This window comes from Muntiacus reevesi, chromosome 10, assembly GCF_963930625.1.
Source record: "Muntiacus reevesi chromosome 10, mMunRee1.1, whole genome shotgun sequence".
Lineage (NCBI taxonomy): Eukaryota > Metazoa > Chordata > Mammalia > Artiodactyla > Cervidae > Muntiacus > Muntiacus reevesi.
This window is the reverse complement of record NC_089258.1, coordinates 56,930,981-57,075,159: the sequence shown is the minus strand read 5'-3', so window position 1 is coordinate 57,075,159 and position 144,179 is coordinate 56,930,981. Positions and strand designations below refer to the sequence as shown.

The following is a 144,179-nucleotide window of genomic DNA, read 5'->3' as shown; positions in this document are numbered from 1 at the left end:
TTTTAAAAGAAAAAAATCTGTAGAATGCATCCAATATCACAAAGGACTCGTGAAGCTTGTAACAATTCCCATCTTATTGTTGATGGATCTGAGCTTCAGATGAGAATGTCATGCAGTAAGAAGAGGCCTGGTCTCATCCTTAGCTCAGTGCTCTTATCACAATGATACACCTTTTTCTAGAAGCATCATGACAGATTAAGGGCTCAGGTTAACATTCTAGCCAGATTGCTGTCTTAGCAAAGCCTATGTCCTGACTCTTCCAGTTGTTTGCTTTCTTTGACCCCATTTCAAGTAGGACTAATACCCAGAACATTAATTGGACCACCCTATGGTTGGTATAGGGCTTCCCAGTAGCACTATACGGTAAAGAAACTGCCTGCCAACGCAGAGACGCAGGAGGCTTGGGGCTGATCCTTGGATCGGGAGGATCCCCTGGAGAAGGAAATAAACTCCAGTATTCTTGCCTGGAAAATTCCATGGGCAGAGGACTCTAGCGGGCTACAGTCCATGGGGCCACAGAGTCTGACACAACTGAGTGACTGAGTGCACCATGGTTGGTATAGTTGAAGAAACACCCAAATTAAACAGTCCTTTCACAGATATGGGTCTTTGGGCAAGTCAGATGCAAAATATGATACAGCCTGGGCTCTCTTGAAAACCAGAGCTGTTAATCACTTTTAGGGTGGGAAAGCGTGGGCTCTGCCATCCCTCTGTGCCCTGTTTATTGACCTAGCCTCTAGGCTATTACTTAGTTTGCAAGGTGGAAATTATCTCTTCAACCTACACCTACTGTGGGCTTATGTAAAAAGTCAGATAATAAGCTACAGACACAAATTCAGCATTCACGGGAAAGGCTGGGAACATTTCACAGAGGACTGCTGGTTGCCTTGGTAATCTGACAGCCCCCAGGACAAGGCTCCAAATAGGCAGGAGGCGTGGACACCAAGACCAAGGTCTGTAGGAAGATGGCTTTGTGTGCTTACGGTCTCTGAGCGTTTATCTCTGAAACACGAAAGCCCCAAGGCCTGTGCTCAGGAAGGCAGCCTCACAGTCAACAGGAGACCAAGACTGATCTGATGTGATCTGCCTGAGTAGAAGAACACATCTTGTTTTCCCTTACACGGCTCCACCATTTGGATGACTCCGGAATGAAAAAAGCAAATGGAGGCATAGCTCTTGTCCAGTTAGTTTACTACCATCCTGAAAAGTATGATTTAGAAAATGGAAGGTGATCCTTTTTTAACATTTAAAGAAGTATTTAATTCATCTATTTATTTGACTGTGCTGGGGTTTGGCTGGGGCATGCGGGATCTTCAGTTGTGGCATGTGAACTCTTAATTGCAGCATGTGGGATGTAGTTCCTCGACCAGGGATGGAACCCAGGTCCCCTGCATTGGGAACACAGTCTTAGCCCCTGAACCACCAGGGATGTCCCAGGAGATGATCTTTTTAACAAACGCATCAGAATTTACCTACCCATATGACGGCTTTCCTTCAATAGGGGAGAGCAAGGACATGACTGTTGCCTAAAATATTAGTGGTGCTGAATATGTTCCTTTTTAGAAAGTACCTTTGTGGACATTTCCTAAACATACAAGACAATATCAATGTGATTAGCTTTGGGGAGGGGTCACACTTCAAGTCTGTTAGTTCTTGACTGGAAAATGAACTGTATATTGATATGTCACTCCCTATGAAATGTTGTTGCTGAACAATAAGACGCCGGGATTCTTGGCCTCCGGAGGAGACGAATCCAATCCGGGGTCAGAGACGAGGCTGGATCGCTCAGAGCTTTTGTGTAATAAAGGTATTTAAGTATAGAGGAGATAGAGAAAACTTCTGACATGACATCAGAAGGGGGCAGAAAGGGTACCCCCTGCCAGTCTCAAGCTGGATGTTATATAGTCACTAGCAGTCTGTTAATGAAAAGAAAGGAATGTCTTAAAACTCAGGATGGCACCAGTCCCCTCATCCATAAATTGCATTTTGTGATAATCCTGGCACCAGATGATTCATCCCAGGCCATAAAACGATTGACTTGAATCTTGTGAAAGGGGCAGATTATCATACAAATAGTTTTGTTTACATAGATTAGGGGAACAATATCTGAGTATAACATACTGGTTTTTCAAGTAGGTTCTGAGCCATTTGGCGGAACTTGAAGACAGAGTCTGGGGTACATTAATATAGCTTAAGACAAACATTTCCATGAGAAAAAATGTATTGGTTAACTCAAGGTTTGAGAATAGTTAGCTTCAGGTGAAACCAGGTGTCATGGCAACAGCATTTTAAGAGAAATCTCCTTTTAAATTTGTATAGAAAAGGAAAAAATATCACCAGTTTGTTTCCTCCTGCCGCTTAAGAGAGATAAAAATGTCTGGCACTTGCAGCCTATTTCCTCCATTTGGAGACCCCTGGTCTTCCTGCTTGTTACCCACTCACCTGTTGCCCAACACATACTGGTGGTGCATGAAATCTTTAATGAGTGTTGTTAATAATCCACCTCCATCACTGGATTGCCCCCAGATCAAATCCATCCTCAAGGACTCACCAGCACCAGTAAGTCAAAAGGACGTTCAGCAGAGTCTAGGTGGGTTTCCAAAAAGGCGCTCCCAGAAAGCTGGGAACTTTGGATTTCCCAGGTGGGTAAAGAATCAGTGGTAAAGAATCCACCTGCCAGTGCAGGAGATATGGGTTTGATCCCTGATCTGGGAAGCTCCCCTGGAGAAGGAAATGGCAACCCAGCCCAGTATTCTTGCCTGAAAAATCCCCAAGGACAGAGGAGCCTGGAGGGCTACAGTCCATGGGGTCACAAAGAGTTAGACGTGACTGAGTGACTAAGAAACAACGACAGAAATCTGAGCGAGGATGATAGCCCTGGAGCGTGTAGATGGTATCCTCATGAGACTCCTTTGAAGGAGGCAGTAATCAGTTGGTGTTCACCTGAACGGGGGCAATAGTCACTGGGTGCAGTGATGTACAATGACGTATTAATTTTGGGTGAACAGCAAAGTGATTCAGTTATACATGTGTGTATGTGTGTGTGAGTATACACACACACATTCTTTTTTATATTTTTTGCATTATGATTTATCATAGTTCCCTGTGCTATACAGTAGGACCTTGTTGTTTATCCATTCTATATATGCTAGTTTGCATTGGTGCAGTGGTTTTAAATCATGGCCACATATCCTTTGACACTTTGCCCATGAAAGATGGGGTTTGTGTTCTCTTGAAAGTGAGCAGTCTTATGACTTCTTTGACTAATAGGATTCAATGAAAGTGACACTATGTATGTGTGTGTCTTAATTGCCCAGTCATGTCCAACTCTTTGCAACCCTATGGAATGTAGTTTTCCAGGTTCCTTTGCCCATGGAATTCTCCAGGCAAGAATACTGGAGTGGATAGCCATTCCCTTCTCCATGGTATCTTCCCAACCCTGGGGTTGAGCCTGGGTCTCCCGAATTGAGGGTAGATTCTGTACCATCTGAGCCACCAGGGAAGCCCCAAAAGTGATACTATATGACTGCTAAGGCCAGGTCATAAAAGCTCATGCTGCTTCTGCCTTGTTAGCTGGGTATTCATTTTTAGACCCTTGAGATGCCACCTAAGAAAGCATGACTACCTTGATTCCACCCTGTTGTGGGCAGGCTCAATATACATGGAGAGGTCAAATGTAGATGCGCTAGTCAACAGCCCAGGCTTTGAGGCATTCCAGCTCAGGCATCAGTCATATGAATGAAGACATCTTCAGATGATTCTAGTGCCCAGCTGTTCAAGCTGCTCTCGGCTATTTGAGTCTCCCCAGCTGAGGCCTGAGACATTGTGGAGCAGAGACAGGCAGTCCCCGCCACACTCTGTCTAAATTCCAGACCCAGAGAATTTGTGAGCATAACGAAATAGTGTGCTAACTTTAGGATGGTTTGTGTAGAACAGTAGGTAGCTAGAGCACTTGGCTTGACAAAACACTGAACAGCTATAAGTAAGTCATATTATTTTATTTTTTTTTTCACATATGATAATTTACATGTTTCAATGCCATTCTCCCCTATCATCCCACCCTCGCCTACCTTTTAAAATATTATTTTAAAAGCCTACCTCTGCTATCTGTTCTAGATAAACTGAACAAAGATTATAAGAATAGTTTACTCGTTTTTACCATTATTGTACCATATAGTGAATCTAAGTTTTAGATTTCATGGTATTGGTGTCTCCTGTTATGCCTGCCACAATTGAGGGGTGGGTCTTTCTGGGTCTTTGTTTCTTCATCTGTAAGGTGAGCAATAGGTAATCTCAGATTTTATGGTTCTAAGGTTTCAGGCATGAACTGAGTGCAAAAAGTATTATTCCCACACCAGTGTTGATAGGAGCATTATTCACACTAACCAAACAAAGTAAGAGAAAATGTGATGCAGACATACAACAGAACAGTATTTGGCCTGAAAAAGGAGTCAAGTATATAAGCTTGATATAAGCTACAATGTGGACGAATCTTGAAGACATTACCTTTAGTGAAATAAGCTAGACACAGAAGGAAAACATTATATGACTCCACTTCAATGAGATACCTAGAACAGGCAAATTCACAGACACAGAAAGTATTGGGTTGGTCAAAAATTGTGTTCAAGGTTTTCATATGATATTACAGAAAAACCTGAACAGACTTTTTGGGCAGCCCAATTGAGTGGAGGTTATTAGGGGCTGAGAGGAGAGGGGACAGGGGAGTTAGTGTTTATTGGGTACGGAGTTTCAACATGGGAGGATGAAACAGTCCTGGACACGGGGAATAGTGGTGGTTGAGCAATACTGAACATGGACTTAACGCCACTGAATCATACATCGAAAAATGGTTCAGATGCGAATTTCTATGTTGTGTGTATTTCACAACAGTAAAAACATTAAAAAAAAATTTTTATTCCCATAACCTTTGGTGCTGAAGCCCTAAACCTCTTATCTCTATGAAGAATGAAGATGTGTGCTCCTGTTCACCTTCATATAGTTATCTCGGTGGGTTGGAAATGTTCTCAGCCTTCTTTGTGGTCCCAGGATGCAACTCAGTCCTTCATGTCATCAACAGAGATTTCTGAATGCTAAAAGGAGCCTCCACAATTCGGTGGCCCATCACCCTCACTTGACAAGTGAGGAAGAGGAACTAAACCTCAAGGAACCACCTTCTGTGGGAATAAAAGTAATCCAGCTAGATACCTTCAGTTCAGTTCAGTGGCTCAGTCGTGTCCGACTCTTTGCGACCCCATGAATCGCAGCACGCCAGGCCTCCCTGTCCATAGAGTCATAAATAAACTACATCTGGCCTTCTTCTGTCTAGGATAATAACTCTGCTTTTCTCTAAAAGTCCTATTTTTAACTTGTTTGTCATTTTTGTATTCATCTCTAGGCCAAGGAGGTTATAGAACCCAGAACAGGACTCTAGTGAGATTATTCTCTTGACGCTCTAATTTGAAATCTCCTTCTCAACCTAGTCATCCAAGCAGTCACCACGAATTCACTGGAGTTGGCTTCAAAGGTGAAATCTATTTGCTGTTCCTGTTACAATGTGCTTTATGGTGACATGGTGGCAGGGGCACTGAACTTGAAGTCCAATGACCTGAATTTAAATCTAGATTCTGCCGTGACCTAGGGCAGTCATTAAACCTCTCTGTTCTTCAATTTGCTTCATCCATAAATAAAGCAATTGGAGGAGATAAATGCTAAAATGCCCGTTAGCGTCTGTGACTCTGTAATTACCTGGTTATTCATTTATTTTTGTTTGTGCTTTGAAAATTAGGAAGTGACCCAAATACTTGAAAGTCATGCATCGATCACTTCTACTGTGTTTTCCACGTGAAGATGGAAACTTGCCTGGGTTGGTGGGTAGTCTCACTGTAGTGGATGCTTTCCTGCATTTCCCAGTCTTTGCTCCAGACGGAAGGGCTTGTTCCACCAGCAGCAGGACTGGTGCCTGCAGACCGCTCTCTGGTGTCAGCCCCTCTCAGGCTCTTGCTCTTGACTGAGCCCCACATTGCCTGACGCATCCTGCCTTCCTGGGTGCAGCCTGTACCCAGTGCCTGACTCATGTGCGTTACAGAGGCCTCTACCCCAACTCGGGGCAACCCGGGAAAGGCTTGACAAGGTTCAGAACTCCTTGCAGGGTTGGCTGAGGCCTTTGAAGAAACTAAATCACAACATGGCATTGCCTTCTGTCCAGACTTTCTTCCTCGTCTTCCCTCACCTGAGTCGAATATATATACAACCGAACCACTTTGCTGTACACCCAAAACTAACCCAATATAGTAAATCAACTATATATCAATTAAACATAAATTAATTTTAAAAGCAAAATAAGTTACCCCAGAGTTAGGAACCTAGGGAACAACAGAGCAGCCCCACCTCTGGTTTTGGTGGTTTAGTCGCTCAGTCGTGTCCGACTGTTGCAACCCCATGGACTGTAGCCCATCAGGCTCCTCTGTCCATGGGATTCTCCAGGCAAGAATGCTGGAATGGGTTGCCATTTCCTTCTCCAGGGGATCTTCCCGACCTAGGAATCAAACCCTGGTCTCCTGCATTGCAGGCAGATTCTTTACCAACTGAACTAGCAGTGCTACCTCTAGCCCCTGCCCAATTCTGAAGACAGAAACGGGGACAAGACAGGAATCCCGTTGGCCTCCTGCAGGGGGAGAGAACAGGGCAACCCCTGTGGTGCAAGGCAGATAGGAGAGTTCTCTCTCCACAGGCCTGGATCGTCATTTGCGGTTCCTTCCAGGGTCAGGAAGATCCTCTGGAGAAGAGCATGGCAGCCCATTCCAGCCTTCTTGCCTGGAGAATTCTGTGGACAAAATAGCCTGGTGGGCTGCAGTCCATGGAGTCACAAAGAGTCAGACACGACTGAGCAACTAACACGTGTGCACGCACACACACACACACACACACACACACACACACCCCTGTGTTGTGGGCAGTGCCAAGCCTGGGACCGTGAGCATTCCCAGTTGAGTCCTGTGCTGCCTGGACACTCTCTCCCACCCTGTCTACCTGTACTGTTGTTCTCTGCCACTCTCAGAGACCATCAGCTACAGAGAGGTTTTCTGTTCTGAGAAGGGATACACCTGATGATCCCCACATCCCAGGAGAGCCCATCAAGAGTGGCTGTGTGGCCTGACGTCTGGGTAGACGTAGGCTGTAGACAGTAGACAAGTAGACAAGGCTGTAGCTTCAGCCCCACTCCTGCCACACTTAGCCTCTTAGGGAAACTGCAGACCTCATTTTTTGCCTCCGTTTTCTCATGTCTGTTGAGAAAGATAACATTTGTCCTTCCTTCATAGAAAGCAGTTGTGAAAAACAAATGTGATCATCATTATAATAGTATTGCTTGGAGGTTACAAGTGTACTATCCAAAACCTATTTTTACGTCTTCTGGAAGCAGAAATCGAGAATTGAGATTGTTGTTTGTTAATTCTAAAATTAATTTTAAAAAATTTTAATATCTCATATCCTTTTATTTCTTATCACAGGTGACTCAGAGCTTACCTGTTTTGCTGAATGGCTTCATGTTTTTCTTCTTTGTGTGAGGTTTTGTTGTGGATCTGTATCAGCTTAATAGTTATCTAATCCCCAGTCCAAAGATCTCAGATTAAAGGTCAATCAAATATGTTCAGCTTGCAAATAGAATGAATTTTGACTTCCATAATGTTGTGGTTGTTTTTTAAACATGAATTAGCTGCCAACACAAATCCAGGTTTCCAGCTTTGTTAAAAAAAATATCACAAGATCTGCCTTCTTTTCCAGGTTGCAGTGATGGCTGGTGCAGAATAGCAGCTGCTCCTTAGACAGGTCATATGAGCTCTGGTTTGCCACAGTCTCCACCTTTCCCTATTGCCAGTCCTGACTAATGCCCCCAAATGCACACTTTATTAGGTGATGTGGATTGGTGGAGACCTTGGTGCTCTTAACTGTTCAGGTTGGTTGAGGAACTGGGATTAGTGAGTCTAGAGGATTGATAGGCTATTTGCAGCTTTTACAGCTCAGATCTTAGACATCCTCAGATACACCTGGATGCACTGGTTGTTTCTGTTGGTTAATGGTGCCCTAACACATTCTTTACAGCCTTCCCCTGAATGTCTCTGAGACCAATTCCATCTTGGGATAATCTTGAAAGTCTTGTTCTGTTTCCTCATTCCTACTGCTATAATTAACACCTTCACCTCATATTTATATTATAATTATATCACTATAATAATATTTATATAAGGTATCTCGGCTTGTAAAGAATCCACCTGCAATGCAGGAGACCCTGGTTCAATTCCTGGGTTGGGAAGATCCCCTGGAGAAGGGATAGACTACCCACTCCAGTATTTTGGGCTTCCCTGGTGGTTCAGACAGTCAAGAATTCACCTGCAGTGCGGGAGACCTGGGTTCAATCCCTGGGTCAGAAAGGTCCCCTGGAGGAGGGCGTGGCATCCCACTCCAGTATTCTGGCCTGGAGAATCCGCATGGATGGAGGAGCCTGCTGGGCTACAGTCCATGGGGTCACAAAGAGCTGGACATGACTGAACGACTAAGAACAGCATGTCTCACATTTACAATTATATCACCAGTCTTTTTGTCTCTTTCTTTCTTCTACAGTCTATTTGCTTTACTGGAAGAGTTAATCTTCCAACACAACATATATAATCAGCTCTCTCCTTCGCTTATAAATCCTTACTTGTTCCTGCTTCCTGACGGATAACGTCCAAGCTCCTTCTGAAAGACCCTCCCCCCGTCAAACCCTGAACCACTGCTCTGCCCCACCCCCCACACACACTGCACTCCTCCCAGTTCTCCGCATGCACCCTGACCTGTCCCCACAGAACAGCCTCTGCATTATCCGTCTCCTCAACTGGTACTTCGTTACCCGCTCGTCTCACATCTTAAAATTTCAAAGACCAGTACATTTTTTTAAAAGTGTGGGTAATGTGTGTTATTTTTATTTGGGTCAAATAAGAGATGCTTGAAGTCATAATGGTACCCTTTGTTACCATCTTGATTTCATAAGAAAAAGAAAAACTGTCATATTTCAAAGAAAGAAACAAACCAAAATTTCTTCAAATTGAGTATATCTAGCTTTTGGAAACACTTACCCTTATTTTTCTTATTTTCCTCAGACTGGTGATAAAATGTATCACCAGCATCTGTCCAGGGCTTGCTTTTGCAACCCACTTCCCTACCCATCTTTTTCTTTCTAGAAAATTCCCACCCACCCTTCAAGATCAAGTCTGCAGGTTGCTTCTTAAGTCTTTCCTGACTTCCCAGGTCAGAGGTAGGCCCCGTCCTCTTGTTTATATCCTTTTACGGTGTAAAATACATGGATTTTTAATGGCCTGTGGAAGAGGACTTTAACACCACAAATCACTAACACCCCTTAAAAACCTTCTGAAACATAAACCCCTTCACCCAAATTTCCATATCCAATGGCAGCTATGCCCCCTCAGTCTCTCTTCCTCTTTTAATAATTTACTAAAAATAATTGTTAATCGCAGTAAATTTGACATCTTATGTTAATTTTAGGTATACAACATAATGACAATATTTATATATATTGTGAAATAACCACAACAGTGTTTAATTAACATCCATCGCCATGCACAGGTATACTTTTTTTCCTGTGATGAAAAATTTTAAGATCTACTTTTAGCAGCTTTCAAATGTGCACTGTATATTATTAACTATCGTTATCAGGTTGCACTTTATATTCCTGTTTTTTATTTTATAACTAGAAGTTTATACTTCTGATCATCTTCATCCCATTTCCCCACCCCTGCCTCTGGCAATCATCAGTCTGTTCTCTATGAGCTGTTGTTTTTTTCCATAAATATCACATGTAAGTGATATCATATGGATTTGTCCCCTCAAATTCCACTTCACAAAAGCCCTCAAGGTCCATCCTCTGTCCATATTGCTGCAAATGGCAGGATTTCATCCTTTTTCTAATGGGTGACCTCAGTCTCTCTTTTAAAACTTCTCCTCCAGCCTCTCTAGGCCCACTCCTCCATCTCTGTTACCTAAAGCAGCACTGGAACAGACTTCAGTAAAACCTAAATCTGTCTTCAGCCCAGAGATAAACTACTGTGCCTTAAGCATTCCTTTAATCCAGCTTGCCACTCATCCATGTACTTAAAGTCTGTGGCCTCAAGTAAACTGGTAAACAGCGCAGAAAGAAGTCACCTTTGCGTGTGGTGCCTCACGAGTGCACACACACACATGCGCACATACATGCACACACATATACACAATGTAAAAAAATAAATCAATGAATGAATGAGCGAATAAAAGTGCTATAGCCAGTATTGATACAGTAGATGCCACTATTCAGTTCTTAGGGATATCCCTGCCACCTTCTCCCATTTAACACAACATTTTCTGTTTCTATGAATCGTCTCCTTCTCTAGAATGAGGAATAAATCATTTTAAGACACCAGGACACCAACATCTGGCAATCCAGGCATGATGGGAGGCATGCTGCAATATGGATAAATGCCATGCTGTCTTCTGTGTGCACTCAGTCACTTGGGGTGTCCGACTCTTTGCGACCCCATGGACTCTTTGCTAGCCCACCAGGCTCCTCTGTCCATGGGATTCTCCAGGCAAGAATACTGGAGTGGATTGCCATTTCCTCCTCCAAGAGATCTTCCTCACCCAGGGATTGAACCCGTATCTCCTGTACTGACAGGCAGATTCTTTACCACTGAGCCACCAGCGAAGCCCTACTCTCGCCCAAGCCCCCTTCAAAGGCAGGGATTTGTAATGGTGGAACAGAATGGATATGAATGCGCTTGTAAATGTGTCTCCCACTCACCAGCTGAAATCAGCTGCATTCAGTACTTGTTCCTGTGACCCCTTTGGCCAACTTCCCGGCCCTGGCTGTCAGTTCAGTTTGAGAAGTCAGAGAGCAGAGACTCCATGCTGGCATTGGTATGGGGACAAATTAACACAATAACTGTACCCTGGAGTTCTTAGAAACTGCCTGTGGCTCAGCCAGGCCTGCTGTGGTAAGGGTCTCATGCCAGCTACACAGATTGGCTAACAAGCAATGAAATTCTGGAACGAAATCACACCCTCTGTGCTCTTTCTGCTCTTGCAAAACGTGGGCATTGTTGGTTCCCTGGAGGCTCCTTTACTACGTCCCTTATCTGTCTGGGGAGAGGGCTGCCCAAGCCATGCTGGTGGCCCTGTGGCTAGATCAGCTGGGAGAAGAATACGTGTGGCATATCCGAAGGTTTCTGTTCATTTGGTCCTTCCTTGGGTGTCTTGCTGCTTACTGGCAATTCTTATACAGAAAGCAGTCTGTTTTCAAGGTGCTTGAGAAAGGAAGTCCATGTACCCCCTTTTAAAGAATACATTACTTCTCCCCTGGGGCTGTTTGTTCAAATCCACATCATGTCATCTTTCAAAAGAAATGGCATGATAACCTGATGATGAAAACGTGGAGGGCAAATGATGTCTTGTGAAGGCAGCACTTAGGTGGCAGCGACCTGGGTGACAGGAATGAGTGTGTTAAACGAGGCCTTTCTCCCTGCCGCAGAGTCTAGACCAGACCTTTCACATACCTTATTGCTATTATTGTGTTCTGCTTTTATTTGTATGTATAAGGGGGCACCCACAGAGCAGAAGGATGTTTATTTAGCTTTTTATCAAGATCACCCAGTTCAAAATTTAGCCCCTGAAAGATGCAATATCCTTTTTCTATCTTCTCTGAGAGTAAGAGAAAGGGCTTCCCTGGTGGCTCAGACGGTAAAGAATCCACCTGCAATCCCCGGATTGGGAAGATCTCCTAGAGGAGGGCGTAGGAACCCGCTCCAGTATTCTAGCCTGGAGAATCCCCAGGTGGGCTACAGTCCATGGGGTTGCAAAGGGTAAGTCATGACTGAGCTGCTAAGCACGCACACGCTGAAGATAAGGCAAAGTGTGGTGATAAAGACAGACACAGGCCTTTCACAAATAACCGTACTGTCCCTCTGCAGCCCTGGTTATCTCGCAGCCCTGGGTGTCCCTGATGAGGCCTGCTTCCTCCTGACTCCTGAGCTGCTCACGTGGTCCAGCCACCCATGACCTCTGGTGACCCTGCGTGTCCGTTCTCCTGTAACCTGCCCTGACTCTGCTGACTTGCCGCTGCTTCAGCCTGTGGGAGGGTCCCTTCCACCTCTCCAGTCTAGCCTCTTTAGCAGGTTCCTTATCCCAGTGACTTGAACTTCCAGGAAAATCATCCTTTGGTTGTTAATTCTTTACAAGTACTCTCCTTCCTGGGGTGCCTGGGCCCCACTTTCGGGGTGAATCAGGGCACATCACCCACAACGCTGAGAGACTCAGAGCCCCGGGCCCATCCTGCTGCTGACTCTGGCTCTCTCACCCCTCCTTCCTGAGCGGTGGGGAGTTAGTCTTCTAGGGACTCGGTGCTCAAACCTCAGGTCTGTCAAGCCTCATGGAGCCCATCCAACTTTTCTGCACATGAGCTGGGATCCCAGCTTTGGCCAGGATAAAAGTTCCTTCCCATGGAGCTTCTGACAGATCAAGACTGTGGCTGGATGGTCTCTCAAGTGCCCTTTGACATCCCTTGATTTTAAGGAGCTTGGCCTGGCCCCGGCAACTGGACTGTCTCTGCATCTCCCCCTTGTCAGGGTATCTGAGTCTTTGGCACAATCAAAACTCAGTTGCCAGAGTTTCTGTGTTGCTGTGACAGAAGAAACTTCCACCCTCTCCTTTTATATGAAATGGCTCTGGAGTCCTGAGACCCTCCTAGGGGAGGAGAAAGCAGACGTTACAGGGGAATAAGGTCTTTTGTGATTCCAACAAGAGATTCCTCAGAAGAACATCAGAAACCCAGCTCTTTTCCACTGAGGGATGGAGACCACCAGCTTCAAGAGCAGAGTGAGGGCTTTGTTAATTGAGGAGCTCCTCAGAACGGGTTCAGCTCTGCTGTGTCCAGGAAGAAGAATCACTTGTCTCTGAGAGGTGTATTTGTCTTACTAGGTCAGCTAGAAGAACCCCTCCAGGCCTGCGGCCCTCTTGGCGCCCTGAGTGTGGAGAAGCACGCACGAGCGAGGGCGCACCCTGTGGGCAGGAGCGGAGTTGTTCAGAGGATGGGATGAATTTTTTTAAACAGAGACACTGGCAGCAGTGGGGGCTGTGTTGGAATGAAGGGAGCATGGGGGTGCAAACTGAGGATGAGACAGCCAGGTTTGCAGGGGGAGGAAGGGCCCTGGGCATCCCGCAGGGGAGACTAGGGTGCTGGTGGGGCCAGGAGGAGGACTGTCTGTAGGTGGAACCTGAGCACTCACTCTCTTACATTGTAATTCCTCTTCTTTTTTTTTCCCAAAACTTTTTTTTTTTTTGGTAATAAAATACATGAAACATAAAATTTGCCATTTTAACCCTTTTAAAGTATAGGATTCGATGGCATTAAGTATATTCACGATGCTGTGCAGCCATCACTGCTACCTACTGTGTTTCCAAAGCATTTCATGATCCCAAAGAGAAATTTTGTACCCATTAAACAGCAACTCCCCTTCCCCCAACCCCTGGGAACCGCTGTTCTACTGTCTGTCCGTATGAATTTGCCTATTTCAGGGATCTCACACAAACGGAATCATGCAGTATTTGTCCTTTTGTGTCTGGTTTCTTTCTCTTGGGGCTTCCCTAGTAGCTCAGTTGGTAAAGAATCTGCCTGCAATACAAGAGACCCGGTTTCAATCCCTGGGTCAGGAAGATCCCCTGTAGAAGGGAATGGCAACTGCCTCCAGTACTATTGCCTGGAGAATTCCATGGACAGAGGACCTGGCGGGCTACATTCCATGGGGTCGCAAAGAGTCAGACATGACTGTGTGACTAACTTTCCCTTCCCTTCTTTCCCTTAGCGTAATATCTTTGAGGTTCATGTAGGTTGTAGCCTGTATCAGAACTTCCAATCCTTTCGAAGGCTGAATAATATTCCACTGTGTGTATATACCACTTTTTGTTTACCCATTCGTCTGTTGATGGACATCTGTGTTGTTTGCACCTTTGGCTGTTGTAAACAGTGCTGCTATGAACATCGGTGAGTCCTTGTAATTCCTTTTCACACTTGCCCCCACCTTGCAGTCTGGCGTGCTACTCTGGGGGAGATGAAAAGGGTCAGGTGGCAAAGGGGAGGCCATAGCCCTCTATCCTCACCTAGAACTTCTGCCCAGTTTCCTGCAGGAGGGACCACAGCCCGAGTCCCCGCTCAGCAACACGGGCAATGGTAGAAGCCGGCGGTGGCTAGCAGGGACACGTGCGGGACAGAAAGTGTGGCCGATTTCCAGTTACTTCTTTATGTAAAGAACGCTATGCAGAAATTGGCTACACTTTATCTCCCACAAAAGTCCCTGCTAGATGCCACCCGGGGAGGGGATGGGGGCCCATCCCACATCTATTTGGTGACTGCGTTTATAGTACATAATCTGGAAGGATATGAGCCAAAATGTTTGCAGTGCTTATTTTGGAGGATGGAGTTATTGGTGATACTTACTTTCATACTAGACAAAAATAGAACTATTTCTATTTTTAAAAAATGAATGTCATGTTGACTTACTCGGATTAAAAAAAATATCAAAATATTCTATTTTAGGGCTCACTTTCAAAATGCATCATCAACAGTCCAATTCAACTGTCACTTCTTCTAGCTCTGTCTAGCAGGAGGTGTTTCTACATTAGAATTGTCACCAATTTTATTGTTTCTTTTAAATGTTTATCTTAAAGACTGAATTTGTGACATTAGCTGAGCATCCATTGCTTGCATAATGTGCTGTGTTAGGAAACTAAAAATAAGACAGATAAATATTTATACTCTTGAATTGTAATAAATCTATGTAACATACATAAAAATATAAGATCTAAAATCAAATTTCTACCAACCTCAATGCATGCATGCATGCTAAGCCACTTCAGTCATGTCCAACTCTATGTGACCCCATGGGCTGTAGCTTGCTAGACTCCCCTGTCCATGGGATTCTCCAGGCAAGAATACTGAAGTGGGTTGCCATGCCCTCCTCCAGGGGATCTTCCCGACCCAGGGACTGAACTCATGTCTCTTATGTCTCCTGCTTTGGCAGGCGGGTTCTTTACCACTAGCACTACTTGGGAAGCCCAGTAGAACTGCTTTTATCACATGCTGTATGTATTTGGAAGATAGAAAGCTTTATGTGCATCCACAGGGCCAGTGTGCTTAGGGTGTAGTTTTAGGGAATCCAGATGGCCCAGCTACTCCTTCTAATCCCTGCAGCCTTGGGGACCACTGCCCCAAAGAGGACAGGAGCATGTTGTCACCTCAGATGCTTCCATGGCAGGAACTTGGGTGGGTAAAGCAGGCGGGGTATAGGTGGTGATCATGTCATTGATCTTCCAGATACAAACACTCTGAAAGGTGAAGAAGAGAGCTGTTAGTAACTGTGCAGAGACGATTGGCATCATCTGGACCATGCAGGCAAATCAGGATATTATGCTCCCAGATGGATAGAAGGCACATGGAATGAGGGACCTCCTGCTCCAGCTCCAGCTGGTCCTTATCTGGAGGCAAGGAGGTACAGCAGTCTTTAAAATAGGCTCAGACCAAACACACAGCCACTGATTTACGACATCTGAGAGCAGATCCATCCTTAGCAGTCCCCTCGAGGAGATCAGAGCAGGGTGTCCAGGCACACACCTCCTTTTAGATACGCCACAGCAGCTCAACAGTGACACACGTACACACCACTCTCCCTTCTGTCACACTCCACCCTGAACACAGCTGAAATGTTCAATAATGTGAACTGATTGGAGAAACCATGGTCCATTCGTATTAGCCTCTCCTGATACTGTCCTTAAAGATTTTTCTCAGTAAGATGGACAAAAACCTCATGTTTATAATGTTGAATCCAAAAAAGACTGTAGGACAACATATATAATATGAACCCAATTATGTGAGATATATATATACACATACACACATATATATGTATATATATTCATATATATAACAAAGCAGGAAAGAGATATGTAAAAGTGCAATTTGCCCCTGGGAGGTAGGTGAGGTATGATTTTTGTTTTCTAAATTTTCCATGAGTTCTTTTTTCTTTTTTTTAAACAGTAAGTATATATTGCAAAGAGCTTCCCAGGTGGCTCAGATAGTAAAAAATCTGCCTACAATGCAGAAGACCCAGGTTTGATCCCTAGGTTGGGAAAATCCCCTGAAGAAAAGAATGGCTACTCAGTCCAGTATTCTTGCCTGGAGAATCCCCATGGATGGAGGAACCTGGTGGGCTACAATCCATGGGGTCACAAAGAGTCAGACATGACTGAAAGACTTACATGTCCACATCATATATTGCAAAATTGGGGAAAAGCACTTTATATGTGTGTGTTAAAGCTGAATATATATGTAGGCAGGTGTCTACTGATACTGTTTCCGCATGTAGTCTGTCCAGCAGCAGTCCATCTGGCCAGAGAATCCCACATCATCTTCTTACCCCCACCCCTCGATGGTACCCTATGTCAGGATCGTGCAGGGCCCATGGGAGAGCCGAAAAGGATCCTCAGAAAATATCTGCTCCCTGAATTTTCTGCCCAACCTGGTGCCAGGAAGGTGAAAGGGTAGAATCTCGTTAAATATTAGCAGGAGTGCCTGTGTACATATTTGTGGTGAAAATTTTAACCTATTCTTACACAATCTTTAAAAATGGGCTTTCCTGTGTGCAATCTGTTTTATCAATATCTCCTCTCTGCCCCACACCACCCCACAGAAAGGAAGGTGGTTGTTGTTTGTTGATGAAGCTGGATTCCACTGCCTGGCCACGAAAGGAGACCTAATCAAGACCCCTGTCCCTCATGTTCCACAGGCAAGGAGGTGGGTCAGAGGGCTGTCAACACACAGTCTAGGAACAGAACCCTACTTTCTCTGTTTTGCTACCGATTCTTCAGATTAAAAAATATCACAGAAGCTGGCAAAGTTGCCGTGTTTTCCTCTTTGGATTCAATAGCAGAATATTGTATCTTCACGTGCAGTTTGTACTTCATTAGAAAGGCTTGGAGATGGCATAACAGCATTCATATTCTTAGGTTAGATTTCATTTATGAGTCTGTATTTATAATTTAGAGTTTATACTTCAATAAAAATTTTCAAATGAAGGAAAGAAATCAGTGAAGTGAAGTGAAAGTAGCTAAGTCATGTCCAACTCTTTGCAAACCCATGGACCATACAGTCCATGGAATTCTCCAGGCCAGAATACTGGAGTGGGTAGCCTTTCCCTTCTCCAGGGGATCTTCCCAACCCAGGAATCAAATCCAGGTCTCCCACATTGCAGGCGGATTCTTTACCAGCTGAGCCACAAGGGAAGCCCAAGAATACTGGGGTAGGTAGCCCATCCCTTCTCCAGGGGATCTTCCTGACCCAGGAATTGAACCGGGATCTCCTGAATTGCAGATGGATTCTTTACCAACTGAGCTATCAGGGAAGCCCAAGAAGTCAGAGCAAAGGGGAAGTAAAAGTCGAGGAGCAGGAGACTGTATGGGAAATTCGTGCACAGGACACCTATGATGTGGTCGCGCTGAATTACAGAGGTTGCGGGGGAGGCTTGTCTGTCAGTCCAGTGGTTAAGACTCAGCCTTCCAATGCAGGGGGCATGGGTTGGATTCCTGGTCAGGGAACTGAGGTCCCACATGCTGCAGAGTGTAGCCAAAAATTAAAAAAAAAAAAAAAAGTTTGGGTGGGACACTCAGCCACTGAGGCCCTAATGGTTAAAGAGAATCTCAACCAAAGAGCTGCCTTATAACTGATTCAGTGAAGAGAGGACTGTGGAGCAGTCTTCTTTATGGTTCTGATCATTTTATAGCACTATCAACAGGGAGCTGTTACTGTGTGAAATAAGGTGGTAAGGATTGCAGAGCTAAAAGATGGAAAAGAGACTTAAGACCTGAGTCACCTCCTGCAGAAAAGACGTCCACCTGCCAGAAATTTATAGTCAACATTTGGGAGTCTGTGTGTTACAACAGTTAACCTGCCCTAACACACCCAAGAGGAGAAAATGTTATTGATTCATGTCATTGTCTTTCTATATGTTTGAATCCCTTTTCTTAAGCCTTAGGTTCCTTTGGAACCCGCCTGTATTTTTTTTAATTAAAAAATGTTTTTATATTCCCTGAGAGTCTAGCATAGAGCTGTGCGCACAATGAGTCTTCAGTACATGCCGAATGATAGATTCAACAAGCTCCTAATGGGCTGAAACTGAGCCTTTGCCGTGTGTTTCCTGTAGTACTTGGGACAGGATTATGTGCTCTTTGTGTTCATGCTCAGTTGCTCAGCCCTGTCTGACTCTTTGCAACCCTGTGGACTGTAGCTGCCAGGCTCTTCTGTCCATGGAATTTTCAAGGCAAAAATAGTGGAGCAGGTTGCCATTTCCTCCTCCAGAGGATCTTTACAACTTAGGAATTGAAATCACATCTCTTGCATTTGTTGCATTGGTCTTACTGTTAAGAGATTTGAGACCCAATATTCTTATAAAGACTAGAGATCTAGAGGAAAGAGATAAAATGGATATGCCCCGAAATCCATTTGGAATTTCTCTGAGAGATGTTTATCTTTTCAAACCCTGCAGTTATTGAATGTAATGGAAGCTTCAATAGGACTTTAACAGGCCTGTGAGTCAGGAGGTTTGAAGTCTCTTGGCTCAGCTCCACTACAAACTGTAACCTTCAGTTTCCTTGCCTGTAAGAGGAAAAGTGGTCCCCAAGGGAAATTCTATAGATTAAAGGAACACTGGCTGCCATTCAGTTATACATTTGTGTCTATATATTCTCCACAGGATATTGATGCACAATCAGGTGTGTGAACCACTGGACAAAGTGATCTTAACCTATGAGTCTGTCTTTTATAACATGGCAACACGAATTCACATTCCTGACCTAAGGTAGAAGTTAGAACTGCTAAAAGATAGAGGACTGAATTAATCCATCTCTTTGGAGAAAAGAAATGAACAGTAATAACTGAAATGCACCTTTAGCTAGTCCAAAGATGAAATGGAAAAATAAACATGTTTTAAGATGATATGATAGAAGAAATATTTTCTTTGACAGGATATTAGAGAATTCGTCAAGAATTATTAAACAAGAAAGTCAAAGGTTCCATTGTAGGAACTTAATAAATATTTGTTGATTGACCAGTTGATGTGCTAATTCAAGCAGAGAAGGAATTCTGTTGCTGTTACAAAGCCAGAGTTTCTAATTGCCCATTCAGGGGAAAGATAAAAACCAAAACTTTGTGTTGCCCTCAGCAACCTAAGGGCTTTCCAGGTAGCTCAGAGGTCAAGAATCAGCCTACCAGCTCAGGAGACTCAGGCAACTCTGGTTTGATCTCTGGGTGGGAAAGATTCCCTGGAGAAGGAAATGGCAACCCACTCCAGTATTCTTGCCTGGAGAATCCCATGGACAGAGAAGCATGGGGGCCTGCAGTCCATGGGGTGGCAAAGAGTCCAACAGGACTGAGCACACAGGCAAGCAATTTAAACTATCTATGCCATTCATTCCAACAAGCACCAAAGAGGATTTAATTTAACAAGGGAAGCTAGAACTTCCACTCAAGCTTCTCTAAGGCAGATATTCTTAGTTACTTTTAGTTATGAAAAATGTTAACATGATCTATACCCTGTACTTGCTTCCGTGGTGGCTCAGACAGTAAGGTAAGGAATCCGCCTGCAATGCAGGTGACCTGGGTTCAATCCCTGGGTTGGGAAGATCCCCTGGAGAAGGAAACGGCAACCCACTTCATTATTCTGGCCTGGAGAATTCCATGGGCAGAGGAGCCTGGTGGGCTACAGTCCATGGGATCTTAAAGAGGCGGACATGACTGAGTGACTTTCACATACCCTGTACTTGACAAAGTAGGTTTAAATGCTGAGTTCCCCCCCAAGAATCTGAGGCAGAACACCTTACCCTTTAGGGGTAGCTTCATTCCCTGGCCCAGAAGAGAAGCCCAGATGATGAAGGCAGAGCTTTTCAAAACAGAAAGGATCCAAGGTCCTTTCAAAAGTGCAGCAATCAGAAGAACTATTGATTCTGAAATTGAGCAATTTCCAGTGGAACCAAAGAATTGGCATATTATAGTAATTAGAGTATGTCTTCTATTCAACACATTCCAAATTATTTTCCATTCAAATATATTCAAAATGTACTTCATATTCAGCATGTTCCTTCTTCAAACAGTATCCCCCAATTAGCCCGAGTCTCCCTTCCCCTCACTAGTTGTTCCCACCTTTATTCTATTTGGAGGGCTTAGCAGTCACTTGAATGCTCTTTGCTCCAAGTTGCTCTCCTTGAAACAATGCACTCAAATTTCATATAAATTTGAATTATGCAAATTTAAAACCATGCTGTAATATAGTACTAAAATATCATGGAATGGGTACCACTTGAAATCGTGAAAATTCTTTCCAGTTCTTATGACCGATCCAGAATGCCATAACAGATCCAGAGCACCAACTTAGGGAAGTTCACACCAGTCTGATGGCCACCTCATGATACCAGTAAACAGAAACCCCCATGACCCTTGTCTTTGTGAATCAAGCACAGAGGGGTTTTGTGTGTGATTTTGGTGACTGTAGTGATGTTATTCTATCATTCATTGTTTTGATAGTCTGACATCTTTTCTACCCTGTGATAATGCCATCTAAATTCATATAAAGTACTCTCGGTGAACATGTGCTGTAAATTACTATGTTCAGTTCAGTTCAATCGCTCAGTCGTGTCCTACTCTTTGCTACCCCATGAACTGCAGCACGCCAGGCCTCCCCGTCCATCACCAACTCCTGGAGTCCACCCAAACCCATGTCCATTGAGTCAGTGATGCCATCCAACCATCTCATCCTCTGTCGTCCCCTTCTTCTCCTGCCCTCAATCTTTCCCAGCATCAGGGTCTTTTCATATGAGTCAGCTCTTCACATCAGGTGGCCAAAGTATTGAAGTTTCAGCTTCAGCATCAGCCCTTCCAATGAACACCCAGGACTGATCTCCTTTAGGATGGACTATGAAATGAAGTTAAATGCAAGAGTTAGGGAAGACACTGACCACAATCCACAGAATTGTTAATTTGGGAGAAATCCTGCAAAATAAAAGCGATATTGCCAAAACTTTTTAAAAAGCATCATTAAAGCAAAAATATGTTATTATTTATGTATCTAAGACCATACTCTCCACATCAATTTTGTGATTATAACTATAAGAAAATTATGCTTAAGTTAGGCAAGTTTTGAATGATGTAGTTCTTCAGGAATGCAGTTGTCTTTAAAACATTTTCCTGTGAATATAGATTATACTCCTCCTAGATTACAACCCTTTAAGAGGAAGCAGAAACCATCTGCTATTTGCATAGTCCACACTCCAACGACGTAACAGTAATCATGGTAATGTTGTTTTAGAAGCTGTCTACTTTTAAAGCAAATTGTCTTCATTTGCCCTCATTCAAGGTGAGTTTTCTTATTCTCCCCATTTTACCAGAACCCAGGGATATAGATTCCTTGATTTGCTCACTCAGCAAGGGATGGTAGGTAAAGGAACTGTCACTTTGAAATGGGACCCTCGGGGCATCCGGATGGACTTCTAACTTTGGCCTCACCTGATTCCTCCCTCTGAACATAGGCGTGTTCTAGCAACATGGAGGGTGAGAACCCTCTCTCTGTTGGTTCATAAACTAGACACTGTCCTCAAAGGAGAAGGAGAGGCTGAAGAAAGAGGCAGACACTCCAGCCTGGGGGGTGGCAGGTTTAACAGGCAAGGGAACTGACATAGGGCTGTCTTGGGCCCCATAAGACAGTAGGTCTCCACACCCACCACCAGATCTTTGGAGTTTATAGAGAGGCCTTCGCTGGGTTCAGCACACATGTCATCCAGGTGGTCTCAACCACTATCATCATCTCAAGGCTGTGTCCCTGGAGCAGCTTCTGGGAGCAGGGACGCAAGCTGAATGCTCGTTCTAAGGACGGGGACCTGGTGAGGAGCCTCCAGTCGCCCAGGGCCAGGTCTCGGGTCCACTGGCAGTCATTTTCCCTCTAAGACCTCCTCCCACAAGCCCCTGCGTCCTTCCTGCGTCAGCTGTGACTGTGGGCCTGTTTCCATCCCCTGGAGAATCTCTGTTCAGGCAGCAGTTTTCTCTGGGGTCGGCTTGCCATGTGCACTACTGTTCAACGTCTGAAGTGTGTCTCTAGGAGGGTGAGGAGGGCTGGGGCTCAAGCACGTCGGAGCAGGACTGTCAGAGCTTCGGGTCCCAGCGAGGGCCGCAGAGAGGACAGGGGACTGTGCTGTTTCCAATCAGAGCTAGTCAGGAGATCTCGGGACAGGCGCTCTCTGGGCCTTGATTTCCTCACATGCAAAATAAGAGTAACACTTATCCAAACTACTTTCAAGACTGCCATGGACGAGGGTGATGTTTTCCTTCTTACATAAGCCACCTAGAGCGTGACAGACCCATGGGCATGTGTCCCTGCAGGTGGGAAGCCTTCCCAATGAGGCAACATGCCCACCTTCTAGCCCTCCAGCCGCTCCCTACTGGGCACAGGCAGGGTTTTGCTATTGCTGTTTACTTGGAAAAAATAAACTCAGCTTCTCAAATTCAGAGAACAAATAGCAGATATGATAGCTGGCCAAAGGAACAGAAATACATGTGTATAAGCAAACCTACATTGTTCATTTATACGGATGCAAAATTATGTCATCTTCTTGGTCTATAAACGAAAATCTGTAAAATTATTCAGGTGTTCAGAAGTAAAATCAGTTCAAAGTGTTTTATTTTGGAAATGCCCAGAATAGATCACTTTGATGCATTCTTGATGAATCCTCTTTCCTAGAGCTCGGCCACACCAAGGACCTGGGAGAGGACTTGTCCTGATATATAGAAAGCGTCTTGCAGAGGTCACATGGGGGGCAGGAGGGGCCAGAAAACGCCTGAAGCCCCCAGGTGCACAGCCCCGGGGAGGGCCCTGGACAGAAGAGTCTCTTCTTCCACACCCCCCACTGAGAGGTTGCTGCTGAACAACAAGACGCCGGGGTTCTTGGCCTCCGGAGGAGAGGAATCCAATCCGGGGCCAGAGACGAGGCTGGATCGCTCAGAGCATTTGTGTAATAAAGTTTTATTAAAGTATAGAGGAGACAGAGAAAGCTTCTGACATAGGCATCAGAAGGGGGCAGAAAGAGTGTCCCCCTGCTAGTCTTCAGCTGGATGTTATATAGTCACTAGCAGTCTGTTAATGAAAAGAAAGGAATGTCTTAAAACTCAGAATGGCACCAGGCCCCTCATCCATAAATTGCATTTTGTGATAATCTTGGCACCAGATGATTCATCCCAGGCCATGAAACGATTGACTTGAATCTTGTAGAAGGGCAGATTATCATACAAATAGTTTTGTTTACATAGATTAGGGGAACAATACCTGAGTATAACATACTGGTTTTTCAAGTAGGTTCTGAGCCATTTAGCGGAACTTGAAGACAGAGTCTGGGGTACATTAATATAGCTTAAGACAAACATTTCCATGAGAAAAAATGTATTGGTTAACTCAAGGTTTGAGAATAGTTAGCTTCAGGTGAAACCAGGTGTCATGGCAACACAGCATTTTAAGAGAAACCTCCTTTTAAATTTGTATAGAGAAGGAAAAAATATCACCAGTTTGTTTCCTCCTGCTGCTTAAGAGAGATAAAAGTGTCTGGCACTTGCAGCCTATTTCCTCCATTTGGAGACCCCTAGCCTTCCTGCCTGTTACCCTCTCACCACCATGCAGGGTCTTGCCCTTGGAGGCCAGCCTCTCTTTCCCCAGGCTGTCTCTAGTGTGCACAGATTTTACCTGAGTTCACAGATTTGTGGGGAGTGGTTGCACAGTGGGACTTGCTCCAGGGAAGGAGCCCAGTGGGTTCTACCATGAGAACATTGCATTCTGCCTTATGACTGACTGATCCAGCAACCTGGAGGGCCAAGTTAAAGATCAACCTTAGTATCATTTTTCTAGATTCCATGTATATATATGCTTATAACTGTTTCATGTTGCACAGAAGAAACCAACGCAACATTATAAGCAATTATCCTCCAATTAAAAATAAAAATTAAAAAAAAAATGAGTCTCAGTCAAGACCTGAGTGGGGCAGAGAGTAATGAGCACCCATCCCTGTAGCTATATCACTTCTCCTGGACCTCATGCTCCCTTCAGGATGGTCATGGCTGGCAGCCTATGGCAACTGAGCTTCTCTGTTTTATTTTAAACATACCAGAATTGGGCATAAAGCAAGGGTGTTATGTTAGAGTTCTTCATAGAAAAAGAATATATGCAGATAGATAGATAAAGAAATTTGTTCAAGAAATTGACTTGTGTGGCTGTGGAGGCTGAGAATTGTGGGTCAGCTGGTACAAAGGTCCAAGAATTAGGAGCACCAGTGTCCAAGGGTGGGCGATGATGCCCCTACTCAATCAGAGACAGCAAATATGCCCTTCCTGGTTTTGGTGGTGGTTGTTCTACTCAGGCCCTCAGCAGACTGGTTAATGCCAGTCTGTTAGTGAGGGAAATCATCTTTACTCAGACTACCTAGTCAAATACTAGTCTTCTCTGGAGACACACTTGCAGAAGACACACACTTTTGTCACACCCAGAAATAGTGTTTTGCCAGCCATCTGGGTATCCCTAAGCCCAGTCAGATTGGCACACAAATTTAACCATCACAATGTGCATTTGCCCATTGAGAACAAGGGCCTTTCATCTTATTCATGGTATAAGTTAATTGTGCAAATGAGAAATTAACAAAATCCTCAAATTGCAGAGGATCCAGGGGAGTTCTAAACACTCCCCCCATGCCTCCCCTATTTTGGCACTGTAATCTTTACCATTCTGAGTTTGAGGAGGGAGCTCTGGGAGACCACGTGATTTGCCTGGGGCTACTTAGCCAATTAGCAGAAGAGCCTGGACTCTTCTCTGAACTCTCTGGTCTTGGGGCACGGCTTGCAGGACCTGGTTACCTTTTGGGTGGGAAAAAGATCAGGATCAGAACCTGGGACTAGTTGTCCCGACCCGAATGGGACAGGCACCTGGAACACACACATGGAGAGGACTTGGCTTAGAGCAGGGACAGTCTGGGAAACAGAATGAGGTCTCTAAAGGCTGTGGCTACAGAAAGAGGTAGCATAACTAATGGACAGCTGTTGGCGCCCAAGCTGGGAACAGGTGCTGTTGGGAGATCTTGCAGGCAGGTGGTATTTGGTGCGCTAGTGGCAGGCAGCAGGACCTAGGCATGTTGCCCATTTCCAAGAATAGTTTTCCTGTCCCTGGGAGGGTCTCTGACACTTAGAAACTCAGTCCCATAAGGACTGAAGTGCTTGGCAAGACTCATACATGGATATTTATATAGCCACTTGGTGCATGGATATTCAAGTTTAAGAAATAAGGCAGGAACCCAACAATCAAGTCCAAAATGGAGTCCATTTTGGGGAGTAAAGCGGGAGCACAGCAGACAGGGGACGGGAGAAGGTGTTCGGGCCCCTAAACTCTGGACAGGATTGGCCCTGGAGGCCAGACTGAGACTGAGTCTGCAGATTTAGGACATTTAAAGGGGGTGGTGCAAAGATAAGTTCTGCTGATCAGGCAGAACTTGGCCCTGACCTTCAGCCCAATGCCCCTTTGTACTGATTATTTATCTGTTAGGAGTTCTACAGAGCTGGAGACTTCACCCTTTACCTAAAAAACAAATGAAAGAAAGGGTAAAAGAATATGAAGTTCCAATTAGCTCCTGCCAGTTTGGGGAAAGCAGCTGTATTTATGTAGATTTGGCAGTTGCATATTGGAGAACTCGAGCAAAGGAAAGCCACAGCCCCCCAAGAGTCTCCCATGGCTAGGCTTCGAGTTCTTCATGCTGACAGCTGACAAGTACTCAGTCATGCCCATCTCTTTGCGACCCCATGGACTGTAACCCTCCAGGCTTCTCTGTCCATGGGATTCTCCAGGGCAAGAATACTGGACTGGATTGCCATTTCCTTCTTCAGGGGATCTTCCCAACCCAGGGGTCGAACCTGGGTGTCTGCTGCATTGGCAGGCAGGCAGATTCTTTACCACTAGCGCCACAGAAAACGGGCACTTCACCAGTGTAATGTGTCATCCTTTGTAAAAAGCAGGGCATAAAATATGGGATCTGTCAATGAGGTGGGTGGTCACCGATGCTTGTCATGCGGGAAGAAGGGTTGAGGAGGATATCTGTGGCAGGATAGAGTTGTGGCAAGAACACTGGTCTTGGAGTTGGAAAACATGGGTTCTGAGCAGAGCTCTGCTCTGGCGATTGCTCTGGGCTATGTCCTCATCTCCAACCCAAGGACTGGATGCCTCGGAGATGGATGAGGAGCACATGCCATCAAGTGCCCTGAAGGAAGTTGCAGAGAATCCTTCTCCTGGAATTTCAGTTCATAGTCCCTTCCTTCTTTCTCCGCCATTCTGATACTCCAGGCTGGGTGAGAATAGAGGACTCCACTTGACGTGGCCTCTGTAGACTGACCTCGGAACTACACCAGTATTCCACAGGAGCTTGGTGGCTGGTCCTCCTAGCAGCGACTCCCCTTCTGTGTGATTGCATCTCTGAGAGTAGGAGGGAGAGAGGCTCGAGTCCTCTCACTCTCCACACATCTGAGATGACTGGCATCACGCTCTTTCAAACTCCCGGGGGAACAGGAGGCTGAGGTTCCCAGGGAGGCCACATAACTCCTTCGTGACTCTCCTGTACCAGCGCTCCCTTATCCCTAGTTTTCCTGGGGACGCATCCATTGTCCATGTCTGTGGGGCAGGTAACTCGTGCTGGACCCACTCCTGAGAGTCTTCCAGACCTTGCCCTCTGGAACTGGCCAAAGTCAGGAGGCAAGGGACTGAACATCCTAGAACTGGCATGGTCAGCCCAGGAATCAGAGAAGGGCCCCATGGGCCCTATCACGGCATATGGCATTCATTTCCTGGGCACACTGTCTATGTCTGGCGCTGTGCTATCTGTGATCTATACATACCGAAGAGGTTGTCACTGTAGAGGTAAGATGAGGATGATAAAAGTTAAGCAGTCGCTCACTGTTGCAGCTAGCAGGGGGCAAAGCAGAATCCAAGCCCAGGTTGGCTAGAGAGCAAAGCCCTGCTATCTATATAATACCGCAAAAGCTCCTCCTCAGAGAGGTGCGAATTACCTGGGCTCAGGCGGTAGGGCTGGGCATGAGCCAGAGAATCAAAGGCTCACAGCCCACAAGAGCAAGCCCAGGGTCCAACAGTGACCACTGAGACCCTTCCCTCCCCTTTGCTTTACCCCTTCCCCTCCTCCCTCCTGTGCCTTTACTGATGGCAGAGACCCCCAGAGAGGTGGAGGGAACTTCAGCTGGGTCTAGAGGTACTCCTGGAGGCCAAGGCTCTGCAAACCAAACCAGGGAACCAGAGCTGTGAATTCAGTCCCACAAGGACACGTTGAACATGTACCATGGGTGCTGGATGCAGACAGCTAGCATCTTCATCAGGGAGCAAGACAGTCAACCCCACATTGTTCTTGACAGTCGGGGCTGTGTCTGACTGGAGGCCAGGAGGGTGCCAGGCAGCGAGGGCTCAGTTGGCAGCTGAAAGCATAGGTGAGCAGTGAGGATGCAAGGAAAGGCTCTCGAGAGACACAGGGCCCCCACTGCAGCCTGTGCAGCGACTGGCTTAGAGGGGTGCTTGTTGAATGAATAAATGAAATCTAAAGGGTGGTTTGAATTCAGACAGGAAGGAATGAATTGATGGCTCAGATGGTAAACCATCTGCCTGCAGTGTGGGAGACCCAGGTTCGATCCCTGGGTCAGGAAGACTCCCCTGGAGAAGGAAATGGCAACCCACTCCTGTACCCTTGCTTGGAAACTCCCATGGACGGAGGAGCCTGGTGGGCTACAGTCCATGGGGTCGCAAAGAGTCGGACACGACTGAGTGACTTCACTTCTTCACTTCCAAAAATGAGGGAAAACACCGAAGAAGTCTTAGGGGCAGGGATAAGCAGAAAGAGGGAGGAACGAGTGGGGATGAAATTGGGTAGAGGTGTGCGACCGAGGAACGCAGGGCTTCGAAGGCCTCAGAAGAGTCTGTCCCTGCCACAGTCACGTGCTACTCGTGGGCACACTGGCGTCCCCTCTGGATGGCTCATGGCCTCTCAGACTTTACTTGCTTCAAGCCAAGCTTTTGGTCTTTCTCAGCTACATCCCAGTTTTCACGTCTTAGACCTACCCTTCCACTCCCTCAGGCCAAAAATCTCGGAGTCATTCCAGGCCTCTCCCTTGCTCTCACAAACGACAGCCCATCTACCAGGGAAGCAGACAGACTCCACCTTCACCATCTCTAGATTCTAAAACGCAGCCCCGTCTCACGGTCCACTCAGCGCCTCCTGCCGAAGGTCCCACAGTGGCTTCTGGGCTGATCCTCTTCCACCCACTCCTGCTGCCCTAATCTGTCCTCGGTGCAGCTACCAAAGGCATTCTTTTAAAACTGCAGGTTAGATCATGTCACTCCCTTACTCAAAACCTGTCCCTGGCTGCCATCTGTCTCAGGGTGAAAGGCCAGCATACTTACAGAGTCCTATGAAGCCGACGGTCCCATGCGCTTCCCACCGCCCTCCACAGCCTCACCTCCTCCTGCCCGGGCCCCCTCACTCACTCTGTTCTGGCCGTGCTGGCTCCTTGCTGGTCCTCCGATGCTCCAACCTCAGGACCATCATAACTGCTGCTCCTCCTGCCTCTAATGTTATTCCCCCAGGCATCACCATGGCCTCTTTGTACCTTTTCTATGTCTTTTTCCAGCATCACCTCCTCAGGAAGCTCTTCCCTCACTGTCTAACCAAAGATCACATTACTCCTCTGCTTTGGCACGCTTTGTGTAATCTGATGTATTTACTTCTATCTACGGCAACTAGAACTAAACTGTGTTACTGAGCCCAAGCTTGCTCTGCTCGCGGCAGGATAGGTCAGTGAACCTGAGACATGAGGTGTTGAGGCAAGGGAGACACTTTAATCAGGGAGCCAGCAGACCTAGAAGATGGTCGACTAGTGCCTCAAAATAACCATCGTATTGGGGGTCTGGATGCCAGGTTCTTTTATAGATTAGAAATGAAGGGAGGTGAGAAAGCAAAGTAAAAAGACCATTAATCTTGCAAATATCCCCTAGAATGGCAAGCCTCGGGCAGGGGATGTATTAATTTCTTCCTTCCTGCCATCCACAGGTGGACAGGGTTCTGAACAAAGACACTTTAGTTTAATAGTCAGGCAGAGGGGCAGGATTCTCTGAGGCAGACCATTCTGTATGATTATAATAACAAAACCCAACAGAAATCAAGTCAAAGAAACAGTTTTAACATGGAGTCAGAATTGGCTTCCTCCCTGCAACAGGAGGATCAGAGTTATTGTCTGTTTTATTTATTGCTATGTAGCCCCTAGAACAGCACCAAGCACATGGTGGGAATTCAATAAATCTATGATGATTCAGTGACTGAGTGATAGAAAACTTGGTCAGGGAGAGTGTTGGAAGCAGATAATAGGAACAACTAATAATAACAGCAAGGCTTTTCAGTTTCAGCTAGTATCTGCTTCTTTGTTTGAGCTCCATCTGGGTTGGTTTCTCTTCCTCCCTTCCCCTACTCTGCACTGCTTGTAGGATCTTAGTTTCCCAACCAGGAATTGGACCCGGCACCCCTGCAGTGGAAGCACCCTAACCACTGGACCACCAGGGAACTCCTTCCATCTGGGTTTGGAAAGACTCTTTAGTTATCGTTACCTCTCTTCTCCCTGTTCAATCCCATTAGATGGTAGTTTCATAGTTCCGTTGACAGAGAAGAGGGATTAGATGGTATTGTGAGTTAAACTATATTCCCCTCAAAAGAGATAGAAAGTCCTAACCCCCAGGACCTCAGAATGTGACCTTATTTGAAAATAGGTCCTCTACAGAGGCAATCAAGTTAAAATAAGGCATTAGGATGGATCCTATTCCAGTATAACTGATGTCTTTATAGATGTGGCAATTTGGACATGAGACAGACAGGCAGGGAGGGAAGATGACAGGAAGACACACAGCGGGAAGAGGCCTTGTGAAGATGGCAGCCGCTGGAAGCAGGGAGAGCGGCATGGAAGATTCTCATTGCAGACCCCAGAGGGAAGCAACCCACCACAATGGATCTGTCTTGGACTTCAGCCTCCAGAATTCTGAGACAACACATCTCCGTGGTTTGAAGCTGCCCCATTGGAAGTGCTTCATTGCGGTAGACCTGGAAAACAAGACAGATGGGTTGCTTCATCTTCACCAGGCAGTCAGCCTGATTTGGGCAGAAAACCCAGGCCTTATCTCACCCTCATGCTGACAGCTGGGTGTGAAGATAAATGGGGATAATTGCAGAGGGCATTGGCCTGAGGGGCTGAAGAACCTCGTAAAGATGGGCTGGGGCACCACAATTCAGGGTTTTGGTTCCCACCTTGGCCACGCCAGGTGCTACAGGCAAACCACTCCACCTTCTGGGCCTCCACACCATAACCTGTAAAGTGAGCTTTAGGGAATGAATTCTGTCTACAGCTCCAACCAGCTCTCCATATTCCACTGTTCTATGGCATTCTCAGGGAAACATCAGTGGAAGGCAAAAGGAAGAGAACATTTGATGAAATGGTGACCTTGAAAACATTTTCAAAGTAACTCTTAATTTTCAGAACATAGTTGAGCAGTTTTAAAAACTTTGTCCATTTCCAGTAGCTGGTTTTTCCTCAGCGTTTATTTCCAGCCTGGCCTGATGTCATTGATAAAATGAACAGGCGAGTCAGAGCCATCATGGTAACTCCTAAATTAAGCTAGCTGTACCCTCTAAAGTTCCATTTCAAAGCAGAAGTGAAAAAAATCACGGAAAGGAAGAGGCCCAAAGGAAGATCATTTTTGGTCTGTGAGAGAATAGATTTGTACCAAGGGGCCTGAAATACTACATAATTGGCAAGCTTCTTGTCAACTCTGCTACTTTTGTCCCGACAGAATTATATGTCTGTTGTGTATACTGCTATAAATAATTATCGGTTTTGCAAAAATTACATCCAGGCAGAAGAGCGAATGTCATGTGGATCTACATCTCAGAAATATCCAGATTCAGAAACAGGATTAACTGCCTCCGAAACCCGTCGCCGCAGCCTGCAATCACTTGAGTATTCCAGCAACCCAAGTGCAACACTCCCCTCCCCTCTGAAAATGGGTGTTGGGGAGCGGAGACTGTGCCAAGTTGGTCTGGACCAGACACAGCTGCTGTCTAGCCAGAAATGGGGACTTTTAGAGGTTATCTAGGCCACCTCCAATCAAACTCAAACAATTAGAATCCAGTGGGATGAAAAGACTTTTCACTGACTCATTCAACATATCCTTATCCCAGGGGCTGGACCCTAGAGATACAAAACAGGCATTGTTTCTGCTTTACAAAACTTAACAATTTCACATAAAATATCGAAATTATAATAAGATCTGGGAAGGAAACAGAAACTAACAAGGACATTTAACTTTGATAAGTGATCATTGAAAAGGTGAAATTGAGACCTGGCAGAAGGGGAAGAGCTGTTCAGGTGAAGGTTGAGAGCAAGGCCACTCTAATCAGAGGGAACAGTGTGCTCTAAGGTCCCGAGATGGGAAAGTTCAGTTCAGTTCAGTTCAGTCGCTCAGTCGTGTCCGACTCTTTGCGACCCCATGAACCGTAGCACGCCAGGCCTCCCTGTCCATCACCAGCAGCCAGAGTTTACTCAAACTCATGTCCATCGAGTTGGTTATGCCATCTAGCCATCTTATCCTCTGTCGTCCCCTTCTCCTCCCGCCCCCAATCCCTCCCAGCATCAGGGTCTTTTCTAATGAGTCAACTCTTCGCATGAGGTGGCCAAAGTATTGGGGTTTCAGCTTCAGCATCAGTCCTTCCAATGAACACCCAGGACTGATCTACTTTAGGATGGACTGGTTGGATCTCCTTACAGTCTAAGGGATTCTCAAGAGTCTTCTCCAACACCATAGTTCAAAAGCATCAATTTTTCGGCGCTCAGCTTTCTTCACAGTTCAATTCTCACATCCATACATGACCACTGGAGAAACCATAGCCTTGACTAGATGGACCTTTGTCAGCAAAGTAATCTTTCTGCTTTTTAATATGCTATCTAGGTTGGTCATAACTTTCCTTCCAAGGAGTAAGCGTCTTTTAATTTCATGGCTGCAATCACCATCTGCAGTGATTTTGGAGCCCAAAAAATAAAGTCTGACACTGTTCCCACTGTTTCCCCATCTATTTCCCATGAAGTGATAGGACCAGATGCCATGATCTTAGTTTTCTGAATGTTAAGCTTTAAGCCAACTTTTTCACTCTCCTCTTTCACTTTCATCAAGAGGCTTTTTAGTTCCTCCACGACCCAGATAATCATGATGGTGTGATCACTCACCTAGAGCCAGACATCCTGGAATGTGAATTCAAGTGGGCCTTAGGAAGCATCACTACGAACAAAGCTAGTGGAGGTGATGGAATTCCAGTTGAGCTATTTCAAATCCTAAAAGATGATGCTGTGAAAGTGCTACACTTAATATGCCAGCAAATTTGGAAAACTCAGCAGTGGTCACAGGACTGGAAAAGGTCAGTTTTCATTCCAATCCCAAAGAAAGGCAATGCCAAAGAATGCTCAAACTACCGCACAATTGCACTCATCTTACACACTAGCAAAGTAATGCTGAAAATTCTCCAAGCCAGGCTTTAGCAATACATGAACCATGAATTTCCAGATGTTCAAGCTGGTTTTAGAAAAGGTAGAGGAACCAGAGATCAAATTGCCAACATCTGCTGGATCATCGAAAAAGCAAGAGAGTTCCAGAAAAACATCTATTTCTGCTTTATTAACTATGCCAAAGTCTTTGACTGTGTGGATCACAATAAACTGTGGGAAATTCTGAAAGAAATGGAAATACCAGGCCACCTGACCTGCCTCTTGAGAAACCTGTATGCAGGTCAGGAAGCAACAGTTAGAACTGGACATGGAACAACAGACTGGTTCCAAATAGGTAAAGGAGTACATCAAGGCTGTATATTGTCACCCTGCTTATTTAACTTACATGCAGAGTACATCATGAGAAAGGCTGGGCTGGAAGAAGCACAAGTCGGAATCAAGGTTGCTGGGATAAATATCAATAACCTCAGATATGCAGATGACACCACCCTTATGGCAGAAAGTGAAGAGGAACTAAAAAGCCTCTTGATGAAAGTGAAAGAGGAGAGTTAAATGTCTGCTATTGAACTGAAAGGAAATACCGAGATTAAAAATCTGCACGTTGGACAGAGAATGATGGATCTAGAAGAACCATAGAGAAAAATTTGCCAAACACCATTATTTTATGTTTTCTAAAGTTTAGACCTTCCCTAAAAGCTCAGAGGCCAGTGGAAGAGGGGAAGTAAGATCCAGAATTCTGGACTATTCTGTTACCAATCTCTCGTTAGCAAAGTTGAGCAACTGAGTTTGTTTTATTCTCATTCTTCCAAAATAGCAGTAGCCCAGTGTGTCATACAGCAAGTGAATCGCACATATGAAAGTGATAGAAGAGGTCATTTTATGTGATTGCATTCATTTATCTGTTCTTTCTTTTTTTTTTTGCCACTCCACACAGCGTGTGGGATCTTAGTTCCCTGACCAGAGATCGAGCTCAAATCCCCTACATTGGAAGTTCAGAGTCAACCCCTGGACCACCAGAGAAATCTCCATTCATCCATTCTTTCTTTCACTCATTTTTAACTGCTCAGTGATCTTCTCAGGGAAACCCTTGAACCCACAGCATAGCTACTCTTCTGGCAAGTGTACTTCACATGCAGTTCTCATCTCCTACGTAATTGTCTAGAGGTCAATGAGAAGGTCAGGATCTATCCCAAGCACCAGAGGCTCCCCATCGCTCACTTAGCCCAGCATATAAAAGTACTCAAGACTATTTGCTGAAAGCTGAATGAGTGACTGACTGAATAGATGAACTACTCTCTCTTCTGGAGATTTCACCTGTGAGAACATAGTGCTGTATCCATTCATGCTTCTGTCTTATCTTCAAACACTGACAGTAGGGAGCTGATAGATTATTAAATGCTCATCCATCATTCAGTTCAATTCATTCACTCAGTCGTGTCTGACTCTTTGAGACCCCCATGAACCGCAGCACGGCAAGCCTCCCTGTCCATCACCAACTCCCGGAATCCATCCAAACGCATGTCCATTGAGTCGGTGATGCCATCAAACCATCTCATCCTCTGTCGTCCCCTTCTCCTCCTGCCCCCAATCCCTCCCAGCATCAGGGTCTTTTCAAATGAGTCAGCTCTTTGCATGAGGTGGCGAAAGTGCTAGAGTTTCAGCTTCAACATCAGTCCTTCCAATGAACACCCAGGACTGATCTCCTTTAGGATGGACTGGCTGGATCTCCTTGTAGTCCAAGGGACTCTCAAGAGTCTTCTCCAACACCACAGTTCAAAAGCATCAATTCTTTGGTGCTCAGCTTTCTTTATAGTCCAACTCTCACATCCATAAATGACCACTGGAAAAACCATAGCCTTGACTAGACGGACCTTTGTTGACAAAGTAATGTTTCTGCATTATAATATGCTATATAGGTTGGTCATAACTTTCCTTCCAAGGAGTAAAGTCTTTTAATTTCATGGCTGCAATCACCATCTGCAATGATTTTGGAGCCCAAAAAGTAGTCAACCACTGTTTCCACTGTTTCCCTATCTATTTGCCATGAAGTGATGGGACTGGATGCCATGATCTTAGTTTTCTAAATGTCGAGTTTTAAGCCAACTTTTTCACTCTCCTCTTTCACTTTCATCAAGAAACTCTTTAGTTCTTCTTCACGTTCTGCCATAAGGGTGGTGACATCTGCATATCTGAGATTATTGATATTTCTCCCAGCAATCTTGATTCCAGCTTGTGCTTCATCCAGCACAGCATTTCTCATGAGGTACTCTGTATATAAGTTAAATAAGCAGGGTGACAATATACAGCTTTGACTTTTCCTTTTCCTTTTTGGAACCAGTCTATTGTTCCATGTCCAGTTCTAACTGCTTCTTCCTGACCTGCATACAGGTTTCTCAAGCGGCAGGTCAGGCAGTCTGGTATTTCCATTTCTTTCAGAATTTTCCACAGTATGTTGTGATCTGCACAGTCAAAGGCTTTGGCATAGTCAATAAAGCAGAAATAGATGTTTTTCTGGAACTCTCTTGCTTTTTCGATGATCCAGCAGATGTTGGCAATCTGATCTCTGGTTCCTTTGCCTTTTCTAAAACCAACTTGAACATCTGGAAGTTCACAGTTCACGTATTGCTGAAGCCTGGCTTGGAGAAGTTTGAGCATTACTTGACTAGTGTGTGCTGCTGCTGCTGCTGCTGCTGCTGCTGCTGCTGCTGCTGCTAAATTGCTTCAGTTGTGTCCAACTGTGTGCAACCCCATAGATGGCAGCCCACCAGGCTCCACCATCCCTGGGATTCTCCAGGCAAGAACATTGGAGTGGGTTGCCATTTCCTTCTCCAGTGCATGAAAGTGAAAAGTGAAAATGAAGTCGCACAGTCATGTCCGACTCTTCGCGACCCCATGGACTGCAGCCTACCAGGCTCCTCTGCCCATGGGATTTTCCAGGCAAGAGTACTGGAGTGGATTGCCATTGCCTTCTCCCCCTACTAGCGTGTGAGATGACTGCAATTGTGTGGTAGTTTGAGCATTCTTTGGCATTTGCCTTTCTTTGGGACTGGAATGAAAACTGACCTTTTCCAGTCCTGTGACCATTGCTGTTTTCCAAATTTGCTGGCATATTGAGTGTAGCACTTTCACAGCATCATCTTTTAGGATTTGAAATAGCTCAACTGGAATTTCATCACCTCCATTAGCTTTGTTCATAGTGATGCTTCCTAAGGGCCACTTGACTTCACATTCCAGGATGTCTGGCTCTAGGTGAGTGATTACACCATCATGATTATCTGGGTCATGAAGATCTTTTTGTGCAGTTCTTCTGTGTATTCTTGCCACCTCTTCTTAGTATCTTCTGCTTCTGTTAGGTCCATGCCATTTCTGTCCTTTTTTGAGCCCATCTTTGCATGAAATATTCCCTTGGTATCTCTAATTTTCTTGAAGAGATCTCCAGTCTTTCCCATTCTCTTGTTTTCCTCTATTTCTTTGCACTGATCGTTGAGGAAGACTTTCTTATCTCTGTTGGCTTTTCTTTGAAACTTTGCATTCAAATGGGTATATCTTTCCTTTTCTCCTTTGCTTTTCGCCTCTCATCACAGCTATTTGTATGGCTTCCTCAGACAGCCATTTTGCTTTTTTGAATTTCTTTTTCTTGGGGATGGTCTTGATTCCTGTCTCCTGTACAATGTCATGAACCTCCGTCCATAGTTCATCAGGCACTGTATCAGATCTAGTCCCTTAAATCTATTTCTCACTTCCACTCTATAATCAAAAGGGATTTGATTTAGGTCATACCTGAATGGTCTAGTGGTTTTCCCCACTTTCTTCAATTTAAGTCTGAATTTGGCAATAAGGAGTTCATGATCTGAGCCACAGTCAGCTCCTAGTCTTGTTTTTTCTGACTGTATAGAGCTTCTCCATCTTTGGCTGCAAAGAATATAATCAATCTGATTTTGGTGTTGACCATCTGGTGATGTCCATGTGTAGAGTCTTCTCTTGTGTTGTTGGAAAAGGGTGTTTGCTGTGACCAGTGCGTTCTCTCGGCAGAACTCTATTAGCCTTTGCCCTGCTTCATTCTGTACTCCAAGGCTGAATTTGCCTGTTACTCCAGGCATTTCTTGACTTCTTATTTTTGTATTCCAGTCCGCTATAATGAAAAGAACATCTTTTTTAGGAGTTATTTCTAGAAGGTCTTGTAGGTCTTCATAGAACCGTTCAACTTCAGCTTCTTCAGCGTTACTGGTTGGGGCATAGGCTTGGATTGCTGTGATATTGAATGGTTTGCCTTGGAAACGAACAGAGATCCTGCTGTCGTTTTTGAAATTGCATCCAAGTACTGCATTTTGGACTCTTTTGTTGACTATTATGGCTACTCCGTTTCTTCCTCTAAGAGATTCCTGCCCACAGTAGTAGATGTAATGGTCATCTGAGTTAAGTTCATCTATTCCAGTCCATTTTAGTTCGCTGATTGCTAGAATGTCGACGTTCACTCTTGCCATCTCCTGTTTGACCACTTCCAATTTGCCTTGATTCATGGACCTAACATTCCAGATTCCTATGCAATATTGCTCTTTACAGCATCAGGCCTTGCTTCTATCACCAGTCCCATCCACAACTGGGTGTTGCTTTTTCTTTGACTCCATCCCTTTATTCTTTCTGGAGTTATTTCTCCACTGATCTCCAGTAGCATATTGGGTACCTATTGACCCGGGGAGTTCATCTTTCGGTGTCCTATCTTTTTGCCTTTTCATCCTGTTCATGGGGTTCACAAGGCAAGAATACTGAAGTGGTTTGCCATTCCCTTCTCCAGCGGGCCACATTCTGTCAGACCTCTCCACCATGACCCATCAGTCTTGGGTGGCCCCACATAGCATGGCTTAGTTTCATTGAGTTAGACAAGGCTGTGGTCCATGTGATGATTGGCTAGTTGTCTGTGCTTGTGGTTTCAGTCTGCCTGCCCTCTGATGCCCTCTCTTAGCACCTACCATCTTACTTGAGTTTCTCTTACCTTGGACATGGGGTAGCTCCTCTCGGCCGCTCCTGTGCCGTCGCAGCCACCATAAAAGATCACTAAAATCCACTAGCAAAGTTTACAATGACCATGATATTCATAAATATTTTCTCAATTATGTTTCTTGTTGTTTCTAACAGGTATAATACATGCATGATTTCAAAGTCAAAGCAGTGTAACAAGGTGACTTTGTGAAGTGTTATTCCCACCTGGCCCCTGTTCCCCTGTCCCCCAAGCCCCATTTCCACCCTCTAGGTAGAGGCTAATTTGTCTCGGACAGTCCCAAGCTGTACCTGTTATCTTGGTATAAGTGTTCATAGTGACCTCTTTCACTCTCAAAAATATCCCATTTAGGCAGAAAAAATAATTTGGTTACCCTAGCTGTTGTTAATCACTTTTACTACTTCCTTCAAGCTTTTCTTAATGTAAAATCAAACAAATAAGAAATATATGACATATTTAACCATTCTGCTACTGATGGGCAGTTGACTTATTTCCTGTTGTTTGGTATTACAATCCATGTGGTAAGGCCACATCATTTACATATGTGGAATTGTGTCTACAGTAAAGCACTTCAAGGCAGGATTGCTGGGTCAAATGGCACATGAATTTGTAATTTTGACAGAAATTGCCAAATTTCCCTCCATTGGGGTAGTGACCATCTGCAATCCTAAAACAAGGTATGAGAAATCCTTTATAGCCTTGCTCTCAAAATCACAGATTATATGACTTGATCCAAAATTAGCAGCTGTAACCTACAGGGGAACATTATTGGTTAATCCCTTCCCCAGAACCCAACTTGGCTCCCTGGACCTGCCAAAGAAATACTCAGTTCAGTTCAGTTCAGTCACTCAGTCGTATCTGACTTTTTGTGACCCCATGGACTGCAGCAGGCCAGGCTTCCCTGTCCATCACCAACTCCTGGAGTTTACTCAAACTCATGTCCATTGAGTCAATGATGCCATCCAACCATCTCATCCTCTGCTGTCCCCTTCTCCTCCTGCCTTCAACCTTTCCCAGCATCAGAGTCTTTTCCAATGAGTCAGTTCTTTACATCAGGTGCCCAAAGTATTGGACTTTCAGCTTCAACATCAGTCCTTCCAATGAATATTCAGAACTGATCTCCTTTAGGATGGACTGGTTTGATCTCCTTGCAGTCCAAAGGACTCTCAAGAGTCTTCTCTAACACCACAGTTCAAAAGCATCATTTCTTCAGCACTCAGCTTTCTTTATAGTTCAACTCTCACATCCATTCATTACTATTGGAAAAACCAAAGCTTTGATTAGACGGAACTTTGTTGGCAAAGTAATGTCTGCTTTTTAATATGTTGTCTAGGTATGTCATAGCTTTTCTTCCAAGGAGCAAGCATCTTTTCATTTCATGGCTGCAATCACCATCTGCAGTGAATTTAGAACCCCCCAAAATAAAGTCTGTCACATTTCCATTTTTTCCTCATCTATTTGCCATGAAGTAATGGGACCAGATGCCATGATCTTAGTTTTCTGAATGTTGAGTTTTAAGCCAACTTTTTCTCTCTCTTTCACTTTCATCAAGAGGCTCTTTAGTTTCTTCATCACTTTCTGCCATAAGGGTGGTGTCATATGCGTATCTGAGGTTATTGATATTTCTCCCGGCAATCTTGATTCCAGCTTGTGCTTCACCCAGCCTGGCATTTCACATGATACACTCTGCATAGAAATTAAATAAGCAGGGTAACAATATACAGCCTTGATGTACTCCTTTCCTAATTTAAAATCAGTCTGTTGTTCCATGTCCAGTTCTAACTTGCTTCTTGACCTGCATACAGGTTTCTCAATAGGCAAGTAAGGTGATCTGGTATTCCCATCTCTTAAAGAATTTTTCACAGTTTGTTGTGAACCACACAGTCAAAGGCTTTGATATAGTCAATAAAGCAGAAGTAGATGTTTTCCTGGAACTCTCTTGCTTTTTCAGTGATCCAAAGAAATGCTAGAATATTAACATTTTATTCCAATAAAGTGATGTAAGTTAAAAAAAAAATCTTTATTTTTTTTAGCTGATGAAAGCCAATGAAAGCCAATCAAAGGCTTTCATCAGTACTAGGAACTTTTGGTATTTTCCTATCTTTTATTCCTAATAATTAATAGTTTTTCTCTTAAATCTCATAACAATATGATTCAAACTGGTGGTTTTTTTAGTCAGATGCATACTGATTTCTAAGAACTATGAAGACTGTTCTGTCAATAAATAGGAATATGTTGAGGGTGCATAATAATTTGGTGCATAGCACTTACACATCATCACAGTTTTCAAACCTTTGGGCCAATGCAGAAAGTTGAATTAATTGTCTATATCCTACTGTTAGAGTGGCCTTGCTAGAATAAGGAAAATGAATCCCAATTGGAAGCTGAAAATCAGGCTTATCAGTGAAGAGTTCCTCAAACTGTGGCCCTTGGGCCACCTACTTTTGAGTCATCTGGAGTGCTTATTCAAAGGGTAGATTCCTAGACTGGCTTTCTCTACTGAGTTTCTCTGTTACAGGCTTTTCACATCATTGTTCTAATCATTTACACTATTGTTTATAATTATCAACTAAAAGCCGTGTACAGAACACCAGGTCAGTGCTGTGTAGAAATCTCCTAGCTCCCTTCAGCCTGATTTTTATCTTATTTATTTATTTTGGCTGCACCACCCAGCTTGGAGGATCTTAATTCCCTGACTAGGGATCAAATCTGTGGCCCCTGCAGTGGAAACATTGTATTTTAACCACTCTACACCCTGATTTTTAGAGAAACTTTGACTTCTGTTTTTTCCATTGTCTCATGATTTTTAAAAAGTATTTTGTTATGGAAAAATTTCAGATATAGGTGAAAGGTTAGTACACTGACCTTCATGTATCCCTGATCATTTTTAGCAATTATCATCTCATAGCTGATTATGTTTCATCTCTATCCCTACCAGTGGCCCCCCATCTCTAGAAGTCTTTATTGTTGTTCAGTTGCTCAGTCATGTCTGACTCTTTGAGACCCCATAGACTGCAGCACTCGAGGTTTTCCTGTCCTCCACCATCCTGGAGCTGCTCAACTTCATGTCCACTGAGTCACTGATGCCATCCAACCATCTCATCCTCTGTCGTCCCCTTCTCCTCCTGCCCTCAATCTTTCCCAGAATCAGGTCTTTCCCAATGAGTTGACTCTTCACATCAGATGGCCAAAGTATTGGGGCTTCAGCATCAGTCCTTCCAATGACTATTCAGGGTTGATTTCCTTTAGGATTGACTGGCTGAGTCTCCTTGCAGTCCAAGGGACTCTCAAGAATCTTCTCCAACACCACAGTTCAAAAACATCAATTCTTCAGCGCTCAGCCTTCTTTATGGTCCAACTCTCACATCTGTACAGGACTACTGGAAAAATCATAGTCTTGACTAGACAGACCTTTGTTGGCAAAGTAATGTCTCTGCTTTTTAATACACTGTCTAAGTTTGTCATAGCTTTCTTCCAAGCAGCAAGCATCTTTTAATTTCATGGCTGCAGTCACCATTTGCAGTGATTTTGGAGCCCAAGAAAATAAAATCTGTCACTGTTTCCATTGTTTCCCTGTTCATTTGCCAGGAGGTGATGGGACTGGATGCCATGATCTTAGTTTTTTTAATGTTGAGTTTTAAGGCAGCTTTTCCACTCTCCTCTTTCACCTTCATCAAGAGGTTCTTTAGTTCCTCTTTGCTTTCTGCCAGAAGATGCCTAAGATCTCCATACCTTAGGTTATTGATATTTCTCCCGGCATATTTCATCTATGAATATATTTTTGTACATAACGAGAGTTCCTCCTGCTCCCATAGAGGAGCAGCCAATTGGAGAAGGGGCCAGAGAGGCCCCGGGTGTGGGGAGGAAGTGTTCTGGAGAGAGAGTGACCGAGCAGGGTGTGTGGTGGAGCGCCTCTGGGCTGGCTGGTAGCCTGCTATGAGGAGTCTGTCTGAGGTACATTCTGAGGTCCCCAGGCTCTAAAAGGCAGTCCTGTCCTGTCTGCTGAAGGGGCTGTTCCTGCTGGGCTGGTAGGGGTCAGACATGCCGGCACTCACTGAGGCCGCACGCTGGGCTGGGGAGAAGCCATCCTGACGTAGACACCACTGAGCATTGGTGGCTAAGTGCGTTTTTGCTGTAAGCAAAGTGCTTTGTTGTGGCCTGAATAATATGCCATACCTCTCCCACACTTCAGTAGGCTTGCTTTCTGTATTTCATCAGCATTTTGTCTTCACTCCATTACCTTGCATTCACTTTTCTGCAGTCCTTAATATCCTATCTGAATTGGAAGTGGATTTTTCTCCCCTTTTAAAGAAGATGGCCCTAGGCACTATAATAATTTCTGTTCCTTTAGAGAAAACCCAAGCACTTCATTGACTGTGTGATAGACTGCCATTTTCTGCTTTTGGAGCCACGATCAACTCTCACTTGTAGTCCTCTAAAACCCCAAAGCCTTCATCCCACTGTGCTACTGACCGAGGCAGGGAAACCACAGCCTGCACCTCTCCCGTCAGTAACACAAGCGGCAAGAATGAACCACAAACCCAGACTGCAGGTGCTGCAAAAGAGATCTTTTTATCAGTCTCGGAGTCATAACATTTCCTATGAAATCCTGAGAGCGGCCATATGAAGACAAGGCTCTTGATTGACCTTTGTCCCCTAAAGCAAAGAGCTTCTTGCCGTTGGAACTGCTTTTCACATCCTGCTTTCTACAGGGTTGTTTTTGTAATCCAACACATTCCCAACAGCAAAAACCTTTCATCATTAGATAAACTCTGTTTAAAAGAGAGCTATTTCTTCATTCTTAAGACACCATTCTGTAATCTTGTGAAAGGCCGTGATTTTGATGCAAGATGAACACTTGGGACAGTCTCAGGTTTCTCAGCCAAGTCAGCACTTTGCTATGTGAGCACTTCACTGCTCGGGGCACTTAGTAGAAGCTTGGAAGCCTGTTGGGCAAAATCAGCTTCTGTACAAGGCACCCCGGGACAAAGAAAAGGCACTTTATTCCATTTTCCTTCTTGCATCTTTAACAGCTTGGTAAATAGCACCTTAATAAAAGTCTGACAAATGTAAGCTGAGAAATGTAGAAATAGAACAGTTAGCTACCTTTCCACCCATGTAATTGAAACATATTTCAAAAAATCATAATGCCCTAAGTTAGGAATAATGTGGAAAAGGAGGTCACTGGTAATGGGAATTTAAGCTGGAATAACTCTTCTGAAGAGTCATTTGGCAATATCTATCAAAACCCCTTTCAGACACATGTCCTTTAAACTACTAATCTCCTTCCCAAGAAAAGAATCAAACTGAGTTTGAAACTGTCTGCAACAGATGTTTATGATTGGAGAAAATTTAGTGTCTATGAACGAGGATTGGGTTGAATTGTTATAAATTTGTAAAATGGAAATCTCTGAATTCCTAAAAATGAGGTAGAGCTGTAGTTTTTGGCACGGAACTATTCCACAGTACATTTTTTCTTTTGCATATATTTCTGGTGTGTTTTATCACCTCTCTTTGCAATAGTGGCTGCTACCATCAGCAATGTGTGTGTGTGTGTGTGTGTGTGTCTGTGTTAGTTGCTCAGTCGTGTCCAACTCTTTGCAACCACATGGACTATAGCTCACCAGGTTCCCCTGTCCATGGGATTCTCCAGGCAAGAGAACTGGATTGGGGAGCCACTCCCTCCTCCAGGGGATCTTCCCAACCCTGGGATTGAATCTGGGTCTCCTGCATTGCAGGCAGATTCTTTTCAGTCTGAACCACCAGCAATAACTAACATCAATAAATAATCAGGTACTCTTCCATTGAAATCTAAATAGACATTAGAATTCTGGAAGGATGTGAGTATTGTTACAGTTTCATTAAAATAGTACAAGGAAACCTGCTGGTTCCTTTAATGAAATCAAGCTCAGAGGTCATCCGAGAGGTCAGACCTTTTGGGAGAAAGTAGCTGAACCGTGTAGTCACAACTCTTCTCAGATAATCACCTTCCATCATCATCCTTGGAGGAGACCATAGATGGAATATTTTCTTATCCCATACTTTCCTCAAAAAGATCTTGATGGAAAAGTGAAATTAGTGCAGCTGGAAAATTAGACATAAAGTGACAACATGCTAATTTAATACTGAGGTAGCTAAAAATGAGGCGAGCTTTTATTATTTAAAAGCCTTTAAATCTAAAAGTTATGTTTCTAGACATTAATTTCAAAGGGACCAAAATGGAGAGCAACATCGAGGTGGGTAGAGAAAAATGCTTAACAACAATTAGAAATTTGGTATGAATTCTCCCCAAACAATGCAAAGTTTATTTACAAGTTTACAGATTTATTCATTAAGCATTTGTCAAGTGCCTATTGTGTGGAAGCTCAAATATAAAAAGATGAGCAGGCTGTCTCTTCTCCTCAGATAGCTCCCAGTCAGGCTGCCCTGGATTTGCTAGGGAATTAGACTATGTTCTAGTTCTTTTATACATGGGCAAGCTTCCTTCTGCATAACCATCAGTGACCCATGCCATTCATGTTTCCCATAGTTAAATAACTAATGGATTGTTTCAGTGTCACGCATATCCCCATACTTTGGGGTGTCCTGGGGTTCAGTTTTGGTCCCTCCTCTTTGTACACATTCTTCCCCTAGGTGATCCCGTCTAGTCTCATGGCTTTCAGTGGGTAAAAATCCACCTGCAATGCAGGAGACATAGAAGATGCAAGTTTGATCCTTGGGTCAGGAGGAAATGACAACCGACTCCAGTATCCTTGTCTGGGAAACCCCTTGGACAGAGGAGCTCAGTGGGCTACCGTCCATGGGGTCACAAGGAATCGGACACGACTGAGCATGAGCACAGACGGATATGGTGACTTCAGATTGTCTCTTCAGCCCCTGCCTTTCCTGAGTTCCAGAGTCAGATTTGCAGCAGCCTATATGACATCACACTTGGACATCTAACACACATCTCAGATCTCTCTGGGGACAGTGGCTCAGATCCTGTGCGCCCGTTGACCAGCCCAGCTGTAAGCAGGTGTGAAACTCTGCTGATGCTTTTGCTCCTCACAAGAGGAGAAAGGATGAGGGACCCATCTCTCTCTATTGTCCACTTGCTTCTTTCCTCAGTTACTTGTGCTCTTGATCCTTTGACTCTGAGTTTGGAATTCTGCCAGGAGCTCTCCTGACCCCAAAGCTACCTTCTGTTTGTGTTCTGGATTAGGATTTCCTCAGTTAATATGATCCCATCTGCTTTTTTTATCATTCATGAATTCTCAAAGTTTTAAGGTTTCTGGTTGTGCTTATTTTATGTATCTTTTTAATTCGTTCTTTTAATGTTTTAAGGTATTTAAACCTTAAATGTGGGTGATTCGCACAAGGGTAAAACGTACACTCAGTTTTCCATCTCAGTCCAATCAGTATCTATTCTCTCTTTGTTGTAGATTCAGTGTTGTACTGAAGATAAGTCAGTTATTTTTTAAATTATTGTCCTGTGCTCCAGGACTAAAATACCTTCATGTGTGGTATGTGTGGCATGTGTGTGGCATGTGTGAGGCATGTGTGGCACTACTTTACCCAAACACTAAGTGATACTCAGATGTTTGCTGATGATGTGGAGAGCAATCAGAGGTCTCGTGGATATTGTTTGCTTCAGCTATGAATTCTCACTTCCTTCTGTGTCTCTCTATTGTAACCAGTGGTCTTGTGTTTCATACAGTTGCCTCTCCTTTAGACAAAAAAAAATATGCATGTGCTTTATAGAAGCTTTTGCTTCTCAATACTGCCACCCCAGGGGGAAGATTTTTGTTTTTGCAATTACATTACATAAGAGAAAGTTCCCCAGATTATTCCTTTATAAATGTGTGATATTCTACTATAATTTTTTAAGCCTTGAAACAAAGTAAAATCGAGTTTAAGCTGAGAGCCTGTGTTTGAAGATAGCAATATATAATTTACTTCTCAAATTGTTCTGTTATCTTCAGAGTATGGAGAGAAGGAAAAATTATGTTAATATCCTCTGATCTTAAAATGTAATATCCTGTACCTCAGTAGTTAGGCAAGAAGGTTGTGATTGTTAATTTCATATGTCAGCTTGACTGAACCATGATGCCCAAATATTTGGCAGACATTAGTCTGGATGTTTCTGTGAAGATGTTTTTATGTTTAGATTTACATCTAAATTTGTGGACTTTGTGCAAAGCAAACAGCTCTCCATAAGGTGGGTGTGTCTTATCCAACCAGTTGAAGGTCTTAATAGAACAAATACTAATCTCCCTCAAATAGGAAGGAATTCTGCTAGCAGATGGATGGCCTTTTGAATTGAACTGCAGTATCAACTCTTCCTGTGTCTCCAAGTTGCTGACCCATCCTGTGAATTTTGGACTTGCCAGTCTCCATAATAGTGTTAACTGATTCTTTAAAGTAAATCTCTTTATACATATATACATGTATATGTATATATATTTTTATATCTTTATACATGTAAATCTTTTTTTTTATACACACACACAGACACACACACACACTTTGAACCCCCTAAAGTGACTTGAAGCCGTCATATATCCTCTCACTGGGGGGCAGATGGTACAGAAATAAGAGTGAACACTACATATATTCATGTATCTCCTTTGAGACTAGGGGTCAAAATTCCTTCTCCAGAGACCTTTTGGGATCCACGTGCTTATTACTGTCTTTGTATACCCTCCTGGACTATGAACTCTGTTCGTCTACTAAAAACCATGATGGCAAACTTGCTTCTAATCCACTGAGCATTTTCTGGATGTTGGATTCAGCTCGGCTACCAGAATCGCTATACATACCTTCATTCCTTCATTCTTACCTAGAATTTGCACTGCTTCTATCTCCCAGTCTGCTGGACTTCCCAGTCACTAGATTATGCCTTTGTGTTCAGATAAATAACATTTGCTCATCTCATTATCAACTGGACTCCGGGTCCCAGCCAGGCCAGGTATTCTGCCCTGCTTCCCAGACAGTAACCACACTGAGCACCACAGAACTTAGACTCTCTTTTCCTGATTGTCATGACAACCTTACAAATTTATATTTATGTGTCTTTTGTTTTAATTTCTAATTTAGTTCATGTATTTTAATGTTAGAGTCTATGATATAAAGTTCACCTTGATAAGAAGGTCAAAATTTTACAAATAGGAAAAGAAAACCATTTTTCAAAAATTCGATGCTAAGTATATCATCACAAACTAATGTTGAACTTGGAAAATTGAGACCTGAGAATTCCAATTAAAAAACTAATTGAGCAGTTCTTAGTCCTTTAACAGTACAGAACTAGATGTGCAGATTCTACTTGAATCAGTCCAGTCAAGTCAGGGGGTACAAATCACAGCAGTTATTTTAACAGACAAGTTAATATAAAGCATTATTAACTAGGTAACTACAATAGCTTCCTATTGCTACTGTAACAAATTACCACAAGTTGAATGGCTTAGGACAACACATTTATTACCTTATAGTTTTGGATGTCAGAAGTCCAAAATCAGTTTCACTGGACTAATATCAAGGTGTCAGCAGAATTCTGTTTCTTCTGGAGGCCCTAGGGGACAATGTGTTTCTTTGTCTTTTCCAGCTTTGAGAGATCACCTGCATTTCCTGTCTCACTGGCCTTACATCACTCCAACCTCTGCTTCCTTTGTCATGACTCCTTCTCTGACTCTGACCTTCCTGCCTCTTTCTCAGATCAACCTTTGTGATTATATTACAGATGATAGTCCAGGATAATCTTCCCATCTCAAGGTCCTTAAATTAACTACAAAGTTCTTTTTGTTGAGTAAGGTAACATATTCATAGGTGTTGGGGAATAGGATTTGAATATCTTTGGGGGATCATTATTCTACCCATCAAAGTAACCAACAAGGCAAAAATAGAAGAATAAGGTTTCACACTTCCCAAGACTGAATCAGCAAGTACAGGAAGCAGCAATTCCCCTAGGGCTTCAATGAAGGGACGATTTTAGAATGTTTAAAACTTGGATGCTTAGAAAAGGGGCCACAGAGCAGACGTCTGGGCTCTGAGGCCAGATACCTGGCGCCTAGTACTGGTGTGCCTGAAGGGGACCATGAGGCAGGTCCTTGAAATGTTAGGAGAGTTGCAAACTGTTGCATCTGAACAAAACACAGCTGCAGTGGAGAAGCAAGGCTTCTGATGCAGACCAGAACCAGAAGCAAACAGGAAGCCCACCGGAAGCTCCAGAAGGAGGAGATCCTTCTTCCCTCCCACCTGGCTTCCTCTAGGGCTCCTTACTGGCACCAAGAGGGAGCCAGCTGGGAAAAGAAAAATGTTTATGGAGTCCCAGCCCCACTATTATAAGACCAAATACAGAAAGTAAGCTGAAACTCAAGAGACAATAGCTTTAACAACTGGCAGAGGACTCAACTTGATGAAGAGCAAAGAGCATAAATCAACCAACTGTTTATATTACTTATCCTGGAATTATGACTTTCCCCCTCAGTTCGTTGGGTTTTTTTTGATATGTTACAGCTTCAGACGACCTTGAGACATATGTAAGGAAACTAATGTTTTTAGACATACTTGAGATAATGCAAAGATTTCCAAAGTTTTTAGAAACAGTACACTCTTGGATTGTTTAGTTTTACAGCATCCCACGAGATCTCCATTAATCCCTTCTGGTATATATTTAGTTTTTGATTAAACAAATTACAAGTGGTAATTCATTTGTTTGGGGATTTCATACCTTTCTTTAAGCCAACTCAAGATAGCTCAACACAAGGAGAGGGTTTCTGGATCAAATCAGTGGATGATTTCATCAAACCGTAGCATCGTAATTCACGAAAAGAAACCCATAGAGGAGACACTGAGTCAGAAAGTGAGACTAAGAGAAATATATCCTATTTTGAGAGCAAAGTCTATGCATTTTCACTTACATTTTGGCTTCATATTTTAATGGCTTATATGAACATTGAAGAGCCTCTTGATGAAAGTGAAAGAGGAGAGTGAAAAAGTTGGCTTAAAACTCACAATTCAGAAAACTAAGATCACTTCATGGCAAATAGATGGGGAAACAATGGAAACTGTGACAGACTTTATTTTCTTGGGCTCCAAAATCATTGCAGATGGTGATTGCAGCCATGAAATTAAAAGATGCTTGCTCCTTGGAAGAAAAGCTATGACAAACCTAGACAGCATATTAAAAAGCAGAGACATTACTTTGTCAACAAAGGTCTGTCCAGTCAAAGCTATGGTTTTTCCAGAAGTCATGTATGGATGTGAGAGTTGGACTATAAAGAAAGCTGAGCGCTGAAGAATTGATGCTTTTGAACTGTGGTGTTGGAGAAGACTCTTGCGAGTCCCTTGGACTGCAAGGAGATCCAACCAGTCAATCCTAAAGGAAATCAGTCCTGAATATTCATTGGAAGGACTGATGTTGAAGCTGAAAGCCCAATACTTTTGGCACCTGATGTGAAGAACTGACTCATTGGAAAAGACCCTGATGCTGGGAAAGGTTGAAGGCAGGAGGAGAAGGGGACGACAGAGGATGAGATGATTGAATGGCATCACTGACCAATGGACATGAGTTTGAGTAAGCTCCAGGAGTTGGTGATGGACAGGGAGGCCTGGCATGCTGTAGTCCATGGGGTTGCAGAGTCAGACACAGTTGAGTGACTGAACTGATAAACAGTCTCAGTTTTCATATACCAGATTTGTGTTCTATGGTACTATGTACTTAAAAATTTTGCATGCATTTAGTAACTTAGCCTTAAAATGTATGAGGCAAAAATTAACCTAACTGCTGGAAGAAATAGATAAATCTACAGCCATAGTGTGAAATTTTAACATACCTTTCTCATTAAGGAGAAGAAAAATATAGATTTGAACTTGAAATTAGCAAATTTGACCTAACTGATATGCAAAGGATATTTCCTCTAACACTGCAAATTTAATTTTTGAAGTATACTTGAAATATTTATAAAAATTACCAGATGTTGGGTTTTAATAAAGATCTCAACCCATATCAAAGGCTGAAATTACATAAAGTTTCCTGTCTGGCAGAAGTGGAATTATATTAGAAATAAATGCTATAAAAGAGCATTTAAAGATCCCTCCATGTATAAAAATTAAGAATTACCCTTTAAATAACATTTTCCATCTTGTTTTCTGAGGCCAGTGTTATATTGATACCAAAACCTGTCAAGAACATTATAAGAAAGGAAAATTACAGGGAATACGACATAATGTTTTATAAAATTGTAAAAAAACAAAACCCAACTATTAGCAAAACAAATCTAGTAATGTCTAGTGAATGCAATATGACTAGATTGGACTATTTCAAGAATGCAAGAGTGGTTTAACATTCACTCATTTAACATGCTCCGGCAGAATGGAGACAGGCCCTCTGGTTTGAACTATATATTACACCCTGATTTACTGTGACCCAGGAAAAGCTGCCAAGGATGGATGTCTTCATCAGAGGATATGGGTTTGGTATAGTTGGATAGATCTGAGAGACAAGTTTTGTAATGGAGGGGACTTTTCTACTTCTGGTCATGCTTACAGTGATGCAGGAAAAGCACCAGGAAAACTAGAAGCCAAATATAAGATCAGCAACTATGGGCTTGTGTATGTGTGTGTACTCAGTCGTGTCTGACTCTTGGCCATCATGGATTCAATCCCTGACCCGGGAAGATCCCACATGTTGAGGAGCAACTGTGCTCTAGAATGCAGGAGTCACAACTATTGAGCCCACGTGCTGCAGCTGCTGAAATTCAAGCACCCTAGAGCCCATACTCTGCAACAAGGGGAGCCGCCACAATGAGAAGCCCACACACCACGGCTAGAGAAAAAGCCCACATGGCAGTGAAGACCCAGACAGCCTAAATAAATAAACAAATAAAGTTATGTTTAAAATGTTTGTTAAGAATACTGGAGTGGGGTGCCATTCCCTTCGCCAGGGGATCTTCCCAGCCCAGGGGTTGACCCCTCATCTCCTGCATCTCCTGCATTGGCAGGTGCATTCTTTACCACTGAGCCACGTGGAAAGCCTACCCATGGGCTTACTTACACTCTAAAATGAAAAATTTCTTGGGACAGAAACTTCTTTATAGAATAAGTTGGCTGAAGGTTTGAAACTGACTCTTGATAGTATATTGTTATTGAACACAGGAAAGAAGAGTGAGAATTTGAAGGTCTCCTATCAATGGGATTGTTCCAGTTTTGGCAGTAATGTTGACACAGATTTTTCTGAACCATTTGTAACTTGGCTGTGTTAGTCTTTGAGGGCAGGCTTACTGACCATTAGATGAATTTCAACACAGTTTTGTCCAAACTGTTGCAGAATACTTTTGTCCTGGATTACAGGCTTCCAGTTACATGAACCATGGCATTGAATTTGGAGATTCTATCCCCCAGAAGGTTAGAGGAAGATTGAAATGTCCCCAAACATCACTTGGATGACTGGTGGTTAACAATACCCATTTTGATTGATAAATACAAAGTGATAAATACACTTTATCATCACTGATCAATACAGAGTGACTTATATAAGTTATTTTATCTGCTAAAGTAAGTTTTTCCAGGCTGATTGGAATGAGTCATACTCAGACACTTTGCCCAGGAGTCAAATTGACCTGATCCGTTGGAATTGATGGGAGGAACTTCAAGATAGGAAGTCATAAGTTTGGGGTGGGATTTGAATTAAGAAGCTTAATGTGGTTTTGAGTAATGTACCAGCTTTGTCCCTGGGAGTTAAGAGAAATGAACCCCACTGTGTCTTGGCCTTAAAATTCTTTTATGAGCTTTGAAAAGTATAAATTTTTTATTCTTCCAAAGAATTGTAATCTTGCCCATACTAAAGTGGTATGTCCAAAGATGGTAAGTCCATCCTAAGGGAGGTGCTTGAACGCGTACCTGGAAGCTGTCAATTGGTGCCAGGTTTTAGTTCTGAAGTCTTATTTTGGGTGTGTTCCTCAGCATCAGTATAGTGTCTGTGGTCCCAGTTTGGATACCACATGCTGCCCATCTCACACTTCTTCGTGACCTTTTAATACATTGGTCTCTGTGCTGTAGTGGCATCTTTGGTTTTGCATCAGAGGCAAATAAGTAAATCCACCACATTTGCCACCCAAAAATAGAAAGAATGGTTTAACGCCTGAAAAAAATGTATAAAATAGATAACTAATGAGAACTTACTGTATAGCACAGTGAACTCTGAATGGGAAGGAAATCCTAAAAAGAGGGAATATGTGTATACATACAACTGATTCACTTTGTTGTTCAGTAGAAACTAACACAGCATTATTTTTTTTTGGGGGGGGGGTTGTCATACATTGACATGAATCAGTCATGGAGTTACATGTATTCCCCATCCCGATCCCCCTCCCACCTCCCTTTCCACCCGATTCCTCTGGGTCTTCCCAGTGCACCAGGCCCGAGCACTTGTCTCATGCATCCAACCTGGGCTGGTGATCTGTTTCACTATAGATAATATACATACTGTTCTCTCGAAACATCCCACTCTCGCCTTCTCCCACAGAGTCCAAACGTCTGTTCTGTACATCTGTGTCTCTTTTTCTGTGTTGCATATAGGGTTATCGTTACCATCTTTCTAAATTCCATATATATGTGTTAGTATGCTGTAATGTTCTTTATCTTTCTGGCTTACTTCACTCTGTATAATGGGCTCCAGTTTCATCCATCTCATTAGAACTGATTCAAATGAATTCTTTATAACGGCTGAGTAATATTCCATGGTGTATATGTACCACAGCTTCCTTATCCATTCGTCTGCTGATGGGCATCTAGGTTGCTTCCATGTCCTGGCTATTATAAACAGTTCTGTGATGAACATTGGGGTGCACGTATCTCTTTCAGATCTGGTTTCCTCGGTGTGTATGCCCAGAAGTGGTATTGCTGGGTCATATGGCAGCTCTCTTTCCAGTTTTTTAAGAAATCTCCACACTGTTTTCCATAGTGGCTGTACTAGTTTGCATTCCCACCAACAGTGTAAGAGGGTTCCCTTTTCTCCACACCCTCTCCAGCATTTATTGCTTGTAGACTTTTGGATAGCAGCCATCCTGACTGGCGTGTAATGGTACCTCATTGTGGTTTTAATTTGCATTTCTCTGATAATAAGTGATGTTGAGCATCTTTTCATGTGTTTGTTAGCCATCTGTATGTCTTCTTTGGAGAAATGTCTGTTTAGTTCTTTGGCCCATTTTTTGATTGGGTCATTTATTTTTCTGGAATTGAGCTTCAGGAGTTGCTTGTGTATTTTTGAGATTAATCCTTTTTCTGTTGCTTCATTTGCTATTATTTTCTCCCAATCTGAGGGCTGTCTTTTCACCTTACTTATAGTTTCTTTTGTTGTGCAAAAGCTTTTAAGTTTCATTAGGTTCCATTTGTTTATTTTTGCTTTTATTTCCAATATTCTGGGAGGTGGGTCATAGAGGATTCTGCTGTGACTCATGTCGGAGAGTGTTTTGCCTATGTTCTCCTCTAGGAGTTTTATAGTTTCTGGTCTTACATTTAGATCTTTAATCCATTTTGAGTTTATTTTTGTAACACAACATTATAAAGCAGCTATATCCCAATAAAATTTTTTTCTAAAAAAAGCAAATGTTAGTGACTTTGGATCACTGAGATGGATTATCAGGCATTTATTTCCGATTATTATCAGAATGATTTTGTTATTCTGATTAACTATAGAGAGATAATTAACTGTGGAGAGAAAATGTTTTCTTCCTAAGCAGAGATTTTTTTTCTTTTTTTAAGACTTTGTGTGTGAACCGTTTTTAAAGACTTTATTGAGTTTGTTGCAACATTGCTTCTGATTTATGTTTCCGTTCAGTTTGCTATGGTGCCTCGAGGATCTTAGCTTCCTGACCAAAGATTAAACCCACAACCCCTGCGTTGGAAGGTGAAGTCTTAACCACTGGATCGTCCTCTCTCCACTTCCAAATAATTGACCCTAAGTTTGTTCTTTCTCGTCTGATATGACTGGGATTAGGGCATGGAGCTTGACTTGAATGAATAGAATTTACTTGATTTTCTTGATGATAATATCAAGAACCTCCCTACTCTTGCCTCCGCCACCTTCTGCAATTCTTCTGTAACCTTTGGCCTAGGGGTCTATTTTAGGCAGCACTTTCCACACTCTGTCGGAAATCTCTCTTGTTGTTGAACTAGATTTTGGAGATGTATGAACATCTGGTTTTTAGGCTATGAATTCCCTAAATGCTGATATCATGTTTAATTCTAGCTATTCAGTGAATGTTTAATTTATAAGTCTGTGATACATGAATAAAACCAGCTTTGATGGCTTCATTTTCATCTTTTTCTCAAGACAGATTTTGCTCTCTGTATTTTCCAAAAACAACCTGATTTTTTTCTTCTCCATTTCAATTCTTTTCATATTTCTTTCCCCAAATCTCTAGTTATCAGTTGTTACTGTTGAAAATTCCTTTTCTACTCTCTGTTCCTACTTGTTCATGTTCTAGCCACCTTGTCTAGGAAAAACTAGTGGTTTGGTGGTTAAAAAGCACAGGCTGTCTGAGTTCAAATTCTTTGTTGTTGTTGTTGTTGTTTTTTAATTTAAATTAATTTATTTCTCTTTAATTGGAGGATTACTGATTCACAGTATTGTGTTGGTTTCTGCCATACATCAACATGAATCGACCATCGGGATACGTATGTCCCCTCCCTCTTGAAACTCCTTGCCACCTTCCACACCATCCCACCCTGTAGGTTGTCACAGAGCCCTGGATTTGAGCTCCCTGCATCATACAGCAAATTCCCACTGGCTATGTTTCATATGGTAATATGTATTCTTTTTCTTTAAATTTATTTACTTTAATTGGAGGCTAATTACTTTACAGTGACTTCCCTGGTGGCTCAGACAGTAAAGCGTCTGCCTACAATTCAGGAGACCCGGGTTCAATCCCTGGGTTGGGAAGATCTCCTGGAGAAGGAAATGGCAACCCACTCTAGTATTCTTGCCTGGAGAACCCCATGGACGGAGGAGCCTGATAGCTATAGTCCATGGGGTCACAAAGAGTCGGACACGACTGAGAGACTTCACTTTCACTTTTTACTTTACAATATTGTGGTGGCTTTTGCTGTATCTTTCAATTCATCCCACCCTCTCCTTCCCCAGCGGTATCCACAGAATTCTGATCCCACCACTGGTTTGTAACTTCTGTGGGCCTCTGTGACTTCATCTATAAACTGTGGCTGCTGAGAGAAGCTATGCTATAGAGTTGTTGGGGGAGGGGTCGGGAATGCAAAGCAGCTAGTGTGGAATCTGGCAACTGAAGAAGGGTTCAAGGACTGTTGACTGGTAGTGGTGTTGCCTGAATGGGTATAGCCAGTAATGCTATTTAAGTAGACAGTCCTTCCTTCATGGCCTTTGTCCAACTCTGGACTTGATCCTATGAGGAGAGAATGAATCACTGGCCAGTGAGAGAAAACCTGGAAGAATGGGTTAGGGGCCCCAGGGAAGCAGTGATTGAGAAGGGCGACGGCTGCCACTTGCCCAGCGCCTTCCAGTTCTGGGAGCACTTCCTGCACCCAGACCCTTGATGCCCCAGCATCTCCACCATCTGCACAGACTCATGAGATTCGGTGCCTCTGCTTATCAGCTGTATTAGTTCCTCCCTTAAAAGGAAGAAGCCACAACCTAGAGACACAAATCATTTGCCAGGGGTGCACAACCAGCAAGTGATAAAGCTGAGCTGAGGTCCCAGGTCTTCAGAGGACCAGCCTAGGACCTTTGGGAGACCCAGGCTGCTGGGCCTGTTATTCGTGTTCTCCTGATCCACTACATTTCCACATAATCTACCCTGCTTCCAGGAGCCTTGCCTTCTAATCTGCCCCAGTTACATCTTCTCATCCTCATCAGCCCTCGAGTCAGTCCTGGATGCCACAGATGCAAAACATGAGTGTCTCCACCCCTCCTCACATACCTAGGAGGCTTGAGGGTAAGCCACTAGTCCAGACTGGGTCCTGCAGCCTGGCCACAACTTCTTGGCTCAAGTGTCTCCCAGAAGGACCTTATGTAAGACCTGGTAGCTTCCAGAAGCATCCAGAGTGTTCACCTGTCTGAAGGCCTCTCTCCCTGCGCCCATCTCTAGCTAAGCATTCCTTCCTTGCATCTGATCTGTTGCTGTCTAGTCGCTAGGCCGTGGGGAGGCCAGCCTCACTCAGAATCCCAGTTCAGTTATCAGGGACCTTGGCACCCAGCCTGGCCCCATCTCTGGGTTTGAACTCACTCATAGTGCCATTTCCTGCCACAAACAGATGTCAGGGAACAGTGCTTCATCCTCTTGGCTCCTAAGCACGTGAAGGCTGCCTCATCCCCCAGTCCCAAGGCTTGCCCACCTGAATATGGATGCTTTCTTTACCCCTGATTCAGAAACCAGGAACCCCCCCCCCCCAATTCCTCTGTTCTTACTTCCTACCACCCATTTTGTCAAAGCCCTCATGATATTTTGCATCAAGTAGCCTCAATTTCAACACAACCATAGGATTGCTAGTACTGCTTCATGGAGTAGAATTAGACTGTGACATTGAACAAATCATTTTACTGCTTCAAGATTTTACTTTCTTTTAGTTTTCTAATGGGCATTAAATTAGATGGCCTTTCTAATATAAAATTCTGTGTATTTGGAGCTGAAACATCTTTTCTATTACATGAGGACTCTGAGAGAGAAAACATGGTTATTGGTCTGATGACTTTAAGTAAGTCTGTCTGCCTTCCAGGAGATTCTGTAATTTTCTCTGCCATAGACAAGGAGCTCTAGCTTTATTTCTAACTCATATCCTGCATGCTATTGCTTAAGAATGACCTTTTCTCTTTACATAACCAACATCATATTGGTCATTATTTTAACTTTCAAATCTACCTTTGACACTTGCGTAAAATATTCTCAACTTTCTGCATTGCTACTTGCATAAAAGCAGTAGTATCAGTTCATAAAGTTGGAAGGCTTAAATGAGGTGTATTTAAACCTTCTACTAAAGTACGTGACATAATTAGTAGTATATAGTACTACTTTCATTGCTACTCAAACAGTGTTTAAGGCAGATAATGAAGGGAAAAACAGCTACCAATCTATTCCCTGGAGAGAAGTAATGAGACAGCTTGGACTTCCTGGGATAAGCTGAGACAGATATGAATTTATAAACATGGCAGAGATGAACCTACAGAACTTGGTGACTGATGTAAGGGACAAAGGAAAACAAAAGCCCCAAAGCACAAATTTAGGAGAATGTGAGTGTGCTAACATGGCCCGAAATTAGGAAGTGACAGAGGGAGTTAGTATTGGTAGGTAGAGGAGAAGGTAAATTTTGGCTGTTTTGAATTTAAAATGATGATAATACATCAAAGAGTGTGTAATACAAGCTTTGGTTAAAAGGTTGACTCTGGAAATGTAGATTTGGAGATTATTGTAATAACTGCATTTATTTGAAAAGTAAAAATGAACAAGAGTTCAGTATAAAGACAGCAGACAAGAGGACTAGGATTGACACCTGGGGATCCCCACAGTTGACATGATATGGGAAAGGAGTCACTGAAAGATTTAAGGAGGGCTTCCCTGATGGCTCAGCAGTTAGGAATCTGCCTGCCATGCAGGAGACTAGCATTCAGTCCTGGGTAAGAGAGATCCCCTGGAGAAGGAAATGGCAACCCACTCCAGTATTCCTGCTGGCAAATCCCGTGGACAGAGGAGCCTGGCTGGCTACAGTCCTTGGGGTCACAAAACAGTTGGACACTCCTTAACAACTAAACAACAACAGAAACGTTAACTAAACCAACGCTACAAGATGAACAAGAGACCAAAAAGACTCCTGCAGAGACATCATGACTTGAGGACAAAGGCACTAAAATAAACAGGAGCTGAAAGGGAGAAAAGGGCGGAGCTATCACTGATCCCTAAAACAAACAAAAAAAGAAAGATGAAAGGAAGGAGCAGAGACTCGAATGTAGGTCACGGAAGTCATGAATCAGGGAAGGGATTTTCCGAAAGGAAAGCAGGGTCCACTGTGCCCAGGGTTCCTGTGGGGAGAAAAGATTGAGGAGATTAGGAAACGAATTCTGCAGTTGCTGCAGCGACAGCAAGGAACCCAGACTGGGAGGAACCAGGTGGGAATAGCACCTGCCCATTGATCTTAGACATAAATATACAGCGAGAACTAGGTTGTGGCTAGGGGTAGCAGGGCAAACAGAGGAGGTTATCATTTGTTCTTGGAGAGGCCAGTACCACCAGTAATCCTCAGAGTGAGCTTCCATTCATCTCCAGCCCTTGCCACCGCTCATCTCTTCATGGACATGCTGCCTTGTCCCATTGCCACCGCCACCACCCTAGTCTGACCTCTATTAACTCTCATCTTCTTCTTTAGATCTGGCTCCGGCTACCATGCTCATCAACCTCATCCACTGGAGCCCAACTTCACCATTTCTGATGATGCCCTGGATCCTGTGACCATTAACAAACACGTCTAAAGATCATTTCTCATTCAAAGGCATCATCAGGAATGAATGTTATTTTAGCTGATTTGTTTCTTCTGCTTTGACACAAGTATCTAAAAAATGATAACAATTGTTATTCAGATCACTCCTCTCAAGCACACTGAGAGTTCCCTTACCTTTTACACCGCAATTGCATCAAGAGCTGTATCCAACTGTTTTTTGGAGCATGCATTGGGGAATAACCTCCCTGCCTAGCCCATTTTGTCAGTGACTCTTAGAATCATATTTCCTCCACAAAGTCTCTGCGGTTGGATTTCTCTAATTCCTGTCATGTTAAGCATAAGACTTCCACAATACATTTCCCTTCTGTTGTTGGTTTTACCCAATAAGCTAGCCTGCTGCTGCTGCTGCCTGAGTTAGCAGCATTTTGCACTACCCTACATCATACAGGTCAGAAGCCATGTCTAATCCAGCATGTGTAACTAAAGGCCATCCTCTACACTCCAGGATCCTTATAACATGAGAAACGGTACTTTACTGGTACTTTTTGTTGATGAGTTGATAATCACTGTGACCCTATTCCTATTCTCTATGAGTTCATCTTTCATGGTGACAACCAGAGAGCCTCATTTTTCTTCAAGTTCTTTCGAACCCACAGTGTGTATATGTGCTCAGTTGCTCAGCTGTGTCCAACTCTTTGAGACCTCATGGACTTTAGCCTGCCAGTTCGTGGAATTTTCCTGGCAAGAATACTGGAGTGGGTTGCCTTTTACTACTCTAGGGGATCTTCCTGACCCAGGGATTGAACCTGCATGTCCTACATTGGCAGGCAGATTCTTTACCACTGAGCCACTTGGGAAGCCCCCAGAAGCCACTATAGGCATCATTAACTTTCTTGGTTGTCAGCAGCTCTGAGTCCCAGTCCTCCTCTCAGAGAGTTTCTCTCTTAATACTTTGTATCATAGTGTTTTTCTGCTTTTCTTGCATTCTGTTCTACCTTTGGGCAAGTACAACAATTATTTTCTGATTGGAAGAGTTCTCCACAGTCTAGCTTCTAGTTATATATGTTTCAAATTTCTTTTCTCCTCCACCACACATATGTTTTTATTCTAATTCTAGATGCCATAGGACACAGTCATATCACAGTATGACCTCTGGCCCTGGACTTAGGAGTATTCCTGGAAGTCATATCTGCTTTGGGAAGCCCAGTAGTAACTATACATTGAAGTTACTGAAAGCCACATCTATAAATCCCATTCCACCAAAACTAAGTGTATTCGTAATTCACTTTCCCCTTAACAGAATCTCCAAAATGCTCATAATCATTCCAATGACACCTGACAAGTAGAAATATGATGGAGAGGAGGTTGAAGTGGAAAAGTACAGTAGATTTAACCAATTGCAGTTAAGCTATCTTCCCTCTGAAAATTTACAAAACCCTGTGAACACAGTTCTGGGACCCTTAAGGGCCTTGGGAGACAGTGTCAGTGCCAATGAGGAGCTCTGAAATTAAAACTTTATTAAATCGTGGCAAATCCACCTTTCTGCTCTTTCAGTTTTGATTCCTCATCAGCAAAACAAGAACAGTAATAGCTTTGCCTATTTGAAAGGCTGTCATGATATATATAATAAAATCATCTGTGTTTTTTAAAAGTGCTTTTTATTACTATTTAATGCATCATTAGAGATTGTTCTCACATGTATTTTCTAAAACTGGCTATAACATCTTCCATCCAACATTCCCTTCTTATAAAATTTGCTAACACTCCTCTCATGGAGAGGTGAATACTCTGTTCCCTCTCTTTTATTTTGCACTTATGCTCACATCAGAAGTGATATTATGTCATAAAAGGTCATATACCTTGCACCTGGCTCTGTGGGGACATTTACTCTTGCAACACAATAGCTGTGAGGAAGCCCAAGCTATAGCGAAGTCCACACAAAGAAGAGACACCACCTCCAACCCTCCAGCCGCATGAGGGGGTCTTCATGAAAGCGGAGCCCCCAGCCCCAGTTAAGCTGATATTGAGTAGAACAAAGACAAGCTATAGATTCATGAGCAAAATAAATGGTGGTGGTTGTTTTAAGCCTTTAGGTTTCAGAGTGGTCTGACGTGAGGGAACTATCCATCTTGCCAATGAAATCCAACGAAACCCGTCTCCACTCACTCCAGACTGAACTTCTCTCCTTTCTATGACTGCATTTCGCAGTTCCCTGCCCCATGCCTTCCTCACACCATTACTTTCATGGGAATGTCTTCTTCCCTTTGAAATCTTACCTCTCCTTGATGGGTTCACTCAGCTGCCACGTATTCTGTGAAGCTCCCCTCATTGCCCTAGTTGGTTGTGACATCTTTTCTCCTCTCAAAGCTTGGAGAACTTTATTTCTACCACTTACATTTATTGCCACAATCAATATTCAGCCCATTTCAGTCCTGCCCAGGCCAAGTACTGACCGCTCAGAAGAGAACCTCTTGTGTTATTTCTCCTGTGATCGGGTGACCCTCCACCTTGCAGCAAAGTTGATTGCGCATAGTCTTAGCTCCTGTGTACACCTTCAGGGCAGAGTGCCTCATATATTTTTGTCAGTGTTTGCAAAACACAGGGTCTTGCCTATAATATGCTATACATATATATGTTACTTTATGAATGTTTTGTTGAGACTTAAAAAATAGATCCCTGACTCATAAAAGAGGAAGTCCAGAGAGTATATCTTGGGGGAAAAGAGCTTAAAACTTTAAAATTTTAAATAACTTGGAAAATAAGATAAATTCTCTCAAATCAGGATCATGAAGCCATAGAATTTTTGCTCTGAGAGCTTAGTGATCATCTAATGGGATCTCATACTCTGGTGTGCAAAAGAATGGCTTGGGGAGAACTAGTGGGTGTTGGTGGGGAAAGAATGCAGATTCTGCATTCCACTCCCAGACTTTCTGAATAAGTAGGTCTGGCCGCAGCTGATGAAATCTCCTCCTTGGTGAGCTCTGCAGGTCACTCTGATGCTGGTGGTCCTTGGACCACACTGGCAGAAACCCTGGTTTAGTCAGCCCCCCTCTGTTGGTGTCGGGTTTATTTCTGTGCCCTTTGAGCTGCTCGTGGCTGTTGGTTGCTACAGACTAGAAGAGGTAGCATGGCTAGGAGAGAGACGTTGGGAAAGCCATCACTTCAGGGCTGTGTTTGAAGGAGAAATCACTGCCTTTGATCTTTGGGTGGTGGCAAAACCCTTCATGGAGATTAGCAGAGAAGCAAGTAGCCTGGTTGGGGAATCTTCTGTCTGGAGGTGTCCTCCGGTGGAGTCACCCATTTCCTCATAGTTAAATAAATTGTTAATGATGCGAATCACTTGATGCAGTTCAGTCTCCACCTTTGGCTACCTGGTTGCTACCAGTCCAATGTCTAATTTCATTCACAGACATAACATTAGAAGCCTGGATTCCAATATCAGGTTATCTACTTCTCTGCCTTTTTTCTCAGAATAAAATCTATGCAGTTCTGAATCCTTCAACTATTTGGAGATAAACCCACAGAATATTTTCAGCTTTTTCTTCCAGTTTCACTCTCCCCATCTTCTAGAATCCTTCACACAGTAAACAAGTCTGCCCTGGAATCTGAGTCTCCAGAGGAGGCCTCTGAGCCACCACTTATGCCTGTGCTCTCACCCTGGGGGCTCTAAGAGATAGCGCTCAGCCTTTCAAACATCTATATTGCCCTAGGATAAAAATGCCAGATGACCTTTCACTCAAGCAGCTTTTTTGTCCCCAGCATCTTCCTCATCTTAGATGGCAGAGAGGAAAGAAAGCAAGGAAGCAGTAGGCAGCTACCAGTGACTCACGGTGAATTAGCCTCCACTGTGAACTACTCAGGAGCTGCAGAAAAGCCACCTTCTGTAAAATGTTAGGCCCTTCTGAGAACACTCATCCTCTTCCCCAATCTTTGTGCATTTTAAGTTTTTCATAAATATCTGCCTAGAACATGGTCTAGAGACGGGCATCCATTAAGTGGTGGAGATGCTGTTGAGCCTGCATACTGGGCTAGTGAGCTATGTTCCACAAACGTAACCACAAAGATGGGCAAGTCTCTCTCATTGCCACAGACTTTCCTTAGAGCAAAATTCCAGACTTCCTATCATTAGTGTTTAATGATTACGTGTTGTTGATTTTGTTATAACACAGACATTCAGCATTTGTTTCAACATACAAAGCACTCTCTCCCACATGTGCTCATTTCATTTACCACGACCCTGCAAGACAGGTATTGATTTAAATCAAGAAGCCCAGGCTCAGAGAGGCCCAGTGACTCCTCTAAGATCACAGAGCTAATAAATGATGGTTGGGAACTTGACCTGGGACCTCAGCGCCAGTTCCAGGGACAGCCGCCCATGTCGTGTGGTGCTTGCTCCACGTATGAACCAACCAGGGCCCACACAGCTTGTTCAAGAGAGAAATTGGACCTGGGCCTGGAAGCAGTCACAGGGATGCACCTCCCAGACCTCCAGTGACCGGGGGCATCGCTGGTCCAGGGTACCAGCTACTGCTCTGAAATTTCTCTCTGCCTTGGCTGAGGCCAACCGCCCCACAGGCAGCTCCCCGCCAATGACTGAGGGTGGCGGGGGCCCTAGGAACAGGCCCTTCCTGGGAGACGTGGAGCTCCTCTAGCTGGCTGGTGACTCTGTCTCAGGCTCCCTTTGACCTTGCCCAACGTTTCTTCATTGGAAGAATTCATCCCATCTTCCTTCTTCTCTTTTACTCAAGACTGATGGCAGGCCCACTTTCTCCAGCTCCTTGATCAGTCCCTGGCGGCCACTTCTCCAAGGACTGGGCCTATCACAGCCTGCCTCATTCCTTTGTGCTGATGGCCCTTCGAGCCACATCTTCAGGTTTAGGAAGCTGGCAGGAGGGTGGTGCGGAACTAGCGTTTAGATTCTAGTGAAACAGCAGATGAACCAAAAAGACAAAAAAAAAAAACAAGCCTGGGTAGTTTTCAACATGCTTGCCCACACTGGGCTGAATCTGTCCTGAGACATGGAATGTTCACGGGAAAACTTAAGCAAGGAAATGCCCACTGCCTCCGGCATGTGTGCATGGGCAGCCTTTGGTCAGGAGAAGCGCTTTTCCTAAGCAGTTGTCCTCCCCATGACGCCTGTCTCATTGTTCGAGCTTCAGCACCTCTCTTGGGTTTCAGAAGCTGCAGTCCTGGAGAGTTGTTTCTATTGACCTTTGAACTGCATGTGATAGGGAAGAGGCAACCAGTTATGAGGTATACTTATTAAAGAAATAGTTGTGTTGATACCTCCTGAGAGGAAGATGTCAGAGAAGGCATTAGTCTTTGCCTGTATCTGTCATTTGAAGAAAGACCGATTTCGAAACCGTAATCCCACGTGCTTTCATCGCCTGAGTCACAGAACAAGCTTACGGTTCCCAAGTTCACCTGCTGAACACACACTGAGCCCTTCCGTGGCCACGTGCTGGGGTTCAGAGGAGAAATACCACCTAATGGAGTCACCACCGCGTGTCAGGGACACATGCCAAGGGAGATGGTCCACAGAGACTCTGGGGTTGAGATAACTTGATTTACTGAAAACCGACTTTTTTTTAACCTTGCCAGTAAACATATTTACCATAAACCCAATGTTGCCATTTTTTTTGCATTTTTTAAAATTTATTTTTAATTGGAGGATAATTGCTCTATAATGTTGTGTTGGGTTGACTTCTGCTATACAGCAATGTGAATCAGCGATAAGTTTACATATGTCCCCTCCCTCTTGAACCGACGTCCTCCCCGGCCCATCCACCCTCTAGCTTGTCACAGAGTACCCCATTGACCTCCCTGTGTTACACAACAACTTCCCATTAGCTATCTATTTTACATACGATAATGTGTGTTTCAATGCAACTCTCTCAATTCACTGTGTCCACAAGTTTGTTCTCCATGTCTGTGTCTCCATTCCTGACCCTCAAATAGGTTCATCAGTACCATTTTTCTAGATTCCATATATACACGTTAATACATGATATTTGTTTTTTTTTTCTGATTTACTTCACACGCTACCATTTTAAAAGCACACAGCAATTATCCTCCAGTGGGTTACTAATTAATCTAGGTGTGGCTGGGGACAGTTGGATACCAGTATGTGGAATGACAGTACCAGTGTTATCAGACCGCCACTGCTGGCCCTTTGTTGTTTAGTTGCTCAGTCATGTCCAACTCTTTTGTGACCCTGTGGGCCGTGGCCCACCAGTCTCCTCGGTCCCTGGGATTTTCCAGGCAATAATACTGGAGTGGGTTGCCATTTCCTTCTCTAGGGGATCTTCCTGACCCAAGGATCGAATTTGTGCCTCCAGCAAGTCTCCTGCATTGCAGGCGAATTCCTTACTTTAGGCAGCATGAACTGATGGCTTTATTCAGGGGCCATGATCCTAAGAGGTTCCACTTTTTTTTTTTTTTTTTTTTGCTATTTTACAGCATCCTGGAGCCCCAGATAGTCCCAATGTCCTGAAATGATCAGTAGGCAGAAGGATGGGGTTTGCATATCAATGAGCAAAGGTGTACAACACCCTCTAGATCTGAGCTGTCCGACAGCCACACGTGACTACTGAGTGCTTGAAACATGATTAGTCTGAACTGAGATGAGCTGAATGTGTTAAATACACAATGGATTTTGAACACCTTAGTAAAATATCTCATTCATAATTCTGATATTGATTACGTGTTGAAATGATAATGCATGCTCAGCGACTTGGTCATGTCCAACTTTTTACAACCCCACGGACTGTAGCCTGCCAGGCTACAGTCTGTCCATGGGATTTTCCAAGCAAGAATACTGGAGTGGGTTGCCATTTCCTTGGGGACATGTTGGATTAAATAACGTATATTATTAAAATCAATTTCTTCTATTTCTTTTTACATTTTTTAAGTGGCTACTATAAAATATACACTTATGTAAGAAACTCAGATTATGTTGCACGGCGCTGCTCTAGGTGTCACGTTCAGTGAAGGCGGTGATTGTATCTATTTTTGCTCATCTAATTACCATTGTAAGCACAGAATTCAGCACACTATCTAGCACTGAAAAGGACTCAGATATCCAAGGAACAAATGAAAATATAAATTCACAAATTGACACTAGTTACTCATTTCTCTGAAGCCAAGAAGGATTTCCTCCCCCTCCTTACCTTAACTAACACCTGAGAAGGAAACTGAATATTTGCAAACTTTATTTTTCAGCTTTGAATCTCCTGTCCTGAACTCCCCTGAGTGTACATCTGACTGCCATAAAAGGGTAATAGACCTCTTAAACTTAACATCTCCAAGGTGGAATTCTTCTTCTTCTTCTTTATAACTTTTGGCTGCGCCGCTTAGCACATGAGGATCTTTGTTCCCAGACCAGGGATTGAACCCTTGCCCCTGCATTGGAAGTGTGGAGCCCTAACCACTGGACTGCCAGGGAAGTCCCCAAAGGATAATTCTTTATTTATTTTTTCTGTCAAACTCATTTCTGCCAAAGTCCTTCTAGTCTCAATAAATGGAACCACAATCCCCCAGTTTTTTAGGGTGAAAAACCTCATAATTTAAGTACTCTTATTTCCCCCATTAATAATAGCCCAACCCTATTCAACCAAGAAACAAGTCTTTATTGGTTCTACTGCAAAACATATTCCAGAAGCATCCACTTTCTCCACCACTGCTACCACTCTGGTCCAAGCCACCTTGGTCTCTCGCTGGTTCTACTGTTCCTACTTGGACCACATGTTGCTGCCGCTGCTCCCAGAAACTCTGTGAACCATTGGTATCCTCCTGACAAAGAGGAAGGAATGCCTGCCCAACAAACTTGAACGTAAGAACATTTTAAAGGGCGTCCTAGGTGGCTCACTAGTAAAGAATCTGCCTGCCAATGCAGGAGACACAGGAGACAAGAATTCGATCCCTGGATAAGGAATATCCCCTGAAGGAGAAAATGGCAACCCATTCCAGTATTCTTTCAGGGGCAGGGGTGAGGGGGTGGGCGGTCGGGGGGAGAAACACCACGGACAGAGGAGCCTGAAGGGCTATGGGCCGTGGGGTTGTAAAGGGCTGGACAAGACTGAGCACACGCACAAGAACAATTTAATACATATTTAACAAACGTGCTTCAATCTAGCAGACAAACTGGTGGATGGAAACAGGAGGGGCAGTCATCTAAATATGTACTTCCCTTCAGTTAGGCTAGTCCAGACAGAAATTGACTCTATTTATAAAGCTCTCCACAGATGTGGGATCCAGAGACAGGCAGGCCAAGGCTTTGCCCCCGTTTCCCATTTTTCCCCAGCCTTCTCCCAGTGGTGGTACAATAGCCCTACAGCATCACTCTCCACCCCCTTGGTGTTGGGCTCACTTCACCATCCATGCTCCCCCGCTCAGAAGCAAGCAAAGCAGAACCCTCCCTTCCCACTTAGAACATACAAGACATACAAACAACCTTCCATTGCTGGATCACAGATAAGATGAAGGAGAAATCAAACACTCGTGGAACTTAAGTGAAAGTGTTAGTCGCTCAGTCAGTCATGTCTGAATCTTTGCGACCGCATGGACTGTAGCCCACCAGGCTCCTCTGTCCATGGGATTCTCCAGGGAAGAATACTGAATGAATACGTTCCCTTCTCCAGGGGATCTTTCTGACCCAGGGATCGAACTCAGATCTCCTGCACTGCAGGCTGATTCTTTATACCTTCTGAGCCACCAGGGAAGCCCTATGGAGCTAAATCATAGGTTATTCATTGAGTTTGCACTGCTGCAGAATTGCAGAGAAAATTAGCTTAAGGGAAGAGGGACATGCCTAGCAGGAATCTTTAACAGGAATTTGGCTGTTCCCTTCCACAACAGGAGAACAGGAGCCTTCTGTGCTCATCTCTGCAATTAGACTAAGGCTCTTCATCTCCATGGCCTCCCTCCCCCAGACCCCAAATTTCACCTTCTCCTGTGGTGTGCGTGCTGTGTGCTAAGTCACTTCAGTCGTGTCCGACTCTGTGCATCTGGCTCTCTGCTCTAACTCGCTTTCATTTCCTCTCAGGGCCTTCCCTCCCAGCCTTTGTAGAGAACACCTTGCTCCTTCTGTCATTCTCAATCCCCAATTTTTAGTTTTCTATTGTTTTAATTTTAATAGTCCATATTGCCACCTCACATTGCTATAGCTGTTTCTTTCTTGTCGGCCCCTCCCTGTTAGCAATACAAGCTCTTAGACGGTGAACAAGACTTCTCTATTCACTGCTATTTCCCTGAAATCTACCTGGAGCAGCCAGTGCCCGACACAGAAAGCATTCAATAAATACCTGTCGAATAAATCAGTAAGTAGTTTAAATACCTTTTCCGAAAACCGAAAGCCTTTTATATGCATGTTCTATGTACCTTTAGAGTAACTAAGTCCTAGAACGTTAAAGGTAGAGTGGACCACATTAGACTTATCTTACCCACTGCAGTATTCTTGCCTGGAAAATCCCATGGACAGAGGAGCCTGGCTGGCCACAGTCCACAGGGTGGCAAAGAGTCCGACTGACTGAGTGACTAAGCACAGCACAGCAGAATCATCTTACACGTCCCGAGTATCTTTAAAATAAGTGTATTCATTTATTTTTGACTGTGCTGGGTGTTTGTTGCTCTGCAGGCTTTTCTCTAGCTGCGGCAAGCAGGGGCTACTGTGGGTTGCAGCGCGCAGGCTTCTCCTTGCTGTGGCTTCTCTTGTTGGGAGCACAGCCTCTAGAGCACAAGGTCTCAGCAGCTGCAGCGCACGGGCTTAGTTGCTCCTCAGGCATGTGACATCTTCCCAGATCAGGGATCAAACTCGTGTCTCCTGAATTGACAGGTGGATTCTGTACTACTGAGCCACCAAGGAAGCCCCATCCAAAGCATTTTAAACTTGACACCAGTGAAGCCCAGACAGGTAAAGCCCAATCTGGAGGTCAAATCACACAGTTAATTGGTGAAAAAGCCAGAATTGAAGAGTTGGTCTCCCCAGGCCTATTCCAGGCTTACCTAACCCAAGCCAATTCCTGCCATCTGCCTTCCTTGTATACTTTCTGAGTACAAGAGGAATGGACATTTGAAACTCTGTTATTATACATTTAACACATGCATTTAATAGGTATTTGTAGATAACTCACCTGTTACTACCAGGCATACCACAGGGGCTTCATGTCATATAAAGTTGAATAAGACACAGTCTGTATGTGTGCATACTACACAGACACGTGATCACAACTGTGACAAGACCTATACCAGAAACATCATGAAGAGCTGTGGGAGCACCTCCAGAGGAAGGAAAGATTACTCCTAAGGGAACGAGAAGCGGTTCTACCAGAGGTGACTTATTAGTTCTATTATATAAACACGTATCAAGTGCCAGGCATGGGGCTGGAAGGTGTCTAGACACTGTGTATTTGCCGTCAAGGAGCTCCAAGCCAGGCCACAGGGCCAAAGGCATAGACAAACCTGCTGCAGCAAAGGCCTTGAGTCTGAACCACAGGTAGTCGAGGAACAATAAATACTCTTAAGCAGTAAATGTGTTTGTGTGTGTGGATGATTGTGGGTGGGTGGGTGGGTGTGTGTGTGTGCACATGCGCACATATGTCCTGAAGAAAGTGATGCCTCAGTTAGGTTTTTGGAGGATAAATAAGAATGTAAAGGTTGCAGGTGGAAAGAATAGATGCAAAGGTTTTGCCAAAGAAGCAAAAATACTAATAATTATAGAGGAGTGTTCACTGGTGTCAAGCAGTATACTAAGTGCTTTGTAGACATTATGTCATAGACATAATGGTCCTTTTTTTAAACAACATAATTGTCCTTACTTGGATGCTTCCCTGATGGCTCAGAGGTAAAGAACCCACCTGCCAGTGTGGAAGATATAGGTTCCATCCCTGGATTAGGAAGATTCCCTGGAAAACGAAATGGCAACCCACTCCAGTGTTCTTGCCTGGGAAATCCCATGGACAGAGGAGCCTGGTGGGCTACTGTCCATGGGATCACAAAGAGTCAGACACGACTTAGCATAGGGCCTACCATACTCCAAACACACCTATTCCATCTGTCCATCCATCCATATCTATTTATGTCTCATCATCTATGTATCTGTCCATCTCTCCAAGTGCTTATTCAAAAATCAGATATAGAATTTTCTTTTTTTCAGAAATTAAAGTTTTCTTCTAATAAGCAGAAAACACACTTTCAGAAGTATTGTTTTAAGTATTCCTCTATTAGGTTGACTGAGTGATCACTGAGAGAAGAGAGAGCACCACGTTTGGAAGACAGGGCTGTGATTCATATTTAAATACTTTGAAAGGAGCTCCCTTGGGGATACATTTCATTTTGTCACCCTACACTGACAGTGAGGCGTACAGTGACATTCCAGGAGTTTGTGGTTTGTCAGAGCAGTAGTGGTTGTGCATGGGAGCTTTAGTTCTTTAAACCCTGTGGATTCTTAAGTAAAGTTTATGCATGGCTGGAAGGCTCAAATGGTGAACCTGCCAGGAATGCGCCAGAGCAGAAACTCCTTAGGGAAAGCAGTGTATACCACTGTTGTCCATTGAACTGGACAGTCCTATATGTTTTCAGATTGATCAAGGAACTGTTTCCTTGGCAAAACCCCACAGAAACATTTTGTCTACTGTAAAAGCATTATTTATCCTGTAAAAACAAAAGGACCGCAGGATTCATAATCTCTGAAGGAAATGGGCGATGAGGGGGAAGGCTTTATGAGTATCTACTGTTTAGAATGAAGACTATTTGACTTGCTTTAGTCCTTAGAGTGAAGAGTGGAATTCCTTTCTCTTTCAATTGTAATATTTTCCAACTTTATCTGTTTGCTCTTGTACCTCTTTCCCTCCAGACCCAGAAAAAAAAAGTGTTTTCCTCTGCTAGAAGCTCTGTTTTCAAAAACATTTGCCTCCCATCTCTCTTCCCAACATTGAGATCTAACTCTACCAGTAAACCCTGTTCCCTATTTTATTTTCAATCTCTTCCATTTTGCTGGCTTCTGACTTGAAGCTTATAGGTTTGTACGTGGTCAAATCTCTTCCATCTTTATAAATGAAAGCCACAAACAAAATAAATATTCCTAAACTCTATGTTCCCTTTCGTGAACGTTTCTTTTCTCCTTTAGGTTCTTAAATTGAGATATAATTGACATAAAACATTAGTTTCAGATGTACAACATAATTATTTGATATGTGTGTATTGCGAAATGGCCATCATGATTCCCCTTCCTGTATCCATGCCCTTGGGTATTTTTTTCTCACGTGGATTTTTGACAAGGTTATGTGTTGGCCAATGGAACAGCAGCAAACACGATGTAAACAGAGGTTTGAAAAGCAATTGTCCCTTTTGTTGAGCTTAGAGAGCTTAGAACCTTGAGACCTCCAATTGAACATGCTTGAACGAGCTTACTGAAGCGGCCATGTGGGAGAGAACTAAGGCACCCCAGTAAATAGCCTGATGATCATCAAACCTGTGAGTAAGGCCATCCTCAGACCATCCAGCCCCAGTTTATCCACTAGCTGACCAGTTGCAGGAGAGAACCCAAGAGAAACCAACAGAGGAACTGCCCAGCTAAACCCAGCCCAAGTGACAACCCACAGAATCATAAGCTAACAAATGATTGTAGTTTAAGCCACTTTAAGGTGATGTGCTATAAAAGCTAATCAATATAGAATGCATCTTCCAATTGATAATGTCTTGCAGTTATAATGGGCAGCGTTTTTTTTTTTTTTTTTTTCAGGGATACATAAAGTAATGGCGCATCTTACAACTGATTGTGATTTAGGTTGAACAAAATACAGTGTGTGAGTGCATGCTTAGTCGCTCAGTTGTGTCCGACTTTTTGCGACCCTTTGGACTGTAGCCCACCAGGCTCCTCTGTCCATGGGATTCTCCAGGCAAGAATAAAGGAGTGGGTTGCCACGCCTTCCTTCAGGGAATCTTCCCCACCCAAGGATTGAAGCCGTATCCTGTGTCTCTTACATTGCAGGTGAATTCTTTACCACTAGCACTACCTGGGAAGCCCACAAAATACAGTACCATACTCATTTGGCAGATAAGAAAGCCAGGGACAAGAGGGGTTTTTTGGCCCTTTATCTATAACCAGGAAATTGTGGAATTTGTATTTTAGCAGTCTGACTCCAAAACCTTTGCTCTTAACCTGCAAATAGTTCCATCCAGCTGGAGAGGGGAGTGATCAGAGAGCTGGTTGGTGAGAAAACCAACCAGCATCTTATGAAAGGCATCTTAAAAGTTCTGATTTAAAAAAAGAGTTTGAATTTTACTAGCAGACAATGAGAAGCTAGTTGAATTGGAAGATTGGGATAGTTTTAATTTCTATCTGATGGACTAACAAAAACCTTCATCCCACCTCAGGAAACATATTGTACTGTTGCGGGGGTGTGGGATGGAGTCTGGAACGGGCAGCACTGCAAAGCCAGGAGAAGGCCTGGAGACCAAGTCTAGGAGAGCTGGTGGGCCCTCACCCGGTAGGAAAGGGGGCACGCCCAGAGAGGTCCCTGCCTGTGCAGCTGTGGGCTAGCTCTTCCTCACAAAATTCACCAAGTTGGTGCTTCAAGTACATTTAAAAAATAAAAGGGATGTGGGAGAAGGGAGGGCTGGGGCTTATTTAGGACCGCCAAAGACTATGTGATAATCATCAGTAGCTGCAGAACAGTGTCCGTTTGGAGAGAGTATCCTCACTTCCTGTTGAAGGAAGCCGGGGAGAGCTGCTCCAGCAAATCTGAGCAGCAGCACAGCAACGGTCCTACAAAAGTCCTGCCAAGAGTGAAGCCAACGTGGCTGAATTTCAGGGTCCCTCCCTTACAGGAGCCCCCTGAAAGACCTGGGAAGGGGCTCTAGCAACATGTTCACACAGTCCAGTATTCCTGCAAAATTTGCAAAACTAAGATAATTTAGCTGCAATCAGTTATCAACTGTTGCCACTAAGTCCCCTCCCTTGGCAGTGCTAAAGTGGTCAAGTCGGTTTTAGCACTCAGCTAAGGGGAACTGGTGGTGCAGTTGGTAAAGGGTCCGCCCGCCAATGTAGGAGTCGCAAGAGATGCGGATTCAAACCCTGGGTCAGGAAGATTCCCCTGAAGTAGGAAGTGGCAACCCACCCCAATATTCTTGCCTAGAGAATCCCATGGACAGAGGAGCCTGACGGGCTACAGTCCATGGGGTCGCAGAGAATCGGACACGACTGAGTATACCAATATACACAAGGGGAAATGGAGTTTGGCATGTATTACTGTGGGTTTAGGGAGATATATAGGGATGTTCAGTCAGTTGCAAGTATAACACATTTATAATGCCCAAGTATAATAAAGCCTTCAGCACTATTCTCTCTGTCAACTCACCCAGCATCTTGGCAGAAAAGTTCAGGGTCAGCAGTCATATCTCCTTTTCAACCAGTCCTAAGGTTATGTAGCCAGAAGCTACGCTGCTGAAAATTCCCAGATCTGTGCTCGTTTGAAATGGAAAGCACTGGATTTGGTTCTCACCAACATCTAATCAGAACTATCACTTAAAAAAATTCTATCAACCACATAGAAGGAAAGAATGAACTTTCCTTCTATTATTTTAATAGAAAATTATATTATAAAACTGTTTTATGTGGCCTTCCTCCCCAAAATCTTACCCAAAATCCCAGGCTTACCATGACAAAAACTTCAGACAAATTCCAATAGAAGGATCTATTACAAAATAAAAAAAGACCAGTATTTCTCAAAATTGTCAAGGTCAAAAACAAGGATTATCTGAGAAGCTGTCACAACCAAGAGGAGTCTAAGGAGTTGTAACTCCAAAATGTAATATAGCGTCTGGTTGGGAACAGAAAAAGGACATTAAGTAAAAAAATAAGGAGATGTTAATTAAGTGCAAACTTTAGTTATAAAAAAAAAAATCTATCAATGCTTGCTCATTAAAGTTAACAAATGTGCCAGATTAATGTTGCTGCTAAGTCGCTTCTGTCCTGTCCGACTCTTTGCGACCCCATGGGCTGTAGTCCTTCAGGCTCCTCTGTCCATGGGATTCTCCAGGCAAGAATACTGGAGTGGGTTGCCATTTCCTTTTCCAAGACTAATGTTAGATGTTAATAATAGCAGAAATTGGGTGTGGGGTTTATGGAAATTCTGTAATTATTTGGTAAATATAAAAAACTGTTCTGAAAAATAAACTGTAGGGAATTCCCTGGTGGCCCACTGGTTAGGACTCCATACTCTCATTGCAAAGGGACCAGGTTCGATACCTAATTGTGAAATGAAAACCCCACAAGTAGGGCATCAAGGCCAAAAACACAAACTCATATAAAGAAACAATTAATGAGCATGAAGCCAAAATGCTAAGGGGAGAAACTTATTATAGAGGTAAGAAAAAATTACTAAAATGTTTAGATTTTCCCTAGTTTTTGTGAAATGTATAATAATACATTTAAATTTCTAAATCTTGTGGCTAATTCCAGCTAGATCCAAATCTCAATCTGTCTAGAACTGATCTGTCCATTTTTCAGAGAAGCTAAAGAGAGTAATAAAATTTTAATTTTGAAATTTACTCTGATTTTCATTTGCAGTCTAAAGAAACATTCTCTTTTGTATCCAACTTAGTAATTTTCTTAAGGAGGCCCTCTAAATTACATAAACTTCCAGCTCCACAAAACCTGGATCCACGCTTGGTTGATCACATATGAAGAGTTAGAAAAATATGTCCAATTTAACAACTGAGTACATACCGTGTGTAAATACTATGCTAGGACTTGCAGAGGCGTGTCGGAGATGATGGTTTATGAAGATTAATAGGATATGGAACTGGCTCTCCAGACACCTACAGTTTCAGGGGAAGACAGTTACATGCCTAACGAAGGTGTAGCCTCCAAACAGACGGAGTGAGAAACACCCAGCCACAGATGCCAACCCTTCCTGTAACCATCTCCCTCCCAAGGTCTGTAAGTAAAAGCACGTTGGCTATTGTTAATTGACGTGGCTTAGTTCAGAGAACCATGCTCAAAAGCAGTAAATGTAGACGATTAATAATCACCACAACTTCACAGGTAGCAACCATGAGAGTTCTGGAGACAAGACCGCTGTCACCCTGCCCCTCAGCTGGTCCCCAGAGGAGGACTTCGACTCTCTTTAGCTTCTCTAGAAAATGGATGGATCAGTTCTAGACAGATGAAGATTTGGATCTAGTTTGAATTAGCCACAAAATTCTAATCAAGCCAAAATGCAGTGGGGGTGAGAACAACTGAAAAGACTCAAGATTGTATTGGGAAATTTGTTCCACTGCTAGAGCTATGTTTGGAAGAAAGTAGTAGAAAAGAAGTAGAAAAAGAGGTAGAAAAAGAAGTTCCACTTGGCTAGAGCTATGTTTGGAAGAAAGTAGTAGAAAAGAAGTTTGAGATGGGAGTCCTACTTCTCCTTGAGTCACAAAATGGAGCTCCCAACCATGGAGTCCAGAACCTTCATTTAATGAAAAAAGACTGAAGCCAGAGTCAGTCAGCCCTAGTGACATCCTTCTATGTAAGGTACCTGCTTTTAATCTTGTTTAACAGAGGTGGAATGGGGCTTCATGAAGGTTGGTCCAACTCCAAAGCCTGTGTTCTCAACCTCTGTGGGATACTTCTGCCCAGGAGTCTCTAGCTGATGGTCACAGGACAACACCATAAACTGTTACACTTTTTGAAATGATTAGGGAGCAAAGGTTTTTAAAAGTGTTGGTGCTGAAACGGGCCTGCGAAATTATTTCCTCTAGTCCCCTTAATTTCCACAGGGAAAACCTGAACTTCTAGGGAATGAAGTTGCCTGCCAGCAGGCTAGGAATCGAGATGTAGTCCCCAGTTTTGTGAGGTCCTGATCTAGAGCTGTAAGTCACCTGCATGAAGGGCAAGAACTGAGGAACACACATGATGATTAGGAAAAAAGTGTTTGGGAGAGGAAAGGATAAGAGGAGAGTCCCAGTGACAACTGTGACATGTTATGGGTGGAAGTGAGAACCTCCCCCCATTTATATGTTAATCTCTTAACCCCCAGGACCTCAGAATGTGACCTTACCTGGAAACAAAGTCTTTACAGAGGTTGTCATGTTAGAATGAAGTCATTATCATGGACCTTAATCCAGTTTGTGCATGTGTGCATGCTCAGTTGTGTATAACTCTTTGCGACTCCATGGACTGTAGCTTGCCAGGCTCCTCTGTCCATGGGATTTTCCGGGCAAGAGTACTGGAGTGGATTGCCATTTGTTCCTCCAGGGACCATCCTGAGCCAGGAATTGAACCCATGTCTCCTGCTCTGCAGGTGAATTCTTCACTGCTGAGCCATCAGGGAAGCCCATAATCCAGTTTGATTGATATCCTTATTAGGAGAAATCTGAACACAGGCATTTACGGAGGGAAAGCCATACAAGGAGACACAGGGAGAAGACAGCTATTCCCAAGGCAAAGAGAGAGGGCTGGAACAGATTCTCCCCACACAGCCTGCAGAGAGAACCAACCCAGCTAACACCTTGATCTTGAACATCTAGCCTCCAGAACAGTTGTTGTTATTCAGTTGCTCAGTCGTGTCCGACTCTTTGCGACCTCATAGACTGCACGACACCAGGCTTCCCTGTCCTTCACCGTCTCCCAGAGTTTGCTCAAACTCATGTGCATTGAGTCAGTGATACCATCCAACCATCTTATCCTGCCTTCAATCTTTCCCAGCATCAGGGTCTTTTTCAATGAGTTGTCTCTTTGCATCAGGCACCAAAGTACTGGAGCTTCAGCTTCAGCATCAGTCCTTTCAATGAATATTCAGGGTTGATTTCCTTTAGAATTGACTGGTTTGATCTTCCTGCAGTCCAGGGGGCTCTCAGGAGTCTTCCAACACCACATCAATTCTTTGTTGCTCAGCTCTCTTTATAGTCCAACTCTCATACCCATACATCACTACTGGAAAAACCATAGCTTTGACTCAGTTCAGTTCAGTCGATCAGTCGGGTCTGACTCTTTGCCACCCCTATGGACTGCAGCACGCCAGGCCTCCCTGTCCATCACCAACTCCCAGAGTTTACTCAAACTCATGTCCATTGAGTCGGTGATGTCATCCAACCATCTCATCCTCTGTTGTCCCCTTCTCCTCCTGCCTTCAATCTTTCCGGGCATCAAGGTATTTTTCAGTGAGTTGGCTTTTTGCATCAGGTGGCCAAAGTGTTGGAGTTTCAGCTTCAGCATCAGTCCTTCCAGTGAATATTTAGGACTGATTTCCTTTAGGATGGACTGATTGGATCTCCTTGCAGTCCAAGGATTCTCAAGAGTCTGCTCCAACAACACAGTTCAAAAGCATCAATTCTTCAGTGCTCAGCTTTCTTTATAGTCCAGCTCTCGCACCCATACATGACTACTGGGAAAACCATAGCTCTGACTAGATGGACCTTTGTTGGCAAAGTAATGTCTCTGCTTTTTAATATGTTGTCTAGGTTTGTCATAGCTTTTCTTCCAAGGAGCAAGCATCTTCTAATTTCATAGCTGCAGGCACCATCTGCAGTGATTTTGGAGCCCAAGAAAATAAACTCTCACTGTTTCCATTGTTTCCCCATCTATTTGCCATGAAGTGATAGGACCGCATGCCAGGATCTTCACTTTGTGAATGTTGAGTTTTAAGCCAGCTTTTTCACTCTCCTCTTTCATCTTCATCAAGAGGCTCTTTAGTTCCTCTTTGCTTTCTGCCATAAGGGTGGTGTCATCTGCATATCTGAGGTTATTGATATTTCTCCCAGCAATCTTGATTCCAGCTTGTGAATCTTCCAGCCTGGCACTTCACATGATGTACTCTGCATAGAAGTTAAATAAGCAGAGTGACAGTATACAGTATCCTCCTTTCCCAATTTGGAACCAGTCCATTGTTCCATGTCCGTTTCTAACTGTTACGTCTTGATCTGCATACAGGTTTCTTACAAGGCAGGTAAGATGGTCTGGTAGTCCCATTTCTTTAACAATTTCCCACAGTTTGTTGTGATCTACACAGTCAAAGGCTTTGGCATAGTCAATGATGCAGAAGCAGGTGTTTTTCTGGAATTCTCTTGCTTTTTTGATGATCCATTGGATGTTGGCAATTTGATCTCTGGTTCCTCTGCCTTTTCTAAATCCAGCTTGAACATCTGGAAGTTCTCAGTTCACTTACTGTTGAAGCCTAGCTTGAAGGATTTTTGAGCATTACCATGCTTGCCTGTGAGATGAGTGCAGTTGTGTGGTAGTTTGAGCATTCTTTGGCATTGCCTTTCTTCGGGATTAGAATGAAAACTGACCTTTTCCAGTCCTGTGGCTGCTGCTGAGTTTCCCAAATTTGCTGGCATATCAAGTGCAGCACTTTAACAGCATCTTCTTTTAGGATTTGAAATAGCTCAGCTGGAATTTCATCACCTCCACTAACTTTGTTCACAGTGATACTTCTTAAGGCCCACTTGACTTTGCACTCAAGGATGTCTGGCTCTAGGTGAGTGATCACACCATCATGGTTATCCTTGTCTTTAAGATCTTTTTTGTATAGTTCTTCTCCAGAGCTGTAAGATAGTACATTTCTGTTGTTTAGGTCACCCAGTTTGTGGCATTCGGTTGTGGCTGCCCCAGCAAACTAGTACACCACAGACCTTGGGAAGCATCTGAAGAGGCACTGGGCCTGGAGGACTGGTTGGAGACATCAGGGGAGAAGAGAGGGACTGAAATAATGAAATCACAGGTAAGTAGAAGGAGACCTGGACAGAGATCTAAATCCAGAATTAGCCAGGTGGAAATAAAGAAAAATGAAAGTAGAGTCCACTGTTTGTTTTAAATGGAGAGTCTAGAGCTAGCAGATCTAACAGGAGAAGAGAGCCTAGGAGAAGCAAGCTGCTGCCGAGGCCACTGGAGTGTGGGCTGCCTCACCATCACTGTACCACGTGCAGGAGATGAGTGCTGCTGCCACAGCAGGTGCTCTGAGCCAGTGAGAGGGGCCCGGGACAAGTCCTTAGGGTATCATCATGGCCTCGACCTGAGTGCTTGAGGCCTCAGCCAGCACAAGTTCGCCTGAGCAGAAGTAACTGTACACTTCCCCTGACTATTATGGATGCACTCTGGAAGCAGACTGCCTAAGTTCCCACATAATTTTGCCTTCCCTAGCATTCAACCTCTCTGGGCCTCATCTGTGAAAAAGGAATAGAGACTGCACCCACTTCATAAGGTTATGATGAAGATTCAATAAGATAATGCGTGTGAAATGTTTCAGTAGAGGTTATCTGTCATTATTAGAGGCGTTTATTCTAATTCTTCTCATGCCTCCAATTCAAAGCAGTACTAGACAAGAGTCCTCCATCCACCACTGGGCACAAGAGCCACTGTAACTAGGACCCTGGTATTAGAGGATAAGTCTACTGGCAGGCCTAAGGAGCTAAGAGGAAAATACCATTTGGACCAGGAGCCTGAAAAAACCTGCGCTGGGCTCTGGAAGACCCCAATGGACATCGCATGCACGCAGACAGAAGCCCTTAAAACCGCAGGGCCAGGGCTGAGCCGCGAACGGTCCCTGGAACTTGGCAGGTGGACGCTGTCCTTGAATGGTGTCGAGCCTGCGCTCTGATCCAACTATCCTGGGGCCCATCTGTCCTGTTGGTCTCATGTCCAGCGCTCTGCAGAAGTCCAGAGCAGGGCCTTTCCAGGCCAGGGACTGTGGCGAAACCGCGTGGGTGGGGGTGGGGGTGGGTGAAACCAGGTTAAAAGGATCACGCAAGTTCTCTGCCAAAACCAATAGGAAAGGAGAGCCTCAGGACCCCCAGGGCTCCTCCCTGCAGATGCCCCCGCCCCAAGGAGTCAGAGGGCATGTGGTTGAAGGTGGAATACGCGAAAGGGTGTGTCCCGCCCCCTTTGGCACTGCAGACTTCTGGGCTGAGCCACCACAATTTACTCTTTGCCCTTCCTCGGACTCCTTGTGAAATCCAGGGTATTCCGGACTCCTGGAGTTGTGCGTTCGTCCCCCGCGGTGCCCCAAGCTTCTATCAGCCGGCGGGGACGCGCTCGACCGGGCCGCTGTGGGGGCGGGGCCCGAGTGGGGCCGGGGCGGGGCCGGGGGCGGGGCCCGAGGCGGGGCGGGCGGGGCCCGCGCTCTGGCCTCAGCCCGGCTCCTAGGCTGCAGCGAGCGGCTGGGGCGCAGCCAGCTCTCGGAAGCGGCGGCGGCGCCCTTAAATAGCATCGGGACCCGGCCGGGGCCGGCAGTGGGCTGCAGTGACAGCCGGCGGCGGACGGCCGGGCCTGCGGAGGAGGTGAGTGCTCCTTCTGGCGGGGGGGAGCCGCATCGGTCCCCGCTGCGGCGCCGCCCAGGTCTCGGCTGGGGCTCGGGTCTAAGGCTGCCCCGCCACCCGGAGCCCGGGAGGTGGCGGCCGCAGCGGAGACGTGAGAATCCGCCCTCGGATCGCAGCGACGTTCCGCTTTTCCGGCCTCTGCCCGGCGGCTCCCCGAGTTCCCTCCGCCGCGGAGGCCTCCAAGCCACCCGATCCTCCGCCGCTTCCTGTGCAAGAGAGCCGGCGATGCCCGCCCGCCTCTCCCCCCGGCGGCGCGGGCGCAGGGCTGGTGCACGGCGGGGTGCGGGTGACGCGCGCCGCGGACCTGCGTCCTTGTTTGTGTGGCGGCGAGGACCGCCCAGCGGGAAGCCGGACCCGAAGCTGCAGATTCGGGGCGATGATCGCCGCGGGGCCGTGTCGATGCTCTCTGGGTTGCGGCCTCCCTCTTGCCCCTCCGAGGCGGGTTGGGGGCATGCTCGGATCGCGCGTGGAAGCATCAGAGCCTCGGCGTGAAGGGTGGTCCCTGCGTACCGCGCCTGCGGGAGGGTCAAAGGCAGCACCCGAAGCCGGTGGCCACATGTGGAAATTCTCGCGGTGCCTGCAGAGGAGTGCCACAGCTGCTGTACATGACCGTGATGGAGTCATTTTAAAGAGCCTGGCATGTTTTGAAATTAGGAAGTAAAAATCATGATATCTATCGCCTTGCAGCCTAGACGAAGCGTGGTGGTAGGTAACTTGAATGAACACGTGGACGAGAACACAGAGACAGATGCTTCTCTTACTCAGTGTGTAGGCTAGAATTTGCAAACCCCTTCCCCACCCTACCCACTTTCAAGGTTATGGCACTTAATTAATACCGTTATAATAGTGCCCTTGCCTTTGAAAGTTCAAACATTTAAGCTTCTTGTTGGTGCAGGTGTATGTAAAGTGCCCCAACTGTTAATATCCGTTTATTTTTTGCCTTTGCTTAGCGTGAGAGAAATTGGTTAATTTCATAATTCTGACAAATAATTCATAATTCTGACAAATTTCACCTGTGATTATTATCTCCTAAACAATTATTTTCTTAACACTTACAAACTAAAAGCTAGTCGGTACCTCCAGCTTGATTCAGCTTTTTCAGACTGAGGTGGCAGGTTGAATTGGCTTAAAACTTAAGATTTGAGTTGATTGTCTGGTTGGATGGGCTTGAGAAGGTGGGACCTTTAACCTTCCTTTCCCATCTGTGTGGAGCCAAGTCCTGGGTAATGTTCATTCTTGTTCTGAGTCAACTGGGGGAATCCCTTCTCAGGCTGAAACTTGACTCCTCATGTGGGAAAAGGTGCATGAGACTAAAGTCTTTCAGAAACTAAAATTCTGTAACTGAAAAAAGCAAACCCTGAAGAGTAACCCACTTCATATCTCCCTCCCTCACTTCAGATAGACACATCATAGACCTGGTGTTATAGACCTGTTTTCAGCGTTTGCTATAAATTGAAAAGACTTTTTAAATCACCCTTCTCTCACAGTTATTAGCATGTTGACCTATTTCCTTCCTGTCTCTGTTAAGCATAGTTCGGCAGTATTTTTTATTATTGTGGGCAACCTGACTAAAAAGAATCTCTTGGCTTTTAAATTTGGGGCATTTAAGAGAGCGATACTTGTGACAAATGCAGGTAAAGAAAGGTCTCTATTTATATCATACAGGTCAAGTTCTCATAACTATCACAGCTTTTGGTTGAGCTTGGGTATAGCTGACCATGTGCCCGCATGCCACAGCGTCCTGCTTGATGTCCAGGGCAGGCTGCGTCTTTGGTTTTGATGTAGCTGTCTTGTGGAAGTTTGGAGGAGGGGATGGGGAAAGATTATGTTGTTTTGTCATTACAGCTGGGGATGTCTCCTTTCTCCCTTCAAGTTTCCCTTTTCTGGAAAGAGCAAGACTGTAGGAATAAGTAGTCATTTCTAGCCTTGGAAGGATAGAATAACTTTTTAAGGTCAGTTTATGAATTTATTGTGCAAATTTGCCACCTATGTCCTTTTGCATTTACTCTTATAACCAAATTCTGTCAACTGTGACAGAATTAATCATGCTTCGTGAACAGATTTATTTGGATGATGCAATGGTTTAGGCTCCTGTGTTCGAAAATACAAAGGAATATCCCTTAAGACAGCTCAGAGCTGTAGGTACCCGAAATCTGCTTCAAGCTCTGCTCTTTGACAGGCCACGGCCAGTAAGGAGGGAGATCAGAGGTGCCCGTTTTTGTTGAAGGTTAACTGTCCAACTTGGTGTTCAGACAAACACATTAGAGTCATTTTGCTTTGATACTCATTTCTGGAGATCAAGTCTCAGTGAACAGAGCTAATCTGAAGCTGCCAGTGATTGAGTTTGAGTTTCAGTATTCTAGTCCTAACAGGAGCTTTGGGGAGCTTTTAAACAAATTCATAGCTGGATTTGACGAACTGGAAAGTGGAGGCAGGCTCACCAGTGCTTGTGTCCCCAGCTTGATGTCATTTCCTCTCCCATTCGTCACCTAAAATGCTGAATGCGAACCCTTTTAAGAATTCCTAGTTTGTGAAGCTTGAGGTGATACATAATTTGTACCACGTGACAGGAGAAGCTGGTCACGTAATCTGCGTCATCTTCATCTCTCTGCTTTTTCACACGCTAACATTTAGAAGTTCTTCACTGTGGCTTCCCTGATAGCTCAGTTGGTAAAGAATACGACTGCAACGCAGGAGACCCCAGTTCAGTTCCTGGGTGGAGAAGATAGGCTGGAGAAGGGAAAAGCTACCCATGCCAGTATTCTGGCCTGGGTCACAAAGATTTGGATACAACGGAGTGACTTTCACTTTTCACTTTCACTGTGTTGGAGAGGGCACAGTTATTAGTGGTCACTTTTATAGAATCAAGAGGGGAGGGTGAAATAGGAAGGATCCTTGCCAGAAATTTGGCTAGCTTAGAGGGATGGCACATTCTTTGGCCAAAAACTTAGCTGGAGGTGAGGACTTTGCTCCCATGTGCTTCCTCCTGCTAAAGAATACATTCAGTTGGAGGCCAGTTCTGTCCCCAGTATCTAAGATTTCAGGACTGGTGGCTCCATATAGTTGTCGAGATGTAAATAAAAATTTGAGAGCTGTCTAATATCTTATAACTCAAAAACCATTTGCTTCAGAAAACCTATATAAGTAAAATTGTGTATTTATATAAATACAGTATATAACTGTGGTGTATAATTTATATAGCATATCCATTTAATATTATAATAGAAATCTATACTTGTTATAGAAAATGTAAAACTATATAAAATAAATCTAGGAGTTCCCTGGTGGTTTAGTGGTTTAGGATTCTGGCTTTCACTGCTGTGGCCTGGGTTCAATTCCTGGTTGAGGAACTAGATCCTGCAGGCTGCTTTTGCTTTTGCATTGAAGATAATATTTTCGATTATTGACTTTAATGACCTAAGTTATATTGTGGACACTTTCCTCATGTTGTTACATACTCTTGAAAAAATGAGTTTTGAAGATGACTGTCATATAGTTTATGCAATATGCCATAAATTATTTATATTTCCCCTATTACTGGACATTTAGAACAGCTCACTAAATATCTTATATATTTCAGTATGTCTTTTTTTTTTAAGTTAGGGAATATTCTGCTTTAAAGGGGCTTCCCTGGTGGCTCAGATGGTTAAGAATCTGCCTGCTAATGCAAGAGACCTGGGTTTGATCCCTGGATTGGGAAGATCCCCTGGAGAAGGGAAAGGCTACCCACTCCAGTATTCTGGCCTGGGAAATCCCATGGACAGAGGAGCCGGACGGGCTACAGTCCATGGGGTTGCAAACAGTTGGTCATTACTGAGCAACTAACACTTTCACTTTCACTGCTTTAAAACTGTTGAAATTGACCATGATTTGGAAATTATTTTTTATTACTATGTGGTTTTAATGAACCATGGGTTCATGTGTTTCAGTCAAAAACTGTTGAAATAAGGATTCATGCTTTGGAAAGATAAGTGGAAAGAAGTTAGGGCATCACAGGGGGAAGTGTGGGCTGCCTTTTAGACCATTTCCTCATTTGGGAGGGACTTCTGATAAATGTATTATCTGTCCATTGGCACTCTTTCTTGGCTGCTATAGAAATTGGCACTTTCCCCACAGGTTTGTTGTGAGGAAAATGTCCATATACATAAGGCCAAAATGCCCTGAGTACTATTTATTCTTTGTTAACCAGAGTAAATAGAAAGTTGCTACGGGAGCTCCCTTCCCACCAGGCTCAGCTGTCAACTACGAAGCAGGGCAGTGTTAGCTGAGCCAACAGGATGAGGGGTCATACAGCCAACAGCACCAGGCGCTGCTCTTGGCGCTTCAGAGCTGTTAACACAGTTCATCGCCCAGTTACCCTATAAAGTAGTCCTACGTATATCCATATCTGATGAAAGGTGGCAAGGAACAGACACAGCGATTCAGCCTCCCAGACCAGTGTTTGAACCTCGGCAGTCTGGTTTCAGGGCCAGAGCGCCTACTGACTTGGCTCTTCTTCTTGAACTTGAAGGGATCTTAGTCTAGCGGGGGGGGGGGGGGGGGGGGGCGCCCTGGAAAGTTCCAGGTTATCAGCTGGTGGCAAGACTGAGGACAGAGCTGGTTCTTCCCTGGCCTTGCTCCTTGGCTGTCCCCTGTCCTTGTTCACACATTGTCTTCACCATCAGCAGGCTGAAACAGCGACAGATTTTGATTCCGCTCCGTTCGGCCAGTGATAAGCTCACCTGCTACGCAACTGTGACTTTTTTAGAGAATTAGAGAGCAAAAGGCTTTGCCTGCCCTAGAAGTTGGTCCTGTTCTAGATTTTGCTGGAAACCTGTAAATATTTTGCGGAGTTTGAAGGCGCAGAGATATTGTCTATCAGTTATGGCCTCCTTTCCCCAAGACAATTTTAGGCAGGACCCCAGTATATGAAATAAGTAAAACAGGGCTGCCGTGGTTGAAAGAGGGCAGGGTGGGAGTCCCAGGTCACATAAACTGGAGATACGGTTGCTTCCTGGCCTCGGAGACACTCCAGCACCCCCCTGGCTCCCCGGGTCCCCGAGGGAGCCTAACTCACTCATCACCTGACATAGTACCTGGTGCCCAGGGGCAGAGTGCCTTAGCAAGGTTACGTAAGCTGTGTCCCCCTCAGGCCATGACACACAGTGGAGTTTGTTCCTGTGCCCTGTGCCTATTGGAGGAATGGCCGGACCTTGGTGTCATCCTTGACTTGTGCCCTGAGACCCAGCCAGTCGGCGTTTTCTGTTATCCGTGCCATACTGCCTAGCGCTCGTGTGTTCCCTCCTTTCCTTGTCCAGGTCGCCACCCTCATCCACAGTCTGTCACCTCTAGTTTAGAAAACAAGGGTACTTAGTTAAAAAAAAAAAATGATGGTGACACTTCCTAACACAGAGTTCTGATCAGATCCCTCCTCTGCCCAGAAGCCTTCCAGGGTCCCTCTGGAAGGCCCCAAGTCTTCAGGTAGCTTGGCTCTTGGGGGCTTCTGGAGTCCAGTTCGAACCTGCTGTCTCCCGTGAGTCTGCCAAACGGCCACATGCTGGAACTTTCGGAAAGCGGCTCTGGTGGCACAGGGTTGAACCAAGGCCTCTGCACCCATGACTCTGTAGGTGAGCTCTGTCTGCCACCTGACCCCCCTCCTGTGTCCTGGGTGAGCCTCCCTGGCATGCCCCCCCTACCCCCCGGCTGCAGTGACATCCTGGTCCTGGCCTCGTTGCTCATGGCCCTGCTTTTCAGAGGCCCTTTTCCTGGAGTGACCCTCACCGTCCTCAGACTCCACATCACTCACTGGAACCTTCAGCCGACAAGAACTGGTGCTTAAAATGTTGAGACACTCACATTCTTGTTAGAAAAGAGCTGCTACCCTGAGCACCCACCCCTCATTCAGACACCGAAGGGTTAATGCCTGGCCAGGGGAGGCTCTCCTGAATCCGGTTCTGATGGTTGGCCTACTTCTGTTCCAGCTGTTTGGTGCCTAGGTGCACTGGTTCTTCAGTTTCTGAGTGGCACAGCCCCGCCCCCCCTTCCTTTGCCTCTTCATATGTGCTTGGCTCAGTCCCCCCCAGATAGGCCCCCAGTCACACACTCAGCTCTGCATTTGGCAGACCTGGTCACTGTCATTTCTGTGTCTTCAGCAGCATTTAACACAGGACCTGACTGCTTGTAAGTACTTAATATCATCTGATGACTGACTGAGGCCAGGAGACATTCAGATGGACCATTATCCCATAGATGCGGTCACTGATAAGAACAGAGGAATCGGGTGGAGAGGGAGGTGGGAGGGGGGATCGGGATGGGGAATACATGTAACTCCATGGCTGATTCACGTCAATGTATGACAAAACCCACTGCAATGATGTGAAGTAATTAGCCTCCAACTAATAAAAATAAATGAAAAAAAAAAAAACTTCATGTGTTATGTTGGCTGTTACTGTTTATATGTTCAACTTTTTAATAACTGCATTTTAATTGAATCATATATAGCATAAAAGCTAATTGTATATGCATCATCTACTTGAATAATACTTCAAGGTACATCTTTTCATTTTATTGCTTTTATTGATACTGTTACAGTTTGTGATTTTCCCACAGCTGTTTTTGTTTTGTGAAAATCATTCATCCCATGAGCATGACTGTACCTCTAAGCATTTTATAATAAATTGTTATGATCATTAAAAAAAAAAAGAAGAATGTACCTTTCATTGTTCAAGGTTTGTATATTATAATCCCTGCAAGGCTCAGATCTTGCAGCTGACATCAAGCCGTTGAAAATCCCCAGACCAAAGCCTGTGCTTTCCCGGGGTTGAACTTGGCAAGCCAGAGGGCGTCTGAGGTCTCTCTGAGGGTAGTTTGTTATATTTGAGCAACAGGTGGCTATGGGCTTCACAGGAAGGAGATCAATGTCAAGTTCTAGACAACGTTACGTAACTGTACTGTAGCCTTCATTTACCTGGTATTCCTACCAAAAATCCTGCCTTGTTTCTCTGCGGCTGGTGAAATTATGAGATGGCTGTTTGTTCCTCCTCTGGGACAGTTAGCCACGTTGTGCCTCGGGCAAGCCTTGGAGGTGCCCCAGACGGAGCAGGGACCTTCTGTCAGGCAGTCCAGCCAACCACCTCACGGGGGAGTGACCCGCGATCAGAGGGTGCGCCAGGCAGCTTGAGCAGCCTAGATGCCAGAGGTGGTGCTAGGCTGAGTATTCCCTCCTGACGTGAGTCAGAGACCAATGCCTCAGACTCCAGGGCCTCTTGGGAGGGCATGTAGGGACTCCAGCTGTGGGGTCTGGGACAGACCACCTCTGATGAGCCAGCCCCTTGGCCTGCCAGGGGCCTTGCCTGGAACGCTTGGCCTCTGAACTGACCTGGGTGCCCGTGACCCTCCCCGACATTCTTCTTTCCATCACGGGGCATCACAGGGTATTTTTGTCTTCTTCCTGAATGGTAAGTCCATGGGCAGCCTGGGTGGGCACCATTAGCCCACATCCTCGGTGCGACGGGCTTCTTTCTGCAGGTGCTCCCGTGAGCAGTTGCATTTATTGCCGCCCATAATCGGGAACTAACCGAGACTCTCGGCAGGCAGGTGACACAGAGGAGGAACACTGGTCTCCAAGATCGGGAGCACTGCCCACCTTCTGTTGTGGGGTAGACCATCTATTAGGGTGCAGGTGGATGTGTTACAGCTTACGTAGATGTTTATTTTTTAGCTTTCTTTTCAAATTCATAATTTTGTTTCATAACATCCAGAAAATATTGTATAGTTTTTAAATAAGTGCATCTACATGTTAGGGGTACACTTATGTATGATTTTTGATGCATTATCAAAAGTTTCGAAAGCCAGAAAAGTAACTCCTTCTCTGCCAGCAGTGTGGCAAGATCCTTCCAAGTGCCATTTTTAAAATGAGAGACTTTGTTAGTGAAGGGAGACTAGACAGTGCTTTGTGACACTGGGTTGTGATTCATGTCAAATTGGTCTCTGACTTTAGGAGAGCCAGGTTAAGTCTGGAAGATGTTTTGCCCTTGGATCCAAGACTTGACAGGGTAGAAAGAAGTGTCCTTAGGACAAGGATTTCATTTTGTTCACTCCTGTGCCCCCTGCATCTCTGCTAAGTTGCTTCAGTCGTGTCCGACTCTGTGCGACCCCATGGACTGTAGCCCACTGGGCTCCACTGTCCATGGGGATTCTCCAGGCAAGAATACTGGAGTGGGTTTCCAGGCCCTTCTCCAGGGGATCTTCCTGACCCAGGGATGGAGACATCTCTTACATCTCCTGCATTGGCAGGCAGATTCTTTCCCACTTCAGCTGCTGCTAAGTTGCTTCAGTCGTGTCTGACTGTGTGACCCCATATGCAGCAGCCCGCCAGACTCCTCTGTCCCTGGGATTCTCCAGGCAAGAATACTGGAGTGAGTTGCCATTTCCTTCTCCAATGCATGCATGCACGCCAAGTCGCTTCAGTCATGTCCGACTCTGTGTGACCCTATGAACAGCAGCCCACCAGGCTCCTCTATCCTCAGGATTCTCTAGGCAAGAATACTGGAGTGGGTTTCCATTTCCTTCTCCTCTAACTCCCTAAATATTCTCAGTGTGTATATATATGTACTTTTTTTTGCATGTCAATTAAATATCATGCTGGATTGGCCACTTCAAGTCAGTATTTGTGTTGGCTTTCTTTGTTTAAACCTTTGGTCAGTGGCAGGTGGCCGTGTATGTGCCAGTCTTAGTCCTCTTAGAACCAAGTCCCCCAAGCTGTAGGATCATAGAGCTAACATGGGGCTCAGAAGTGTCACCTGAATGATAGGATGTTAGGGATTTGCTTTTGTTTTTTAAGAAACAGATATAGAATGAAACAACACTGACAAGGTATTGGTCGTTAATGAAACCGAAGCTGGGGTTATTATGGGTACATGGTGGCTTCTTGTACTACCCTATATACTTTTGAATAGATTTGGAAGTTTTCACAATAAAAATGTAAACAAAGCATAAGGGGGAAATAGAGACCCAAAACTAGCATTGCTTGTTCCAAGGAGGCTAGATTGGACAATCTATCCCCCCCAACCCCACCCCTTCCTTCTGTTAAACACTGGGGCATTATTCTATAACTCTCTGCAACTGGTTGAATCTGTTTTGTCTTTAGCTTCCCCGGGGTTAATTACCTTTTCTTATAGTTACCTGAACTCTGGGTGTAACCCTAGCTGCCAAGGCCTCCCTCATCTCTCCACCCACAATGAGCCAGATCCTGCTTAACCTTTTCTCTTGTCTTTCCCACTCCAGTACCACAGAGGGCATCGCCAGGGTTAAATCTCTAAACGCTCAAAAGTGGATTTCTTCCAAGCTTGAGAGTAGCTGGCCTCGCTCTGTCTCAGGGTCAAAATCTGACTTTTATTCAGTTTGCCACCCACCCCTGCTCTATTAGCCGTTTTTTGCATTTATCCATCCCTCTGAAACTCTGCTCTATTTTGAGAGGTGTAAGTAACTCTACCCAACCATGTGTCCCCTTAGCCTTCTTCTCCAGGTCACTGCTATTTGATCCCCGCGACCTCGGGGGGCAGCAAGGACTGGGCTGCTTCCTCTGTGGCTCTTGCAGCTAGCCGATGCCCAGCCTGCGGCCTGCCTGGGGTGCTGTCCCGGGAAAGGAGTGTCCGGGCCTCTGGTGTATGTCCCCAGCGTCTTTAACCCACACGCCACCCCAGTGACTCCCAGGACAGGCAGGGCCTCGGGGTTTGCCCGCCCCGCCTGCCTTTACCTGTCCTCGCCTGGCTCCTGGCTCTCTGGACTGACCTCGCTCTGCGCTCCAGCCCATACACAGCACTTTCTTGCCCGTCTGGCTCCTGAAACCAGGGCCCTGGATAATTTGGTTCACTCCTGCAGATGCGTTAACTCTTAAAGGTTAGGACAGATAGTGGGAGCTTAGACATGTCTTTCCTGGGAGGGGCTTTCACCCCATCTGTCACTCTGTGGGAAGGACAGTTTACCACTTGGGACCCTTTCTAGAGCAGGTGAGAAATGCATAAATAAAGGAAGAAAGGAACTGACCTGACCTAGTTATAGCTCCTTTATCTTGAGAAATTAAAAAAAAAAAAACACAGTACAAACAAAGTACAAAGAATAATAAAACCATAAAACATAGAATTGATGGTTTTTAACAGCGGGTTGTTTCCTTTATATATTTTCTTTATATACGTCCCGCTGTCACCCAGAGTTTCTGGGTGGGTGGGATCCTGTTATTTGGTACTGAATGCCAGGACTGTGTGGCCAGCTTGGGCCTCTTCTAGCATCATCTTGGAGATGCGCTGTGGTATGTTGGTGACCGAAGGGGTGAATCTTCCCTTGTTCCCCCTTTCTCACTGCACCCGCCCTGCCTGTCGCCCCAGCCCACTCTGGCAGCAGGGGGCATCGGCTCAGGGTTTTGCAGCTCACGGGGCACGGCCAGGCCCTGAACAGAGAGCTCTGTGCATGTGGGTCTAGCATTCTTTCCTGATTCTCTTCTGCCTCCTCGCGTAGCCGCTACCGGAAGTTATGTACTAGCTTTGGACGAGTGTCTGAGGGAACCCCAGGACTTTGGTGCCTTCTCTACGTGCAGTGCTTCAAACAAGTGGACCTCCTCCTCGTGGTCCCGAGGCCTTCAGAGGAGGGCCCCTGCCAGCTGGGTCCAGCCCTGGCCGTTGTGAAAGGACTTTGGTCCTGTTTCCTGTTCGATTGTTCTCCCCTTCTCTTGGGAGCCTCCTGATTCGGGGTTTACTTGGTGGTTTCTTGCTGCCCAGGGAAGTGGAGAGGCTTTGCTTCTGGGTCGTTTCAATGGCCGGAGGAATTTTCCTTCTTCTCCAGCTGTGACCATAACAGGCTCTCCTTGTGTTGCCTGACCTCCCCAGACCACGGCATCACGGTCTGTGACATGTGGGGCCACAGACGTGATGAGTGCCCTCCCCGTGCGCAGATCAGCTGGAACCACACACCTGTCAGACCCGCTCACGAGCAGGGAGCTTGGCCCGTGGGAGCCTCTTCTGCCGTGATTCTTGCAGAAGCCTTGGGTCAGCCTAACAGACAGCCTCCCGGTCTCCAGCCGCTGAAGCAGAGCCGACTGGCCGCAGGGCTGCACTGTCCAGGGCTGCTCCCTTCTCTGACTCGTATCAGGAAACGCCCCTGAGCCCCGACGTGACGCGTATCCAGATACTGCCTGACGGCCGTGAATCACTGTTTAAAGACCAGGGGAAGCATCTTGCTTCTCTGAGGACTTTTGTTTTGAATGGAAACGTTTCCTCTCAGATCCATGCCAGCCTGGCTCCTACCCGGAGGCTCTGGGGTGACCTGGATGTCTTCCCCGGGCAGGGCCTGACTGTAATTACCACTTTCCCGCGGGTGTGCCTGACAGGTCTCTGTCTCGGTGTTGAAGAGAGGATGGAGGAGAGCTGTGGGCCTGGTGCTTTTTTTCTCTCTGGGGAATACTGAGCAGGCAGGTCCTGCTGTGAGCGCTCCTTGTGGCCCAGATGGCCACTCTGGGCATTTCTGAGGGCTCCTCATCCCAGTCCCTGGGTGGCTTCTCCGGTTTGGAAGATGTGCTTTTCTGTCAGGGGAAACACGCTTTCAGAAATTGGTGGCCAGCCCTGGGGTCAGGCTCTGGACTCAGACTTTCCTCTGACATTGGCTGCTCTACTTAAGAGAGGCCTTTGTGCTCTTGCCTTCCCCATGGCAGCCTTGATTTGTTTTATACTAACATACAAATCAAGAGAATTCCACAGAAACATCTGCTTCATTGACTCTGCCAAAGGCTTTGGCAGTGTGGATCACAACAAACTATGGAAAATTCTTCAAGAGATGGAAATACCAGATCACCTTTCCTACCTCCCGAAAAACCTGTATGCAGGTCAAGAAGCAACAGTTAGAACCAGATGTGGAACAACAGACTGGTTCCTAATGGGGAAAGAAGTACGTCAAGGCTGTGTATTGTCACCCAGCTTATTTAACTTCTATGCAGAGTACATCATGTGAAATGCTGAGCTAGATGAAGCACAAGCTGGAATCAAGATTGCTGGGAGAAATAGCAATAACCTCAGATACACAGATAACGCCACTCTTATGGCAGAAAGCACAGAGGAACTAAAGGGCCTCTTGATGAAGGTGAAAGAGGAGAGTGAAAAATCTGGCTTAAAACTCAGCATTCAAAAAATGAAGATCCTGGCATCCAGTCCCATCACTTCATGGCAAATAGATGGGGAAACAATGGAAACAGTGACAGATTTTATTTTACTGGGCTCCAGAATCACTGCAGATGGTGACTGCAGCCATGAAATTAGAAGATGCTTGCTCCTTGGAAGAAAAGCTATGACAAACCCAGACAGCATATTAAAAAGCAGAGACATTACTTTGCCGACCAAGGTCCATCTAGTCAGAACTATGGTTTTTCCAGTAGCCATGTATGGATGTGAGACTTGAACCATAAAGAAGGCTGAATGCTGAAGAACTGATGTTTTTGAACTGTGTTGTTGGAGAAGACTCTTGAGAGTTCCTTGGACTGCAAAGAGATCAAACCAGTTAATCCTAAAGGAAATCAACCCTGATTTCCTTTGGAAGGACCGATGCTGAAGCTGTGATACTTTGGCCACCTGATTTGAAGAGCCAACTCACTGGAAAAGACCCTGATGCTGGGAAAGATTGAAGGCTGGAGGAGAAAGGGACAACCGAGGACAAGATGGTTGGATGGCATCACCGACTCAACGGACATGAATTTGAACAAACTCTAGGAGATGGTGGAGGACAGGGAAACCTGGCGTGCTATAGTCCATGGGGTTGCCAAAAGTCGGACACGACTGAGCGACTGAACAGTAATAGGACAATCACACTATTGTGTGAATGGATGTCTAAATTTCTGCGAAGGAGAAGTGAAGATGGTTGCCTTAGACACCCATGGGGTGACATCATGTGTAAGTTTGAGTTGGGAAGGAGAATGTTTTAAGGCCGCGTGTCAGGGGTGGCTTGCCCTCTTGTCTGTCTCTTTGTCTCCACGTCCTCTGGAAGGTGCTGCTTCTTCCCAGGGCCCCCACTCACACAAGCAGCGCGGGTGCTGAGAGAGGAGGCTGAAGTTTGAAAATACCCTGAATACCCCCTTTCTCTTTGGAGAATCACAGCTCTGTGTATATGATACATCTTCTGGGGCTTGCAGCAGAGAACCAGGCAGAATCACAGAGTCGTTCGAGACTCAGGAAGCGTGTAGGAAGCGCCTGTCCTAGACAGGGCACCATGCGAGGGCATCTTGAGACAGGTGGGCCGGGGCGCCGCCCCACCAGGAGGGGAGCATCTCCCCCCAAGGGGAGCGTATACCCACCAGAAGCACAAACCAGGTGCCCAGGACCACGCGAGGGCTGGAACTAAAGCATGCCGGGAGTTCAGAGGAAGGATTCACTGCTTCTGAGTGAGCGGGTTCTGTAAGAATTTTCTCAGGGAAGCAGCCTCTGGCCTATTTGTGTAGGAACTGGGCATCTTACAGCAGGCCCAGGGAGCAGAGCTGTAGGTGAAGGGGGCCTTTGGAGGGGTTTCGAACCTTGGGTTTTGAGGTGCCGGGAGGGGAGGAGCTCAGAGGAGGAATAGAAGTGATGAGCACCATGACCCGTGCCTCTGTGTTGACCCAGAGGCTGGCAATGAGCAGGGGAGCCCAGAGGAGCATGCGGAAAGGACGGACCGTCCGTGGGGGCCCTGCAGACCCCACAGCTGCCTCTCCACTTCATGGTTCTACTATCATCCTCCAGGCTCAAAAATTCAGCCTTCTAATTCCTTCCCCCTCGCCCCCTTTTATTTTTCTGTTTATATCCACTTAGTTACTAAATCCTGGTCAGTATTTTTGTAAGTGATTAAGATTTTTTAAAATTAGTGATAAAATATAATATATACCATTTTAAACCCCCGTCAAGTATGCAATGGAGAAGGCAATGGCACCCCACTCCAGTACTCTTGCCTGGAAAATCCCATGGACGGAGGAGCCTGGTGGGCTGCAGTCCATGGGGTCGCTAAGAGTCGGACACGACTGAGTGACTTCACTTTCACTTTTCACTTTCATGCATTGGAGAAGGAAATGGCAACCCACTCCAGTGTTCTTGCCTGGAGAACCCCAGGAACAGGGGAGCCTGGTGGGCTGCTGTCTATGGGGTCGCACAGAGTCGGACACGACTGAAACGACTGAAGCGACTTAGCAGCAGCAGCAAGTATGCAATTCGGCGGCATTAAGTACATTCCCAGTGTTGTGTAACCATTACCACGTTCTAGTTCCAGAATTTCTCATTGTCTGAAACAGACACTGTACCTGTGGAGCAGTTAACTCCCACCCACCCCACCCTGGGGTAGCCTCTATTTCTGTCTCTCTGAATTTGCCTATTTTCTGTCCCTTGTATAAGCAGGATCATACATCGTTTGTCCTTCTGTGTCGGACTTCTTTTACCTGGCACAACATTTTCAGGGTTCGCTCACGTCTTGGCATGTATCAGAATCTCCTCCTTTTGTGAAGGCTGAAGAGTATTCTACTGTGCGCAAGCCCCATGTGTCCCGTCACGCTGGGAGTCACGCCCCAGCTTTTTAAGGCTCCGTGTGTCCTGTCACACTGGGAGTCACGCCCCAGCTTTTTAAGGCCCCGTGTGTCCTGGCTGTTTACTGTCCTCTGTGTTGTGTCCCACCTTCGTCTGGCTTTGAATCTCGCCGCGTACACTTGCCTCTCCGGGTGCAGCGGCCTTGCCCTTGGCCCGGGCGCTAGTCCTGTTCTTGTGTGGAGCTGGGCGGGGACTTGAACGTCCCTGCACCGTCTTCTGATCTTTGCATTGATGGCAATGAGTGTGCAGTGAGGACTGTTAGGAGCCTTAAGCATGCTCTCACAGGTAACTGCTCAGCACCGGCCTGACACATGGCGCGTGCTTAGCTAACAGTGACCTCACAGACGTCGTAACCTCATGCTGATTTCCCTGAAGGTGTACCTTCCCTTCTGTGTGACTCACCCCTGTCATTCGTTCCAGATTAACTTCCCCAAATCCTAGAGGTGAGGTGGGGAGGCACCTCTCATCGTCATGTTTCTGTCTGATTAGACCACACTCACCTCTTGCCTCCGCACGCAGCTCCCCCAGAACCTGTGATCAAGTCTACCTTTTTTTTTTTTTTGCTCTTACTCAAGCCACCTCATTATTCTCTATTTGGTATCTATACCATTGTTATGGAGTTTACTTCAAGCTTTGTGAATGGGATTGCAAGATTTTGCAGTCTATACCCCCACGTGGATATTAAATCAGATCCCTGCCCAAAAGAAGGCGAGGTTTCCCCAAACTCTCTTTCAGTCCTCTTTTAGAATCTTACTAAGGCTTTCCCATTCCGGAGTACTCTCTTGGATGCTGTTTTGAACAATGTTAGTTGTGGAGGGGGACACCCAATCTTGAAGCCAGCCCTGCCAATCCAAGTCTTGTTAGTCAGTTCAGTCGCTCAGTGGTATCCAACTCTTTGCAACCCCATGGACTGCAGCAATCCCAGTTTTGGGTTCTTATAGAAGTCTAAGGCAAAGAAATTGAACGCTGGCTAGGTAATTACTTCTGGGAGCTAGGCTTTACAAAGGCAAGTGTTGGATATTTTTGTAAAAAGCAGTGACATGTGTGGTCTAGTTATATGAATATGGACCCGTAGGACAAAATTTTTTTTTTAACTATCCTAACATAATACAAATTGTATTCCTGTAACTTAGGAAAATTTTTGCAGTGGTAGCTGAAGGTAGAACTTCAGGAAATGCTTCCATGTAACCAGCTTAAATGGAAGAGAAAACTGTGAAGATATCCTACAGAAAACTTTAATCCTTAAAAAATGGCTTTGGGGTTTCCAGAGACCCTAATGGAAGAAGCACGTTCAAAGACTTTGAATAAGATATTCATGAAATGTGAATAGGAAAACAACAGATATTTATAAAGTAATGTATATTGTTGGATGACTTAAAAATATGTCTAATAGAGAGACTGTTATAAGTAGGCATTTGACCATTTCATCTAATCCCCCCAAAGTATATCCGTTTCCAGTTTGACACGTTATATTTGGAATTTCTTTATTTGGGGGCATATGTGGTAGTGGTGGCCTGTAGCCAATGTGAATGGGTGAGGCCTGGCCCTAATCTTATGGGTTAAATAAAATCAGTCTAGCCCTGTACTTGCCTGGGAAAGCTATGTGTCCCACTCTTGGACAACTTTAAGGAGCTGAACAGAGAACAGTTGAGTTTAGAATTATTCAACTTGCCTCAGCTATTTCATTAAATCAGCTTTCAAAACACAGAGCATCTCTGTTCCCTTTCTCCTTTTAAAATCTTTTTGGAAATTAACCTGGGGAGCCACGGAATCACTTTAGTGAGAATTCAGCGGGTTTAAGGTGTTCTTTGCTTCCTCGGGAGGAAAAGCCCCAAGGCAGCGGATGGGGATAAATTCCCATGGAACTACTTGTTCCATGTGCCCGGGGTCCCGCAGTGACCCAGGTGATCTTTCTGTTGCTCATACTCAGGATGAGGAGACGGTCCAAGGGCAGTGATCATGGTCAGGAATTCCCGTGTGGAATGAGGTTGGGCCCGTGGACTTTGGCACCACTGTGGAGCTTCTGTAGCTCCTCTCTCTATGGAGAGCCCGACTGCTCATTTAGTTCCAGAGGGGATGGTTTAAGCAAATCTAGCTTTAGGTACTTTGCCAGCCAGGGTTAAGGAGCAAGAATCCAGTGGGTTTGGAGAGGCCTGTTGAAAGAACAGCACACGGCCTGGCCGCTGCTCTCTTGTTGCTCCTGAGGCCCAGCTCTGCCCAGCTAGTGCCGGACAAAGAGGGTGCTTTCAGGGCTCTGTAAATAGCCTATTGTGCAGGGGAGGAGGTGGAGCAAGGACTGGCAGTGTCTTGCCAGCTCGGCCTGCTGCTTTAAGGCAAGATGTCAGGACTTCCTCGTTTGCTGCTGCCAGGGTAAGGGTGCTATTTATGTGGGTTTGTTGGAGGGCTGCATTCCTGGTGAAGTAGTCCGTCAAACCACTGTTACTCAACTGGATGAAAGCTTGAGGACCTTTCGAAGGAGAGAAACATCCAACTCACCCATTTTGGGGGTTTATAAATGACACAAAGAAAATAAAATGCTAATGTAAGTATCTGTTTGCAGAATCACTGGAGCTGTGTGTGTGTGTGTGTGTGTGTGTGTGTGTCCTTAGAAAATGATGCTCTTGTGAGTCACACAGAAAGTGACCCTGAGCCACTCTTTTCCTGGTGCAAATAGAATGGTAAGAGGTGAACCTTTGTGTACAGTGGGTCTTGAACCCATATGCTCCAAGGCTGGGGTGAAGGGGGGAGATGTTAGCAGCTCTGTAGGACAGGGAGGGTGAGATGGATTTCAGACGCCAAGCTCTCCTGTTAATAATACCGTGGCGTGTGTGCGCTGGAGGGATCTGTAGAGGCTGCCTGCTGTCATGATTCCTAACCTGGGGCGTGGACTGCAGGGACCTTGTGAGCCCCAGGTGCACAGAAAGAGTATGCATGTCCTTAGTGGAGAGAGTCAGCTTCCCAGAAGAGGGTAAGAATGAATCTTGTCGAGGAAAAAGTGTGAATGTAGTTGGGTTGGTGTCCATGTCTTGGGAGATAACTTTGGGAAGCCTTAGAAATGTCCAGCCTCAGTTTCTTCATCAGATTTTATATTGTGATGTTTAGATAAGACACACGAGGTGAAAACCTTTCCAAAACACAAAATTGATACTGTATTGTTTATCTCTTCTTCCCAAAGTTCAGGCAGGTGGATACTAGGACTTGTGTTTTCTGACAGTCATGCAGTGGGTTTTGATTCCCCTGCCTCTACATCTGTTTCCATCTGTTTAAAGGCTTCCTTCACTCTGGTTCTTTGTGTTGAGCTCCTGCCAGGTTTTTCCCACCCTTGGGATGCTCCCTGTCGTCCGTAGTTTTAGACTCCAGCTCTATAGGAGATTCGGAAGACTCAGCTGAGTGAGCTCACATTCTGTAGATGGGGGAGTAGCTTTAGAGAAGGAGAGGCAGGCTGTCACTAGTCCTGTGTTGTCAAGATATACTGGCTGCTTAAGCCTTTAAGCCGATTGAATCATGTTCTTAGCAAGCAGTACCATGATTGTGTGCCTTGGCTATAAAAACTTCCTGAAATGATGATGTAGAAATTTACTTTTGAAAAAAATTAGGGAAACTATTCCAGCTAAAGCACCATTGGAACAATAATAAAATCTGGGTTTTATTTATTTTATTACCACATGTTGGCTAGTATGTGCATCTTGTGATACTTCTAGAAGACCTGATGCAGCTGTTTTAAAGCGTGGTGTTTGTGTTCACCTTGAGCATTTAAAGGCTGTTTGTTGCAGGCAGTTTTCTTTGCTTGTAGGTCTGCCTCCATTTCTAAATAGCCCAAGAGCCTTTTCCTTAAAAGCAGTTAATCAGAAGGGAAATGATTTATAATGCCCCCCCCCATTCACATTTAAGAGTTGTTCCTTATGTGGTCCTGTATGAGATATTGCCTTTGTTCTTCATTGTGTGGACTTCAGTTTTCCCATGTACGACGTTAACCAGTTTGTTCAGCAGAGTTGATGTGCAGCTTTTTACCTGGCTGCCATCTAAGAAGTGTGAATTAAACTGATACTGAAGCTCCAATACTTTGGCCACCTGATGTGAGGAGCCAGTTCATTGGAAAAAGACCCAGATGCTGGGAAAGACTGAGGGCAAGAGAAGGGGGCGACAGAGGATGAGATGGTTGGATGACATCACCAACTCAATGGACATGAGTTTGAGCAAGCTCTGGGAGATGGTGAGGACAATGAAGCCTGGTGTGATGCAGTTCATGGGGTCGCAAAGAGTCGGACATGACTTAAGTGATTGAACAGCAGTGATAAATTTGTTGTCGTCCCCCAGTAAAGATAAGAGTTTAGCTGGATTTAACTCCTTAGCTTTACAGATTAGTACCTAATCAAATGTGTTTGCAGGGATGCTACTGAATCAACAATTTTCTGTTGTTGCTTTTTTTAAGTTTTCTTTCCTAGACTTATTTTTAGAAATAGACATTTCTTTTTTAGTATAATGCTGTCTGCTTGTAGCTTGGCTATTACCTATGCTTAAGATAAAAAACAGTGGAAACAGTGGCTGACTTTATTTTTCTGGATCACTGCAGATGGTGACTGCAGCCATGAAATTAAATACACTTACTCCTTGGAAGGAAAGTTTTGACCAACCTAGACAGCATATTAAAAAGCAGAGACATTACTTTGCCAACAAAGGTCCATCTAGTCAAGGCTATGGTTTTTCCAGTGGTCATGTATGGATGTGAGAGTTGAACTATGAGGAAAGCTGAGCACCAAAGAATTAATGCTTTTAAACTGTGGTGTTGGAGAAGACTCTTGAGAGTCCCTTGGACTGCAAGGAAATCCAACCAGGCCATCCTAAAGGAGATCAATCCTAGGTGTTCATTGGTAGGAATGATGTTGAAGCTGCAACTCCAGTACTTTGACCACCTGATGCGAAGAGCTGACTCATTTGAAAAGACCCTGATGCTGGGAGGGATTGGGGGCAGGAGGAGAAGGGGACGACAGAGGATGAGATGGTTGGATGGCATGACTGACTCGATGAACATGGGTTTGGGTGAACTCTGGGAATTGGTGATGGACAGGGGGGCCTGGCGTGCTGTGGTTCATGGGGTCGCAAAGAGTCAGACACAACTGAGCGAATGAACTGAACTGAACTGAAGATAAAAAAGTTAATCACTTGTTTATGACAGTGTCTGTTTATGGGGGGATGATTTAATATTCTCACACAGGGTTGTGAGTCTGTTGAACAACTCCTGTAAATTCACATGATCTAGGTTTTATGGAAATGATTTCAAGGACTTTGGGGAGACAGGCGGGAAGGGCAAGGATGTGTGTACTAAGCTTGAAGTGCCATGGGTGATGAAGACAGCCAGAATGATTGGAGGGAAAAGGAGGTATGCTCATTTTATGCATGTTTCTGTGCATCCGTGGAATTGCAATATTGTTTATGAAATCTAACCGCTTGGGGCTACTAGGACCTGGACTCTGTCTGCCTATCCTTAAAGTCTCAGTGTCAACACCCTCTCCTCAGAGGGGTCTTCCCTGATCACTGTGTTAGCACTTAACAGTGCTAACACTTACCCCACCTGCAAACAGATAACTGCTTTTTTAAAGTTTGTATCTTCCTCACTTGAACGTGGGCAAACCTTGGGAGACGGTGAGGGACAGGGAAGCCTGGCATGCTGCAGTCCATGAGGTCGTGAAGAGTTGGACACGACTTGGTGAGTGAACAACAGCAGTCTCCCACAATAGCTGGTTAACCCGTTGAGAGCCCCGACCAGGTCATGGGCACCGCCTTCCAGCCCTCAGCCTACACTAGGTGCTCACATTTGGTGAATGGCTGGGGTAGGTCAGTTCGAGCTATGAATTCATCTAGAAGAAATCTGCTGTCAGCGTACGGCTGACAATCAGTTCCTTTCTTGACCTGTCTCATGTCTGTTTGACATGACCAGCCAGCATCTGACCATTCATTTCAGTGTTTTGTTTTGTTTTTTAAATATACCCATTGTCTCTCTTTACCGGGGAGGCGAGCAGAAAGAAACCAGTGTCTGTCTTCGGAACTGGCACCAGCAGTGACACTAACCGATGCCTGTCCCTGCCCATGGGTGGAGCAGTGGGGTGACTGCTCCCAGCTCCTCATTGGCCCACCCTCCACCGTCTGTTCTCCTGAGAAGTCACATATGGATTTTGTCTGCTAGTTACCTTTAGCCCAGTGGGCAGCAGCGCAGGACCGGGCATGTGACGAATGCCCGGAGAGACCTTGGCAGGCGGTGCAGACCGCGGCTGAGCGCGGACGCCCCCGGCCCCACCCCCGGCCCCGCCCCCGGCCCCACCCCCTGTCCTGGTCCCTTTCTGGGGCTGGTGTGTCACCAGCAGTCAGTTGTCGGTGGCACAGATGGTGAGTGGCTCTGTGAGTGCTTTCTCTCCACAGCTGTGACCTGAAGAAATGCACTTCACCCGCTTCTTCTCTGTTGTCGTGCTAAAGCTGGAAATTGTCTGTGTCTGTGTATATGTGTGTGTGTTTTCTGTACGCCTCCCCTGGGCTGTGGGAGCACAAGGCTGGATGTGACCTTGCCTTCTAGAAGTCCTGATGGGCAATGAAAGCTCTTGATATTCTGCAACTCTGTAAAGCTATTTATACAATAATATAGATTTAAATTTGAAGAGGATATCTGTATCTGAGGGGGGGCGCGGGGGGGGGGGGGTGAAGAAACTATTTTCAATCTTGGGACCTAGCTATTTAAAAGCATATGTAGTAAGGAGCTCAAACATACTATCTGAATGTATGATAAAGGTTACCACTTACTACATTACGGGGGAGTTTTTTGAGAAAAGTCTTTCAGATAGTTTAGTAGGATTTCTTGCCATATGTATGCCAAACATATTTGAGAGTAGTTACTCATCAATCATTTTTTAATTAGAGTTATTATTTCTTCTCTGTACTGCACATTAATTTTTTATATCATTATATGTTTATAAATTGTCTATAATATTCAATTAGAGGCTTTTCTATATATATATGTGTGTTTGTGTGTGTGTGTGTGTGTGTGTGTGTGTATGTATGTGGCTGTTCATTTGATTTTCTTCTGTGTGTTTTGGCTTCTTAATTTTGCATGTAAACTCCTTGTAGATAAGGGTCAATTTTTATTACTGTATCTCTTATTGTTCCTCATGCAGGACAAATATACAATATTAGTAGAGGAAATAATAATAATGCCCAGCTTAATTGAACACATTGTGGTGCCTTGCACCATTCTAAGTTCTTTATGTGAATCATTTAGTACTTATAAAAGCCCTACGAGATAGGTGCTGTTTTTACTGGTGAAGAGACTGAGGACAGAGAGGGGAGTGATTTGTCCCCAGTGATTCAATGAATGAACCAGGGAGGCAGGATTTGGCTCTAGAATCTGGGATCTCAAGTACTATTTTACACTTTCTTTCAAAGACTATTCTGTAATCTCTCTAGATATTTGCTGAATGAATATCTCTAAATACTTACGCACACCCTTTTATTATTTAGCTACAATAGCTTGAGGAATATAAAAGACACTGTTTTATCAGGATAGCTGACTCCAGGTTCCCCTGCATCCACGTGGCTGCTTTTATGCTACAAAGAGTGTGGGGAAGGTGAGAGACACTCCACACACGCCCCGAAACCCAGAGTGACCTGTTTCACCAGCTGGGGAGCTTGTGCTGCATTTTGTGAGAAAACTGATGGCCCTCAGGTGGTTTGGGCTTGTGTCTGCCTCTCTGTCCTTCTCCCCATCTGCCTTGATATTAAGAGTTGAGTGTGTTTGATCAGGTGGAAGAGAACAGGGAGAGAATGTAAGACAAGAAAATGGTAACTCATGCCCCTTATGTTAACATTTTACAGCAAGAATTCTGAGTGGCTAAATCTTTTGAATGTGGATAATGAGAACTTTACGCAAGCCGACAGAAGTAAAATGAATTCCTAAAGCGCTTTTAGAAAAGTGAGATTTGACAGCCAGGAGAAGGAGGCCTGAGCCATCAGCCCGTGGCTCTACTGCCCCCATTGATGCGTCAACTATCCAGTTGATGATCGTCGGCCTTGGGGAGTTTGGCAATGCATCCCTCCTCCCTGGAATGAACATAACCTTTTTCTCTCCCACAGACTGTGGCTTAGGACGCTGCCAACCCAGGACCATGCAAGCCCACGAGCTGTTCCGGTACTTTCGGCTGCCAGAGCTGGTTGACTTCCGGCAGTACGTGCGCACCCTTCCAACCAACACGCTCATGGGCTTCGGCGCGTTCGCGGCCCTCACCACCTTCTGGTACGCCACGCGGCCACGGGCCCTGAAGCCGCCATGCGACCTGGCCATGCAGTCAGTGGAGGTGCCGGTGAGTGGGACCTGGCCGCCCCCAGCTTTCCTGCCTCCCTCCCCAATTTCTAGGCCCCATCATGGTGACATCCACCAGGATCACAATCCCAAGCAAATATTTGTTCACCAGGGCACTTTGCAAACTGAAATGTGCTCCCCAGACAGAACTTCAGCTGCGATGAGAGGAAGAGGTCAAAATACAGGACAGAGGGATGCATGTGGTGGTGCTGGTTAGGTGTCTGCCCACGTCACGCAGAGCAGAGGCTCATCCCAAGCTGCACGGGGCTCCTGCCCAGCGCTGGGCGGTGTGCTTTGCCCAGAGGGCCCTGAGACGGGAGAAGGCAGGCACAGAGTCCCCTCCCTCAGCCAAAAAGAGGGTTGCCAGTCGTTAGAGAAAGAAGGATTTCACCTGTGGTTGTCTGATACTTGGAGAACATCGTGCAGAGGTTGAAAGGGACTCAGGCATTCCTACTAGTGATAGGATGAGGCCAGTCTAGGAGCCTTCAGGAATAATGGAGTCACAGAATTTAGGATGGGCGAGAAAAAAACAAGGACATTCAAGAAGTCGAGTTCAGTACCGTGCTTGCCGTTTAACTTGGGCGAACGAAAGGTCATGTTCTCATTGTTTTAAAAATCTGGGTGATGAGTGATGTTCCATAATTAGGGCTTCCTGGGTGGGATGAGTGGGCAGTCTAAAGGTCCTTCCAGAAGGATTCTTTTCTACGTGTGACCGCTCTACCTTCCTCTCCTCGCACATCTCTTAAAAGCTCAGCAGCAAAGATGAAGCAGCCTGGCGGTCACAGGTGCTTTGACTCTTCACCTGCTCTCTGCTTTGACATTTCCTGCTGTCCTCTCCCCAAGTCAGATTTCATTTTCAGGACTTATGACTTGCAAAAGAAGAGCATTGTGAAAGACAGAATCACCTCATTTACTTTTAGCTATGTGGTGAAAAGTCACCCCCCCCACCCCCCAACCCGGCTGTTGGCCATGAGGGGGAGAGTGTGTCCTTCCAAGTAAACCTGTGCCTAACTAATGCCTTTCTGCTATTTAAAGGGTTTCGCTTCTTTGCTTAATTTCAGACTGTCTCTTGGATTCACTAATGTGAAACTCTTAAAATATATAGACGATATCAGTCTAATTCATGCCAAAATGTAAAAATAGAGTGAACTACTGCTGAGGCAAGTTGACTTTGTACTTCATTTCTAGTTAGAAGATGAACTTGGTATTTCACAACAGCTAGTCGTATACCAATCGTGAGAAGAATTTAATTTTTCCTACTATGTGTGAAGTTTCTGGCATCTCTTCTCTTCTGGCAGAGGACCTGGTGTCTCATAGTAGCATTGCCATCACTATGAAAACAGTCCTTGGCAAGTGCAACTTTCAGACATTTATAATTTAGCAGTAACTGTAAAGAGTAAAAAAGCCAAATTCTTATTGTATGAGAAATTGGAGAGGCAATGTGTTTTTTAAGTTCCAGCTTAGTGTAAAGTCAATGAACCTTTTTAAAATAATCGTACATCTTCTTTATAGAACAATTTAAAACTTCAGATGAACAGAAAGAAAATTAAAATCTCTAATTCTGCTACTTGGTATATGGTTGTTATGCCCGATGTCCGAATCCCCGAGCGGGAAGAGAGAAGGCTTCCGAGACAATGCAACTTGCAGGAAGGGAAGTTTATTACTGACTCGAGTCAGGACTCCCTACCGCAACCAACGCAGTAGTGCGGGCCAGAGAGCCCTGAGCCCAGGCTGTTACACAAATTTATAGAGTGAGAAGCGGATTGGTTACACGTTTGCAAAACAATTTCATTGGTCAATACTTTCGCGCGGGCGGGACTGTCCTGGGGGTTTCCGCCCCGTTCCTAATTTCCTAATTGGCAAACATCGGTGAAAGCTAATTGGTCCTAATTGGCAAACAGTGGTCATTGTTAAGCGAAAGCTACCTGATAGTAGGAAGGCCTACTCCTAATCTAAGTTGCATTACTTCTGCTCGCCTCACATGGTCTTCCTGATTTTTCTCTTTATAGGAGTAGTAAATTTAGCTCTGATTTTCAGAACTTGTAGGTCTTAGGAAGAGGTACAAAATTTGCTTTGCATTTCTAAAAAAGAACTTAAAATATTGAACTTGAGATTAGCTTGGGAGTTATATGATACTTAATAATTATAGATGCTTTTACATTGCTAGCATTGTCATATGGGCTTCCATGGCAGCAATAGGAGCTTAATTCATTAAGTATTAGTCCAGAGCCTGTCTATCTTAGACTGTCATAGGGGCTGATCACCAGATTAAAGTCTCCTTGCTTTGCTCCTACGTTGAAGTCAAGTAAGCACCATTTGCACAACCCCACTGTCACACCCCGTCCCATTTCACATGAACAGTTTTTTCACCCTCCTCTCTCTGTAAACTTCACGTGGCTATTAAAATGAGAAGAATCTGCCTTTTTGAGTTTGGCTGCATCTTATCATTATCCACACTGGCTGTTTCCCAGTTACACCTTTTTTTTTTTTTTTTAAGCAGCAGCACAGAAGTTCTGGTTAAGTTAAAGTTTCTAAAATTTCCTTTTACAAATCAGGATAATAAAGCAAATGTTAGGACCCGTGCTACAGACCTGTGCCAGAAAGAGGATGCAGATACGAGCTGCAGAATGGGGCAGAGAAGCTGGAGTTGGCCACAGAATCCCAAAAGTCTCTCTTAAATTTTGGAGCCTGGTTTGATCAGGACCCTGTTTAGAGAGCTGTTTCCTTTCTGGGGAGCAGCCCCCAGCTGCAACAGTGTGAGTCCAGGAAGAACTCTTCCACAGGTTTCTGTGCTGTTCCCCATAACTTTGAACAGAGCAGAGAAGCACATTTTTCTGTGTATATCTGTTTTTTTTATTATTATTATTATTTTAATCATACTTGAGTGATGAGCAAGTTTTCTGGTTTTAACTGGTTTCAACCTGTTCTCTGGGCTTCCCAGGTGGCTCAGTGGTAAAGAATCTGCCTGCCAATGCGGAGACTTGGGTTCGATCACTGGGTGGGAAAGATACACTGGAGGAGGAAATGGCAACCCAAATCCAGTGTTCTTGCCTGGGAAACCCCACAGACAGAGGTGCCTGGGTGGCTACAGTCCCTGGGGTTGCAAAAGCCAGACACAACTTAGTGACTAAAACAAGAGCCACAAACGTCTTCTCTGAAATTGAGGTCCCCATGTCCCCCTCGTGAAACCAGTATTTTCTCGAGTGACCAGAAACCCAGGGGGACTGGTCAGGGCCCAGGCTGTGGTGGTTGCCATTCCAGGGCACAGGAGAGTGTGTCGGAGCCGGAAAGGACCAGAGAAGCAGGGGGATGTAGCTGAGGCTCCCCCGGTCTGCTCTGCTGGGGCCAGGTAGCCTTGGGCAGGCTCACCCAGCCTGACCTTCAGATTCCCCATCTGGAGAATAGAAATGACCAGGGCCTTCCCTCCCACCATGTTGAGAGGCTGCGTAGATACAGGCAGTGTCCAACTGAGCCCAAGAGAAGTGTTCAGGAAATGTTGACTTTCTTTTTCCCTAAAGCTCTTCTCTTTGAACCCTCGCATTCTAGAGATGAGAGAACAACAGGATCCCACCCAGGTGAAATTATACCACATAGTAAGAGGAAGGTCTGAAACTCTGTTATGCTGCCTCCTAACAGTGGTTGAAAGTTATGTATTTTAACTAGGATTCTTTGTTCAGGGGTGGGAAGGGGGGTGCAGAGAGGATAAAGCAGGGTAAATAAGGAAGCTTTGGGTTCGTGTAGATAAATCTGATGAGCCAGTGGCTAGACCTTCTGAACCCAGGAGCAGACACTTCTGAAAATGGATTTGCAGGCAAAGGTAGTAGCAGAAATGGAAGGTGGAAAAGGGGGAGGTCAGGTAAGAAATGGAGTCCAGGGTCCCCCACCCAAGTTGGATGTAGGATCAGAAACTATCAAGGACAGGGTGGAGGTGAGGACTGGGGGAGGGACAGAAGACTGGCGGAACCTGGGCAGCAGCAGTCCAAGTGGGTCCTGGTAACTTCTGCCTTCCCTGAGCCAGGTCAGAGCAGAACTTGTTGCTGAAGGGGTTGTGGGCCAACGTTTAAGGGGGTTAGGCAACAAACCCATTGCAAAGCACTGATGAGAACCATTTCCATTGCGGGAGGAGGTGGCAGAACCAGTCTGTGAATTCCTGCAGTGTCCTATAGGCATTGAGATGGCTATCTTCTTAAATGAAGTCAGGAAGTTTTTTGAGGCCTGCCAGGAGATTGAAATACAGTGAAATGAAAGCCCAACTTACCTGTTCTGTTTTGCCCTTAGATATTAGAGAAGGGAATAAATCGTAGCAAGTAAAAACTTTTTTATACCTTCCAATCCTTAGCCTTTTAAAGGCTTCACTTGAAGAATATCAGAACTTGTTTTAAAAATGTACCTCAAGGGAGACTTCCCTAGTGGTTCAGTGGTTAGGACTCCATGTTTCCACTGCAGGGGCCTTGGGTTCAGTCCCTGGATGGGGAACTAAGATCCAGCAAGCCACAGAATGTGGCCAAAAATAGAACTGTACCTCTGGTAATAACTTAAGAGCCACTGTTTAAACTTGTTACCAGGCCTTGGCTTAGTGTGGGTTCATCTCTTCTAATAGGCAGAACAAGTTCACTGGGCATAACTTATCTTGTCTGCCTGTTGGATGACATCACTCCAGATGACCTCATGACATCCAGGTCACTTGTTGGCTGGGTGACCCTTTCACGTGAAAGGTTGAGATTTAAGCATTCACATGTTGGGGTTTGCATGATGAGGAACTTACCTTAGCATTTGAACCCTGTGTTGCTAAAAGTCGAGTACGGAGGCTGTGATCCTCTGGATTCGGTTTTCCCTGCTCACAGAGAGTAGGCATGAGGCTAGCATTCACTGGCATTCATTCAGCAAGTGCATGGGGTGCACAGGACACAGGAGGTAGAGGCTGCTGCCCTTGCAGACTGGGCGGTCCAGCAGGGAGGACCGCCGTGGAGAGGACGCTGTGGAGAGGTCCTTCCCAAGAGTCACACGAGTGACTTATTTTCATGCCATAAAACTAGAACCACGGTTCTTTGTTGGAGAAGAATTTGAAGGAAGCCACCTAAATGGAGCACACCAGCCCCCCTGGAAGCCACACTCAGTAAATCGCAAGGCTTTAAAATTCAAAGGTTCCCATCCACTGAGGCCTTCTGGATGCTGTGGGTTACCCAGACGATCCTCAGGCCGGGGCCGCTGTGACCAGGGATGGCGCTCCAAGTCTGTGTGTACAGGTACCTGTGAGACTGTCGCCGAGTAGGATTTCCCCCGGGGCCCGTAGAATCACACTGCTGGCACACAGGCATGAGTGTAAAGACCCACTTGAGAACTGGCGAAGCAGTTTCTGCACAAGAAGACAGCACTGTTTAAAAGTTTTTATGAAGTTCTCACTCTGAACTTATGGAGACAAAGGGGTGATGCCAGTGCCAAAAAAAGAAAGAAAGAGTTGAACTCCTAGAACCAGTGAGGAGAATGGTGGTTGTCGGGGCTTGAGGGTGGTGGTGGAGGACACAGGGAGAGGTGGGGGCAAGGGTACACGCTGTCAGCTGTCAGAGGTGTAAGGTCTGAGGATCTAACGTATGACGAGGTGAAGCTGATAACACTGTATCGCATAATTGAAATTTGCTGAGAGAGTAGAGCTTAGGTGTCCCTACATTTAAAAGATTTTTAAATGGTAAATATGTCAATTACTGAACTCCCTGGTGCCTCAATTGGTAAAGAATCTGCCTGCAATGATGCAGGTTCGATCCCTGGGTCGGGAAGATCACCTGGAGAAGGAGCTTCTCCAGTAATGGCAAACCACTCCAGTATTCTTGCCTGGAGAGTTCCATGGACAGAGGAGCCTGGTGGGCTATAATCCCTGGGGTTGCAAAGAGTTGGATACAGGTTAGTGAATAAACCACCACCATGTCATTTATACCTTAACAAAGCTGAAAAAAAGCACATCAAGAATGGCGATGCCTTCTGGACCGGAGTGGAGGGGACTTGAGCAGTTGTTGAGTTGGACAGGATGGGAGGCAGCCGGGTCGGGGCAGCCTTTGTGGAAGCTGCAGGGGGAAGGCTGTCCAGGAAGGGCAGGTGCGGCCAGATGGTGGGATCACTCACTCCACTGACACCAGCCCCGTGGGCTCGTGGAGGACTGGCAGGGCCATCTGCGAGGGGCCTTATTAGCCTGACGAGTGTGAGCCAGATCCTCGCCTGGGAGGAAGGGAGGGAGAACAGGGGCAGTCTCGTCCCTGAAGTCATTTGTACAGTAAATATGAGCATGAATGTGAGCATCATTCTCACCTCCGGGAAGCCCGAGAACAGCCGACTAGCAGGGTGTGTGAGACTTTGGAAGAATCTCTTGGTTTGAGGCTCTGGCTTTGTATCTGTCAGGAGTCATTGTGTCAACCTGTGTCCTTGGCTTCTATGACTGCAGGCTCTAGTCCTTTTACCCCTCAGCTGGTTCTTGCCTTCTGCTGTGTGGCTGTGCGTGTGGTCAAGTGAAGAGCGGACAGAGATATATCCTTCAGCTTCATCCCTGGCGACTTTGCTGCTGTGGTTTTCAGAGAATTTTCATGCAAGTTTTCAGGAAACATCACAACATCTGAGTGTATTTTCCGCCAGCTGTCCTAGCAGTTGGGGCACAGAGAGTGGGATGAAGAGACGGCTGGGAGGGAGTGGATTTGATGAGAAATGTTTTTCTGGGAGTGTTTTTATATAAACTGTAGTTAATCTCAGCATTGTTTCTAAAACTTAGTGGGCTTCTTACTAACAACTATGAAAAACCTTGCTAACTAGCACTTCTTAACTAAACTATTTAGTGGAAACCTAACTAGTTTCTAGTGTGGTTAGACTTGTGTGCTCACTGGAGAGCGGCCAGTGATTTGAAGGAGGCATAGAAGCACCTGAGTTGGTCAGGGGGCCGCAGTGTCTGGGTGGGATGAGCTGTGAGGGGGAGGGGCGGGGGTCCCACAGAACTGAAGGCAGAGGGGCTCATCTTTGTGCCAACAATAGGTCTCTGGAGTATTAAGGAGCTGCCTTTAGGAATTCAAAGAAAGAAAGGTGATTACATCAGAAAAAAATTTATTCTTTTTAATTTCCAGCTTCCCTTCAGCCAGGAAGAAAGGCTCAAGTTATTGTCTGGAAATACATATGATAAAACAAGCCCGAAGACACAATTTGATTTTGTACAGACGATGCTCACGGGCTTCGTGAAGCAGGGATCACGTGTACACATACATGGTGGAAATGTGTGCTGTAATGTTTATTGAAGTTTAAAAATAGCCTCCCCCACAAGCAGGGTCCACTCCCGTTGAGTGAAAAAAAGAATGGCAGAGATAGGCCTTTGTGAGGCTCTCGGCAAACACCCTGGCTTGATGGCAGCATCTAAAAGGCCAAGCAAGTAAGGGAACAGACGTGTTTCCTTCAGACTGTGAGCTAGTGCCTTGAACATTCCAAGTGGCAGGCCCTCGGAGATGCCACAGGCAGGGAATTTGAATTTGTGACTCAACTCTCTCCCCATCCACAGAGGTGGGAGGGAGCTATTTTTCCCTTGAGGGATTGGCTGGTTTGCTCTGGTGAGGAGCTTGCCCTGCATTTGGTGGCACAGAACTGGTTTGCTAGGACCTCGGGAAGATGGCTGGTTCAATGGTGGAGTGTCAGTAGTGAACCTGAGGGTTCGTAGTTACGTGGTTGCATTTATGTTAGCATAGTGGAGGAGTCTAGCTATTAATACTTTTAAAACTCCCTGTTCATTGTCCTGAAAGATCTGGTTGGGAGCATCACCCGTTGGCTGGTCTTGAATAAAGACCTAGTTTGTTCTGTCAGAGACCCCATGTTACCGGAGGGGAGAACCGGCATCCAGAGGGCGTCTAGGTCCCTGGATTGGAAAAGGCTCTTTGTGCCTGTTCGTCAAAGGTAGTAGGTGATGGTGGCCTGGGTAGGTAAGATGCATGGGAAATCTACATGCTCAGGGCGGGGCTGGGGGAGAAAAAAGGTCATTTTCCACCCCCAGGACCGTGGTTCCACCTGCTGCTTTTCTCCCTAGAGATGAACGAGACATTTAAGCTCAGCTGTCTCTTTAGCCGTTATTGGCTCTCCCTGCCCCCTCTCTGCTGTCTCTTCCTTTCCCTCCCCCCACCCCCACTGTCAACCCTCCCCCATCCCTCTCCTTAGAGGGGATAAACGATAGTAGTAACATTGTGGGTGGTTGACTCTTAGCGCCTGGAGTTGTCTGTTTTCTAGATCGAGATAAATGGGACCACAATTTATAAAGCTGAGGCCTTTCTATCCTGGAGAAATTCTCAAGATATAATCATCTGCTTTTGCATTTAAATAAGGAAGTGATGCAAAATGACTCTCCCTATCAAGGTTTTCCTTTTCCTCAAATACTGGCAAGAGTTCTAGTCCTGGGAACCATTGATTCACAGATGGTTCACTGTGGTCCTGTCCTTACTGTCCTCGAGGGGAACTTGAACTTTTATTTCCTAACTCAGCCACGTGGGGAGACTGACCTCTAGAGGAACCTTTGCTTGTATAGCTAAATAGCCTCATGACCGCTGATTTCACTGTAGTGTGGTCACTACATACTGATTCACACAGTCCTTTTTTTTTTTAACTGGGAAAACTGTAGAACCACATTAAAGAGGAAATAAACGACCAATAGTCCTCCATGACTCATTCTTACTGGTGATTTCCTGCACATCACATATGTCTGCATCCCTCTCCCTATTTCTTGAGCACAGCTAAAACCCACACCTCCACACCAGACCTGTAGGATATGTCAGAAGTCCAAAGGGGCCAGATTTGAAGTATTTCTTCATTTAAGTAGGAGTTCCTAGAAATAGCTGTGTGTACTTGGATAGCCCAGTAGTTAAATGCCCTGCCCTTGAAATGGCTCAATTTTGTAGCACACACAGACGTTTGAGCCCCCGCTGTTGTAGCTCTGCAAGCCCACACCTTTGCAGGTGTCACCAAGGTTGCCAGTGCTCAGTGTTTATGGACAGGACTTTAATTCAAGAAGAATGGTAGCACACGCACATCAAAAATGATTTCTTATGGGCACATGTGATCATCATCATCACCAGTCCATCCTAAAGGAAATCAGTCCTGAATATTCATTGGAAGGACTGATGCTGAAGCTGAAACTCCAATACTTTGGCCACCTGATGTGAAGAACTGACTCATCTGAAAATACCCTGATGCTGGGAAAGATTGAAGGCAGGAGGAGAAGGGGACGATAGAGGATGAGATGGTTGGATGGCATCACTGACTCAATGGACATGGGTTTGGGTAAACTCCGGGAGTTGGTGATGAACAGGGAAGCCTGGCTTGCTGCAGTTCATGGGGTTGCAAAGAGTGAGATACAACTGAGCGACTGAACTGAACTGATCATCACAGAGCAACAGTTTTCAAAACACAGACTTTATTGCTTGGTCTCCCCCACTCCCATTTCATTCACCCCTTTTCCTGAAATTACAGAGTATGCCTTACAGTTAATTGATAATGTGACCTGTCACCCAGTGTTTCACCAATACCTTTTTGGCATAGAATTCATTTACTGCTTCATCTCCAAACTTTTGCTACTTATTCTAATTTCTAATTAGAATAGTAATAAATATCTTGTCTTCGGGTTGCTTTGTGAAGAGGATGGCTGTATTTGGGATGTGATTAACTTCTTTAACTTTGATTTGACTGTTTTACCAAACAGTCTTGAAGACTTTACCTTCAAAGTCCTGAAGTTCTTGTATCACCAGAATGGTAGTGTAACCAGAGTTATTTAGCAAAAGTTGTTATAAAATGATACTCAAGAGCAGTGATTCTCCAAGTAGGAACTGGGGAATTGACCTGCTGTCTTGAAGAGATAGGATCTGCATATATTCAAAGCTAAACTTAATCTGTTTGGGGTTTCCTAGATGGCTCAGTGGGTAAAGAATCCTCCTGCAGTGCAGAAGACACAGGAGACACAGGTTCAACCCCTGGGTTGGAAAGATTCCCTGGAGGAGGAGAAGGAAATGGCAACCCATTCCAGTATTCTTACCTGAAAAACCCCACAGACAGAGGAGCCTGGTGGGCTGCAGTCCAAAGGGTCTCAAGGAATGAGACACAACTGAACGACTAAGCACAAAAACTTAATCTCCTCTCTCAAACCTACCCCGAAGTCCTCATGTGTGATTTTGGATAGAATGGAACTGCTGTTCTTGCAGGCCTCCGACTCGCTCCTCTTGTCCTCGTGCTTCTAGTAACCTGCCAAATCCCAGTCATCAGCGCTTCATGCCTCCAGCATCAGACTTGCCCTGCCCTCGTCAGGCCCATGTCAGCTGGTCTGTCTTCATCCTGTTCTGCACGCTGCTCGGCCTCCTTGTAGATTTCCTTCTAGGAATTACCCTGATCTTCACCACTTCCCCACCGGGACCATGTTGTTGTTATTCAGTCACTAAGTCGTATCCAGCTCTTTGCCACCCCTGAGGGCTGTATAGCACGCCAAGGCTCCTCTGTCCATGGGATTTCCCAGGCAAGAATATTGGAGTGGGTTGCCATTTCCTTCTCCAGGGAATCTTTCCAACCCAGGGATTGAACTTGGGTCTCCCACGTCTCCTGCATTAGCAGACAGATTCTTTACCACGGAGTCACCAGGGAAGGCTTAATTGGGGACCATAATGCATCCAAGTGGTGCACCGGATCCCTGAAGGGCTGGCTGAAAGGTGGACTGCTGGATCACACCCCCAGAGCTTCCAACTCAGTAGATCTGGCGAAGAGCTTGCTAACTGCTTTCTCCACGAGGCCCAGGTGTTCCCCTGACCGTCCTCCGAGGACTTCAGCTCTGGGGCGAGCCAGTACCCTGTAGGTTCCAAGCTTCTCCTCTCTCTCCATTCCAGCTCCCTCGGTGCTCCTCTGCTCAACCTGTACTCCGTGAGTCCCTCCGGTCATGTAGGGATGAGGAGTCTGTGCACATCCGTACATTTTATAGCTGATGATGGTAACTAGTAGATGCTACATGGGAAACTGAATTTCATAACAGATTATAGGGTAGTTGGCAAAGAGGAAAAACAGTAGGCATGATCTCCAAAAGAATATAGATTAGGTGATGAAAGTGAAACTGAACGGTGTGTCATTTCCCCAAAACCAGACAGAATCAGTCCTTTATCTGCCAGTGGCTGTGGTTTGAGAATCGTCACAGTTGTGTCCAGGGGTTTGGTTTCCAGTCCTCAGACTCCTCAGCCTCGTCTGATAAGACCAGTGCTTATACGTCTGTGAGCCCCTTTGAGCCCCCTTTCCTTTTCCTCCGTCACTTCCTTTTCCCAGAGGTCCTGGATGGGCTTCCTGCGTAGCTTAGTCAGTAAAGCATCTGCCTGCAATGTGGGAGACCTCGGTTCAATTCCTGGGTCAGGAAGATCCCTTGGAGAAGGGAATGGCAACCCACTCCAGTATTCTTGCCTGGAGAATCCCATGGACAGAGGAGCCTGGCAGGCTACAGTTCCAACAAGAGTTGGACACGACTTAGCATTATCTTTCTCTCTTCCTGGACGGACACGGGCCTGGCCTTGCTTCTCTGAAGCCGGCTCACCCCTCCCAGGCTATGGAGGGGACTGAGAGCACGCATGGTAGACATTTTCTTTTTAATGCTTTCTTCTAACCTTCTGTCTGTCTGTCTTTTTTCCCAGGGCAGTGATGGTGCCCGGAGATCCACGCTCCTGGACAGTGACGAGCCCCTGGTGTATTTCTATGAGGACGTCAGAACGTTATACGAAGGTTTCCAGAGGGGCATACAGGTGTCCAGTAAGCATCGGCCTGAATCTGTGCAACTAGCTTCAGGTTTTCCTTTCGACAGAGGGGTCTTTCTTCAAGAAGCCATATTTGCTCACAACTCTCTCCCATGCAGTCTGGCTCCCAGCTCCCTGTCTCCTCCTGTAACTTCTGCAGAGCGAGTCGCCCAGCACACAGGTCCCATCGGCTGTGGTCCATGGTCAAGGCACTTCTGAAGTCACATACGGCGTGTTTCATGGAGAGTCACACATCCATTAGCTCCGTACAGGCTCTGACATTTCCTGCATAAAGAGACCTATCTAACTGGGCCTGATCCAACATTTCTCAAGCTTGCTTAACCAGGAGACCCGTATTTTGAGAAATAAACATTGATACCCAAGGAAGCAGGGTTCTATCAGAGACACTTGGGGGAGATCAGCTCACAAGACTGCCATCACTGATGGTGATGGCACCATCTCTGACGGTGGCACCAGAGACCCTGGGTACCCGGCAGCTGCCCACCCTTCCAGCCCATCTCCCTCCTGCCCCATGTGAGAAACAAAATAGAAATAAAGAAGCAAAAATCAGACCCAAACCCAGGGGGAAATTGCGTCCAATCTGAATTCATTGTTTCACACCTGAGGACCAGTTTGTGGAATGAAGGATACAAATGAGAACCTAGGAATATTTAGGCACATTTAGCCCATCGTTTATTCGTTCATTTGTTTTCTTCTTTTAGATAATGGCCCATGTTTAGGCTCTCGGAAACCAGACCAACCCTATGAATGGCTTTCATACAAACAGGTGAGTTTTCCGGCTCTGTGGCCGCCTCATGTGAGCCATAGGGCGGGAACACGGCAGTTCTTGGAACCTCTGAAGGTTGAGGTGGTAGGATTCTACGCAGTGTGGATGCCGACCTGGCTCAGGGCTTTAGAACAGATGTGCTGTGTGTTAAACACACAGATTTGGGGAACACTAGATCAGTAATTGAACGGGTGATTCAAAGTAGTTTATCTTAGAACTACTGTGGGTGTGCTGTGGAGTGCAGTATAAATTTTAAAATAAAATGCTAGAGGATTCTCTGGCAGTTCAGAGGTTAGGGCTCCGAGCTCTCACTGCCAAGGGCCAGGTTCAATCCCTAGTCAAAAAACTAAGATCCCAGAAGCCGTGCAGTGCAGCCAAACAAATAAATAAAATGCTAGAAATGTGCTTGAAGCAGATGACTCTTCTCCCAGACCCCACGGGAGGATCAGATTACTCCTTTCTGTCTTGAGCAGTGCTGGATAAATTTAGATGCCCCAGTGTAGAGGAGCCCTCTCATTTTATAGATGAGAGAAAATGGGCCCCAGGCAGGGCTGGGACTCACCCCCGGTCACAGCTGAACCAGGGCCAGAAGGGAGGCCCACGCCATCTGTTGTAAGGAGTCTCCAAAGCATCGTACTGATCCTGGGGTGACCTTTAACCCGAGGGCAGCATGGAGAGCAACAGAGATTTTCAGAGATGACACCTGTGTAACTGAACAAACACAGAGGTGGCTGGGATCTGGGCTGTTTCACTCCTATCACTCTGGTCCCAGCAGATCCATGGCTTTTAACTGTGTACATAGTAGTTTGCAGGTAGCAGAGCAGGAAGGCTTGCTCCTTTTTTTTGTTTGTATCGTGATTACAAGTCTAATTGCTCCTGACTCTCCCCAGTTCAAGGCAGCACCCCGAGACACACGGGAGCCAATGGGAGCATCCACTTTGTTGCCTTTTGCTTCCAGCGCAGCTGTCTAGAGGGGTCCCTGGAGTAGGCGAAGGATGCAGAGGACCAATCCCCCTTCTGTGGCTGGGGCTCTCCGGGTAGTTGATGTGTCCTGGGAAGGGGTGGGGGTGTGTGAAGTGGGTTATTGTTAGGATCTGCAAAACCAGCCTGTGGGAAAATGCTTCCTGGTCCTCCCACATCTGAGGATCAATGAAATGCAAAAGGCAAGAGAGATAGAGGCAGAGATAAAGAGAGACAGACAAGACAGACAGCTTCGCGTTCCTTGCTTGTAGGAATCATGAGCTGTAGGTCTGGTGAGCAGAGAGACTGCTGTTTTTATTTTCCCGTAACAGAGCCAAATAGTAGTTTTCCATAGAAATAATAGTTTTCAGATGCATCATTTTTGCAAGTGGGGTAAAAGCAGTTCATATTTGCTGGAGATTTAACATTGCACAATGGTCTTCAGGCCCCACAGAATCTGCCAGTGCTTCTGGGTTACATCATCTTCTTGTCATGTTACTGTTTGTGCAGGTCTCAGCCTGTCAATAATCAGTATTGTGGCTGGGCCAGCCCTTGTAGTTCATAAGATGATTGCAAGACACCCTTCAGCAATAACTATAAGAAACTTGGAAAAAATAAAACTTTCTTACTATAAGACTTGGAAATTACACAGCACACCTGGGCCTCACAAGTGAGGTCCCCGGTAGTGGGGGAGAGGGTTCACAGCCCCCGAGGTTTTGCTTTATCCGGGTCAATATTTTCCCGTGAGAATAAGCACAAGAGCAGTAACTTAAAGCACAGGAAAAAGAAAAAGCAAGTGGCCCACATGGGCAGTTATCTGCATCAACCACGATCTCTAAAACAAAGGAGGCTCGTTCAGGAGGGGAACTGGCTCCTTATCTTTTTTGTGGCTGGCACTGTATCAGCCTTGGAAGTGGATGCATCAGCTGTCAAAGCTTAAGGCAGGTGCTTGGACTACCAAAAAAGAGAAAACCAAACCCCTGGGCTTTGCACTACCCTTACTTATAGTAATATGTTCCTATATAGCTTCTGTTATATGTTGACTGCCAGAGGGAAAACAGGTCCGCTGCCAGCAGGATGTTTGAGGCAAGTTGAAAATCCCTGGGGTTTCAGAAGGTGTTTTGTACATTTCAGACAGAGACCAGTGAAGATAAAAAAGTAGACTGAAGCTAACTTTGGATTTGTGTATTTAAATGATTTTCCCCCCTAGCCCAATGATTCTGAGCTTTGGGGGTTAGGAATCCCTGTAAAGCTTTTCAAAGAATGGTCTGGGTCGTCTTTCTAGAGACCCCAAGTGTGTGCATGGAACCCAGTAAGCTCTGCAGGCCATCCAAAGACTCACAGGTTCCCAGCCCTTACAAACAAGCAGGAGTTGTGAAGCAGTCCCTGGGGTATGGGAGAATAAGCATGTTAATGTCATCCTTGCTGTCACTCTTACTGCCATTGGCAGAGCAGGGATGGTACCATGTGCCCAAACCAACAGGCTTCTAGAACAGCATCAGGTGTGGTTCTGTTCTCTGCAGGCGTGGGTGTGGGTTTAAAGTGCTCATGATAATTTACCGACCGAGAATAAAGAATTCTAAATTAACATTAAAGAAAAAAATTGTTTTTTAAAGTACATTTGGGATAGGAATGAGGAGAGGATGGGAAATGGGGGTAGGTAGATAGTCTCGCCTGTTTTTACTTAGTTGTAATCAATAGTGTACATTTTATATTCATTTATCTTAAAATTGCAACAGACACTCTTAAGTTTGATATGGTTTTCATAATTGTAGTGTTTACTAGCTGTAGAGCATTTTGTTAGATTTACCATCATTTACTTGATCATCCAGCCATTGGTCTTTTTTTCCCTTAAACTTTTATGACTTTACATAATTTTTTAATATATGTATTTGTACCTAAAGTCTTTTCAAACCTCCCTTTAGGACTGGATTGTTTCCTGAGAACTAACTCTCAAGAATAGAGTTGTGGAGCCTAATGGTTAGAGCTCGTCCTTATTTTTCAAAGGTCTCCCCCAAACTTGTCGTTTCTGTGTTTATAACAAAGGACAAGCTTCAGCTTCTTTGTTGCTCTTTATAAACACAGGCACAAAATTCTGTGTCCCTGGATCGCTTTTATAAAACTAAAGTATAAAATAGGAACTCTGACATGGGTCCTGTGTGACCTGGCAGCTCTTGGGGTGAGATTCATTTGCTTCGCAGAGGGAACTCTATGATCATTCCCCTCACCACGAGTTCTGGAAAGTCAAACCTTGAAATTTACAAAAATTTGTACCTAAAGGGATACCTGTCTACCCCTGTTCTTTCTCTCTGGGCAGAACTGCTTCTTGGCAAAGATATTAGGCTCAGCTGTCACGGAAAGCTGTGTTTCTTGAGTTGGACCTGATGCTGTTCCTTATTTTTTTTTCTCCTCCGTTGTAGGTTGAAGACATGTCAGAGTGTGTGGGCTCAGCACTGCTCCACAAGGGCTTCAAGGCAGCCCCAGACCAGTTCATCGGCATCTTCGCTCAGAACAGACCTGAGGTATTAACCGTTAGGCACGGAGCAAGCAGAGCTCAGAGAATCCCCGATACAAGAATCAGTTAGGGTTCACACCCGCCTTTGCTTCAGACCAGATTCTGTGGTCTGATCGCCACTAACTTACCTCTCTGTTGTGCCTTAGAGAGTTACATGTATGAAAACCCAAACCAGGTCCTTCTTAGCCTTTAGGTAGGGGGAAAAAGATTTTTTTTTTTTAAACCAGGTCCCCACACAGAAACTGCCAAAGAAAGTCTTTGCTATACAAAGACGAACAAATAAAAACGAATAACTAACAAAAGTGTCTTCCCACTTTAAGGACTGCCTCTGTGGTTAGAATAATGGTATTAATCAATGACAGAGAAACGTGGGTACATTTTTGTCAGTAGCAAACTCACACCTTTTCTTTCTGAAAGGTCTAGGCTTTCCCCCCGCTCAGGTTGCAAAGTTTAGAATCTCAGGGGGCATGGGGAAGGAGCTTCAGCAGTAGCTGGGTGTGATTTAGACAGGCGGACTGTTGTTTGGCCATTCAAGCCTGTGCATGGTCTTCTGTAAACCACTGTATTAAAGTACATTGAAATGAGAAGCCCCCTGGAGTTATTGTCTGCACTGTGAATAAACAAATTAGTGGCAGAGGTGGCACAGAAAAATTCAAGCACTGGACTTGAAGAAGCTACACTGACTCTTAGACCTGCTTGGATCCAAAGACATGTTGGTTTAACGTGCAACTCTTTTATAGTTTACAATGGTTTCTCAGCATTTTGTGTACAGTTAAAGGAGGAATACATGTTCCACAGCTGGGCCACAATTAGGTTCATGGAATTTCATTTCTTTCATTTAAAGTGAAACCCATTTGAATGAACACATCCAAAATTTTTGTTTCAGTGGAATATCATTAGTCATGAATCTATGACTAGGACATGTATTCCTTACTTCATGGACTGAGTGGGCGTTTTCTTATATGTATCAGTTAGTTCACCAAATGTTTATTAAGAACCTACTATATTGCCAGACACTGCCAGGCACCAAAATACCACAGTGGATCTTCTTCATGAGGTACCTTGAAGACAGCCCCATAAACCCACATTTCCTCTTAATGTGTTGTGTGGACACAAACTAGAAGGATTATGGGAGCTCAGTCAAGGAGGACTTCCTGGATGTGGCATCCCAAGTGGAGTCTTGATGACTGTAAGGGTGGGGAGGCCAAGGGAATGTCAGGAACATGTTTGCCTGGAGCAGTGTGTCTGTTGGGAGATGAATCATTTCATTGTGGTGACGGGTGGAGTGGCAGGAAGAGAGAAAAAACAGCTCCAGGCCAAGTGAACGTGAGTAGGTTATGCTTCCCATGGCCCTGCGCCCTTATCCATGCTGTGTGTTCTGCAGGTGATGGGCACCACTGAGGTTATAAGGGACAGAGTGACTTTGCTGCGTCTGCCTTGTAGGTGGGTCAGTTGCTGTGTGACTGATGGGTTTAGAGGAAGATGGCCAGAGACCCGTGTCACTTCTTTCCTTCCTCACTTTCCTGGGGAGACTTCCATGGACAGTTCTCCCTGTAGATGGCATGTCCCTCTTCCCACAGTCCCAGGACTTACTGCACACTGTGGCCAGATTGCTCTTCCTCGGACCTCCAGTCGCCGTTTGAGGGAGGAGCCCCAGAGGCAGTGTCTTGCCTAGTTCATAGATCCAGGTTCCTCTGTGACCTCAGGCTGGCTCCAGCCCTCTGTCGAGCTTAGCCGGTCCCCACAGCCCTGCTGGGCCATCCCTGCCAGCCTCAGGGCTCACTGACATCCCTCCTCCCTGCTTGGACCTCACAGTCCCTCTCCTGGAGTCCCCTTGCCTTTCTCTCCAACTGTCGAAATCATGCTGCTCTTGCCCAGGGCAAGCCTGGTTACCTCTGCCACCAAGGAGGCCCACGGTGGGCTCTCTCACCTCTGAGCTCACCACCTTATTGTGTTGTTTGTTCTCCTTTCACATATTTGCCCCAAGTCTTTAGGCAGATTGCACTTTTTTTTCTAGTAAGAACTGGGCAAGTGTTCTGCTCATTAGGAATCCCTCCAGTGCCTGACGCATGGTAGTAGATACACAGATGTTAGTTTTGGTACATCCAGTGTTTCCACATTGGGTCTCTAGAGTCTTGTTTTTCCTGGAGGGGTTCCATGGTGACCTCTCATATTCTCACCCCGACATCTACTTTTTCTTCAGTGGGTGATCATCGAACAGGGATGCTTTGCTTACTCGATGGTGATCGTTCCCCTCTACGACACCCTTGGAGCAGAAGCCATCACCTACATCATCAACAAAGGTATGTCTGCGGCCTTTGGGAGTATGTTCCCCTAGTTATTGGGTAGATACAGCAGCTACATTAAATGATGACGTGATGGGATAGGGATTTTTCATTTAAATGTATACTTACCCTCCTATTCAAAGAAGGTAGTTCTTAAACCTGATCTCAGATGTTAGTCAAGCTTTCAATATCCCAGAGCTGGTTCCTCACTGTGTCTCCTTACTTCCAGCCGAACTCTCTCTGGTTTTTGTGGACAAGCCAGAGAAGGCCAACCTCCTACTAGAAGGTGTAGAAAATAAATTAATACCATGCCTTAAAACTATTGTTCTCATGGACTCCTACGGCAGTGATCTGCTGGAACGAGGCAAGAAGTGTGGGGTGGAGATCATCAGCATGAAGGCCTTGGAGGTGAGTCACCCTGCCCTGCCCACTTCCCCAGACGGTTCTTCCAAGGTCATTTTGGCTCAAATGTGGTATCTCTCCAGTGGGACCACAAAGTCCCAACTCTCGCTGGTCCTGTAAAAGACAGAGAACAGATATCTGTCTCATTACTGGAAAGAAGAATTCTGCACCCATTTCCAGTGTTAATCCATCACATTCTGCCCAAGTGCTGTCATCTAGCAAGTTGCAGTGCTCACAGAGTCATTCTAGAGCACTGACAAGCCCTGCTAAAAAATGCTGGAAATGAGAATTTCAGATTCAAGCGGAGATTTAAGCCTGTATGTCCTCTTTAAATATTAATGCCTTTTACTTACTGATTTGTCTCTAAAACAGAGTCAGACATAGAAATCTGCCTTATTATTCTTTCTCCAAGTCTGCTTTTTTAGGCCTCTGGTGAATTTCCAGCATAGGTGCTTGATTTGATTTATTTTCATTTTAAGATTCAGATTAATCACAGTTGTAAAGGTCACCAGTCTAGGAAAATGAGTGGGTCCATGTTTAAAATGGTTATTCAACATTAAATCGTATTGGGTTGGCCAAAAAGTTCATTTCGGTTTTTCATAAGATCTTACAGAAGAGCTTGAGTGAACTTTTTGGCCAAGCCAATACAAGAAGCTGATGAAGCTGGTTTCCTCGGTTGCTCTTGGGTTAAAGTTCCATCCACAACAGCAGGCAAGAGGAAGCTCCTGTTATGTGCACATCGTGGGAAGTAATAGTTTCAATAGATAAGTCATTCTCTTTCTGAAAATGTTATAAATATTTTCCTGGAACTGTTATTAATAGGCTTTTGAATTTTATTTATAGTTGTCCTTCTACCAAGAATTTGAGCTCCAAGTAAGGATCTGCAAAACCTTTTCTGGGGAATTTAGTTGTCACAGGGAATCTGTCATTTGTTCTAGTAGAGCTTCTGCCACACATACACACAAACAATAGCACAGGACAGGAACCTGTAAGATCTAATAGGTGTGCTGAATTGTTAAATGGCATTTTTAGCTAGTTTTTCAGCTAGTGTTTCCCTATTTTTGTTTTTTTGTTTTTTTTTTTTTTACTTGTAATCCCATTTCAAGATAATGTGATTTCTTTTTCTCCCTTTTTTCCTCATCCTCCTACCCCTCCCCAGACACATACACAGGCATTTTTTTTTTGGGGGGGGGTCTTTTTTTGATTGCTATATATGATAAAGAATTAGAACCTTAAGTTATATAGGAATTTTTAAAAGATGCATGGAAATTTGAATCTGATAAAAGATTATTTTGGGAAGAAATTGGTGGAATTATCATTACTTTAGCTCTTAGTTGACTTCTAGTTGAATATCAGCGTCCCTGTTTTTAATTAGTGGTTAATCATACACATAATTTAAAAGTGTGAATAGGGTGTAAAATTGTATACTGGGCCACAACTCACTGAGCCCTGAGTGGAAGTGAAAGTGTTAGTTGCTCAGTCATGTTCGATTCTTTGTGACCCCATGGACTATAGCCTGCCCGGGTCCTCTGTGCATGGGGATTCTCCAGGCAAGAATACTGGAGTGGGTTGCCATTTCCTACTCAGGTTATCCCAGAGCCCACCCATCTGATTTCCACTTAATTCTAGGCATGCTCGTTGCCTATGCTCACTCAAGCTGTTCAATAGGAAAATAACATAAATCGTTCATTCAAAAAATAATAGGTATTAAGGTGGCCGTGGAGACACCTTCATGCAGTAACATCAGAATGAGCCCTGGGTATTAACAGAATTCTCCTTGAGATGCCACACCTCAGAATTGAATCTGTCATTCTTAACCCTCATGGCCATTTGACGGTGGTCCCAGAGCTTCTGTCGTGGCCTGATCTGTAATCAGAGATGCCTCAGTCCTTTCTCCCCTCCACGTGGGGAACTGCAGATGTTTGAACCTTTCCAGAATGGTCAGCATTTAAATCTGGTGGAGACTGGTTTCTCTCTCCAGACTGAAGATGTCAGTTTTGTAGAACCGGTGATCACGGATCAGTGCCGAGTTCTGGTTCTGGGAGGGCGCAGAGCAGCTGCGGTTCTCTGATTACTGTGAAGAGCTGGGTTTTGTTAAAGGCCATGATAGGAATGGCAGTGGAAACTGGAATTGCAGGTAAGAGACTCAGTCCTGTTTCCAAGGCCAGTCCTAAGGCCATCGATATACTATTATATATACTTTTATATAAGAGAGAAGACAACCAGAAAACAGATTCTTAAAACAACGGGTAAGTATTTGGGTTCAGGTTAAATTGCTGTCGTTTATGTAATTTGAAATTTGTGCTGTCATTGTGTCGGCTGTGAGTGAATCAATCCCACAGAAAAGTCAGCTTGAACTGACTTAAATGTTTCCATTTCAATTTTTTTTTTCCCCTCTTCTTTTTAAGGACCTGGGAAGAGCCAACAGACGGAAGCCCAAGGTGAGCGCACCCTGTCCGACCAGCCCAGCCTCTGTCCAGCTTCCATGTCTAATCAGTTCAGACACTGGTAGAAATATTGGGTGATAACGACTTAAGAGTTTTCTATTCTATTCTGATTTGTGCTGGCTTTTTTTTTTTTTCGTCTGTGTGTGTGTTGTAGCCTCCAGCACCTGAAGATCTTGCAGTAATTTGCTTTACCAGTGGAACTACAGGTCAGTTTTGAAAAGAGATTGTTTCTAAGGGGTGTATGTTTCCTGCTTCCTCTTGTGGACGACTTACTAGAATTGTAGATGGACTGGATGCAGAAGAGACAGAAGTGTTCGAGCCTGTCTTCCAGTAGCTCGATACAACATCCCCAGAATCTGAGTGTATCCTCACACACATGTCACCCTTCTTTCTGGGATAAACTGTATCCATGGTTTCCAGAAATAAAATTCCTGGATTTTCGTCTCTTATTGCTACACACACCCTCTAAGACTTGCCCATATTAGTAAAGATGGTTTAACACATTATTGACCCAGGGGTTTTTCTAGAAACTAACGCCTGTGGCTGGCAATTTGTTATGTAAGTGAATGTTGAACTGTCTCAGTCAATAACGTTCAGGTAACAAAAGACGTATTAATGCGTTTTAGGTCAACAAGTTGTTAAGATAATAAACTTCACTTAAAGGATTACAGGTTGCTCAGGAATGCAGTGTGACTCAGTGTTTGGCTTTCACGGGTGTACCTCACATGAGAGGCATCAGGGGCCCTAATGATGTGGGGTTTCTGGGCTTCTCTCACATCCGCCATTCTTGGATGGAATTTCTGTCTTCTGACTTTATTTCGCTCATATGTGTCCCCAGGCAACCCCAAAGGAGCAATGATCACCCATCGAAATGTAGTGAGCGATTGTTCAGCGTTTGTGAAAATGACAGAGGTAAACGTTTGGGAGAGGGCCATCTTTCCGTGTTTCCAGTGGTTGGCATCAGGCCTCAAGAATGAAGGTGGTCACGGCCCCACCATCATGTTAGGCCTGGACTGTATTAGAAGGAGTACCTGAAATATAGACAAGGTCTGAGCTTTCACAGGGTCTGAGGTCACTTCCTCTCAAATAGTTTTTCACTATGGACCTGATCCCCAACTCCTGCTGTGACCATTAACGTGAATTGACAGATCGAATTTATTACATCTTTTATATAGTAAAACTTCATTTGGATACTGCCTTATAAATGTTTTTGGAGAAGGAAATAGCAACCCACTCCAATATTCTTGCCTGGAGCATCCCATGGACGGAGGAGCCTGGTGGGCTACAGTCCACAGGGTCACAAAGAGTTGGACACGACTGAGCGACTTCACTTTCACTTTATAAATGTTTTTAGGAAAGGACAGAGAAAAACTGACTCTCTTGTGATTTTATCTCCTGTTTCAGTGTGTGGAAAAGAATTAATTTCTTTAGATGGACAAGGAAATGTTAAATGTTGCTGAATGTTTTTTGAATATTACTGTTTTTACTGTTTACTATGCTTAATTTGACTTCTACTTTATAAGAAGGATTAAATCCTTGAACTTTAGATCAAGTAAGTTTATAGTTATTTCTAATACTTCTAAAATTTGCTGTATAACTGTCTTAGTCTGTGTGGGCTGCCGTAACAAAATAGCACAGATTGGGTGGGTTGGCTTAAAGAATAGACATGTATTTTCTCAGAGTACTGGAGGCTAGAAGTCCATGATCAAGGTGTCAGCAAATTTGCTTGGTTCTGGTGAAGACTGTCTTCCTGGCTTGTAGCTGGCCAACTCCTCTCCATGGCCCCCCTGCCCTGGCCTCTGTGTGCACCAGAGATAGGTTTCTGGTGTCTTCTGTCCTTACAAGGACACCAGCCTGATTGGATCAGGGCCCCACCCTTATGACTTCATTGAACCCGAATGACCTTCCCTGTCTCCAAATACAGTCATGTGGATCGGGTTGGTTAGGGCTTTAAATACGACTTTGAGAGGGGTAGTTACAATCAGTCTATAGCACCAAAGATCTATTTCCAACTTGTCTTTTAAAAAAGTACGTATTGAATAATGCAGTGAATACCTTTCCCTCGTATCCTTTGCACATTTTTTCATAATTTGCTTTTGCAAATTATGTGTCTCTGGAGGGGTTCTCCGGGGTCTGCTTTTTGTGGTAGGAGCCTGTGCTTAATGGTTTTGGGGAACGGGTATCTTCAGCGACCGCATAAGTGTGTTCTTACACCTTCCTAGTCCTTTTGGTATATACTTTCTAAACAGAGTTCAACATTTAGTACTTTACCAAAGTGAGATTTTAATTTCCTCATTGACCTTCAAAGAAAACTTAAAATGCATGAATCATTGAGGCAAATGATTACAGTTAATGTGAACATCATCGGGGGCATCTCAGCTTTGTAAAACTTCTAATTATGCAAATGTACATTATTTGTTTGACCTAAATCAGAAAATTGAAGAGTATAGATGTTATTGAGTCTGATTTCTCATTATGTAGCACTTTTCTACTGACAGGTACCAGTTGGGAAGCAGGAATAAAATTAATCTCAGATTATGGCATGATCAGTCCACATCACGTGTGATTGCTTTATTATGAAGGATGGACCAGCCTTGGGAAGGGGAGCGCCCAACTCTAAGCTGGGCACATCATCCCTAGGCAACTTGACAAAGCCTTGGTTTCCTAGTTGGTGGGGCAGCAGCTGCTGTTGGCAGCCCCTGTTTGGGCCAGAATTCTCTATATTAATAGCAAGAACATTCCATGCACATCCCTCACTGTGCCTGACCATAAATTAAGCTCATTCTTAGCCATGAAATGGAAGCCAGATATTACTTGAGATGCAGACCTGTCATGATCAGCGTTTTATGGGAGAACAAATTCCCTGGGGCCAGTTCAGAGCTTGCATTAAACACATTGGGACTTTTTTTTTTATGGGGTTGAGTAGGGCTTTAAGGTAAAAATGTTGATCAAACTAAAATGCTCAAAATACATTTGTACTGTAAATAAAAGGAACATGGAAATCTCCAAGGTTCTCTTCTTTTCTCCCCTATGCCCTTGACAACAAAAGATGCTGGTCTTTTTCTGGAGTGAAGCTTATATTTCTTAAGGTGGAGTGGAGCTTGCTGGGCAGTGAGGTCCTGTGGCTTTGAAAGTCTGGGTGCTTAGAGCACATAATATCTGACCATCCCAATGTGGGCCACATTTTCCTAATTGTGACTCAAGTTCTGCATGGATTTACTTTATCATTAGGAATGACCTCTACTCTATTTGAATAGCTTATTAAAGTATTGCTTAGCATTTCCTTTTTCAATGAGAAATAATTGCAGAACATAAACTAATGCTGTTACTTCTTAGCCTTGAGGTATTATGTGCTCTGAAATAAATGGAGAATTCCTGCAAATTCTAATGCTTTTCTGCCCCCCTGGTGTCTTTGCTTGCAGAACACGTTCACTCCTACCCCAGATGACACTTTGATCTCTTTCTTGCCTCTGGCCCACATGTTTGAGAGAGTTGTAGAGGTAGGCACTGGGTTTTATTTTGCCTGCACGAGCGCATTTGTTTGTATTCTAAGTTGTTGTGTTTTACAGAAAGCACTTGTGTTGAATGCCAGTGACATACACATTTCATTTTTACCGCTTGCACACATGTATGAGCAGCTCCTGCTGGTAAGTTCAAGTGTGTATACCATCCTCCCCGTAGGCAGTTCTTTGCTCAGCCCCCATTTTAGAAATTGAGCTAATTATTTAAGAGTATAATTTTTTCCTGGGTCCGTGTATTAAACTTTAATACTCATTTTAAAACTAGAAGCTCAAACTTTTGAAGGACAGAGATATGAATTGAGAAAGATGAGCTGTGAATGTAGAATTTTTATGAATAGCATCCTACAAAGCCTGGTGAGGCTTGAGTTCTGTAAGATGGCTGTGTCTCTCTTTTTTTTTTTTTGGCCATGCTAAGCAGCTTGTGGGATCTTAGGTCCCTGACCAGGGGTCACACCTGTGGCCCCCTGCATTGGAAGCATGAAGTTCTAAACTCTAGACTTCCAAGAAAGTCCCAGAAGTTTTATTTTTGAATGTGCTTATCTATAAGGCACAAGTTGACTTCAGATTCATTTTTTTTCACCAGTATCCTGAGTGCCCTTGGCAAAGTGGATGACCTTAAGCCAAGCTCTCCTTGAGCTGCTCACACACAGCTGTGTGACTCATTTAAAAGCTGACCAAGAACCATCTGTTTTTCCTTCCTGGACAGTTTTGCTTTGTATGCTTATGGGAGAAACAGTGAGCACTGCTCATTTGTATAATGACTATTCGTGAAGCACCAGGCACTGGACAGGTATTGGGGGGTGAGGGGCTGATAAACACTCTGCGCTTTGACTAGCTGCTGCCCTGGAGGACTTACTCCTCCCAAAGGACCAAGGATCTGCCAGCCGATACTTCTGTTTCCTGCACGCCTCGGGAGATGTTGCATGAGTACAGAGTGATCACAAATGTGTTGACAGTGGACTGTAGTTACCTCCCTAGTTTCCACAGTGCCCATGAGTCAGTCCACACTGAACAAAGCCTCTGAGCTTTAATTTTTAAACAACGAACCGTGGTGTACTGTTCTAAAGTGGCTTCTGCTTTTAAGCCTGAGGTCGTTTGTACTTCCGTTGCGTCATCCCTTGAATCTCTCTTTCTTTTTAAAATTTAAAACAGGCAGACTCTTTGTCAAGTGCCCGTTACCTGCCAGTGCAGCTTGCATCAGACAGGAGGAAATTCAGGCACTAGGTTATAACCGAAGGCAGACTGCTCTGTGCAGTCTCAATGGCAGTGTATTCTGATGACTCAGATTCTTTTTTAGTTAGATATAAACAGGAAAAACGAGACTTTAAAAAGCTTGGACTGGGGCTTCTCTGGTGGCTCAGTGGTAAGGAATTCGCCTGCCAATGCAGGAGACAGAGGTTCGATCCCTGATCTGGGAAGATCCCACGTGCTGTGGAGCAGCTAAGCCCGTGCCCTGTGACTACCAAGCCTGTGCTCCGCCAACAAGAGAAGCCACTGCAGTGAGAAACCCAAACACCACAACTCGAGAAAAGCCCCCACGCACGACAGCTAGAGGAAAGCTGCACGGCAGCGAAGACCCAGCTCAGCCATAAATAGATAAACAAACATTATTTTAAAAACTTGAACTATAGGCAAGTAGCTAAGTTTTTATTATGGGATAAATTGGACCTAAATTTTCTGGAAGGCTAAAAATAACTTGGATTATCTGATACCATGTCCTTCATTTGGCAAATACTGATCCTGAAGCTAAAACAGCAGAACCTCTAAGATCATCACTAAAAACCACATTCCCTGGTTGCCGGTTAGCTAGCTCCTCTATCTTCAGGATGACCAGGAGGAGTGCAACAGCCCCCTGTTGTGCAAGGACCCCTAAAACACGAGAATGCTGTTTCATTTTTTATTTTGTTTTATTTTTGGCCATGCCACATGGCATGTGGGATCTTAGTTCCCTGACCAGGGATCCAATCTGCAGCCCTGCATTGGAAGCTTAGGGTCTTAACCACTGGACCTCCAGGAGAATCCCAAGAACGTTGTTTTGAAAGCTCCCTACATTTAGGAACTTTATGATTTCTGAAAACTGGCTTGAAATGCTAAAACCAAAGCCTTGTGTGTCTGTGTGTCGTGTAACCCCCACTGCAATGATGACACATTAGATATTTCTGTTTACCTCTCTAGTGTGTGATGCTCTGTCATGGAGCTAAAATAGGATTTTTCCAAGGAGATATCAGACTGCTTATGGATGACCTCAAGGCCCTTCAACCCACCGTCTTCCCCGTGGTCCCTAGACTGCTGAACCGGATGTTTGACCGAGTAAGTGCCAGGGGCAGAGAGTGGGATCTTGAACCCCAAATTCTCCGTGAACACAGCAGCTGCTCTTAGACTCGTGGGACTGTGCTTTAGTCCGCTGTTACACCGGAGTCTGTTTACCTCCCAGAGCTGTGGGTGAGGATTATAAGAGAAGGCACTGTGAACGTGCCTTATAAATCAGAAGGCACAATACAGATGTGAGGTGGAGGTTGCTTTATTTTCACAATAAACTCTTTGAGCCTCCGTCTCCTCACCCTTACAATGGACTGTTACCTCCTCCTTCACCTCGTAAAGTTGCTAATTACATCACATGAAAATAATAGCTATCAAATTATTTTATTGGACTTCCCAGGTGGCTCAAACGGTAAAGAGTCTGCCTGCAATGCTGGAGACCCAGATTTGATCCCTGGGTCAGGAAGATCCCCTGGAGGAGAAAATGGCAACCCACTCCAGTAATCTTGCCTGGAGAATCCCGTGGAGAGAGGAGCCTGGCAGGCTATAGTCTATGGGGTCTCAAAAGAGTCAGACATGACTAAGCAACTAATGCTTCCACTTTCATACTATTGTCTAGTGTAACAAGAGAATGGAAAAGCTGGCTTAACACTCAACAAACAAAAAATGAAAATAATGAAAATAATAACTATGAAGTGATTTTATAAATTATAAAGTTCCACCTGTGTATAAAAATGCTATCTACTCAGTAGCCACGTTGGGAGACGTGACTAAGCCAAGCCCGGGACCAAGAGAAGGTGGTGGGCTTTTGGAGCACGGGCCCACAGCCGGGGCAGGACCCCGTGTGGTGGGAGCAGTCTCCACAATGGGTTTGCATGGGACAGTTTTAATGCTCTTCATGTTGAAGCATGGGTTTTGTCATCTATGAGAACCTTCTTATTTTTTTACATTTTTGTTTTCCTGCCAGCTAATACTCCCCCAGTTTCCCTGGGAGACCTTAAGGTTTTAGCTTCTGTTAATCTTTTGTGGTGGTGGTGGTTTAGTCACTCCGTTGCGTCCAACTCTTTTCGACCCCATGGACCATAGCCCTCTGTCCATGGGATTTCCCAGGTAAGAATACTGGAGTGAGTTACCATGTCCTCCAGGGGATCTTCCTGACCCAGGTGTTGAACCCATGTCACCTGCAATGCAGGCATAATTCTTCTTTCTCATTTTTTTTAAATGGTTCTTTTTTTTTTTTTTTAAAGAAAATCATAAGGCAGCCTTATTGAGATATAATTCACATTACATATGATTCACCCATTTAAGTGTTTTTAGTGCAATTCAAAGGTTTTTAGTATGTTCACAGAGTTCCGAAATTATCATTAAAGTTCATTTTAGAACATTTGTACCACTTCAGAAAGAATGTGGTATTATCCTCCACCCCACTACCTCCCTCTACCCCATAAAATGAATCTGCTTCCTGAACCTATCAATTTCCCTATTCTGGATTTTTATATGAGTGGGATCATGGCATATTCTTTTGTGACTGGCTTCTTCCTCTTAAGTATGCTTTCCAGTTGCATACATGTCATAGCCTGCATCCATACTTCGTTCCTTTTAATGGCCAAATAATATTCCACTGCATGGATGCAACATGTTTTATTTGTCTGTCCAGCCACTGATGGTCAGCGGGGTTGTTTCTTCTTTTTGGCTGTTGTGAATAACGCTGCTATGATGTTCACGCACAGGCAAGGAGCGCTATGGACATGTGTTTTCATTCTCTTAGGTGTGTGCCCAGGAGCAGAATTGCTGGGTCATAGCTAACTCTGTGTTTAATTGAGGAACTGCCAGTCTGTTTTCTAAAGCAGCTGAACCATTTTACGTCCTTGCCAGCAAGGCGTGAAGGTTCCAGTTTCTCCATATCTTTACCAACACTTGTTGTTACCTGACGTGCTAATTCTTGCCATTTTACTCATCGGGAAACCTTCTCATCTCTTGACTCATTAGATTTTCGGACAAGCAAACACCACGCTGAAGCGATGGCTGTTGGACTTTGCCTCCAAGAGGAAAGAGGCTGAACTTCGCAGTGGCATCATTAGAAACAACAGCCTCTGGGATAAACTGATCTTCCACAAAATACAGGTAGCACATTGATTCTCAACTGTTGCTTGTCACCTAAACTAATTTGGCTTGCAAACTTTCTGTGAGGGCTCTTTTTTTTTTTAATTGAAGAATACCTGATGTACAATTTTATATAAGTGACAGGCATACAATATAGTGATTCACAATTTTTTAAAGATGATGTTCCATTTATTGTTATTATAAAATATTGGCTATATTCCCCCAATATATCCTTGTGCAATAAATCCTTGTAGCTTATTTTATACCTAGTCATTTGTACCTCTTAATCCCCTACCCCTTTATTGTGTGAGAGCTCTTTTTAAAAGAGAAGGTCAGAGAGAAAGAGAATTCTGGCATATTTAAAACTAAGGACAAAGCCATTAGCAAACCTCAGTGTCCAAGAAAAATCTGAACAGTGTTTCACTATCCGGGGCAGAAAAGGGATCAGGTAGCATAGCCTTTCTGATTCTCCATCCTGTTTTACTTTTCTGGAACTCTTGAGGTTATTTTTTTAGACATGAGTGATAAAGAGTGGAATAATATGGAATAACAATAATAATATGGAATAATAGTGTGTTCCCCAAAATGTGATGGTTGCCCCAAACCCACGACAGTCTTGTTCTAATTCCTTAAAACACCTGTGAGTGTAGAGGTGTTGCTTTGCTTCCACAGCCGTTGAGAGCGAATGGCGTGGTTTTGGGTGGAACCAAACTCATCGGGTGTCCCTTCTGGAGCGCCTGTGCGTGCTCGTGTGGAGTGAGTTCTGTGCAGCCCGCCGACTAGGAGCTGGTGGGCTAAGGCATCAGGGTTCCAAGGAGGAGGAATCTTGGAGAAGCCCACCGCTTTCCAGCCACTTACCCTCACCCTCTCCCCTCTTCCTGCCTTCCAAGTCGAGCCTAGGAGGAAAAGTGAGGCTGATGATCACAGGAGCGGCGCCCGTGTCTGCCACTGTGCTCACCTTCCTGAGGGCCGCGCTGGGCTGCCAGGTGAGGGGCTCCCTGCCACTCGGGGTCTCAGACTGACTCACGCCCATGTGGCTGCTTTCCAAAAGGCTGTCTTCTTCTCCTGCACGTGCCCCTTATTTTCTTCGGACGTGTTATTCCTGGGTGGCTTGGAGAAAGAAGTACACGCACAGCTTGGAGCTGCTGCAGTTCCAGAGCAGTACTGTAAAGCCAGTGTCACAGTAGAGCAAGTCTCCTGAACTCTTTGGTCTCCCAGGAGATATAAAAGCCCTGTCTACAGCAGACTGTAGTCTATTAAGTGTGCAGTAGCATTATGTCCAAAAAACAAGGCATTGTATATACCTTAATTTAAAAATACTTCATTGCTAAAAAACGCTAACCATCCTCTGACAACACAGCGTTGCCACCAACCTTCAATCTATAAGACAGGCAGTCTCTGCAAAGCGCCATAAAACGAGGTGCGCCTGCATGTGTCTTCCACCTCTGGCAGAATATATGTTCTTCCACCACGGGTAATTTTCCCTGCAGTAAGGCACAAAAGATGCCTTTAGATCAGGCGTGAGGGCGTGGGGGTGGGTCATAAACCATGCAGAGACCCCGGCTCACGTGGGGGGAGCATCAGAGACTGGGTGACAAGTGCCGTGAGCCCGCAGAGCGAGCGCGTGCCTGGGTGGATCCTGCGAAGTCTGCCCTGTGACGGCATTGTCTCCTGTGTGTGTGAAGATGCCCGAGGTGTAATAGAGCATGTCGCCACGTGTGGGCTGAGGCTCCCAATCGAGCTGGAGGAGCTTAGTTACCGAGCACTTGCAGTGGGAGTGTGACTGTCCCCTCTCTTTCTGCCCCTTCGCCTGGGGACCCAGTTCTACGAAGGCTACGGACAGACGGAGTGCACCGCCGGCTGCTGCCTGACTATTGCTGGGGACTGGACCGCAGGTACCGGGCAGGGCTTTGCTCACGAGGGTCTCACTCTTCACATCGAAAGTGTTGGAACTGGGTTAATTATCCAACTTAAACAAGTGCTGTGTCTCCGATGATTCGGCCTTGGGGCCAACCATCCTATGAACCCGGGAGCCCTGTGGACGCTGTCTCCCGGGGCGCAGTGGTGATTTAGAGGCTCTGACTCGTCAGGCTGGGTGAGTGGCGATACAGAGTTACTGAAGACGCTGCCCTTTATGCCAGGTTCAGCATGCTTGACCCACCAGAGCTTTCTTGGAATTGATTGGGGACTGATTACTTGCTGGTGAATTTTAATGACATTTCCACTGTGTGCTGCAGTTGGTGTTGAGACTCCAGGCAGATATAAACACAAGTCCTTTTTCCTGAAAGGAAAGAAAAGTGGAGGATAAACACAAGTACCTGTTCTGGATGGGGTTCTGTGTTAGGTACTGAGGGATGCATATTCCGTGCATTTCATCCCAACAACATGCCTGTGAGGTCAGCCTCTGGGAGGACATGGTTGATTGTTGACTAAGAAGCATAAAGTCTAAGAATTTATATAGCTTTATGCTTCGGAGCCAGGATTCCAGCCCAGGTCTGACCCCAAGACTTCTATGCCTCCCCTGTCCCATACCAGCAGTGTACGCTACACCATGATCAATAAATTCCCTGATACATTTGCCATTTTACATGTTCGAGTATCTAACGACACAGATTCTAATATCAGGCTCTCTCTGGGAACATCATTCTGTTGCAGTTGGCACTGACGGTCTATAAACCTTTTTCACAGTACTTATTTTTTAATCCCTCGTGCCTTACCAGCTAGAGAATTTGGAATAGTGACCACTTTAAGCTAAAATGATCAAAACATCCGAAGAATGATTTGTGACACTCTTAAAACTTAATCTGATTTCTGTTATTTTTTGTTTTGGGAAAATAACCCAGTCCTAGCTCCCTTTTGCAGGAGAGTAAAGTGAGCTGTAAAAAGAAGGCTTGTCCTGTCTTAATGAATTTACATATAAGACATGTTCTTTCATAATCTAGGGGAAAAGGCCATATTGGTCAGAACCATCTGACCAATCAAGGTTTGTTCTCACAGAGGATGCAGATACTAATTACATCTTTATGAGGGAGAGCAGGGCCATCAGATCATAGGAACCACATAAAAGTTTTAGAAAACCCACTTCTGGGTGTTCAAAGAAACCCTAAAATCAGCTGCCAAATCATTTACACTTTGAAAAGTAATTTGGAGCGTCAAACTTAGGAAAGGTCCCTAAGAGACTTTTGAATATTTCTCTCTCTTTTCTGGGAATAAACTCTCTAATTTGCCAGGGGGAGACAGGCTGTGTTTGTCAAAGCCAGAGGTTTGCACCAGCTGTTCTCAGCCTGAGAACAGGGCTTGTTTGGGATCAAAGCAATCTGGCCTAAGGATATTGGTCGTCACATTAGGAGTAATCATTCTTTTATTTGATACACAGGCCATGTTGGTGCCCCAATGCCTTGCAGCATTATCAAGCTTGTTGATGTGGAAGAAATGAATTACCTGGCTGCCAAGGGTGAGGGCGAGGTGAGTAAAACCCCACAGTCACCCCCTCAGGGCAATCGCCTCCAGTAACCAGCCACTTCTGTAACCAGCCACTTCTCAGCACCGGGGCAGGTGAGGCCACTGAGCTTGGTATTCCTGCTGATCCTGCAGTCACGCAGGCTTCTTTCTGAAGGTACATATGTCTAAGTCTCAGGGGGTGAGGGCGTGGGGGGCACCAACTCTGCCTTCTGCCCCCAGCACGATGGGGCCGGGGGCCCAGGAGGGCAGAAAGGCTTCAGGGCCCAGAGTCCCTGGCCCCGGCTTCCTGTCTGCTGACCGCCCTCACTGCCTGTTAGTGACCACCGGCTAGTGGAAGGTGTGCCCGACTCCTGTGTGACTTCATCCCCTTTGGGGCTTTCTGGCAGCTTGGGGCCAGAACCTAGGGTGATCGTGAGCCCTGTAATTTGCAGCCAAAGACATTAAGGAAGGAACTGGGGGCATTGGAGGTACCAGCACAATGTCAGTGATGGCTCCCTCTGGATCTTGGCATTCAGAGTCTGGCTAAAGGTTGAGGGAGACACACAGACACACAGACACACACACTCACAGACACACAGTTTTCTCTGGAGAAGTCCCAGTCAGTGCTCTTAACAGATCATCTTTTCTTCCCCCTCCCGTCTTACTGAGATAGAATTGACTCACATATATTGTGAAATGATCACGGCCATGGGTTTCATAACCATCCATCATCTCATACCAGTAACAAAAAGAAGAAAAGTGATTTTTTTTCCCCCTTGTGATGAGAACTCTTAAGATCTCCTTTCTTAACAACTTGAAGATACATCCCACGCGGCCATGCTAAGTGTAGCTGCCGTGCTGTACGTGACATCCCCGGTCCTTACTCATCTTATAACTGGATGTTTGTGCCTTTCTCCCACTTCTTCCAATTCCCATGGCCAACTCCCTCGCCCTCTTTTTCCTTCAGGTGTGTGTGAAAGGGTCAAACGTTTTTCAAGGCTACTTGAAAGACCCAGTGAAGACAGCAGAAGCTCTGGATAAAGACGGCTGGTTGCACACAGGGGACATTGGCAAGTGGTTACCAGTAAGTGGTCCCCGCCCTTGTCGGGAAGACGAGTCCCCACACGGCCACGGCGCCCTGACTCTCCCCCCTCTTTCTCCCTCCCTTCCTCTCCCGCAGGAAACAGGCTTATGTTTAGCATCCTCCTGTAGCATTTTCACTGTAACTGCAGCACATAGGTTTTGTTTTGATCCCTGACATCCTTTCTGGTTGCTGCTTCTGGTTTGTAATCCAGAAACACTGTGGCTGGCTTTTCCCATTTCGGTGCTGTGCCTTGAAGTTGAGGCCTCAGTTCATTTCGGGGTCGGGGGGAGGGCACTGTATAAAAACTGCTTGGGAATGGATGACAGGTCAGAATTTGTGAACACACACGTTTCTTAGCATTGTCATCTCAGTAAGAACGGGTTAAGTGTTTAGAGGTTGAGGCCAAGCCCTTTGAGTGTAGCCTCAGAACTGTTTACTGTAGAGAAATTCAGAGTCCTTCTCAGGAGTCAAGACGCTGTTGCAAGAAGCCGACCCATAGGTGTCACCACTTTTGCTGTTGCGGTGACAACCATTGCTTTTTAAAGTCATTACTGATTTTCACTGCAAGTACTCAAATGGCTAGTGTAATGATTATTATTGTGTATTGTTCAAGTCTTACTGATTTAAGGTGCTTAATTTTTTTTTTGCCTGAGAAAATATCCCCACCCCAAATTAATTCAAATTTCAGAATACCCAGACTATTTAGAAATAAATCAAGTCCCTCTTTTCAGACTCAGGAGGGATTAAGTATGCGTTCTAATTCTGACTCTGGCTCTGAGAAGCCCATCTCCTAATCTCCCTGGACCATAGTCCGCTCCTTTCGGAAACGGAGGAGAACTGTTGCAGGCTGAGAGAACCCCAGGCGCTTTGCAGCAGATGACTCTGGGAAGTGAGGGAGTGACCCGGGGTGGGAATGGGGCTTCGGGTCACCAGAGGCGGGGAGGTAAGCACCACTAGCGTTTTTGAGTCTGGCCCAGAGGTTCTCGCGTCCCCACAGTCATCACAGGGGTGGCCAGCAGCCCCTACCCAGAGAGCCGAGAGCAGCCCCCTCCTGCTCCTGCCTGGAGCAAGGACAGAAGGCCGTGAGCTGTCCTCTGCAGGCCCCGCCACACACCGAGCACCATGGGGAGGATGAGCGCGCCTCTCCTCGTGAGGACCTTGACCCCACCTCGGGCCCCTGTTACACAGAGTAAAGCTCACCAAGCTGAAGGGAGCAAGCAGGATGCTCTAGCTGGCTGGGAGGAGGAAGTGGAGTGAGAGGGACTCCCTCATCCCTTCTCTATCTCACTACTCAGCCTGGGGAGGTTACCTAATCGCTGTCAGCCTCAGTTTGTCTCTCTGTAAAATGGGTTAACAGCTGGCCCCTGCCAGACCTTATTAGGATTAAGTAATAGTGCACAATAAAAAAAAAGTTTAAAAAAAAAAAAAGTAATAGTGCACAGGAAATGCTCAGTACCCTGCGTGGCCTCTGCTGGGGGGAGGGAAGCAGAGCCTGGGACCTGCTCACAGCCCACACCTCCCCTCCGCTCCCCCAAACAGAATGGCACCTTAAAGATCATCGACAGGAAGAAGCACATCTTTAAACTGGCACAAGGGGAGTACATAGCTCCTGAGAAGATCGAAAACATCTACCAGCGAAGTGAACCTATCGCCCAAGTGTTTGTCCATGGAGAGAGCCTGCAGGTATGTGCTGCCCGAGCCAGAAGCTCTGTGGCCGGTGGGACGCATGTGTGCCTATAGCTGGTTCATATTCATTGCAAAAAGCACCACAGTATTCTAAGAAGTCCAGGTACTTTCAGTGTAATGGGAAGTTTGCCACGTGTGCGAATTGACTTTCTGACTCTCTGACTTTGATGCCGGACTTGCTAGAACATAATCGACACGTTATTGGGGTTTGCTGCTTGGCATTTCTTTTCTTTTTTTCTGCTTTCTCCCCCCATCTATTTTTTTTTTTTCCCCCATCTATTTTGTAACTAGAAATTTGTGCCTCTTACTCTTGGCAGTTCTTAGTCTGCTCTACCAAGGGAAGTGGTGTAAAAATACTGGGGTATAGGTAAAATAAGCTTCTAATTTAATTATGAGAAGAAATATTGATACATGGGTTATAAGAAAGCTTAGAATTTTCAGACATATTAAACCTAACTTATTTATGGTATACCTTCTGCATCATTCTTGGGCAAATGATGGTTTGGAAGCCAGCATATCTTAAAGTTGAAAACCAATGTCATTATTGCAATGGAACCTCATTTGCCAAAATTCTGGACAGATGGTGGAAAGGAAGAGAATGGGTTCTAGTTTTCTGAGGGTTAATATTTCTACAAATCAGAGGGGACACATTCATGCCTAGAGCTGGTTCATATTCATTGCAAAAAGCATCACAATATTATAAAGTAATTATCCTCCTGTTTAAATAAATTTAAAAATATTTCTACAAATTTTGAAATTTTCAAATAATTGTGACAGATTATTTTCTTATAAGAAAATACACCTATCTTTCTTCGAGAATGTACTGCATCTTCTTAGACCTGGAATCTTACTATACCTTTGATTTTTATTTCATTTCATTGTCACTCAATTGTTAAGAATGAGGTGCTAGAGTTCTTTTTAAAGTGAATCTGTATATATTTTCTTTTTTTCTTTTTATAAAGCAGTTATCTGATATCTATCCCATTATTTGCTTATTTGACCCTATTTTATTTTTAAAAGTATTTATAAAAATAAGTAAAAACTAGGATTTTACTAGATTTTGATTTCCAGTGGTTCTTTTAAAACATTTATTGCAAAATTCCCGATGCTGTCTATATTTCAGAGGCAGGAGCTGTTAACCTGGGCCCTGTGGACGCCAGGGCTGGTAACATGCTCTGAAGAGAGGGTCTCTAACTCCCAGATTCTCCCAGGGGCCCACGAAGCAGATAATAGGGAACTACAATTTTAGAACATCGGGGCCAAACTGTGTAGTAACTCACTTGTCTCTGTTAAAGGCATTTCTCATAGCGATTGTGGTACCGGACGTTGAGACACTAGGTGCCTGGGCCCAGAAGAGAGGCATTGTGGGCTCCTTTGAAGAATTGTGCAGAAATAAGGTAGGTTCCACAGTGTGCAGCTGTCCTCCTGAGCTTCCCTTTGTGTTAAGTGCAAAGTACGGGGACCCCTGCCCCCTGCGGCCCCGGAACCCACCAAGGGAATAAGGATCTTGCTTTTCTTACCTTATTAGGATGTCAAAAAAGCTATTCTAGAAGACATGGTGAGGCTCGGGAAGGAGTCTGGCCTAAAACCATTTGAACAGGTAAGACTCGCATCCAAGTGTATGAATTCCCCAAAAACGGGTTTTTGACTTGAGGGTATTTTTTGTGAACAAGTTCTAGAAGAGGATGAGGTGATGTAAAGACATCATGTGGAAGAGACAGCGGTGTGGTTTGGCTGGGGAGGGATTTCTATAACCAGGAGGGTGTATCCTCTTCTGGGGTGGGGGGGGGGGAGGCGGCTGCGGTCCCAATTCTGTCCTGACATCGGGCCGCTGTCTGCCCTGTGTTGAGACAGCGCAGCTGGGCCTGGCCTGTGAAGCTGGCTGGAATGGCCCAGAAGGGTCTTCATCCCTTCAGAGGCATCTGTCCTCCTTGCCTCCTTTGACTTCCTGGTCTCTTTACAGGTCAAAGGCATCTGTCTCCACCCTGAACTCTTCTCTATCGACAATGGCCTCCTGACCCCAACCATGAAGGCTAAAAGGCCAGAGCTTCGGAATTACTTCAGGTCCCAGATCGATGAGCTTTACTCCACCATCAAAGTCTAACGCGAGGGAGGAAGTGGAGGGGAGTTTGACAACGGCAGGATGGGAAGGCGCATCCTCCGGTGCCTCGCGCGTCCACATTCTCGTCATAGGAGCCTGGAGGGAACGGAACACTGCCTTACAGCCCCCTCACATCGCAGACTGTGTCCATGGTGATCCACAATTTCCAAAACGAGCCTTAAAAAATCATAGAGGGGAAACTGCAAACGTGCTAAGTTCTTTACCAATTCCTCAGTTACAAAGGCGGGTGAACACTTTGTCTCCCTGATCTGCTAACCAAAGGGTTAGGACTTTGCTCTTTCTGAGATGTCTGCTCCTCGCTGCAAATTCTGCAGATTTCTGCTGCTCAGAGTCCTGTGCACTGGAGGGAACCACCGTCCCCGACAAGCAAGACCTGTCTCGCCTGCAGGAGGTCGCAAGAGGACCAGAGGTTTTGGTTTTTGTTTTTTAATCCCTGCCACCCTTCCTTCCCTGGGTCACACTCACCCTCACGAACCTTCTGATTAATCCCTGTCCTTCCTGTCGGAGCAGAGGTTCTCACTGAAGCAAAGGGCAGACTCGGCTCAGAACAGCGCAGGTATCGAATCCTGGATGGACGGCCGCTCACCAGAGAGGATGGATTCTGGGGCCCATAGAGCAGAATATTCTCCGACCCTCTTCTCCAGACCCAACTTCCTGATTTCCTCCATTTGTTGCCTCCTAGGGGTTATAAAAAAAAAAAAAAGAAAAATCTGCCTTAGACTCTGCAGTGAAAACAAGCATTTCAACAAGGAAACAGTTACGTAGGTCAACCATGTTCAACTGTGACGCCTGACTAACTGTCCACTTTACCTTTGACGAACTGGTCACTCTGTCTCTGATGGATTTTAATGTGGTTTTCATATCAAAAGAGTATGTTGTGATCAAGTGGCTTTTTTCCCTCCCAGAATATAAACTCTCAGGCCAGGCATGTCTTTAAAAATATTAAGGGAGTAGATATACTTGGGTACTTATTGAAATGGATGGTGATAAATAAATGCTCTTCTATCATAATGCTACTTGATTTCTATGAAATATATTTGACAAGCCAAAATTCTAGGACATAGGAATCTGGAAAACTCATTTCCTGGGATTAGATTCTCAAGGTGTTTTGTTTGTTTGTTTTTTTTAAGTTAATTTAGGAAATTAGCAGCATTTCACTTCACTGCAAGTCTTTGCCACATGTGACTGAACTTAGTTTTCATTTGTACACTGAGAGCAGTTGTTTTGGGATAGAGGGGGACCTGTATTATACAAGCACAACGGGGTTTGCCCTAAAGAGCTGTCGTTGTTATAACACTATTTGGTAGCCTAACTTCATACGAGTACTCTTAATTGCCCAAGAAGTCAATAATTTGTCACATCGGGGTTTTGAATGTTTGCTTTAAGTGTCGGCTCTTTCTATGTTTTATAAACCAAAACAGAATTTCCAAAAACAATGAAGGAAACCAAAATAAATATTTCTGCATTTCAAGCGAGTTGAGTGATGCCTCCGTTTTTCATGTCAGCTGTCGCATTCGGGGCGGCCTCAGATGAGCATGCGCGAAGCACGGGGCGCGCTCAGCCCCAGGCTCCTCCCTGCGTGTCCTCCCTGCCGGAGCTCCCACCCGTTCCGGCAGCAGCGGTCCTGCTGTCTTTCAGAGAAGAAGGTCATGGTGTGAACGGCACAGGTGTTCTTGAAAACAAATTCTCACGGAGAAGCGACGTTGCAGGAGGCATCGCTGCGGTGGGTGGTTCTGGGGGTTTTCATTCGGTGTGTCTTTAGTCATCCTCTTCCCATAACGCTGTCGGGGGAGATGGCTCGTTCATAGCGGCAGACTGTTTCTTTTCCCCTGTCGCTACCCTACGCTGTCATCTTAAAAGACTTGTCTTTTCCAGAAGTGTGAATTAATCACCCCCTGGTCTCTTCTGTAGCCTGTTGTGTTTAAATACGCCTTCATCCCCTGCTTCAGTCTCGGGTTTGGGGTGCTGAGGTCCGCTTTCTTCCTCTTTAGAGCTTAAGCCCTTTGCACAGTTCTCTGCTAAGACTCCTCATCCGGGCTGCCCTTTTATCTTGCTTTTCAAATTCTTTACCATCTTTCTTCCCTGCCTTCCTCTTGCTCTCTCCCATCACTGGGAAACCCTGTGACCTTCCTGTCTCCTTCTTGAGCTTAGGACTTAGGAACTGGTGAGTGTTTGTTAGATAACACTCATTTGAACAAATACTTGAAACTTTGAACCAAGCTTCTATAATGAGGTTGATAAAGACATTGTCTTTTTTTTTTTTTTTAATTCTGGTAAGACACACCTAAGATTTCCCATCTTCATCATTTAAAAGCATATAGTTCAGTGGCATTTAGTGCATTCACACTTGTGTGGCCGTCACCACCATCCATCTCCAGAACTTTGTCACGTTCCAAAACCGCAGCTCTGCCCATTAAGCGATAACCCTCGTCTCCTCCTCACCCAGCCCCTGTCCACCACCGTTCTGCTGTCTCTGGACTTGACTGCTCTAGGTGCCGTATATGATGAGTCATACAGTGCGTGTCCTTCTGGGTTTCGCTTATTTCACTTAGCATTATGCCCTCTGGGTCCGTCTGTGTCATCACAAATGTCAAGATTCTCTCATTTTTATAGTTGAATTAATATTTGTACGATTACATCACATTGTGTTTATCCAATCGTTTGTTGATGGACATTTGTTCCTACCTTCTAGCTTTTGAGAATATCCACTGTGAACGTCACTGTACAAATATCTTTCTGAGCCCCTGCTTTCAGTTCTTCTGGATAAACACCCAGAAGTGGAATTGCTGGGTCACCGGGTCATTCTGTGTCACTTCATTTTCTGGGGAGCTGCCACACTGTGTTTCGCATCATTTTAGATTCTCAGGGGCAGTGCACAAGGGTTCCACCTTCTCCACCTCCTTGCTATTACTTGCTGGCTTCTTTCTCTTCTTTTGATAATACCCACCCTCGTGGGTGTGAAGTGATACCCCACTGTGGGTTTGATTTGCATTTCTCTAATGATGATAAAGTTGAGCATCCTTGCGTGTGCTTATCGGTCACTTGTGTATCTGCTGGGCAGTCTGGCTCTGGACACTGAGCTTTTCACCTCACACTGTGGAGGTTGCTTTTTGTCTGCCTGTGCCAGGAACCTCCTGACAGACGTGTCATTGGATTGTTTCTTGGTGCCAGTAGTTATGCCTCTGAGCTTTGGTCCAGATGGTTTTGATTCCTACTTAATGGTTTTTCTTTGCCACAGCACAGGCTAGAACCACTTGCCAGTGTCATTCTGGTTTATAGCTCATCATAAATGAAATACAGTTGCTCTCTGTGGTGTTGGAAACCCCAAATCCATCAAGGATCAAAAGTCAGGTAGAACCAGCCACTCTATTTCAGGAGGAAAGTAGATGTAAAGCTGGCTCACAATCATGTGGCAGGCTCGTGAGGTCCCTTGGACATCCCAGGAATTATCAGCTGTGGAGGTGATGACAGCCACAGGTGTTGTGGACTTGCTATGAGCGATGGGCTAGGCTGTGCTCAACTTACGTTCTCATTCAATCCTCACAAAACCCCCACAAAACTGCAGGTTACAGATCCGCAGCTCTCTGTCTAGCATCGGCTAAGTGCCAGGCACAGTTCTGAGCTGGGGGAACTCGGCAGTGAGTACAGCACACGGGATCCTTGCCCTGTAACTCTTTGCTGAGAAAGACGGACAGCAAGCAGACAAGTGAGTGAACAACGTCAGATGGCGATGGGGGCTTTGAAGACAACGGATAGAGTCTCAGTAAGGGGACCACCAGGTCTTCAGTGTTGTGGTCAGAGAAGCTCTCTTTGAGGACGTGACACTTGGAGTGTTAACCTGAAGACGGAGGAGGAAACTTGCAAAGTTTTGGAGAAAGAGTTTTCAAATAGAAACAGCATGTGCAAAGGCCCTGAGGTGGGAACCAGCTGGCTGTAGTCCAGGCACTGAGAGGAAGCTGGCATGGCTGCAGCATCATAGGGCGGGGAAGAGTGCAGTTAGAGAAGCAGGAGGACCGGTTACCAGGCTCCGCAGCCCAGAAAGGAATCCAGGATTTTTTAAGCAGTAAAGGCTTTTGAGGCAAGGAGTGACGTTCCCTGAATGACCCCTCCAGCCAGGTGCAGAAGGGTCAGAGGAGAGGCTGAGTGAGGGTGAGGACAGGCTCACCTGCGTAAGTGAGGCTGCCTGAACCACGTTGGTGGCGGTGGAGACAGAAGACAGTCAATTTAAAAGCAGTTGGCGGCCGAACCCCTGTGCGTGGGGAATGGAGAAGAGGGTGGGCTCGGGGATGAGCGCTGCAGTGGATGGTGGAGCCGTACTTACTGGGATGGGAAGACCCTGGAGAAAGGAATCAAGAGGCCAGATGGGGGCGGTTTCCATCTCAAGTTCCTGCTGAACAACACAAAAGATAGATATCATCTGCCGCTCAGAAGACC

The 144,179-nt window shown here is 45.1% G+C and overlaps 1 protein-coding gene and 1 pseudogene across 3 annotated transcripts; both read left to right on the top strand.

Moving 5' to 3' along the window:
- Positions 1-50,779: 50,779 nt before the first annotated feature.
- Positions 50,780-51,416, top strand: LOC136176372 (voltage-dependent anion-selective channel protein 3 pseudogene; annotated as a pseudogene).
- A 27,854-nt stretch (positions 51,417-79,270) lies between these two features.
- On the top strand, positions 79,271-141,216 carry ACSL1 (acyl-CoA synthetase long chain family member 1). 3 transcript variants are annotated; one of them, XM_065947644.1, is made up of 21 exons: positions 79,271-79,427; positions 102,149-102,375; positions 114,035-114,149; positions 114,856-114,920; positions 118,301-118,402; positions 120,599-120,698; positions 120,910-121,088; positions 123,491-123,523; positions 123,684-123,735; positions 124,368-124,441; positions 127,099-127,176; positions 129,226-129,360; positions 131,299-131,433; positions 132,303-132,398; positions 133,235-133,307; positions 134,789-134,877; positions 135,821-135,937; positions 137,477-137,620; positions 138,919-139,020; positions 139,152-139,223; positions 139,587-141,216. In XM_065947644.1, the coding sequence occupies exons 2-21, from the start codon at positions 102,181-102,183 to the stop codon at positions 139,725-139,727; spliced, it is 2,097 nt and encodes a 698-aa protein (XP_065803716.1). In that variant the 5' UTR covers positions 79,271-79,427; positions 102,149-102,180; the 3' UTR covers positions 139,728-141,216. The 3 variants fall into 3 exon arrangements, with proteins under 3 accessions (XP_065803716.1, XP_065803714.1, XP_065803715.1); XM_065947642.1 differs by lacking the exon at positions 127,099-127,176 and adding an exon at positions 126,952-127,029; XM_065947643.1 differs by lacking the exons at positions 79,271-79,427; positions 127,099-127,176 and adding exons at positions 86,883-86,902; positions 126,952-127,029.
- Positions 141,217-144,179: the final 2,963 nt, after the last annotated feature.

Excerpts from the sequence above, each read along its gene's own strand:
- ACSL1 (XM_065947644.1), top strand. The coding sequence starts at position 102,181 with ATGCAAGCCCACGAGCTGTTCCGGTACTTTCGGCTGCCAGAGCTGGTT. Across the intron at positions 132,399-133,234 it reads GGGCCGCGCTGGGCTGCCAG|TTCTACGAAGGCTACGGACA; the intron begins GTGAGGGGCTCC and ends CTGGGGACCCAG. Across the intron at positions 134,878-135,820 it reads CTGCCAAGGGTGAGGGCGAG|GTGTGTGTGAAAGGGTCAAA; the intron begins GTGAGTAAAACC and ends TTTTTCCTTCAG.